The 144,179-nt window shown below is 47.4% G+C and overlaps 1 protein-coding gene across 3 annotated transcripts; it reads right to left on the reverse strand.

Moving 5' to 3' along the window:
- Positions 1-15,446: 15,446 nt before the first annotated feature.
- On the reverse strand, positions 15,447-106,638 carry EDAR (ectodysplasin A receptor). 3 transcript variants are annotated; one of them, XM_081144646.1, is made up of 12 exons: positions 106,461-106,638; positions 46,316-46,384; positions 45,408-45,530; positions 44,967-45,148; positions 36,809-36,894; positions 30,194-30,280; positions 29,141-29,266; positions 28,963-29,037; positions 28,630-28,702; positions 25,681-25,840; positions 24,397-24,457; positions 15,447-16,037 (listed from the first exon to the last, which is right to left on the reverse strand). In XM_081144646.1, exons 2-12 carry the CDS (start codon positions 46,364-46,366, stop codon positions 15,715-15,717), a joined length of 1,347 nt encoding a protein of 448 aa, XP_081000772.1. In that variant the 5' UTR covers positions 46,367-46,384; positions 106,461-106,638; the 3' UTR covers positions 15,447-15,714. The 3 variants fall into 3 exon arrangements, with proteins under 3 accessions (XP_081000772.1, XP_081000771.1, XP_081000773.1); XM_081144645.1 differs by having other exon boundaries at positions 29,141-29,269; XM_081144647.1 differs by lacking the exon at positions 30,194-30,280 and having other exon boundaries at positions 29,141-29,269.
- Between the last annotated feature and the right edge of the window lie 37,541 nt (positions 106,639-144,179).

The following is a 144,179-nucleotide window of genomic DNA, read 5'->3' on the forward strand; positions in this document are numbered from 1 at the left end:
CAGGAAAAGCCCAGAGTGAGTAGAAGGAAGGACATAAGAAAGATCAGAGCAGAAATAAATGACATAGAAACTAAATAAACAATACAAAAGATCAATGAAACCAAACACTGGTATTTTGAAAGGTTAATGAAGAACTGATGATCTTTTAACCAGACTCATCAAGAAACAAAGAGAGCGAAACCAAATAAATATAATCAGGAATGAAAGAGGAGCGGTAACAACAGGCATTACAGGAATACAGATGATTCTAAGAAAATGTTACGGACAACTCTATGCCAACAAAATAGACAACCTGGGAAAATGGACGAATTTCTGGAAGCACACAGTCTTCCAAAACAGAATCAGGAAGAGGCAGAATCCCTGAATGGACGAATAACAACTAATGACATTGAAGCAGGAATTTAAAAAAAATCCAACAAGTAAAAGGCCTGGACCAGACAGCTTCACAGGCGAATTTTACCAAACATCCAAAAAAGAGCTAACAAATTGAAGAGGAGGGTAAACTTCAAAGCTCTTTTTACAAGACCAAGATTGCCCTAATACCAAAACCAGATAAAGACACAACAAAGGAAGAAAATTATAGGCCACTATCCCTGATGAACATAGATATCTGCTTTCAACATAATACTGGAAGCCCTCACCACAGCGATCAAATAAGAAAGAAGACATAAAAGGCATCCAAATTGGAAAGAAGGAAGTAAAACCGTCATTATTCACAGATGTCATGATATTGTACTTCCACCAAACAAACTACTAGATCTAATACATGTATTCAGCAAAGTAGCAGGATACAAAATTGGTGACATTTCTATACACCAAAAATGAACTATCAGGAAGAGAAGCTAAGAAAACAACCCCATTTACCATGGCAACAACAAAAAGAATTAGGTACCTGGGAGTAAATTTAACCAAGGAGGTAAAAGTCCTGTACTCAGAAAGCTATAGGACTTTGAAGAAAGAAATTGAGGAAGATAAAAATACGTGGAAATATATATTGTGTTCATGGACAGGAGGAGTTGACATTAAAATGTCAATATTATCCAAAGCAATCTATAGATTCAATGCAATTTCTATTAAAATACCAATGGCATATTTCATATAGTTAAAATTTTTTTTTTTAAATCATCACCCAAGGATATTTTTTCCACTGCTTTTCAGAGAGAGCAGAAGGGAGAGACAGAGAGAGAGAGAGAAACATCCTTGTGAGGGAGACATATCAATTGGTTGCCTCCCGCAGGCCCCAAACCCGGGGCCAGGGCTCGAGCCTGCAACCGAGGTATGTGCCCTTAGCCGGAATCAAACCCAGGACCCTGCAGTGTGTGGGCTGATGTTCTAACCACCGAGCCAAACGGGCTAGGACCCAGAAACTTATATGGAATTAAAAAGGACCCTGAATACCCTCAGCAATCCTGAAAAAGAAGAATGAAGTTGAAGGTATCACAATGCCAGATATCAAACTGTGCCACAAGGCCGTTGTCATCCAAACAGCCTGGTCCTGGCACAAGAACAGGCATACAGTCGTGCACGCGGGTAACCCACAGACGGACGTGGGAGGGGCGGGGCAGGGTGGAGGGGGACAATGGGGGAAAGGGGACATCTGTAATACTTTCAGCAATAAAGATACATTGAAAAAAACCGAGTTCCATACAGGATAGGTTGCAGAGAGTGATACTTCAGGGCTATGCGGCTGGGAGGGAAAACTGTATTAAAAGGCGATTCAGGTGCTCGGTAGGAGATTCGCCCTGCCCTGCGCAGGCATGGCGCGCACGCGCGTGTGGCATGCCGTCATTTTAAAAAATGATTCGGGAAGGCCCAACGCAAAGATCTTATTGTCGTTTTCTGTTCTGTAGCAATGCTTGTCAGAGCATGGGGGCCACATGCGGAACAACACAAGCAACCCCTGTTCAACCCAGATGTGCACGTACCAGCTCGCACCTCTCGGCTCGCCTCCTGAAACAGCCGCTTGTTCTCAGAACCGTGGCCCTGACTGGTTCTCACTGCCCAGGTGTGGGAGTGAGAGGCTCCTCCAGGTCGGCAGACACTCAGGAGTTGCCGCTCTTCAGGGGCGAAGCTAACAGCTTGTGTGGTGCATAGAAAGGCCCAGCTGAGAGTCTTGTTTCTAGAAGTGGCAGGCGGCTGGAAAGTGCTTGATATGTAAAGGAGAGGACAGGTTTTCATGGGGATCCCGAGCAGTCATACTTGTGAGTCGGTTTATCTGGGAAGCAGAGTGTGGGCGCGTGGATGGGAGAGGCTTGTGGGTGGAGGGCTCTGGGGGGTGACGCGGGCATTCACCTTACAGTCATATATTAAACTGTGAGTTTATATATTAGGCACTCGTGCATGTGTATTATCTTCACACAAGAGGTTTTGTTTAAATAAAGAAAATTAGGGCGGCGAGGGTGCTCCAGGGGATTGTCGTGAGCACTAAAGGCGAGGAGGGCCCCGGGCGGGAGTGAACAGTGTCCTCCCTGCAGGTGGAAAGGGCGCCTGAGTGAGCTGGTCGCCGTCACTGCCATGACTGTGCTCATGCCACGGGGACCATGACCACCAGGGGCGTGTGTGCAAGACCCACACGCCTCACATCGTTTCCTCGGCCAGCAGAGGGTTTTAGGGCTGGGAATTCTCCAGAAGTGGACACTCCTGGAAAGGTGTCGTTGGCCAGAATCGTGCGCCTTATTTCTCTCTGTTCAGACTTTCCACTCATTGGGGCCCACCCGCCGTGTCATTACAGAGCAAGTCTCCAAACTCCTTTCTCTAAGCTCCTCCTTCGGATGCCATCTTCCTTACACTGCTGATGTCCCCGTGTCCCTCCACTTCCCGCTCTTCCTGGGCCGCCTCTTTCCCTCTTGCCGTCCTTTTGCAACCCCTTTATTTCCCAGGCTACTGACACTCTCGGCCAGCCCGCCAGGCAGTGGGCGGTGAGCATCTGCAGGAGCGTCAGTCCCCCACAGTAGGTGGGATGGGAGTGCTCACAGGGTGTGAGGTCAGGGTCCGAGGCTGTGCAGTTGGGGGTTGGCTAAGGAAGATCCCCCTCTTTCTGTAAACAGTACCGTTAAGATAAACCTCATTATGGAATTCAGCAATGGACGGGGGTCCCACACAGTGGGGATCTGTGGGCTGAACCACCAGCAGTTCGCAGCAGGGAATCTGGGAACAGAGGCAAGGACTGGGGTTTCCAATCAAATAGGGAACTTACTGGAAAGCCAGTTACATCAGGGGTTCAATCCAGAGAGTGAAGCTCAGATCCAAGGAGGCCAAGCCCCTCGGAAATAGTAAGAAAGACAGTGAACTCAGGTTTCTGGGATACCACAGCCGTGCTTCTGATTGTCCCCATCAGAAGTGCACTTTGGAGTCTGTCACAGCCTGCAAATCTGTTAAAAAACAATTCAACTCTAAATTTAAAGATCAAATTAGATTTATTCAGTGATTCCCGAGTGGGGCAGCATCCCATCTAGCACACAGAAAGGGGCTCTGGGGGGCCGTTCAAAATGCAAGGTCTCTAGGCAGAGGGGGAATGGGATTGTTTCAGACAAGGTCACCTTCCTGCAGGGATGAAAGGGGCCTGTCAACGCATCTCCTCGCCAGTGCTGACCCGGATATTCCAGGCTGACTGCCTACGATTCTTTTCCTAGGAAAGGCTGCCTGCAGTTAGGTAGGTATTAAATCTTGGTTTGACGACATGGGCTTAGCATAAGTGGCTCCATTTTGGGCCTGCTGTCTCTCTTTAACACTCCTGAGTGTTAACAGGAAGCCTGAGGCAGGAGGACAGTCCAGCATGCCCAGCACGGCTTACGCTCCCGTCTTTAGGTGTGACTGCATGAAATGTAGCTGTCTCCACCCAGGCGGGGAGAGGGGCCCATCCCAGCAGCTCCTCTGGAAGCCCCACTGGCCAGCTTCCACGTAAGTTCATGACCAGGGCAAGCCACATGACCATCGTAACAGCAAGGCGACCTGGGGAGCTGAGTACTTTGAGTAAATTGCTGCCCTCAGTAAACTCAGAATTTTGTTAGTGAGGCAGAGGGAAGGGTGGATATACGCAAGTGGGCAGTGTCTGCTGTGCTCACTAAATACTCCTACCCAGAGCTGGTTATACTTCAGAAACCCATCTCCATTTAGACTTTCAATGAACAAAAACGGACAGGAAAATATCCCACATCGGACAGAACTAATCACTCTCAGTCACAGCACTTCCCCCAAGAACCCAGGACAGTTGTACATACAAAATGCAGTTAAACAATTGTTCAAATGTTCTGATGTGTAGAAATCACCTTTAATTATTAAGTTGGTAGACAAAACATCTAAATAAAGAAAAACTGCTTGAAGGGCTATAAAGTTCTGTTCTTTAATTTGCGTACAGTTCTTATAATGAAACTGAAAGCCTATTTGTTTAAAACATATGAAATGCTTTTCGAAGACAATTTTTAATGATAATTTAAAATTTTTTATTAATTTTAAAATTAATTGAGTAATTCTGAATTGCTCAGATCACTCCTCTGCGAAGATCTTGTTGGCCGCACTCCAGCTGGTTCCCTGGGAGGGGTGTTGGTGCGGCCTTTCTCGGGAAACTCCAGCAGCCTCTGCCCGCGGGGCGTGGGGAGGAGCCGAGACCCTGGCACGGGCAAGGCTTTTCAGATGGGGCACCTGGGCGTGACAGGCACGCTTCCCGTTCCTGCGCCTGCACCCAGGGCTGTCATCCTGGGCTCACGGATGCCCGGCTTCCGAAAGAGGTAAAAAAAAAAAAAAGACCAAGTGGCCCTTCCCAGCTTGAAGGTCTCGATGGCAGCTGCCGGCGGCCAGTTCTGTCCCGGCCGGGCCCGGGAGATGTCCTCTGGCACACACTTGCCGAAGGGGGCCATGCTAGGACAGGCTGTGGCATGTTGTTTACCTTGCTTCTTGGCCAAGACCATCCCTTTGGAGGGAAGCAGCTCGACCTCCTCCTGTTTTCATTACTTGTGCCTCTATCACAGATTCCTAAGTGAAGGGGGCGTTTAGGTCACCGCTGCTACCATCAGGAAGCAAAAGCAAAACCCAGTCCTCCCTTTCTCTCGTTCCCTTCAGCGACAGTCTTTTCTCTAGTTTGCTTGTACTGGGTTTTTCAGGATAGAAACCTTCAACATCCCAGAGGCTCACTTTTCTCACAAAGGCTGTTCTGATTCAAGTCCTGTATTAAATGCGCATCCTGGATCTCTCATTAGAATCAAGCTCTAGCTCACATGTTTTCCCATGTGCCTTTCCGCCTGTTATTTCAGCAGTCACAGGGACAGCAGACGTCATGATCCCTGCTTGACAGGCAGAGGAAGCTAGGCCCAGAGAACTTGACATGCTGGTTCACACGACTCCAGTTCTCGCGTGAGGCTGGTGCGTCAGTGAGGCTCCCGGCGGGGACAGAAGGCACCTTGGCGGGTGATTTATGGGGCTGCCCGCAGAGAGGAACCCGCTGCGCAGCAGGAGGGGCAGCGGAGGCTGCAGCAGCCACATTCTGGCGCCAGAGGGCGCTGTGCAGAGCGCAGCCGGCGGCGGTGACTTTGGACCAAAGCAAAGCCCTGGCCTGAGAGACGGGAGAGCTGGGGGGACGAAGGCCTCCCACCTCCTCAGGGTTCTCCCTGCTGGCCCGGCTCAGCGGGAAGCCCGCGTGTCAGCCTCCCAGGCCCTTCCCAGCTTCAAGGGGCCGGCAGAAGATTCCAGAACCACCAGGGAGGCAGTAGCGACCTCCTGAATCCAGTCTCTCTTCGCTAAACCGAAGGATTCTGGAGAGAAGACTGTACCTGTGCCAGGCTCCGGAGTCTGACACAGGCAGGTCCCATCCAGCCCCGACCCCTACTTGGGCCAGAGGTTAGATTTAACCTCCCTGAATCTTCATCTCCTCGCCTATACGCTAGGGGTACTCCAAGTATTTAACTCTGACATTGTGCTGGAGACTGAGAGAGTTGATGTCTGAAAATCAGTCGGCCCAGCACTAAATAAAAGCTCAATAAGCAGTGACTATTCCTGTCAGTGATCCCCTCTTCACCTGACATAATTTATAATGCAGCCAGCCACTGAGGTTTTTTCCACTTTGGTCTCATTTCAAGTGGGTTCATTTAAAGCTTCATATAAATAACTGCTGACCTTGTGATACAAACTATTGTTTAGGAAAATCTCATACGTTAGAAAGCTGATTTATCCCTTCCTTGCCGGTGGTTCAGTCCATTGTGTGGAACCTCAGTTCACAGCCCCCATTCTTTGGGGCCTGCTGGGTGAGTCCTCTCCTCAGTCCCCAGGTTCCACGCTGGGAACCGCTGGGGGTTACCAGCCAGAGTTGGACTGGTCCACCTTAAACCACAAACTGGGTCCGGGGTTGGGTCCGGGTCCCACTTAAACACTGGACTGGGTGGGTCCAGAGGTGGAACAGCCAGGCTGGACCTGCAGCTGTGGCTCTGCGCTGGCCAGTGTTGGTAACCGACCTTTGGTGAAACCCTCTTTACCGGGCCCTGGTGTGGGCGCCATCTGTGTGTTTCGGGCTCTGACGGGGGCGCAGGGATGCCAGCACAGCGGCGGTGTTGGCCAGGTGGCCCCCGGCGGCGCTCTGCCCTGCCCTGCGGCCCCTTCACGTAGATGGCGGCTGGAAGAGACCTCTGGTGAGCACGGCTCACTCACCCACTTATTCCTTCAACACTCCTTTGCATTTATTTGTTAGGAGAGAGATTTTATCAGTTGTTTTGCTCTGAGCTCACGTTGGCATTTTTCTTTCCACGTCTAAGCCAACCAAGCTGCGCTTCCCTCCCTCCCTCCCCCACTCCCTGCGGCCTTCCCTTCCCTGCTGGGCACCTGTCCCGTTCCCAGGGCCCTGCTTTGTGCCGGCCACTTCCTGCATGCCTTCCCCAGGAGGCAACCCGCTTCCCTGCTTCTCCCTAACCCGGACGCAGGTCTCTAGCCTCCTTTGGACTGGTGACAAACATTTGTATTCATAAATTTTGCTTACTTAGATTTCAGAATGTAGGAAGCGATATTTTCTCTCCAGTTTTAGATCCCCTTACACTGTGTCGGGTTTTCTTCTTACATGACACCTCTGCAAGAATGTTATCCTTTTGAACTGGTGGGCTGTATATTTAATTTTTAACTCAATTTTATCTACTTTATTTTGTTGAGATTATCTTTTTAATGTACCTATATTTTGTAAAAAGTACGTCTCACTTGACTTTCCAACTTGAAATTTTGAAATTAATGGTTCTAATACTTTATTACTCTACCAGCCTGGTAATTAAGTATATCCGTAGCTGTTTACTTTAAAATAAGGTCCCATCGACTCCATTTTATCCTGGAAATGTATGAATGAAATATGTTAGATTGAGCCAGTCCTCCTGAGTTGGAGATTTAGCCTAACTAAATGATTTCAAAGAAAGAATATATAATAAAGCTCTTTCTAGCAATGTAATTTATAATAGAAAAAATTCCCAGAAACAGGTTATAAAGGGCAATAGAGCATAAAATTTGATGGTCTGCTTCAGAGAGTATTACGCAAACATTAGCATGATAAATTCAACAACTGTCTAGGTGCCGAGAGAAAGTTAAATGAAATAGTGTTAAGTAAAAATAGCCCCACGATATTGTATATTTGCTGTGGATCCAGCTACATATAATTAACTTTAAGAGAAGCGGCCATGGGTCATTTCTCGGGGTAGCAGGTTGATTGCTAAGTGCCTCCCATAGAAGCGGCCAGCGCCTGGGTGGTGCAGGTGTTGAGGGGCTTCTGTGAGCCTGGCCCTTAGAAGACGATCATCTGGGAGACTCGCTGGCTGGAAAAGCTTCAGAGCCGAGTTGCAAATCTAATTATTCACCTGGGAGCTTGGATTTATGAAGAAAAGTTTGGTGAGAATGATGCGAATTTAGTTTGGCTAAGTTAAGGATCTGCACATCTCGAAAACTGTGTAATGTGAAAAGAGGAGTAATGCAGAAAAACAAAGGTTTTCCATCAGGATCAAACGCCTCCTAGAACTTGAAGAATTCTCAGTGAAGAGGGAGCTCGGGGCGGTGATGCGCGGAACAGGGCGGGGGGGGGGGAAGCAAGGAGCAGCAGCCTGGCTTGCAGCCCAGGGACTGGGCCGTGCTGACCGGGGCCTCTGATTCCCGGGAGGCCGAGGGCGCTGCTGCAGCGAGCGGCCCGCTGACCACTGTGTCATTTCCACTGGATCAAAAGGAGGGAACGGCGACCATTAGCCGATCTCCTCAGGAAAATAAAATAAAACAAACCTTTACATGATCAGACTTTGAGGCGGCGAGGGGGTGCGGAGAGGCACCGGCCCCTCTCTCGCCCTCCGCGGGCCTCTCCCCTCTCCGGACCATCAGGTTTGAACGGGGGGCGTCCCTGACTTCGTGTCGCACCCAAAGAGCAGTGCTCGTCGGCGTCATCCCGTCGAAGCAGGTGCTATTGCTGGTGGGCGCATAAGTGTATGTGCCTGGGCACTTGTTTCTTTCCCAGCTGGAGAAAGAATAAGTCAGGGGACACATAAGCGGGCGCTGTAACCAAGCCCAAACAGTAATATCAGACGAGTCAGGAAAGACTCCACTCTCGCCCTAACTAGCCCGGGAACTTAAATTTTTTCAGTCCTGGTCACTGCCTGGATATATATCTGGCCTCCAGGTAGCCTTTTAATTACCCCCTGAAGGACTCTTGCACATCCCCCAGTCACCCATTATCCAGACCCCGGGAGGTGACCAGACGCCCTGGAGTAACTCCGAGGAAACGTCACTTCTTTAATGGGACCTTTGCTTCTTTCTTTCCTTTCCTTTCAAACTGGCCGCACCCAGCACCTGACTCAACGACCCCTCTCCCTTAGTCATCAGCCCTCAGGACAGCGAGGTTCTGATCGGCATCGAACAGTCTTAGGGACAAAGCCTCGAGCCTGTTGACCACAGAGAGAGTTTCGGTGAAACCTGAGATAACCTTAGGCCTCAGTTGTGTGTCAGCTCCAGGCCCAGAAAACCAAGGACACCAGAGGAAGTGACCCCATGACTGACATCAGGACCAGATGTGATCAACTACCCCCTGCCCGAGCATGACCAATCAGCAGAGACCACGACTTTGACTCCCTCAGTCACCATGATTGATGAGTTTTCTCTTATGTAGCCCCTTCCCTGAAGCCACTGGAAAGCCAGGTCTTTGCACATGAGCTCACCTGCGTCTGGACCTGGGCCACTTCCTGAAAATAAACCTTTGCTTTCTTTGCTGCAAACTCCTGTTCTTGCTTATTGGGCTTTGACACAAGCAGGAAAATAGACCCCTTTAGCCCAGCAACGCTGGCACCCATCTTTTGAACCACCTGGCACCCATCATCCGGACTGACTGACATCTGACTGATGATTGTTTGGACCTATCCTGGGGCTAAGAATGCAGGACTGATAATCCTCAAACTTAAACTTCTTAAACTTCCTAAATTTTCTTCTTTAATATGCTTCTTGGTTTTTGCCTCGCTGTGTTCCAAGTTTGCAAACTCTAAGACCCTTGAATAAATCTTTATTATTTCTAGCAAAGCCTCCAGACCATTTTTTTAGTTCATTCCACACTTGTATTTGACATTAAATAAGGACCACATGGAAGATATGGGCGCAGGTAAACACAGTGCTCACCTCCTCCCACAACCACATCAAAATTACAACTGAACTACAGAACAGCCATCATTCAGAGCCGCCTGAAACCTGGCTGAAGCCCCACAGCTAGAGAACAAAGAAGCGCATGGAGACGGGTGGAAGGGCGGAGGCCTGTGAGGGCTGGTCCCACACCCACCTGCGGCTTTTTTTTAACTGGGAGAAATATCCTGGCTGTGGAGGTCCCACTGCGAGGAGCCCCACCCCAGACCTCTCAGCCCAGGGGTCCAGTGCCGGGAAGAGAAGTCCCCTAACTCCGGGCTGGAAAAGCAGCGACTGTGGCCGAGAGGCCGCTGCAGTCCTCAGGCTCACTCCCTCTTCAGGGCCCGGCACGGACTCGCTCAGACGCGCTCCCTGAGCCCAGCGCTGGGCAAGCGGCTTGGGAGGATCCAGGGACACACGGGGAGGAACTAAATTGCCTGGCACCAGGGCAAGAACTGGGGGCAGCTTTCTCCCAGACAAAAGTGCTGACGGAGGTCGTTGCTCCTTTGCCACCATGGACAGCGGCAAGCCGAGCACCTCGTGCTCCGGGTGGACTGCCTGCCTTCCTCTCCCGTGCGGGCATTTCTCCTGCAGTAATGATTGTAAGCCTTATAATCATCTTTCCTGCCCGCGTGTCATTTAGAAAATCCTCTGGGGTTAGCTTATTAGCTTCCACACCCATCAAGATTGAATAATAATGTTAGATAGCTAATATTTGTTGAAGCTTATATGTGCCTGATGAAGTATTTTATATTTATTAATTTAATTCTCACAACAATCCTAAAAGCAACATAATACTATTATTCCCATTTATAGATGAGAAAACTGAAACGGAGAAATGGCTTGAAACTCTCTTAAGTGCCAGACAGGGGCCTGTGCATGAGCAGGGGCATTTCCCCAGGTGCAGCGTGTCCTGTGTAAGGGACACTGGCCAGAACTACGAAAACAAGACAAAACCCAAACATAACACGGATAACCTCCTTTAACTGGAACCACTAGGTAACTTTTAGTTTGAGGGATAGGCCAAGCTCATAGTAACTCTCAGGAAAAAGGTTTTAAATATCTCTCCATTTTGTCTGTGGTTATCTCTATTTTTTAAAAAAAATAAAATACCTACAAAACTTCAGCTCCTCATGAGGCACCAGGGCATCAGAGCATGTAGCTAAGAAAGACTCCTCTGACCCTCGAAAGTGTAATGTTTGTGCTAGTTCCAGGTTTTCCTGGTTCATAAAACACTCCAACATATATGGGGAGTGAAAGGACAGAAAACAGGCCTGTCCTTTTCTTTGTTGAGGGGCACCTGGTAGCTAAATCGAGGCTGTGGGCTGCTCTGTTCAAACAGCGGGATGAGATAAGGCTGCCCCCCCCCCAACTGCCTCAGGATGATTCCCGCACTGGGCAGTCTCTGCTAGTGAGGAGTTGAGTTAGGGTGCTCCCGCCCCCCTTCCCTTCCCCTCCCTCTCACACAGGCCTCCCCTTTGAACCCCTCCTAGCCTTTGTTCAAGCCTGTTTCACAGGCAGGGGAAAATGCCGACTGGGCACGTCCTCAGGACATCTGCCCGCCCCCTGAAAACCAAACAACTCTAACTTTTCAAGATAACTCCCAGCATCTGGTTACAATTGAATCAATAACTTAGCACGACCCCCTCCCACCCTTGTTCCACAACAGCAGCCGCTTGCTTTTTAAAAGTCAAGTCATTGCCTTACCCTGTTTCCTCAGTGGTTGGAGCGTTGGCCCATGGACTGAAGGGCCCCGGGTTCGATTCCAGCCAAGGGCACCGACTTCGGTTGCAGGCTCGATCCCTAGCCCCGGCTGGGGTGTGTGCGGGAGGCAACCAATCCATGTGTGTCTCTCACATCGATGTTTCTCTCTCTCTCTCTCTCCAGTGAAGATTAAAATATCCTCAGGTGAAGATTAAAAAACAACAACAAATAAAAGCTCAAGTCACTCTTTCTTCTGGGCTGATATTGCTCTAGCAGTTCCTGGCCCTTCCCACCCTTGGAAAGTAAAATAAATTTCCTCACTGCATTTCTTCTTCTTTGTAAGTTCTTTTATGGCCCATGTCACCGGCCACTCTAACAGGAAGAGGCACCAGGATTTTAGGTTTTTACTAGAAAATGCAAGATGTATCTGAAGGGTCCCAATGCATTGACCGAAGCCGTAAAATACACCTTAGCTGTTGGTTCTACACAAAGTCAATGGCTCATTTAGACTTCTGAAGCCATCGCTGTTACCAAAGTGAATGATTCACTAGAAATGGGATGTCCTCCTGTTGACACTGGGGACCTAGGGGACTCTGCCACATCCACTCTGGACAACTGAGGATGAAAGTGGAGGAAAGCAGAGCTCACCCCATCAGAGAAGGGTAAAGCTCTTGCTGCTGAGAAGCTGCAGACCAGTCCATTTTTCTGTCCTCAGCAGGAGGGCAGCCACTGCTTAGTTTAGATTTCAGCCACACAGAAGACGACCCCGCTGGAAAGTATGCTTGCACAGTGCTTCCTCTGCGGTGTTACATCGTCAGTTCCAGAGCCACTCATGTACTTTCTGTCATTGTTATGTTGTTAGGTTCCATAGCAGCTTCCAACTTACACACTTGCTGTCATTGTTACATCATTACGTTCCACAGCCACTTACATACTTACGTCATTAGCAGAAAAGCCCCTCAAAGATTGTCCACCTTTTATGCCCCAGAAGCTGTGCATATGTGATCTTATATGGCAAAGGATTTTTGCAGTGGTGATTAAATTAAAGATCTTGAGATGGTAAGATTATCCTGTATTATTATTCTTGTAAGGGAAAGAGGAAAGCAGAAGTTGGAGAGCCCGAGAAGGAGGTGTGGAGATGGAAGCAGCAGTTGGAACGACGTGATTGTTGGCTTGAAGGGTGGAAGGGAGCCATCATCCAAGGAGTCTCCAGCGTCTCCACAAGGGACACATCCTGCTAAAAACTTGATTTTAGTACTTCTAACTTCCAGAACGATAAGATCCTAAGTCGGTGTTGTCTTAAACCACTAGGTTTGTAGTGATTTGTTACAGCAGCCGTAGGAAACTTATACCTGCGGACGTTTGCATCATCGGTCCCAATTTTTTACATTTCACTCTTCGACCTTGCAGTTCTTTATAGAGCTAGTGTGGGGTCGTTTCCCCGCCCCGGACTCTGGGTTGGCCAAATGGCTTGTTTTGGCCAACAGATGAGAGGGAATGGTGTGCCAGTTCTGAGCCCAGGCCTGAAGGAACTTTCTGTCTCTGCTCACTTTGTGCTTGTGTCATTGCCATGATGAAGGCCTGGGCTAGAAGACTGGTTTGAGGAGGAGTGACAATGGAGCAGAGCTATCCCAGTTAAAGTATTCCAGCAAGCAGAGGCCCCAGCTGAGCCACAACCTACTTAGCTCAGCCTAGGCCAGCTAGACCCTTACTGACCACTTAGTTGTAATGATCACATGATGGTTGGCTTCAGACACTGAATGTTGGGTGGAATATTACATAGCAGTAGCTAAGTGAGTCAGTGCCTTATAAACGAATGATGGCTACTGGGAAAGCAATGCTCCAAGTGCTTTTTACATGATCTCATTGCAATGCTTGCTTTTGCTGAGCGAGTGGCGCAGGCCATAACATTTTAGGTATTTCATGTCTGGCTGGTCCCAATTCTACAGTCTCCTTATGCACAGTGCAATAGCCAGGAACAGAGAAATCAGAACCTTTCCCACTCCCCCAGCTCCCTCCTCCCAAAGAACTCACACTGTAGGAGTCTGTAGCTCTCTTTTTTATTAGTTTATTTATTGAAACTATAAAATATAATAAGTTATATATACAGAATTAGACAAAAAAATGGACAATTAAGACTTCATTGGCTAGGGACCACTGTTCTAGCCTGGGGTGCTTTCTAAATGTTTTTAAGTCTAGCAAAATAATGACTGTCTCCACACAAAATGTCAGGGTGGATTCCCAGCTTTGGCCAGTGATAATCATATGGTCTCACTGATTTGAATTCCATGCGCAGGCTGAAGCTTATCAGAGTAAACCTTTTTTTGGATTTGTCTCCAAAAAAGTAAATGACAAAGAAATGTGTAACCGTATGTGCAGCTAGCTCCCTAAAAATGGCAGGTTGAGAGTCAATAAAACATGATCTCATGCTGGCTGACCACTGGCCCCGGAATTCAACAGTGTGAACAGAGGGAACCTTCCTCTCCCCCACCCGGTGGGGGGTGCAGAAAACAGCCACCCCTGCTCCTTCACTGCAAATGTTGTTCTAAGGAAGCTGCAAGCTGCTATCCTGGAAATGTGTGCTCCTTACATGTGACATCTGCAGTCTAATCAAGGGGGAGACTCTCACCATCGTTGTCACGAAGCAGGAGAAAGGGGCATCCTGGACTTCAGGAGGGTTGAAAAGGGTAATTCAGTTTTGCTGTGGTGTATTTAGCTTGCAGGATATAGCAAATAGGTTCTGACAAACAGCAGCAAACAGACATAGCAAATGATGATATTAAATATTCATTATGATTCTATCACAACATGTTCTACATTCATTGGTGGGAAATTGCTTGTTGGCTTTAAACATGACTGATTTCCTCCCTCAAAGCATCTGCTCGGTCATAGAACTTGTAATTTTAAAACGCACTGCTTTCTGAGTGAAGGGCTGGTGGTAATTTAGTAGTAACCACAGTCAGACCCGTCCTTAGGGGGCTCGGCAGTGAGCTCCAAGCTAAGCCCCTGCTGTGATCACTACCCTGGCTCCCAGGCTCTTTGCAATTACAGGTGTCGTAAGAGAGCCTGCCAAGAGCAATGCCCGTTTATTAACCTCGTTTCCGAATGTATGCCAAACAATCGCGCTTACTGTGGAAACTTGGAGTTTTTTGTTTGGATTCTCATCTTTCTTGATGCCCACGCGCTATTCACTCCCATGGAGCACCCCGGAGGCCTGGCATTTCCTGCGGCTCCGCTTTCTTTCTGCTTATCTGAGCCTACTTTCCCTGTGATTACAGAATTACAGACTGGCCTCTCAGCTGCAGAAGCCAAACAGGCGCAGGGACGAAGAAGAAAACGGCCCCTGATGGCACAACCAGAGCCAGGCCCCCGGGCCGCAAGCCCAGGCTCTCCCTGCGCGCCCCGACCTCTCGCACCACACGCCTCATGCGTGAGTCTGGGACACTGGAAATCAAGAATTATGTGGCTGAACTGTTAGGGAGTCGCCGTTTCCCTTTCTAAGCAGAGTTGCCACCCATTTCTCTTTGAAGCAACAACAGCCTGACGCGCACTATCAGTGGCTTGTGTCCTTTGAGCACTGCTGCCCCCTAAGGGTCAGATCTGACTGCGAATGAGGGGGAAGGCAATTTGTGTGTGATAAAGAGCAATGGGGTTCCCAGGCCTAGAGCACACGCGGAAAATAAAACCGACGGCTGCGCAGGTCTCCTTGATTGGACGGACACACGCCTTGCCTGCCGGTGACGTAAAGCAGGTTCTTCCATCCAGGACCCGAATGGACGCAGGCATGTGACGGCCTCAAAGACAGGCAGAGCCATGCTAACGAACCCACTTGTACTGGCCCGGACACACGCGCGGTGGGCTGACTGCATTTCGTAGCCATTTCACTGAACTGCTGAGCTGCTTTCTTCATGTGGAGGCCGCCGGCCTTCATGACCTCAGGGGAAGCCACCGCTCTCAGAACTTGATGACATTCTCTTAGAATCTCCTCGTTCGGGTTGTTTGACATCTTCCAGCAAAGCGGTTCGTGGACATGCCTCTGTCTCTCACTGGGCTGTAAACTCCTTAAACAGGGACCAGATTCTTCACCTCTGTCATCCCCGCAGTTTTGGCTCATTTGAGTACCAACAGCACCCCGCACGAGTTCAGGGCGGTGGGCCGGCCGGCTGACCGAATACTCTCTGCCCAGGAGGTGCGGCGGGGCTGGGAGCGCCCGGCTTTAGTCTTTTATCTGCAGCTTCCTCTTGTTCCCTGGAAACAGCCCGAGGCCTGCCCGGGTGACAGAGCAGGAAAAGCCCTGACTCTCGGCAGTCTGTTGGCACCACCGCAGCTCCAGAGCCCGCATTAGAGCCTGAGCCCTCATGAGATCGCCGGTGCACCCCCAGAGCAATGGTCGGGGCCCGCTCTTCAGGACGCAGAGGGCAGCGGGGAGGCGGGCGGCATGACCCCGGCCCACTCCAGGATGTCCGCGCACAGGGACTCCACGGCATCCAGCCGCTCTATCTGCACCAGTTTTGTGAGCAGCTCGGGGATGCTGTAGCCTGCCGTGCTGATGCGGTCAAACAGCTGCATGCCGTCCGTCATGCCCCCAATCTCGTCCCTCTTTAGCCCGAAGCTCTCGGCGAGGTGGCGCCACGTTTTCACAACAGCCTTCTCGGAGTTGTACGTGGAGCTGAGCATCCGGCTCGTCTTCTCAAGGCAGTCAAAGGGCAGCTCCGTGGGGCTGAGACCTGCGGAGAGGAAGCGCCACAGTCAGATGCTGCAAACGGCAGTCAACGGAAGAGCAACAGCATTAAAATTATTTTTACAGTTCCCGGTCAGGGCACGTGCCCGGGGTGCGGGCTTGATCCCCAGCAGGGGCCGTGCAGGAGGCAGCCAATCAGACTCTCTCATCATTGATGTTTCTCTCTCTCTTTCTCTCTCTGAAATCAATAAAAATATGTTTAAAAAAACAAAAGCCAGCTTTTTAAAAAAATTGTAAAATAAGACATTCAAAATAAATGCATAGCTTAAGGCAAGCAACACCCAAGACTTTGGCAGCCACATGAAAAGTCTTTTCATAAACCTTAGTCCCATTAATGACCTTTCTCCTCCTAGGAAAAGAACGACCATAACCACACTGACTGTTGCAGGAATCCCCTCAAGACCATTTCAGCGGCCACCAAAGCTTCAATACAGGCTGCCCTCAGTTGAATAACCCTGCCTTACTTGGACCAGGGCCAGGAAGGAGGTCAAAGGGACAGTACCACGTCCCTTCATGGGGACAGTGGTCACCTTCATGAGAGGTGCTCTCAAAGGCAGCCCAAAGTTGGTGTTATCTGAGCCAAGTCACTGCCAACTCAGTGGACACAGACTTTGCTATACTTTAGACTCACCTAGAAGCATTTTAAACAACTGATGCATTTCCACTTCTGGAAGATGGAATTGGCATGCTTTCCCCTATTGCTCTGGGTAAGTAGAGCGAAAACCCCTGGCACTATGTATAAAGCAAACATGAAAAGACTCTGGAAAGTGGGGACCTCGGGACGGGGGCAGTGATACAGTGGTGAGTTCCTTGGTGTTTCTTTCGCTTCATCACCCAAAGATGGAGCTGAAGAGTTCAGGAATCCAAATTCCAACGATAACAAAAGTACCTCCAACAAAAGCCTGGCTCGCTAAAGCACTAAGAAAAGAGAAACTTAGCAAGAAGAAAACATTCAGACAATAACTGCTTTACTGCAGCCAAACATTACAGAAAAACTGTGGTCCCACCACCACTAAGGCCAGCAAAGGCTGGCTGAGGAATCTGGAACATTGCACCCGGGTGGTGTCGGGAAGGCCAAGTAGGGAGCCGGGACTTCCTTATCAGCTGGCAACAAGCCTCCCAACCCCCACGGTGTCAGTGGGGACACTTGGAGAAACAGATTCCCACCCCACAACCAGCAACAAAAAGGAGCCAACACCTGGATATCTGAGGAGGCTGAGCGGGAACTTGGACATCTACCTGTACCTGCCAGTAACAAGGTGGCACCCCCCGCCCCTGCCACAGAGGCATGGCAGGAAGACAGCTATAGCAGAAGGTTAAATAAGATCCAGAGTTTCAAAACATGATATAAAACTGTCCAGATTTCAATAGAAACTCACTCGTCATACCAAGAAACAGGAACATCACAAAATAAATGAAAAAAGGCAACCAATAGACACCAACACCTCCGTGAGATGTTAACATTATCTGACAGTTTTTAAAATAAGCCATGATAAAAATGCTTCAAAAGTAATTTCAAACATGCTTGAAATGAACCAAAACATTAAAAGCCTTAGCAAAAGATAGAAAATATAAAGATGAACCAAATGGAAATGTTAGAACTGAAAAATACAATAATCAAGATTAAAAACTCAGTAGATATGCTCAAAGGCAGAACAAAGACAGAGGAAAGAGTGAACTGGATAATAAAATAGAAATTACTGAACCGGAACAACAGAGAAAATAAACTGAAAAAACACAGAGGCCCAGGGATTTGTGACGCTGTAACAAAAAAATCTCACATTTGTTTCATGGAGTTCTAGAAGGCAAGGAGAAAGACAGTGCGGCTTAACAAAGTAATAATGGCTGAAAACTTTCCAAACTTGGAAAGAAAAAAAGGCCTACAGATTCAAGAAGCCAAGAAAATGCCAAACAGGATAAACCCAAGGAAAGTAATATCAAGACACATCATAAACAGACTTCTGAAAACTAAAGAGAAGAAAGTCTTAAATGTAGCCAGAGAAAAACCACACCTCATCTGTAGGGAAAAGGCAGTTAGAATGACAGTGGATTTCCGAACAGAAACCTGGAAGCCAGAGGGAAGTGGCACAGTGTTTCCAGTACTGAAAGAAAAGAGCTGTCAACCCAGTGTCCCATATCCAGTGAAAATATCCTTCAGGAATGAAGGGGAAATCAAGACATTCTCAAGATAAAAACTAAAAGAATTTGTCACTAGTGAAGCTACCCTAAAAGAATGACTAAAGAAAGTCTCTAAACAAAAAGGAAGTGATAAAAGAATAAAACTTGGAGTATCATAAAAGAACACAGTAAGCAAAATTTGGGTAAATACAATAATCTTTCTTTTCTTTTTAAGTTTTCTGAATTATTATTGTCAGTTGATGCAATGGATGTGGTTCTACATATATGTAGAGGAAATATATAAAACAACTATAAACACAAAGAACATAGGGAGGTAAGGTTTATACACTTCACTGAAGCTAGTAAAATAATGACACCAGTACACTGTGGTAAGTCATGCATATATAACACCTAGAGAAACTACTAAAATAGCTACGAAAAAAGATTTGCTCAAAACACATCAAATGCATCACTCAAAAAAAATCAAAATGGATTTCTAAAATATGTTCAAGTAACCCAAAGGGAAGCAGGAAAAAAAAAAAAAAGAAATAAAAAACAGACTAAACACACAGTAAACATAAAATATAAATGCTAAACCCTAGCATATCAATAGCTACATTAAATGTAAAAGGTTTAAATATCAATTAAAAGACAAGAGTTTGGCAGAGTGAATTTAAAAAATAACCCAGTTACACGCTGTCTACAAGAGACTCATGTCAAATATAGTGATATGGACAGGCTGAAAGTAAAAGAATGGACAAAGATAGATCATGTAAACACGAATAAAAGAAAAGCAGAAGTGGCTATCACATCAGACAAAGCAGACTTCAGAACACAGGAATTACCAGAGACAGAGAGGGACACTGTATAATGATAAGAGGGTCTGTTCAGTAAGAAGACAGAGCAATCCTAAACGTGTATGCATCAAACAACAGAGTCCCAAAATACGTGACACAAAAACTGACAGAACTGAAAGAATAAATAGACAAATCCACAATACTAGTTGGAGGCTTCAACCCCTCTCCCTCAGTAATCAATGAAACAATTAGAATATAGAAATTAACACCATCATTAACCAAAAGAACCCAATCAACATTTATACAACATTCCAGAATATACATTCTTTTAACAGAATATATATTCTTTTCAAGTGTAGGCCTTATACCTCAACAAAGAAATTTAAAATAATTGAAATTATATACAGAGTGTATTCTCTTACCACAATAATATCAAACTGTAAGTCAATAACAGAAAGATAACAGGAAAATCTTTACACACTTGGAAACTAAACAACACACTTTTTTTTTTTTTTTTTTTGGCGGAGATTGAATTTGGTTCATTACATTTATTTCCCCATGGAGTTAATGCATTTATAGACATGCTTTATTTTTCAAATGGAGAAATACTGTTTTCAGAGATCTTTATTAGGTTTCTGCCAGCTTCCTTGACTTTCCATTCTAAGAAAATTGGTTTGTATGTGGGGGTGAGGGAGGAAAGATGTGGGTGGGGAGTCCTCATCTTTCTGGAAGGTTCCAGAACCAAAAATTATTGATGCTTCCCAAGTTGGGAAGGGTTACTGGCAGTCACTTCCTGCTTTGTATCCTGCCTCCCTCCGTGAGGAAGGCCACTAGCACTGGGAATAACTCCACAGTGCTGACCCCCCACTGCATTCTGGGGGCTCCGCTATTTAGCTGGCCTCTATCTTGCCCCACTGTTAATGCATTTGGTGTGTTATGAAGTCTAAACAACACATTTCTAAATAATCCAGGAGTCAAAGAAGAAATCTGAAAGGAAAATTTTAAAATAATTTAAAATGAAAATACAACATATCAGAATTTGTAGGACACACTTAAAGCAATATGAGAGAATATTTATATCACAAATCCATATATTTCAAAAGAGAGTCTCAAATCAATAATCTAAGCTCCCATCTCAAGCTTAGATCCTACCTAGAAAAAGATTAGCAAAATTTACCCAAAGTAAACAGAAGGGGGGATATAATAAAGAGCATGAATCAATGAAATTGAAAAAAGAAATACAATAGAGGTAAACATGAAAAGAGCTGCCAGTTCTTTGAAAAGATCAACAAAATGGACAAATTCTAGTAAGATTTTCAAAGAAAAAAATAACAAAATAGGACACAAACTATCAATAGCAAGCAATTGAGAAGGTCATATCACTACAGACCCTACAGACGTCAAAAAGATAATAAAGGAATACTACAAGCAACTCTATACACATAAATCTGACAACTTAGAAGAAATGGAACAATTCCTCAAAAAGCATAAGCTACCACCACTTACCCAGGATGAAGTAGATCATTTGAATAGACTTATCAAGATTAAAGAAGTGGAATTTGTAGTTTTCAAAATCACCACTATCCCCAAGAAAAACCTATAGGCCCACATAGTTCCATTGGAGAACTCTACTAAAATTCAAAGAATTAACACCAATTCTACATAAAATCTGGAAAATAGAAAATGAGGAAACACTCCCCAGCTTATTCTGTGAAGCTAATATTAGCTTGATACCAAAACCAGATAAAGACAATACAAAAAAAACAAAACAAAAAAAAGAAGAAAAGACAACACTACACACCAACATCCCTCATGAGTGTAGATGCAAAATCCTCAACAAAATATTAGCCAATAGAATTCAACAATATATTAAAAGAATTATATGCATAAAAGTGGGTTTTATTCCAAGGATGCAAGGCTGGTTCAATATTTAAAAAATAATGTAATCTCACAAAATTAATGTAAATTAATTACAAAAGCCTCTTCTAGACTAAAATGATACTTAATGGTGAAAAGCTGGATGCTTTCCCTTCAAGATCAGGAGCAAGGCAAGGATGTCTGTTATTGTCATTCTTATCTAACATAGTGCTAAAGTTATAGCCAGTATAATGAAGCGAGAGCAGGCATATAGAATGGGAAAAAAGAAATCAAACTGTCCCCATCTGCAGATGGGATTATTTATGTGATTATCTCAAGGAATCTACAAGAGAAAGCCCAAACCTTAGAAGTGACTTCAGCAGGGTCACAGGATACAAGACAGACACACAAAAACCAACTGTATTTCTATATACTAGCAATTAAAACAGACACTGAAATTAAAGTAAAATATTATTTATAGTCATTCAAAAATAAATGAAATATTTAGGCTTAAATCTAGCAAAACAGGTGCAGGGCTTGCATTCTGAAAACGACATAATGCTGGTGAAAGAAATAAAAGAAAATCTAAATAAATAAAGAGACATACCATTTTCATGGATTAGAAGATGCAACATAGTATAGATATCCAATCTCCCAAACCTTGGTATACAGGTTTACTGAAATTCCTATAAAAATATTTTGCAGCTATAGGAACAATTATTCTGAAATTTATATGGAAAGGTAAAGGAACTAGAATAGCTAAAACAATAATAAAAAAAAAGAATAAAGTGGGAACAATCAGCCTATCTGATTTCAAGACTTAAATAGATATAGGAATCAAGGTTATATGATTTAGGCAGAGGGATAGACACAGATCAATGCAAAAGAACTCAGAAAATACGACCCACATAAATATGCCCAAGCTGAATTTTGACAGGTGCAAAAGCAATTCAATGGAGGAGAGATAGCCTTTTCAACAAATGTTGCAGGAGGAACTGGACATGAAACAAAACAAAAAAAGAACCTCAACCTAAGTCTCATATATTATGTAAAAATTAACTCCAACTGCTCATGGAGTTAAGTGCAAAGTATAAAAATATAAAACTTTTAGGAAAAAAAATCATAGAAAAAGACATTGGGATTTAGAGGTAGGCAAAGAGATCTTAGCCTTGATACCAAAGCCAATCTAAAAGAAAATGATAAATATGACTTATCAAAACTTTGCTCTGTGAAAGACCCTATTATGAGAATGAAAAGACATGCTACAAAGTGGAGAAAATATTTGCAAACCACGTATCCATCAAGGGCTAGTATCTAGAACACACTGAAAAACTCCCAAAACTCAACAGCAAAAAAAAAAATTCACACAATTAAATTGGAAAATGGGCAAAAGACGTGAAAAACATTTCACTGAAGAGACATACGGATGGCAAATAAACCCATGAAAAGATGTTCAAACATTAAGGAAATACAAATTAAACCCACAATGAGACATCAAGCACACATATCAGAATGACTGAAATAAAAAATAGTAACACCACCCAATGTTGGCGAGAATATGGAGAAACTGGGTCACTCATACATCACTAGTAAGAATGTAAACCGTACAGACATTTTGGAAAATTGTTTGGCAGTTTTTAAAAACACAAAGCTACCATTCGACCCAACAATTGCACTCCTGGGCATTTATCCCAGAGAAACGATGTTCACATAAAACCTTCTACATGAATATTTATAGCAGCTTTATTCCTAATGGCCCCAAAGTGGAAAACTGCCAAGATGTTCTAAAATGGATGAATGAGTGATTAACCAAATTGTGATACGTCCTTAACAGACTACTCAGAAATAAAGAGAAACAAAGTACGATACATGCACCAACCTGGATGACTTTCCAAGGAAGTATGCTTAAAGAAAAAGCCATTTGCAAGAGGTTACAATAGTGTGTGATTCCACTTATATAATATTTTTGAAATTATAAAACTAAAGAAATGAAGGACAAATTAGTGGTTGCAGGGGCTAAGGAGGGGGCGGGGTAGGCAGAAGTGGGTGTGGCTATAAAAGGGCAACCAGAGGGATCCTTGTGGGCTGTCTTCACTGCATCCATGTCAGTATCCTGGCTGTGACTTTTAGGGATGGTTTGGCAAGATGTTACCATTGGGAGAAACTGGGTAAAGAGTATTATGGGACTTCTCTGTATCATCTCTTATCAATACAATGATCTCAAAAGAAAAAGTTTAATTAAAAACAACAAAAGACATTGATGCCTGGGACTCACTCCAGACTAATTACATTGGGGTGTTGGGGCAGGTGCGTAGAGGGAGCTAGTGTAAGACTCTCCAAGTGACTAGTGTCCACCCTAAGGCTGGGCACTGCTGGTCTAAGGGTCTCAGTGGCACCGTGGGGCTGTAGGCCCATGAGAGGGTGGCTGAGTGCACAGGGCTTTAAGCTCCTCACCCGCCCAGTATCACTGGAGGGGTTCCTTTTTCCTAAAATTAATTTGAAAAACCACTGTCCCTGGGGTATGTGGACATCTTTGGAGCAGAGAAGAGAGCTTTCCAGGGTGAGAGAGTGCAAATCTCGGACCATCTTCCACTGGGCGGCGATGTCTCCCCACCACATGATCAGACCTGGGCATGACTTTAATACGGAGAGATGCCACATTTCCGCACACAGCTGAGTAGAGTTCTTGGCCCCAGAACTCACCCTCGGTAGTTAGTGCTGACCAACAGAGCACCCAACCAGTAAGCCTGCCCTGGGCCCAGTGCGCTGGGCTGGGCCCAAGTGGAGAAAGGAGTGGGCACCGGGCTACACGCGGTGCCTGGGCCAGGAGGGGAAGTCACGGAGGCAGCCAGTGAGACAAATCTGGTGGCCTGATGAAGCGAGGGAAAGTCCCCTCGCCTCAGTGATGAGGGTTTTATCTCCTGGGAGAATAAGAGGGTAATTTAGAGACTTCATTTGGAAGAAACTGGGAGTGTGGATTCTGGTTTCGGATCGAAATATAATCAGAATATAAACTCAGTCCTACGGCCTCTGCCGTGCCCACCCCTAACCGCAGTTAGGGTAAGGCACTCTGACTCAGGCTGCGTAGGCTGACCTGGGGTCTTTCCGAGGGGACACCGCGAGCTGCTAGAGAGGAGGGAAGGACAGCTGTTCTGTATTGGATAAGTGATTATCAAAGATTTCAAAGATGATAATGTCAATAAAGAGACGCACCTGGGGGGCCCAGGAGGACACCCAGCTCCTTCCATCCCCAGTCTCTAGAGCACCTGGTGCCTGACTCCACGTGTCCCTCCAGGGAGGCCCTGCACTGGGGGGAATGTTGGCTCCTAGTCCTGAGGGAAGGCTGGTGGGACATGCTGGGGAAATGTGTTAACAGAGCTTGGAGTCACAGTCCATGTCCCTCCGCCCTGACGTCGGTTCAGCCAGCCCTCCTGCTGAGAGCATGCCAAGCTGGATGGGTGGCTTTTCTCACCCCTCCCAGGAGCATCAGGCCTCCTGTCAGCCTCCTCCTCACTGTCAGTGGCTGGGAAGAAGACCTGGGGTGACTGTCCCCCCGGAACAGTCCAGGCTCACCTTCGACGACGCCACATACGTTGGCATACACATCCAGTATCTTTTTCCTTCGACTCTGAATCTGTGAAAATAGTTCAGAGAATGTTAATTTTCAGGAAGGGGGCAATGGTAGCAAACGATGAACCAAGTCCTCCATCTCAGCGTGGGCACATAGCTGCTCTCCCCCGATTCCCAAGCACAAATGCTGCGTCAAGCCCTCACATGAACGTCTAATCCACAGGTCAGAGAGAAAGACTTTCTTTGGGTTATCCAACTCAAGCACCTCCAATGCCCATTGGCTGGGCTGCTTAGGCTCCGCTGGACATGTAGACTCATAAGACAACCAGTGGCCACATGTGGCATTGGTCTGTTTGGAAGGATGAAGGTCAGGGACCCCAGCTGCCAGGAGGCAGCCAATAAGCGAGGCTCATGATGGATGGTGTAGAACTGGCCCTGCTTGGAAGGTCCCAGGCCCCCTCGTAACCACTCCATAGGCCTCCAGGGCTCTGCAAGTCACAGGCCCCACCGCAGAGGTCACTGAACTGGACAGCCCCGACAGAGCATGACGTCCCTGCCAGAACCCAGGCCAGATCCAGTCTCTCAATCAGAGACACTTTTACCAAGAGCAGCATTGCCCGGCAACGTAGCCGACCAGATGCTTGGACCAGGCTGTTAGTGAACCGCATGCTAGGCTCTCAGGCAGCCTGAGGCAGGGCTTGGCTCATCCTTCCCCACACCCCCTCCCACGGCACGTTCCAAGGTGGCCTGCTTCAGGCGACAAACCACATGGAGCATTTTTACAGGAAAATGTGCATTCTATGTCGATATATAGTTATGTATTCATATAGTACATAGCCATGTATTCATATAGCTATATAATTTTGTATTCATATATTATATAGCTATGTATTCATACAGTATATAGCTTTGTATTCATATAGTATATAATTATGTATTCATATAGTATATAGATAACTATATAAATAGTTATATTTAACTATTCTATGTGTGGTTGGATATAGGCCAGTATGTTTACAAAAGCTTTTTCTGTCCTATAGAATTCCAAGCAATTTTAACCTTTTGTCTTTGCTTATTTCCTTTTATGAAGCTATATAAGAGAAATAAGTGTTCTATTTTTAAAAGGTCTTGCTTTAACTGTCACCCCATCTCAGTCTCCTGGCCTGGGCTGCGGGAGTGCCCTGTGCCCCCCAGCAGACTTGCTCGGGAACCAGCTCGGATCTTTTGGTGCGTGACTCCGCTGAGCGGTAAATCACAGGGTGTGTGCGTGGGCCGCCAGAGCCTCACCCCGGCTGACTTGGTGGTGGTGGCCGCCTTCTCCCTGGCCAGGTGGACCAGCGACAGCAAGCACAGCTCTGGGGAGCCCTGCTTGTCGGAGGCAGGCTCCTCGTCGCTGTCCATGCTCCGGCTCAGCAGCTGCTCGTTCTCAGAGGAGGCGTCGTTCTCGCTGTGGAAACAAGAAGGGGGTTTGTTAACGGGGCCTGGGAGGTGCAGCCTGGACACGTCCTCCCAGTGGTGGGGACAGTTGGGATGCAGAGGCTTGTTTCTTAAGCTTTTCCTAAGCAGCTCATGGGCAGGCGATGAGAAGGGCACAGCCTGCTCTGTTCCTTCCCAGCAGGAAGCTGGATGCAGAGTGGCCCACGGGTGCCGCGGGAGGGGACCTGTAGCAGCCTGTGAGGTGGGGATGGCCTCAGCTCATTCCTCCACCCCGCCCAGTTTGGGGAAGGTTCCTGAATATGCTACAGTTTTCTACATGCCATCCAGAGAAGCACAAAGTTCAACCTGTGTCTTCATGGAGCAGACAAGTTGATGCGGTTGGCACGGAATCTGTGCCAGCTCTCTGACATAACTGAAAACAAATCTGGGCAGATCCTGAGCCTGGGGAGCCCCTCTTGACTAGGGGGTGACCTGGCTGAGATGTGTGTACCATGGGGTGAGGGCCACAGCCAGCCGAGTGAGGGGCTTTGGGAAATAGCACAGGAAGGTGGGTGGCTCAGTCACACCATCGCTCGCTGCCCAGGCCCACGGCCCTAAGCACATGTGGGGTGAAGCTCAAACTCTCAAAATCATTCCAAATATATGAAAACAACATTCATTTTTTACAGGCATCCTGCTTGTTTCCTGTGGTTTGGCTAAAGACCTATATTTGCTAATTGGGTTATAGCAGTGAAGCCCACACTCAACATAATCCTAGAGACAGAATGATACAAAGAAAACAAAAATAGCGGGTGAAACCCGTGAGGCTTCAGGCCTCGGGGAGCAGGCTGGCCTGCTGCTGTTGCCACCTGAGAGCAGGCGAGGTGGGAAGGCACCACTGTCCCCAGGCCACCGAGCTGCCCAGGTCCTTCCCCTGAGACCTGGGAGAAGGCTGAGGGCATGAAGGCTCAGTGTCTTGTCTTTTAAAACACAGCTGTTGAGTGTTAATTTTTATTTAACATTTGTGTATGAAATAAGCATCATTTTTCCAAATAGGGTCCCCAAATATTTCCTCAGTCTTTAGAGGAAACTTAAGTCATAGGATGAGTGTTCTTTTTCCCACCCTCCTCGTGGGAAAGCAAAAAGGCTGGAAGGACAGATGGAGAGTGGCTGACACACATGGGATTAGACAGATGAAGGCTGGAGGAGCAGCTTGTCTCCAAGAGGCTCGCTGAAGAACCAAGTCCCTGCCACACAGGTGCACGGCTGGGTCTTATCCTGCTCACAGCAGCTTGGACCTGCCATATCCCTTCCAGGTGTGCAAGAAGTTGCTCAGACCACAGATGGGTGGGGTTTTGAAAAGTGATCATTGGCAACAGAGGCACTTGCAGAAATAACCATTTTCGACAGGATGGCCAAGTTGAGCACACACAATTGCTTTCCTTTCCCACTATGCAAAGATTTCATGAGCTAAGTTTGCTTCCTGCCCTTCTGTTAGGAATGTTGAGTTTTCTAAATGAGATAACACGTTTGGTGGTTTTTAAACGCCAAAGCTCTGTGCAAACATCTGGATTCATTATCATTCCTAAGAAGCAGGGCCCTGCAAGGTTCAGGGTCACAGGCCGGGAGTGAGGGAGGAGGGACTAAGCCTCTGCTCCTCTGGTAGCCAGCTTGGTGACTCTCATGGTTTCTGTGCCTCCACCTGCAGTGGGGACATTTGTGTGGATGGGGTCCCGGGACAATCATGGGGTGGGCCTTTGCAGGACTCATTCTAAATTACCATACGAGGCAGGGAATACAAAGTTTACTTCCCACCCTGGCCAGGTGGCTCAGCTGGTTGGAGTGTCATCCTGTACATGGAAAGGTCGCAGGTTTGATTCCCGGTCAGGACATAAACCTGGTTGCAGGTTTGATCCCTGGTCAGGATGCATGCGGGAGGCAACCGATCGATGTTTCTTTCCCACATCAATGTTTCTCTCTCTCTTTCTCTCCTTTCCTCTCTCTCTAGAGTCAATGGGAATACATCCTCGGGTGAGGGTTCAAGAAAAAAGTTTACTTCCCCTTACCCTAGATGTTAAAGCTGGGGCTGATTCCACATCGCAGTGCGTGTGGTAAATCTGGTAACGACTTCATGCGTCTTCCTTAAGGGGCCTTATTTCACTAAGCGTTAGTGGCTGGGCCACTGCCTGGAACACACACTGGAGCCAGTGGCCAGGACTCGGCCTCCGCCCTGCCACTCACCGGATGTGTGACCTCAGGCACAAGACAGCTTCTAACCTCAGCTTCCTACAAGTGTGCACAACATCGGCACCCGGCTCACACCTTCATGCCTGGGGTGGTCAGCACCGAATGGTGTGCAGCCGCCTTCACGACCACCGTGCAGTGACGGGGATGTCGGTTCTGGGGTCAGCACTGGGCTGACAGCACCTGCCCTGGCGGCAGCAGCAATCACATACGCGGGCTGCTGGGAGGAAGGGGCAGAAGCCGTGAGGTCTGCATCAGGAGGTGGGTGTTGAAGAGAAAGGCCTGGGCACCTGGCCCTGGAGGAAGGGAGGCGGCCGACCGGAGCTCCTGGCAGGTGTTAACCACCTGCCCCAAAGCCACCTGGCCCTGCTGCAGGCCGACAGCGATGCCGAGACCCTGCCGGCTGGCCCCCGGGTTGCCCCCTCTGGGGCTGTCCCAAGCACAGCCTCCAGCTGCCAGGCTTCCCGGCGCACTCCTCACCTGGCGTGGCCCGCTCCCCCCCACTCAGGACCCCCGAGGACCCCTCACTTCAGCCTGGACCTGGGGGCAGTCGGGGGCTGCTTTGGTTGGACATACCTCTTGGCAGTCTTTGCTGGAGCTGCGGCCAGCTTCTCAAATTCGCCCTTCTCAGAGAAAATCACCACGCTGTCTGTGGGTAAAGAGAAAGGTTGGGGGAGGGGGGAGTGAGAGTGGGCTCCAGCTCTGAGCTTGTCCTTCCCTGCTCCCTTCCGCAGAGGACCCGCTTGGTGACTAAGTCACACTGCCCCGAGGACTAAGCACAAAGTGGCCGCACTGACACCCTTCCCAGGACCCCGTGCCAAGTGGCACAAGAGCACAGCCAGTTAGGCTGCTGGGGCAGGAAAGCTCCGCTGGAGGCGGGCGCCGCGCTGGGGGACTCAGCGTGCAGACCTTGGGCCTCCTTCTGCTCTTCCTCCTGGCTCACTTGGGCTTCGGCAGTCTTCACCGAGTGGCTGGCGCAGCAGGCTAGGGGGAGAGAGAAATCTGTGAGCAGCCGGGCTCACCGCTGGGTAGGCGACTGGGGCTACTCAGGGTAGGGGCACAGGAGGCAGGCACTGGGGAGCATCACCTGGGGCAGAAGGCCTCGTCTTCATGATGTAGAACATGATGATGAGGACGATGGCAATGGCCATGATGAAGATGGTGGACATGGCGATGATCAGCGCCGTGGCCAGGTGTCCTTGGCCCGAGAGCTCTGCTGAAGTTGGGGGGAGAGGGCAATGCCTTAGGGCCCAGGCGTCCCTCTGGGAACCCATCCACCAGGCAAGGCCCTTTCTCCTTCAACACCACGGCCCCTGTGAACAACAGCCCTGCCCTCGGAACACTTCTCGGGGACCCTCAGAATCCGAATCGCTTGCTTTGTCTGAGAACCGAGCCCTCCCAGCTTCTCTGGCCACCCCGTCAGTGCTGCCCATGAGCTCCCCTTGCTGGTCTCAAGGAGGCAGAACCAGACGTCCCCTGAGCTCCACGGTGTGGGTTTGCTCAGTTGTTCCTGGGGCGCTTGCCTTGGTTCTACTACTCTGAGAAGCTGGCATGCATGGTGAGGGCACCGTGGGCATCTGAAGGCAACCTGAGCCTCACCGAGGACCCGGGCAGTAAATATGCTTGAGACAGGGCAAGAGGGGTAGAGCCAGGATCAGGTCTTACTCAGAGAGAAACTGTGGACCCTCGGGGTCCCCCTCCATCCTTCTATCCTGAAGAGGTTGGGGAGTGAAATGTAGTTATTGGAAGCATATTAAAGTGTTGAGATCAGCAGGTTCGTATGAAAGCCTGCAACAGAACTACTGTTGACATCAGGGCCAACCAAAGCCCAGGACGCTGGCTCCCCTCCTGCCCTCACCGCTCTCGTCCTGAGCAGCATCACCAACATGTTCCAACAGGCCCAGGACACCTGTGGAGTGATCAGTTCCACCCTTGCAGAGATATCCCTAGCTTCTAGCAACTGGGGGCATTGAGTGGGATTAAATCGCATTAGGAGGAGTGATTTGAAGTGAAGAGCTTTACGGTCATTTGTAATAATTATTTCCTCTCTTCCTCTCCGGCCCCCTTCTCCCCCCCCTCTCCCCCCACTTACATCTAGGTGGCTAACTCCAGAAGACCAATACCTGGGCACCCTGCCTACCTTTATGGGCGTGCTGGAAAGGAGAGAGGGTGCTGCTGCCAGCAGTGCTGGGGAAGTTGGCAGAAACCCCCGAGGTGGCTCCAGCACCTGCAAGGAGAACAGTCACTGTGGGCCCCTCGGAATGAGCTGCCTCTGCTCCAGCCCCAGCACTGAAACACAAGGCCCAGCAGCAGAGCTGAGGACCTCAGGTTCCAGGTTATGAATGGGCTGGAGAGCGGCCCAACTAACACATGCTATGCAAGTTATCCAAGTAACGCACGCTTATTACTTAAACATCTAGAAAAAGTCAGAACGCAGGAAAGAAGTGAAAGAATCGCCTCCAGCCTCTGTCTGAAGTTGCCATTTTGGTGAGTTTGTCTTTAGGACTTTTGTATAATACGCTTTTAAAATAGTCGTGACCAAACTGTTTAAGAGCAGGCAGGAGCCTGTCTTAACTCAAAACTGTGATTCATGAAACTCCCATTCTTTGTCGCTTAGCAGGGGTGACATGGACGCTGAGTTTGTCATCAGACAAATCACTAAGTTGTTCGGTTAAAACAAATGAAAAGACGATGTCCTGATGGTCCACCTTCCTTTAGCCTGGACTTGAGTTGTGCAGTTAATAAAAATGATCATGTTTCAAGTAAGTCTCCTCCTGTCTTGCTTTTGTTTCTACCAGCTCTGAAGTAATTGGGGAAGTGGGTTTGCCCTGAGTAAGGACAAGTGAGTGTCCTCCCTAAAATCAATGCATGCGGGTCCTCCCAGCAGCCCAGCCGGGAGGAAGGACACCGATGCTTGGACCCTGGTCAGCAGGCTGCTGTGAGAAACGGGGGTGTTTTCTTTAACAAAAAGTTCTCAGGAGAAACGAAGCCACGTGCTCTGTGAGTGGTGTTTCTAAAGCCACCACACATAGCTGGGGACACCCAGGCGAGAGTGACCACAGCCAACTGGGCGAGGGAAGTCTTGCTGAATTGTCCACACTCCTGCCGAACTGTCCACACATTTGTGTCCAGTAGGTGGAGAAGGTCCTGGGAGAGAGCAGGGTCAGAAGCTTTTGATTCTCTTACCTTTGGAAACAAATAGAAACTCTACAATAAAATAGAGCAGGCTGAAGACTGGCTCCTGCTGCAATTCTGCGTTTCGGTTAGGTGTCATGGGTTTGAGGGTCAGCCAGTTGCTCAGGTTGGACAGGAAATTAAACTGTCACAGGTACATGAGACATGTGAGTTGCCACTTGAGGGGCAAACAGGCAGGTTTTTAGGAAGCACTGCCTTCCTCACAGCCGGGGCCAGGGCTGACCCTGGGGAGGGTGGCAGCTGAGGGTGTGCCCGCTGGTGCGGCCGTCCCGCTGCCCTCCAGCTCATACTCAGAGCAGTTTTCCATGTGATTTAAAACACCGGGCTTGGTGAGTCAGGCGTCTCCTTTCTGGGGATCTGCCACTTCCAGAGCCCAGGGACTTCACTTACTGGAGGTTCCTGGCCTCTGCCCCTTTGTCTGGTCTCTGGCACCTGTGGTGTTGCCTCAAACCTGTTTGTGGGTGTCACCTTCACCCGCACACAATGGTGGGCCAGTGCTTTCCCTCTGCAGGGCACAGTGAGCCCTGTGGTTCCTGCTTCTTGCCTTCTATTTTCTCGATGCTGTCACGAGATGGCTTCTTAGCTCTTCTGCCGAGAGACGGAGGGTGCTGAGAGGCGTAAGGGGCACTAAGGCACAGGCCAGCAGGGGCTGCCCTCTGATCCACAGAGACCGAGAGGTGACCTGCTCAGAACAGGATGCCAGGCTGAGTGAGAGGCGGCCCTGCCCGTGGGTGGCGGGTCCAGGCTGAGTGAGAGGCGGCCCTGACCGTGGGTGGCGGGTCAGGCTGAGTGAGAGGCGGCCCTGACCGTGGGTGGCGGGTCAGGCTGAGTGAGAGGCGGCCCTGACCGTGGGTGGTGGGTCCAGGCTGAGTGAGAGGCGGCCCTGACCGTGGGTGGTGGGTCAGGCTGAGTGAGAGGCGGCCCTGTCCGTGGGTGGTGGGTCAGGCTGAGTGAGAGGCAGTGCTGACCGTGGGTGCTGGGTCAGGCTGAGTGAGAGGCGGCCCTGACCGTGGGTGGTGGGTCAGGCTGAGTGAGAGGCAGTGCTGACCGTGGGTGCTGGGTCAGGCTGAGTGAGAGGCGGCCCTGACCGTGGGTGGTGGGTCAGGCTGAGTGAGAGGCGGCCCTGACCGTGGGTGGTGGGTCAGGCTGAGTGAGAGGCGGCCCTGACCGTGGGTGGTGGGTCAGGCAGGTGGGGGCTCTGCGGGAAGTACACTCACCCTCCTCAGGAGGATTCTGAGACCTGTGAGCATGTGGCTTAATGTAGCTGTACCTCTACTGAATGTGATGACAGGGTTTACTAAGAGCCTTTGAGGTCTGTTAATCCACAAATTTATAAATGTGCTGCCGTGCATTAGATATGGCTGGCGCTCTCTACACGTGGCAAACACCTTGGGGTTTTAGGAATGATTTGTTTGTTGATTTTTACAACTGTCAAGGAGGGTGCCTGCGGCTGCTGTGCTGGCTCAGCGCCCCCTGCTGACAGAAGCTGGAACAGTGGGCAGGGCCGTCTGGACCTGGCCTCTCAAGCCGGTCCGGGACCAGTTTCTTAACAGGATCCCCGAGGACGGTGTGACAGACACATTCCCTTTCTCCCACTCTGTCTTTGGTTCAGTCTGCATTTCTCCCGCAGCCTTCAGGCTAAAAGCTCCTGCTACAGATGTGCTAATTGTTAGAGGAATTCTGCTTGGGGCTAGAATTTTGGGAGAAACAGCCTCTTGCCAGGGGGAGCGTCTCCCAGGGAGGTGAGGAAATGTGTGCGGGGATGGTGACCCGGAACAGAGATTTAGAGATTTCACACTTTTCCTTGGTGGCCAGATGCCTTTGGTGCTCAATCATCTGTCTCTCTCATTCTCTCTTCCTGTGACAAAAAAGACACCTGAATTCTGGGCTCTCGGAAGATGGGTTTGAAAAACCATCTGCTTTGTGGGGCACCTTCTCAATCAGTAAAACTTTCCTTATCCCAAACTTAGCTGCTTTGAACACTGGCCTTTTGCAGTGTCAGGCACATGGACTTGGGTCCAGTAACAATGGGTGTGCACACTTGAGTTTGAGAAACACTGCTTTGGAAACAGCTGGAAATGCATCTGGGGAGGCCAAGGCTTCACGTTGGAGTTCTGTCACTGTTGGGCATCACACGTTGGCCTCTGGAAGGAAAAGCAACCTCCTGGTGGCAGAGTGGACTTGACTCAGGGTCACAGTCACTGACTAGTGATCATAAACATGTTGATGACAAGGGAATAATTGCTAGGTGCCAGACCTCATGGATTCTTCCAGCACTCTGAGGAAGGGGTTCCTGCTTTCCATTTCCCAGGAACCAATATCGCACAGGAGGCCAGCGGTAGGAGGTGGAGGGAGCTGTACAGGCTCCAGAGGCCTGGGTTGGTGCTCACCCACTAGGCTGGGGCTTCACCACAGATAAGTGCCACGTGCACACTGGAGGGGGGCTTCAAACACACTTGACACGTCCTCTCCTCTTCCCGACAAGCTTATGAGATAACTCCCCATTTTACAGATGGGCAAACTGAGGTACAAAGTTAGGTAACTGTCCCAAGAGTGGAAACTCTTAACGAATCCCTAATCTGGTGGCACTTCCTTCCCTCCCCTAGCACCACGCCATCTCCTTGCCCTAAGGACATGGATCCTTCCGAGGTAGTCCTCAGGCACGTGCATGGGAAATAGAAAACCGAAAGCTTTGGTTGCACCACATGGCTCTTGTTGTGATATAACTGAAAAGTAACCAAAGGGCTTCTTCTCTCACTTCCAGGACAGAGAGTGTGGGGCCTGGGGGTCGGAAGGAGGGAAGAAAGGCTTGAAGCTTCAATGGGGCCGCTCACAGCAGGAAGGGAGATGGCTGGTTTCAAAGCTCTGGATTACCCAGGTGCCCCTGCCTCACTCGGTTTACGTAAGAGTCATTACTTACACTTGTTATTCGGGAGAGAAAATAGAAACTGAGGGAGGTTTGTGGCTTCCACAGCGTTTTCCAGTCCCTGTGTACCAGTCAGGCCTGTCCTAAGCTCCACACATGCGTGTTTGCCTGAAGGTGACAATGGCCCAAAGGCAGGATCAATGGTGACCAGTAACTATCCTCTGGCTTCCCTCTCACTGCTTGATGGTGCTGGAAACTAGGATGATTTTTTTCCATTTTAACAATAACTGTGTGCCCTGCCACTCCTCCTGAAGGTATCTGGATGGGCCACGGAACAGTAACCAGTCTGCGGGTGCAGCTCAGTCCAGCTGCACAACAGCTGGTGAGGTGGGTGTCATTGGCAGGTGAGGAAACTGAGGAATTTAAGCTCAGGCCTTGAAATTCTAGAGCAGAGTCCATAACCCACACCAGGGCTCAGTGTGATCCCGGCAGCGCCTGGGGACCTGTGAGCCCCACCTGGGCATGCTGAACCTGGGGCTCTAGTCACTACAGCCCTTGGGGTTTTTATGAGGATCTCAGCCCTGCACGTCACAGAAGCCATGATATCTTTAAGGACGGAAGAGCACAGGACAGGAGAGTGCCTGTGGCAATGAGAGCTCCAGGCACTGATCCAGGCTGTGCAGTCCAGGGCTTACTCTTGCACGGCCGCACTCTGGCTTCCTCCAGCCCTCATCTGTGTGCATCTGTCACACGCTTTCCCCGACGTCTGTGCCAGGTTCTCTTTGACTATAGGGTGCGTAATCCACTATCCTTTGACTTGGGCTACCAAGAGCATCAGCTCCACATGGCAAGGGCCCAGGTAAACCACATCCAAACAAAACCAAAGCAGTCTTCTTGGGTGGAGGCACAGGACTCTCAACCACTGACCAAGGCTCAGGAAGGTCAGAACCTGCTGGGCTGGGGCTGCCAGCTGGCAAACTGGGGTCCTGACCAGTGAGGTTCCTGGGTTTGCTGGACTGGGGCTGCTGATGGCAGTCCTGTGGGTTTGGGCCTCAGCATCTTCCTGGAGGCTGTGGTCATTACTGACCCTCTAGTTCTGTCTTCTGGTTCCTGAGCTGGAGCCCTGTGCAGGGGGACTTGGAGAGCCCAGAGGTGGAGAGAGTAACTTTCATGTCCACACTTGAGAGCCTGACCCAGGCAGGGCTCCATTCACCGCGTCACCCCACACGGCCTATCTGGTTGCATCTTCCTGTTTCCCAGATGGGCGTGCAGAGGTTCCATTTTCCTGGCTGGCCTCCTTCAGGGCTGGATTCTATGAACCACTAGGAGTTCTTACTGGGTGCTGCCTTTCAGGTAAGTAGTTAAGGGCTGTTTTACAGTCTTCAGGGCTGTGGGGCTTTGCAAGCTCCAGGAACTGAGGACACACTGGGAGTGAGCTTTCACACAAAACGGCCCATGGGGAAGAGTTGCTTGTTTCCTGGTTCCATAGGCAAAGAGCCTTTTCTAAGTAGGTGGTGAGTGTCTAGCATCTTCCCAGTGAGGACTTCTTTCCAGAAATATCTGGTCTGGAGTGGGTTTAGGTTCTCCGGCAGAAGACTCGTCAGCAACCTGACTTTACCACAGTCCTACTGGCAGCCAGGAGCCCTTGGGCTTCCTCTAATTGGTGAATTAATTAGCACATGGCTGGGTAGGACCAGCTCAGCATTCCGAGACATGCAAATTCATTAGTGCCAGGCTCCTGTACTTAAGCAGTTTGGAAGGGAGGGACTAGCCTTTCCCCACCACCCTAAAGGTGAGGGGAGGTGATGCTTCCCTCTTCTTGCTCTCCTTCCCTTCCGCCCAGCCCTCTCAAGAGAGGCCCTGATTCTATTCTCTTAGATAAGGTTATGGTGAGAAAATGAGATGGGCAGGGCCTCATGGAGGCCCAGGAGAGGCAGGGCTCCAGTGTGGGAATCTCTTGTGGCCTGGAGTGGGAGTGGAGTGGTCCAGGGACCAGGCTCCCAGTTTCCTCCCAGCTGCCCACCCATTCCTCCTTCATTAGTGTCTCTTATGACCGCAGACCCAAGAGACTGCACAAGACATTCTCAGAGCACAGGTTCCTGGCCCTTCCTCATCAACATGCCCATGAAAGTCAAACCAAATTAACAGAAAAGAAAGAAATAGCCCAAGGTGAGATTCTAAACTTGTGAGACTCATTGTTGACATATGCTTCCTGGAATCTATTTCATTCATTGTAATCAATTCTTATACTTCTCATGGCCCCACCCAGGGAGCCATCTTTTGTTTAAAAAACAGGTATGAGAACTAACAATTGTCTAGAGTTCTGTAGTACTTTGCAAAATACCTCACATCTGTGATCTCATTGTTTTACCCAAGAATTGCATGACACAGATAATTTAGATTTTAGTAGCCTCAAATTACAGATGAAGAAACTGAGGCTCATAGAGGTTATGAGACTTATTCAAGGTCACTTGTCTAAGGCGACTGCCTTGAGTCTCGGACTCATAGTTCAGCTACAGCAAACTTCTTCCACAGACTTGCTGTCTGGCTAGGCCACGGGAGCATTTTTGTTTATGCTTTCACTGTACTTAGCTTGTCTAGGTGCCAGGACTGGCCTCTGTCTACCCCACTGTGTAATGCAAGACACCGATATTGAACCAGTACCCTTCTGATAGAAGGACCAAGTGCACTCACATTCCTTGGTGTTGGGGGGCGCCAGGAGGCAGGAATAGCAGACCATGCCGTAGATGTTCCTCGGTCTGTTTTCCAATATGTAGTAGCTACAGGGAGGGCAAGACAAGACAAAGTAGGCAGGTGAGCCGGGTGCTACCACAAGCAAGTGCTGACCACTTGGCACACCCACGACCCAAGCATGATCCAAACGGGGCCTGAGACACACACCTGGGAATCAGGAGCCCTGCTGAGCCAGCAGCCCATTTTGACCACTGAGTTTCCTTGGAGGTTTTCAGATTTTCTTAAAATGGATCCCCCCTCCCCCCATATTGGGCCAGTTTGGGTCTTATAAAAATCTCCTCCCCTTTTTGGTTCCTTTCACTGACGAATTTTACTGTATGCATGCCCTCACCACCTTCATCAACATCATTCACCTCGATGTCTGCGTGCCTACCACGTGTATGCCCTGCTACCACGTATGTGCCCTGGTTAGCTCTCTGGGTGTCTTGCCAACCAGGGATTCAGGCACCTTTGGAGAAGGAGCACCCCCATGGCAAATGCCCAGCTCAGAGCCCGTAGCGTGGGGGGTTACTGGCAGATGTGTCTATGCCTGTGGCACTGGGACAGCCCAGTGAACACTTGCTGACCAGCAGTGAATGGCGCTGGCTGGCAAAACATGGCTTACAGCAATGTCTAGAGGTCACCACAGAGGGCTGTAGAGACAGCCTGGAGCACAGCCAGGTCATCACTGCAATTTATTTGCTTCCCCTTCAGGAAGCACTTGACCAAAGACACCAATACAAGTTTGTGCTGGGGTCGCACATATTTGAGAAAATGACAAACCCTTCACAGTTATGTCTTTCAAGCTTCCCGATGTCGATATGCCAGCCCCATGACCATGCTGACTCTCAGGACATGTTATCCACAGAGCTCTGCTGCCATGGGTTGGGGTTCTCTGCAGGCCATACCACCTCTTGGATCTCTACCTCCTGGCCCGCCCTCCCAGCCTCTCACTCAGACTCCTTCCCACTCGCAGGCTTTGACACTTCTCTTGGTGTGTGCTTGGTTTCCATAAATACACGCTCAGCGATGGTCAAGTGCCATCTATCGCATTGTGAGAAATCAATAAATAAGTGAGCTGGTGCTAATGTTCTTCTTACTACAATTTCAAAAAATGAGAAATCCCTCTCTGCTGTTGAAATTTTTCATGATTATCTTCTCATCTCTTTTTCATTGGCCGTGCGCACCAGGCCGTGCTGATGGCAGTGGTAAGTGGTAGATGGTGCAGGACTGCTGGGCAGCTTCGGACTCCAGCCACTAGAAGCCGAACCATCATCAGCAACATTATGATCATAATTACCTGCCCTTCCTCAGAGCGTCTTATCCTCAGATTCCTGTGTATCTTATAAACATTAATTAACCAATCTCAAAACATCCCTCAGAGAAGCCACAACAGCCAGCTTCACAATTAAGCCTCTGGAAAAAAACCTCTCAAACACATACTCTGTCCCCCCCAGAAGCCATCTGTGCTCGGAAGCAGGAAGCCATTGGGGCACATGGAGCATCGGCTGCAGGAGGGGACATGTGTCTGCATGTGGCCTCCCCAGGGTGACAGGCTCCAGGTCAGCCAGGCCCGTCTTCCTGCAGCTTTCTGACATCCAGACCCTGTGTTGCCCCTGTGACCTGAGAAGGAATATATCTGCCAAGAAGGACTCCCCTTGGTTAACTGGGCCCAAGCTCAGAACGAGAGTCTGGCAGCCATTGCCGACAGAGGCCTCTCAGCCAGGCTGCCTTTGCCGGCATAACTGAGGCTGGACCTTGACCTCCCCCTGCGCTCCGGCCTGCTGTGCCCTTATAAAGGAGCCCCAGGTACTGCATTTCAACCAATGGGCCGAGGCCTGCCCCTCCATTTGAAACCACACAGCTACAACTTCATTTGCATCTTTACTACCCAATCGTTAGAGTTGCTCCGTAGCAACCAATCAGAACACGTGAAGCTGACCGATCAGCACAGTGCTATTTGGACCAGTCTGTGCAAATCTGTATTCTTCATTTGCATAAAATTGGGCCATTCAGGGACTAGCCTGGGGAGCACACCTTTGGTTTCCACCAGGAGCTGCTTCTCCAGGTTTTGCAAGCTGTTTATCTGAATAAAGTTTCTCCTTTATCACACCCCAGATAGGGGACTAGTGTTGGCATTAGATTGGTGGCAGAGAACTTTTGCTGACACCACTGTTAATTGCTCCCCTTCTCAGCTGCAGTCCTCTCCCCCAGACTGTGATGCCTCTCTTCCTGACCTGGGAGTGCCTCAGGGCCGGCCTTGTTCTTCCTGCATTCCTAGTCCCTTGTGCTAGGTACTGAGGAGGGAAGGTTCTAGGCAAGGATTGATTGGAAAAGAAGTGAATGAGACCAAGTTTTCTCTATAGAAGTTCAAAGTGCCGAGACTGACAGAAGCACCAAGGGAATTTTGTACATCTTTCCTCCCGTTTAAAAGAGCAGAACCACAGCTAAGCCCATCCTCATGAAGAGCCTGGTGCTGAGCTCCATTTTGGAGAAAATGCACAGCCACCTGGGTGGGTGTAGGACACTTGGTCTTAGGACTGGGCTCCCAGTGGGTCCCCTGGGCCACCAAGCTCTGTGCACACAGGGTTGCTCCATCCTGGGATCAGTCGGCTACCTTGCTGGGCACACAGGCACCTTCTTGGGCAATGGACAGCTCAGTCGTCCTGAGTGGGCCTTATCATGTTTTGTTCCCAGAGGCCCTGGTGGCGTCTGCTGTGTCCCCTGTCCTGACTATGTGTCTGCACCAAACTGTGTAACGTATTCAATAGCTTAGTTGAGGAAACAGTATTGAGGGGCTATAATTTTTTTAAAAAATGTTGGCTTCAGGAGGTTGTTACAAAACCATGAGTGTTAAATACGTCACACGTTTCCCAGCACGTGTTGCACAGCACATTGTTAAATGTGGGCTTTTCTCTTTAAGACTAAGCTCCACTCCTCGTGTTCAGTCCACCCCCACATCTCTTATTCCCCGTTGGACAGAGCAGAGACTCACTGTTTAGCTTCTATCAACTTGGAGCAGGGTGTTCACTGAGGGAGCCGTGCCCTGCTAAAGAACATCAGCCCCTCTGTCTGCCTGTAAAGGTCTAATTTCCTACTCTTTGATCTCTACTTGGACTTTTCCTTAGATCTTTTTTCCTTTTGCTTTTCTTCAAGGGTTGATTAAGGTGCGTAACCCAAGACCAGACTCAGTTTAAAGGTGCCTCTAGAGCCTTCTATGTGTGCAGATTTTCTCTGAAGCTTCCCTTCTCTCGGGGCTCCTAAGCTTGTAAGGGATGCCAGTGAACTCTTTGACGCTCCCTTGGCCCCCTATGGTGTGGGCATGTAGAAGCCACCTCTGTGTCCTTTGCCCCTGTCCTCCAGCGTCCCCGGGTGCCTCAGCTCCAGGGAGAGGACGCGGTGTGGAAGCAGGCCAGCAGGAGCCTCTCCAATGGGTAGCGTGGTGCCCTGGGGGCGGTTATGAAATCTCACCTCTTCTCTCTTCCTCTTCTCATGTTTTGTTCCCTGGTCCTCCCACACAAGCCTTTCTCAACAGGAAAGCCCCGTGCACTGCTCATTGTTCAGCCAGTGTCTCGGCCACGAACTGACACACAGCAGAGATGGCAAAGAATGAGGGGAGAGCGCTTGCCAAACCACAAGGGGGAGCCGGCCAAGGCGGCCTGCGGTGTCAGGAAGACAAATGGGAGGCAGTCTGCATCCGCAGCCTGGGGACCACAGGGGCTCGGGCATGAAAACAGCCTTTCATGGGGCTGAGAGCACCAACTTGCCAAAACGCCTTGTAATCCCCCTTTGTGACAAGCCTGAGAGCTTCATTTTGTTCCCCAAACCCAGGGCAGGCAATAGGAGGAGGAAGCCCTTTGGGGTCCTACCCCGATAAAGCACTGTGCTCATTAGAGCCAGTATGAGGAGGTTGGGGACTGGAGATAAAGCAGGGGCCTTCTGTTTCTGTGGCCTTGGGCGTGGGAGTGATTTATTTGAAGTCATATCACAGCACAGAGCCAAACTGGAAACTGACTATACATGCTCGCATCCCGGGAGTAATGCGAGGGCGCACAGCACCCCTCACTCACCCAGCGGGTGCTCACGCCTCGCCTTGTCCTGGGTGCTGAAGACAAGTGTGGAAGAAGCAGGTCACTGTTCTCATGGAGCAGGGAGACAGTTACTCAAGATTTCAGGCTGGAAAGATCCTTTTAAGAGTACAGACGCCGGCCTCCCCTCTGATTCTACAGAGGCGTGTCCATATCTTTGAAGCCTTCTAGGGGCAGGGAGCTCACAGCCATTCCATTGTCAAACTTCTCACTGGTACATGCATTGGGACCAAGCCACTGTCTTCATTGCCACAGAGCAACCTCTCTGGTGGCCAAGCTGGCACCTGCCCACGGGACAGGCCATTTACTGTGCTGGTCCTAGGGCTTGTCCCCTCTACTGGAAAGTCTCTGTGGCTCTAAGTAAGAATGAAACAAGCTGCTCAATGTGCACACTCGCTACCCCTTTTAGATCATGTGGAATAGGGTCTGGCTGAGTCTTGCAGGCCACGGTGGGTAGGAACAGCAGCTGGGTCAGATGGCAATGCCCATGGGCTAGGCTCCATCCTGCCCCATCCCTCTTCCTCCTCTATGGAGCTGTTAGTGGGGCAGCCCACCTGGACCATCGCTCCCACACCATCAGTGGGTAGGTGACTTCCAGATCCGGCCTGGGCTTTGTTTCTGTTTATCCACCTATGCATTAGATACATTGGTCTGCACGTAAGAACCACCTCAAATTCCACACATACCACCTCCATCTCTCCTCCACCTCCCCACCCAAATCCTCCTATATTCCACTTCTTAGCAACGGCCTCACTGTCCACACAGCTGCCGGGGAAGACACCCGAGAGGCCTCCTCCAATCTCCTTTCCTGAGACTCCAACCGCCAGTGCTTTTGCCTCATCTGGTCCTCACAACTTCCCACCTCATTCCTGTTCCCCAGGCTCCTGTCTCTTCCCTACCGGACAGTTTTTATCTCCACTGCTGCCAAGAGGATCATTCTGAGGTACAGCCGGATTGTGTCCTACACCAGCTTCTTCGTCTGCATCAGTGTCAAGCTAAAGACACGGGTCCCCAGCATCGTTTCCCAGAGTCTTTTCCATCTGCCCCCCCACTAGTTTCTCCACACCCACCCGTGTGCCTTCCACTTGGCCGCAGGTGCTCAGCTCCACGTCCTGTGAGACGGCTCACCCTTTGGGCATTGGCTGGGCACCTCCAGTGGAGAGCTTTGTTCCACTTCTTGGCCTGACTGACTTCCACCCCTCCCAGCATCACCCTGAGAAGTCTTCTAAGACCCCTCCTGACCCCACCCACAGAGTATTGGCCCTCCCTGGACTTCTCGAACACTGTGCGTCACCCCCATGCTGTGGTCACGATTTTGTCTCCTCCACTGAAGAGAGGCCCCATGTCCTTCCTCTTTGTCTCACTAGTACCCACCTGGTACACTCTTAATTCAAAGGTTTACTAAAATAAATGCTAGGCTGTGAATGTCAGGCCAGATTCTCACATGACAGGCTCTCAAAGTAAGTCAAGGTTTTGCAAAAAGGGTTATTTTCTTTCCAAGGTGAGCATGGCAAAGGGAGCATGCTTTTCCTCGACACATCTATGTAGTTAATCCACGAAACACTGAATTTCTTTCCTGAATTATGTACCTGCACCAATAAAAAACAATCCAGAGAAAGCTCCAGGAACAATATAAGTTATCAGAGATGATTCTAGCATCTAATTCAAGATCTCTCTCATTCAAGCACAGTATTTGCACAGAGCAGCCCCTCAATGGATGTTTGTACCATTGGTGGGAAGCATCGATTCTGCTTCTCTGACAACTCTTGGTGGAGCCTCCGCAACACAATAATCTCAACACCTAAACTAGAGTACCAGCTCAAGAACTGCTATTTCATAGCATTTTCTAAGAGAACAGTTTAATATCTTCCCTGGTTATAGCTACCTGTTTTTTGCTTTTTGCATATTGAAAAATAAAGTTCTGCAATAAGGTTCCCATGCTTTCTCTATTCATTTGAAAAATATTTGTGAATCGCACTGTGTGTCAGGGACACCGACAGGGACTGTCCCTCAGGTGTTTGGAGAGGTAGGTCTGTAGCTCAGGAGGTAGGTCTGAACGGAGGGCAGAAAACTAGGGAGACTGGAGGTGGGGGGCAAATCCCCAGCAAAGCGGTGGTGGGAGCCATGGAAGTGGATGCTGCTCAGCAACAAATCCAACCTAAGGTTACATTCTGCAAGTTTAAAATATCTCATTTTAGAGAGTTATTCACTTTCAATCTACTGGTAAATTGGTAGGACTTCCTGCCTTTTTTGTTACTTCCCTTTTCTTACAGACTAATACTCCCTGTTCCCATTTGAATATATTCTTATTTTCTCCCTCCTCTCAATTCAATACAATGAGACAGCAGGTAAATGAGCAGTTTGTAAAGTACAGGATACCAGGACCTCCTCACTGCTGCCTCTAACATCACCGCCTCCACCATCACCGCCTCCGCCATCACCACCTCCACCATCACCAGCACCACCACTGCCGCCTCCACCATCACCACCTCCACCATCACCACCTCCACCATCAGCAGCACCACCACTGCCGCCTCCACCATCACCACCTCCACCATCACCGCCTCCACCATCACCACCTCCACCATCACCAGCACCACCACTGCCGCCTCCACCATCACCACCTCCACCATCACCGCCTCCACCATCACCACCTCCACCATCAGCAGCATCAATATCACCAGCACCACCACCTCTGTGCCTCCACCATCACCATCTCCACCATCACCAGCACCACCTCTGTGCCTCCACCATCACCACCTCCACCATCACCAGCACCACCACCTCTGTGCCTCCACCATCACCACCTCCACCATCACCAGCACCACCACTTCTGTGCCTCCACCATCACCACCTCCACCATCACCAGCACCACCACCTCTGTGCCTCCACCATCACCACCTCCACCATCACCAGCACCACCACTTCTGTGCCTCCACCATCACCACCTCCACCATCACCAGCACCACCACTTCTGTGCCTCCACCATCACCACCTCCACCATCACCACCTCCACCATCAGCAGCATCACTATCACCAGCACCACCACCTCTGTGCCTCCACCATCACCAGCACCACCACCTCTGTGCCTCCACCATCACCACCTCCACCATCACCAGCACCACCACTGCTGCTTCTACCATCACCATCTCCACCATCACCAGCACCACCTCTGTGCCTCCACCATCACCACCTCCACCATCACCAGCACCACCACCTCTGTGCCTCCACCATCACCACCTCCACCATCACCGCCTCCACCATCACCACCTCCACCATCACCACCTCCACCATCAGCAGCATCACTATCACCAGCACCACCACCTCTGTGCCTCCACCACCTCTGCGCCTCCACCGTCCCTCTAGCACGCCCTGGCCTTCGCTGCTACGTGGCCACCAGAGGGAGGCAGCAGCGCTGGGGAGCTCGGTCTGCTGGCGCCCGGGTGCCTTCCTCACCGGGAGCAGGACGTGCCTGTGTGAGGGAGACTTTTTATTCTTCTGTCTTTCAGGCTCATTGCATCTGCACTTTGCTCTTTTGGGAAGACGTTTGACACATAACAGAACTGTGGTGGAATTATAGGCACCATATGACTCAAAGACCCCGACCAGTGGCTTTTATCCTCAATTTTTTTCCAGAATACTAAAAATAATACTTTTGCATGGAATTTTAGTTTTCCTCTCCGAATCATTCCACCTGTGTTATCTCAAAAGTAGTCAACAAGTTTGTTTGATTTGAGTAGTCGGAAGATACTATTATGACTGACGTTGGCTTAAAGGACACACGCTGAGCCTGGGTGGGCTGCCTGTTCGTGAAAGGTGGCAGGACTCACCATCCTAGCTGCCAGGTGTCCTCCTGCCAACAGGTGCCCTCCTCTCTGCCAAGCTGCCCCTCGTAGAGGGGACAAACAGTAGGAGGGATGCTACACCGCAGGCCTGCGGTGCTCGTGCTCCCAGGGGTCCCCACCAAAGAGACATGTGGGAATTTCTGCAGAATGGGTCCCGGGAGCAGCCTGGCAGCACCCCATGCTTACCCAGGGAGACAAGGCCCACACTCGGCGTCATTCTCCATGTCCCCTGGCATCAGCACGGTGGCCCTGAAGAAGCCCTCGCAGTCTTTGTGGCGCCTGCATATCTGGTAGCCTCCTTTGGAAAACTTCTCTGCTGGGCAAGGGATGCAGCCGTAGTCTTCGTCCTTGGTGCCATAGCCACAGGACTGGCCGAGGAAGGGACAGAGGACACAGGTGAGTGCAGGGTCACACCTGCCATGACCAAACCTGTAATCTTTGGGCATGCCAGGCACCTTGGGCACACCAGGGGCACTGGGCACACGAGGCCCATTGGCACATGGGTGCACTGGGGACCCTGGGCACTGATTTAGCTTGAGGACCACATGGAGAGCAGCACAAGGTATGGTGACGACACCCCGTGAAGGCTGGGGGCGCTGTGGTCTGGCGGCCGGGCGGGGGCCTTACCAGGTACGGCTCCTCCCCCGGCCCACACTGGGGACACTCATGGCACAGCCCTGTGGTCTGGTTGTAGTATTCATTCTCGCCGCAGTTGTTGTATTCTGCTCTGGCCCCGCACATCAGAGACACCTGCCACAAGAAAGGGGTCGCTGGGCTTCCATACCTCCTTGAAGACGCACACAGTTACTCAGGGTCAGTGCCCAGGCTGGGTGAGGAAGGACTAATGGTGAGAGCCACTCGGTCGCTTACTGCACCTTCGGTGCCCGAGCTCCAGGAACGTTAGCTGATAAACTGGCAGGGCACCCACTTCCACGGTCTGGCCTCACTCCTGCCTCCCCTCTCCTCGACCCATCCCACCCTCGAAGCCTGATCCAAACTCTCTTCACCCATGAAATCTTTCTTCCTTTCTTTCCAAAGCCATGAATGAGGCAGCTTCTTCCCCGAGCCTCTAGAACAGCAGGTCTTTCAGCCACATGCAGCCTCTTCTCCTCCCCTGAGGAGGGGCCCCGTGGTGAAGGCTTGGAGCTTTCTCAGTTGTGTGGCCCACAGGTGTGGCTAGTCACACAGGCTTGGGTTGTATATATCACAATTTAAATAAGGACATTTCTATCCATGAAACCTTATAAAGGGATCCACCAACCAGGGAAGTCTAGCTTAAACCCTGGGAGCTGTTCACTGCGTTGCAGGCATTACCTTTCTGTATTCTTGGAAGAACTCAGTGAAGACGGTGTTATTATTGTTCCCATTTTACGGCCATGTAAACTGAGGCTTAAGAGGCCAAGGAGCCTGCCCAAGGAAGTATGGCTCGTGCAGGAAACAGCTTGGATGGGGGCCCCCACTGGAATCTCCACCAGGGCTGCCATGGTCACTCTCGTGCGAGGGTGTAGTGCAGGCAGGTGCTCTGACCCACTTACCACCAGGACGGGGAGCCAGGGCATCTGTCTGTAGTCTCCCGCAGGGGCCATCCTCTCCCACAGGTTCACCTGAAAGACACACTTCATCAGCAGCAGCGGCCTGCAGGGCCCAGAGGCTGCTCCAGGACTGACTGGCCATGGCCCAGGCCCAGACCCTGACTCCAGTTGCCTTCATTGTATCCCACTGGGTCCAAGGGACCTCCCAGCAAACAGAGTGAGGAATGGATATGCCCTAAAAGAAAAGGCAGATTTAAGCTGAGCCCCAGGCCTCTTGGACTGACTGCACATTGCCCGTCCTCCCAGCATCGCCCCATCCATGGGAAAGAGCTCCAGCGAGGAGGGACCAGAGCACGCTGCAGGCCACAGTTGAAGCCGGGCAATGACCAATTGTTGGACTTGCTGGGAGAGTCTGAAGAACCCTGGTGTGTGTGCTCCAGGCTAGTGTGATCCTCTGGCTGCAGGGGTGATCTGAGAGGGGGCCAAGAATCAGAATGCAACCCTCCCCTCCCCCCCCACGTCCTGCCGTCCCAGCCCCTCTGTAAGGTTCGGCCCTCTCTCTGTGAAGAATGGGTCACCTGTCAAAGTGATTGAGAGAATGTATCAGTCCATGTAACTTTACAGTTGAGACAGCTGAAGCCCAGAGAGGTTAGTGACTTGCCTAAGGTCACACAGCTAATGGACAGAGGACGGCTACGGCTCAGGCACTCAGGTGCTCTCCCCCAACTACTACAATGATGCTTTGAAGGAGGTGTTATTTTCCACTTTCAGAATGGGAGACCTGCATTTCCAACCAAAGCACTTTTACTGGTGAGCCTGCTGTACAAAGTGAGACAATGTGCTCATGTGGGAACCCAAATTCCCCAGTTGCCACATGCTGAGTCACTGTTATCTTGCTTTGACAGAGTGAATGAATTAGTGACAAAACAGAGTGTTGAATTATGTGAGGAACCTCCAGAATCAACCACTGACTCAGACATGTAAATCCTTGTGTTCTCAGTGAGACATTTGATCATAGAAACCCATAATTCCCAAATACCACCCCCAAATGACAATACAGGAAAGCAAAGCAGGAAATGATAAATGGGAAAGCCATTCTGTCCCCCCCCCCCCCCCCTTAGGAGAAAAGACCTGAACTTTGTCTTTATAATACAATATCCTGAAGGCATTAGGGAGAAAAGCAGCCAAAAGATTCCTTAACTTCCTATTAGAAATAGGAAGTTAAGTTTGAGAAGGAACGAGGGCTGTGCAAGGCAGGAGTTGGGGAAAGTCCAGGACGGGGAAAGCCAAGGGCCAGTTAGTGGGCAGCTGGGTGGGGGTGGTGGTGCTGAGGACAAGTAAACTGCTTGAGTGTGCAGACTGGTCTTCTTTCTAATCTGCCCCTCCCCAGGGCACGGCACCTGCGCAGGGAGTGTGTGGGTGGGGAGAATGCACCTAACACATCAACATGTAGGAGAGGCCAGCGAGGGACAGACCTGAAGCGCTTTGAGCCATCTGCCTCAGCTCCTGCCCACCTTCCGGGGAGCTTGTGGCCCTCGCTGCCCCAGCTCCAGGAGGCCTGTGCACCCCATCCCAGCCCCTTGGTCCTGCCTCCTGCGGGGAGCAGCGAGCACACACCTTCCCACAGGAAGAGCTTGGGTAACATCGAGCTTTAGCTATCCCGCTTATTTGTCATTACAATGAGCGAGGACTCCCGTGGAACACGGTGCAGGGCCCATACAGGAGGAAGCCGCAGAGAAGGCCACGTTTGTGTCTGCAAAGGGTTCCGTCTGCACAGAGGCAGGTCCGAGTGACATCACTGCATTCTCGACGAATTTTTTTTGACAGGGAGTAGAGTCGTGGGGAGACTAAGGACTGAGGGAGGGTCTGGGGAACATTCCCTTGTACACAGTTTCTATCATCAGAAGGATTTGGAGGAGCCCATTGTGATCTCTGATCAGGAAAAAGTGCATCTGTTCTGAGGACGGTCCGGGAGAAGCCTGGGGGTGGGGGGGTCTGGGCCTTCCCCAGGACCTCTCCCTGCTGGCACTGGTACCTCGGACTCCCTCGTCTCTCACCTGGTGAATGACATCAGGTGGCCTCTGAGGAAGGGTGAGGTTTCGGGAATCTCTTGAAGAGATAAAAAAGCTGCCTTTTTGCACTCTCCAGCACACTGTCTGCAATTCAGCACCACATTTACCTCAGAAAGACCCCAAATGGACGAAGGTGAGGTTAGAGCACCCAGACACCCCGTGGTGAAATCCTGGGTGCTTTCCTTCTAGCAGGGAGCAAGCCGGGGCAGGTAGGGTGGGAAGGGTAAAGTACAAGCAACGGCCAAGAGGGATCTTAGGAAGCAGCATCTCACTGACGTCCTGGCCTTTCCTTCAGGAGAGTGGGTAGCAGAGCTGGGTTTCCACTGAGTGGGGCCCGAGGCTCCCCAAGGCAAGCTGCCGCTTGAAGGACTGCCAGGAACAGCACGAGGGTTTCTAATTTAATTGCTTCTAATTACGGCTGATCCTGGGAGGGCTTCCCTGTGAACACGGAGCAGGGCTGGCCACAGAGTCAGAGGAGCACGTACTAAAAGGCTCCTTAGAGATGTTCCCAGGCTAAGGGAAGGAGACAGGAAAGAAAAACAAATAAATATGCAAAGCCAAACAAAAACTTTGTTGCTTTGGATGCATTTCTATTATTGTTACCAATTCTCCAAGAAGGCAAGTGAGGTAGGGGGAGAAAGCTGAGGGTACCCCTTGTGTGAGGATCCATCCTGAGGCCTGACCGGCCTTGGACAAGCGCGGTTCTGCACCCAGGAAGGGGTCCAGCCTGCAAGCTGGTGGACCCAGCCTACTCCTAGTCGTCACCTCCTGGTGGCTTTGGCTTTGGAAATCCCCAGCTCCCCGTGCAGGGCAGGGCCGGCTGCTGCCCACCAGCTGGCAGAGGTTAGAGGGAGGAGCTGAGCAGGGTGCGCTCCAGCCTGGCAGGAGTTCTGAGCCCTCGCTCCCTGTGCCAGTGAGGGAGAAATGGGGGGACTGAAAGCTGTCTTCCCACAACCCGACAGATAAGGCTGCTCCTGACTTTGTGGGACTGACCGACCGGTGAAATGGTCTAGTTCAGGGCTGTGCAGCCAGGGGTACGGCCCACAGCTGCGTCCAGCCACCACCTGCTCCTGTGAACACACTTTCACTGGTGCAATTTCACGGCGCCACCATGGTCTAGTGCCTGCAGCCACTGTCACGGGAACACACAGACCCTATGGCGAAGCTCTGTGCCCTGTCTTAGTTCACTGCTTCTCCCCTTTCCCACTGACTCTTTACTTCTCTGCCTGTAGCCATGCCTTTCCGAACACTCTTTCCGCTTAAGGTAACAACACAGCAACTGCGGAGCTCTGACCGATGCCCAGGCACCGCCAGCTTAATTCTCACCACCGTAGGTGAGCTCGGCCGGGCTCAGTGGGGAGTCGGGCTGCAGCTGTAGGCCCATTTAGAGATGCATGCTGCTGGAGTCATTGGCGTGTTTTGTTTCCATGACACCCTATGACCTCAGCCAGGGGGTCCTGGACCTGCTGTTAACCAAATAGGAAAAAAAAAAAGTACTGATTAAAAGCAAGAGCTGAATGAATCCCACCTTGGGCAAATTATGTCGCCTTTTGGTGGCTCAGTAAAATGGGCATAACAGGAATGCCTACTTCACAGGAGGAAGGGAGGCCCGAGTATTCCCGAGCTCAGGCTTGGCCTTTCCGTCTGTTACCACCACCTTCTGTTCTGGCACGAGGTTTTCCTGGAACAGCATCCCGTTATGGCAAGTCTTTGGCCAACACCAGGCAGTCTGATCTCTGGGACCTGGGCTGGGGAGGATGCTCTGGAAGAGCCACTGAGGTTTGGTTCCATGTCACCCCGTGATCTGGAGGTACCACAGGCACCACGCAGACCTGCCTGAGCTAAGCAGGCCAGGGCCCTGGCCTCCCCCCGCAGCACTTTCTAACCTTAGGACTGAGGAAGAAAAGCAAACAGAGCCGTCTGCACTTCCTAGCGTGTAGAGCTGCTCTCGCAGCTACAGGAAATAAGAATCAAGCCGGATAAAAGTCTGAAACACACTTAGGTCTAAGTCTGAACTATGAAGTCGGGCATCCATCAAGAAATCTTCTCTCCATGGGCCTCAAGTCAACAGAAAAGCATCTGCTCAAACCTGCTCTGGGGTGAGGTGGGTGCTTGGCACGAAAAAGACCCATGGTAGCCCACAGCTGGGTGGACGTTAGCAGGCTGTGGGTTGTTAACCTGGAGGGCTGGAGTTGCGATACAGCAACTCTGCAGTGTGCTGCTTACATCCATTCAAGAATATTTATGAAGCATCTCCAATCTGGCCCAATGCTGGGCTGGTTGTGGGGCTCATAAGGAGACCCAGCTCCAGGTGATTGGGAACTGAGGGGAGCCAGATGTCACCCATGGGGCTTGGGGGCTGGATGTACAAGATGCTCAGGGGACAGGAAGGCACTGATTTGCAGAATTGGGTATGTCTGTGATGTATTTACATCCACTGTGGCCATTTTAGCTGCTGATTGAAGCTATTCATGCCAGGCCACTCAATGTAGAGATGGCAAAAACTTATTGGGAGCTAGTGACTCGTATCCTCGGAGGCACCTGACCCATTCTTAGGGAGATTGGGGCAGACAGATCGGAGTTTGCTGGGAAAGAGATGGAAAGAAGGTCCCCCAGGAAAGTGGAGTAGGCAGCCCAAATGGCCAGGGGCAAAGCTGTGGGCTGGACTAGAGGGCTGAGCATAACGTCAGATGGAGTTCAGAGAGCGCAATGGGACGTGTGCAAAAGCTGAGCAATGGAGCAAAAGAGTGGCCGGACCTACTTTCTACTGCAGTGACAGAAGGGGAGATGCACAGAGGAAATAAATATCACCATGCGACCCAACACACCTATCTCCAATGTAATCGAGATAAAAGCCAGATGAAACAACATTTATACTTCGTGCAACATACTATGATCTATTCTGTCCTATTAGTTTTACTCCTTTTAAAAAATGGTGGTAGTTGCCGCACATGAAATTGCATTACTGGGATGATTTGTAATCCGAAAACCCCTGCCAAGGGAAGAAAGGAGGGTGGATGCCTGTTAGGAGATGATGGTGTTGGCGGAGACAGAGCATGGAAGCTGGCCCAGGTCTCTGTTTAGCTGTTGGTGTGGCTGAGGCTGCTACTGAGCAGAAAGCAGAGACAGGTGGGGGGTGCTGTGGGCCATGGCCATAGGCAGGGGCCTGGAGGACCACCAAGAGGAGGCGCCCCCGGGAGGTTGCCCATGAATTGAGCTGAGGAGAAAGATCTGAATAAGGGAGAGATGTGGCTGTCACAGTATCCAGACGACTTGGTCTCTAGTGAGCTGCCTGTGAAGCCAGAAGGTCCCTCCCTTCCTCTCATTCTGGACAAACACCTGTCCATTTATGAAACAGAGGCCCTGGTCTAGGCCTTCGGCAGGGGCAGAGGGTGAAACAGGAGCCTGTCCTCATGCACGTTCCTTTCTCCTGACAGGAGCGCCAGGGTGATCACTGATCCCTGGCTCCGCTCGAAGGGCCTGTCTGGGGCTCGGGAGAAAGCCAGGGCTTAAGCAGATGGGAAGCATGCCCTCCTGTGCCCAGGAGAGTGAAATTGGTGACCAAAAAACATTGCATTTGGCAAAATGATAACAAATGCTTGCAGTTTCTCTGTAAGTTTGAAACGATTTTAAGACAAGAAGTTTAAAAAATGGCACCATATTCCAACATGCAGCTAAGGTGCATCTAAAACAATTAACGAAGAGGTAGAGAAAAGCCCAGGCTTGACCACAGCCAGCAGCAGTCTCCCCAGGAGACGGCCTCCTGCCCTGCGGAAGCCTTTCTCAGAAGCTCTGTAATATTTCTAACCCATAGAGGAGACCCAGGAAGAGGAGAGGAACTTGTGTGGCTGTGTGTGAGAATTAGGAGCACTGGCCTTGCCTCGGGGACACACGTGATGTGTGAGGAACCACTGTCCAAGGGGAAGGAAGAGGCTGTTTGTGACCCTCAGGTGTTGGGAGCTCAGCCCTTTGCAGGGACTGATGAGCTGTGACTCCAGGAGGGGCGAGCAGGGAGACAAGCCACTCTCTTTCCACCAGGCCTTTTCTTCCCCAGTCTCGAGTTAGGCTAGATATTCAGACAAGGCCGAGATAAACGTAAAATTGGAGAACATCCTTGCAGCCGTGCTGCCCAATGTGGGCCAGGGGCCAGCGGCCCTGCTCCATCGCCGGAGCTCGTGAGGATCGCGGACCCTCGTGCCTCTGGAGCCGTTGCTGCAGAGTCTGCGCCCTAACCTCCCTGCCACTCGCTCTGTGTGCGCATGAACTTTTGTGAAGTCCGAGCTAGACAACCTCTTAATAGCGCTGTACTTGACACCTTGTTCAATTCCCCTTGCAAACCAGGCAAGGTTTTTTTTCCCTGGGTCTCTCCCCATTAATTTCTGACCTCTCCCAAGGAACAAATGCTGGCTTTCGCATCACCCCATGGAGCGCTGTGCACTGGACACCATGAGCCCTTCGCTATTGTCTGTTGGTTCATTCACTCATCATTTATTCAGCAGTTTGCAGAGCTGCTACTGTCCTATAAGCAGTCCCATACACCCTGGGACAGTGACAGACAGGCAAGACGCCTGCCCTATTGGCCCTTTACATGTCCAGGGGACAGATACAGTTTATAATTATACAAATTTTAGGCCACTTCCTGCGTTATTAAGGCCCACTCCCTTGGGTCCAGTTTCCTTCTGGGCCGCTTGCCTCTGGGAATGGCCTTCACTCGCCGAGGATGGCTCTGCCTCCGTGGACCCTCGTGGTCATGGCTGCCTCGGGAGTGCAGACACACACAGCAGTGCAAGGAGGCTGTGCTCCTTGTAGCCACCACGTGGGCCTGCGGCAGCTTCACAACCTTTGGTCCACCTGGGCCACCCCTTGGCTCCGTCTGACCACCCTGAATGTGGAGATGCTGCCTCCCACCAGAAGGCTGCTTCTCTCTGGGAAGTTTAAACTGGGGAGCCTCAGTTCAAGCACCGTCCGTCCCCACTCTATGGGAAGGGACTGAGGCAACCAGACTGTGGGGAGCTTTGGTAGGGAGGAGGCCTTCAGAGTTATCTTTTTAAGTGTGCGGGGTGGGGGTCTCTCTGACTTTGGCTCTTCCCTCTTCCAGTGTGCTCACCTGAGGTGGTGCCGGTCAACTTCGCTCCCCTGTCCTGTCTGGCTGCAGTGACTGGGACAGAGGCCCACTGGCCACCTGAGAAGCACAGTGCTACCTCTGGTGTGGCCCACATCACAGAACCGGAGACAGGAGAGGTCTGTGGCTGGCCCTACCCAGTTCTCAGCACAAGCTTAGTGTGGAGAGAGGTGAGGCTCTGGCAGCTGCCTGAGTTCTGGAGAGGCAGCTATACAGCTGGTCCCCCCTCGCTGCCCACCCAACACTGCTGTCTCCTCCCAGCCTCCCGCGCTGTCCCCACTCCTCCAGGAAGGTTGCGGTGGCCTCCTCCCCACACATCAACAGATGTTTCTGCTGTCAGACTCCCCATTTTCACAGTAAGACAGGTCTCACCCCCCCAGGAGACTGTGGCGGTCACTATCGGAGCCTCAGAGAACACTCCCAGTTGATGGGATTTATGGCTCCGGGGAGCCCACCCTTTCTCAGGTGGACAGTGTTATTAATGAGAGATTGTGAGGACATACTCTTTCACTTCTGTTTAATGAAATCTGTTTCTTTGGAGAACCAGGAAGAGCCTGGAAGGTGCCTCCTGCACAGGCTTCTGTGTAGGACATTCTTAGTAATTTTAAAACAAGAGGTTCTCCATTTCTATTCTGCACTGGGTCCTACAAATTAAGCAGCCTGTCCTGTGCTCAGTCGCTCTGGCCAGGCAGGTGAGGCTGCCAAGCAGGGCCAGGCTGCTGGGCCGCCCTGCCCATAAGCGGGCCCTCCTGGGCAGTGTGGCTGGGGCCAGGGAGAGTTGGAGAAAAGAGGCAGAGGCTCACAAGACTTGTCATGGTCAATAGGTGCCTCTCCTCTCCCGAAGACTTGAGAGGAATCCCAGAGGGACAGAGACTGATTGCTGGGAGAGAAATGCCCGGCCATGGAGTGCACTGGGGCATCTCAGAGCTTAGATAACATACCATGAGGGGTTTATTCTTTATTTCCACTCTGAGCACCTTTCATTCAAAAACTCCTTGGTGAAGACTCGGGGCTCTGATGGGTAAACTGGACCTCCATTGACATCTACGGTGGCAGGCAGTGTCCTCACACCCTCTTGAGGATACATTTTTTTATTGAAAATATGTAATGTGTGTGTGTGTGTGTAACTGTTTTTAAGGCCCAAGATCTTTCCTCTGTTGGAGGCATTTGCTCCGGTGCCACCTGGTTGCACTATCCTGGCCTGGGGTGCTGTGGGCCACTCCAGGCAGGAGGCACTGGGGGCTTTCGTTATAAGGTGCTTATTTGATACCTATTGTATCCTAAAAAGGCTAACACAATACAGGACCTATGGGTCTCCTCAAATAAAAGCAGGAGTAGCTGCTTTGGTTTTCCTAGAGTTCCAGGGGCAGGTGAGGTGATCAGCAGAGGGGCCGAGTGCTGGTTGCGGAGCCACTAAGGGGGAGGGGCTGAAGGAACCTGCCTGCTCCGCGGGAAACCACAGGAGGCCCGCACAGAGGATGGGGACAGGAGGGGCACCCACAAGGCCAAAGCCCCTGGGCCTGACCCTTGAGTGGAGCCTTCCCAGAAGATGCTGACAAAGGTCTGTGATTTGAGTTGAAGGTTTAAAATGAGGGTCCTAAGTTTCACTTGTTTGCTTTTCTTTTGAAGCATCGCCACTAATACAAATAAGCATGTCAAACTCTTTCGAACTCTATATGGATTATTAGCTCTTCAGCAGCAGAATCCAGAGAGGGGAACCTTCGTGCACTGCTGGTGGGAATGCAGACCTGTGCAGCCGCTGTGGAAAAACAGCGTGGAGGTTCCTCAAACATCAAAAATGGAGCTGCCTTTTGACCCAGCGATCCCACTTCTGGGAATACATTAGAAGAAACCAAAAACACTAATTCAAAAGAATATATACAGCCCCGTGTTCATTGCAGCATTATTTACAATAGCCAAGACATGGAAGCAGCCCAAGTGCCCATGAATGGGCAAGTGGATAAAGAATCTGTGGTAGATGTGCACAATGAAATACTACTCGGCCACAGAAAAGAACAGAATCTTCCCATTCGAGACAGCATGCATGGGCCTAAAGGATATTATGCTCAGTGAAATGAGTCAGAGAAAGACAAACGCCGTATAATTTCACTTATATGTGGAATCTAAAGAAAAACATAAACTGACAAACAAAATAGAACCAGACTCATAGATACAGAGAACAGACTGACAGCTGGCGGAGAGGAGAGGGTTTTGGGAGCTGGGTGAAAGAGGTGAAGGGATTAAGAAGGACAGAAGAGTCACAGAGATGTAGATTCCAGCATAGGGAACAGAGTCAATAATATCATGATAACTATGTATGGGGCCAGGTGGGTACTTGAAATATTGGGGGGACCACTCTGTAAAGTACATGATTGTCTAACCCCTTTGCTGTACCTCTGAAACTATTACAGAATAATATTCACTGTAAAAAATAGATTTTATTTTAATATGTGATACTGTTGAATAGATTTTTAAAGACTCTAAAAGCCACATTAAAAAAAAAGAACCCAGAGAGCCAAAAAGAGCAAGGAAAACCAGTATTTTGGATATTTCTGTTCACATCTTATCTTTCTATTTGACTCTACTTTTCCTGTCAGTTTTTATGTTTCTACATATTAACTAGTGATGATAGCAATTGTTTCTGAAGTGCTATAGACAACCATGGCCTAAGAATATTCCCCAAACACCAACAATATTATTGTCTGTCCGCCTCTGTCAGGGCTTTACAGATTACTAACTTCACTACTATAGCTGCACGTGCATTTGTGCAGGGGTAGAGCTGGCGCTGGAGCCCAAGGAGGAGGGAAACTCCCCTGCATTTGGGGCAGATCTGGTGTTTGGGGTGACTATAGTCTCGAAGGCCTGCTCTTGTAAATAATGTGGATGGCAAACAGCCATCCAGAAAGTTCAGAGGGAGAGCAGGCCTCCTTATCGGAATCTCCTACTGTAAGGACATGTACTCGCAGTTCCATTCCATTTCAGGTAATGCCTCAGAGCTGGAAGGATCCTGTAGAAGTGAGGAGCCTGGCGAAGCTTTAAAAAATCCCTATTTTATTGCCTTGTCAAAATTGAGGGAAAGCACTTTCAGGGTGAAATCGGGAAAGCTATTGTAACTAAAATGCATTGCTTTAAATGGCAAAATGCAAGTTTTTTTAGGACTCATATAAACATGTAAATATGAAATTTTGTTGAGGGCAAGCCCTGCCTGGGAACTAAAAGCGGCACTGGGTTCCCTCCAGGTCATGGCTCTGTTCTTTTCTCTTAGCAAGAGATGAATGAATGATTTCCTAAACTGCATTCAGGCAAAATAGAAGATTCTCACTTTCTACCAAGAGGCCACTGTGCCGAATTCTCCCTCATCTCGTTGTCTCATTTCTCTGTTCTCGTCAGCTCAGAAATGTGTGGAAAGCAATAGTTTCAGCCTGCCCTGTCACCCCCTCACCCAGCCATTCTTCTTGTCTCTGGACTCACGAGAGAACAGTGAGTCTGGACCTTAAAATTGTCCCACTGTGTAGGGGGTGAGGCTTGATGCACGAATGAATCTCAGTCACACCAACTCTGCTCAACAGCACCACTGAAACAACAACATCACACACAAGTACCAAGACCTTTTACTAGACTCCTAACATGTCGGTAAATAAAACACTAATCTGACGTACAGATATCCTTGCAGTGTAGGGAGCTGGAGGAGATAAACCATTTATTGGCACTGGGATTAGTAGATTCTAAAGTAGCTGCAAAGCTGTGGCAGGCAATAAAGCAAGAAGGGTCTGGAAATGATCACTATTGCTGTTTGCTCCCGAGGGGCCCTCAGAGGGCTTGCTGCTCTCTGAGGATTGTCACTGTGTGTGACTGAGGGTGCTCCCACATGGGTGGCAGAGGCCGGGCGAGGGGCTTCCTGAGACAGCTGCCTGAAAGGAATGGTGAGGTGAGGGCAGGCGGAAGGCAGGCAGAGGGCACGCGGCTCAGTGCCTGATCCCCATTGCACCCCCACAACATGCTCTATCCCTCCAGGCCTCTCTTTTTGGGGTCCCTAGCCCAGGGAGAAGAGGGGCTCTCGGTGCGGGAAGCAGCCATGTGTGGCCTCTGCACTCCAGGCTCTCAGGCAGCCTGGAGCTTCAGGCAGAGGCTGGAGATGAAGGTGGTGGACTCACCTCCTGTACCATCTAACGGCATTGTCGCACCACCTGAGCTGGTGCTGCGAGCAGAAGCAGCAGGGAGGTCTGCTACAGGCACTGCAACAGGCACACCCTGCCACACACGCCGCGGGCCACGTGTGCATGGTGCATCCAGGCGGGAAACAGTTCACGGCGACTATGCTCTCAGTCTGCACATCTCCTAAGGACCAGTGGTTTATTGTTCTCGTTAATGGCACATATTTATACTCTTATTGCTAAGACTATACTTTTAAAGAGCAATCAGCTTTATGGAGGTATAATTAATTCACAATAAAATCCACACACTTCTAGCGGACAGGCCGGTGTCTGTAGTGATGTATGCACCATGTAACCATACAGAAGATCATTATATAGAAGTTCCCCGTCACTTCCACGAGCTCTTCTCCTTCCCCTGTGTTGTCACCCTGCCTGCCGAGCCACTTCTGACCACTACACACCAGTTCTGCCTGTCTCAGAACATTAACACCCGTGGTCCGTCCGTGCTGTGAGAAGCAGCAGTTCCTCTTTGTTGCTGAATAGTCCTGCATGTGTTGATACGCCACAATGTATATCCATTCACCCATTCAATTTCTATTTGCTAAACTGACATTTTAAAAATGTTTTTTTTAAAATTGCTTCCTGGTCTTGGGGCAGTCCTGACCTCATACTTGACATAGGGGACTGGACTATCAGACAGGTTCTAGAAGGGGCTGCTCCCTGGCCCCAGTCTAGGCCTGCCAATGCTCCCAGGAGAGGACAGGGGCGCTGCCACCTTTTTGTCCAGTCATCAGAGCAATTCGGGGGTCACCAAGCTGGATGCAGCTGCCAAGCTGCTTCCACTGAACTGTTCCCATCGAAGGGTTTCCTTTCCAACCCCCTCCCTGGCTCCCTGCTGGGGGTTACCACGGAGATGCAACTAGAATCCCAAATCCTGAGGATCCACAAGTAAAACCTGCCCCAGCCCCACACCAACAGTGAGTATGGTCAAAAGGGAAAGGTCGAAGAGCAAGGAAAACAAGAGCATTTGCCCAGAGCTAACCCCAGCGGGTGCTGTTGAAAAAGTCACTTCAAAATGATTGTCTGTGTGTTGAAAACAACAGCCTGTTCCATGTAAATAATCATCCTCAACAAAATCCTTCTGTCCTAAGATTTTTTACGCTCAGATAGAATCGGCTCAGAGGAGATACACACGCTGTGTGTCCCTGTGGCCCTCACTGCCCAGGACTCCGTGGTCCTGGTGCCCGCGGCCTGCTCCCAGCCTGGGAGTGAATGTGTGTTCAGGGCTGGAGGGTAGATGTGGACTTATCAGGTTATAGCCGGCAAAACTCTGCTGCAAGGAGAGGTCCCTCCACTTAAAAGTTTCCTTCCAGTCGAGGAGCACAGGTTATGTGTCCCTTATCTGATGAAGACCTGTGCATCCCTGAGAGAAACGTCATTGGATTTCTCCAGTTACCTGTGTTTTGGGAGTGGAGTCCTCTGGCGTGTTTGCCGCGGTGATGTCCTCTCATAACAATACCGAGAGCATTTATGGAGGGTATACAGGGCCTGGACCTGTTCATGCGCACGTTCTTGTGGTTAGGGGTAGGTCAGTGGGGGCTTGGAGAAACTGAGTGACTTGCCTGAGGCCACACAGACAGAGGTGGCGCAAACCCACTTTCTACCATTCTCCTTAGCCTCAGGAACGGGCCCCAGGCATGACAGAGAAAGGCTGGAGATGGCCGAGAGCGGAGGGAGTAAGAGGGTCACGTCAGTGAGAGAGGCCGGGTCAGAGCAATGTGGGCTTGGTCCCATCTAACTTCTGCAGACCTGTGAGAACTGGACAGTTCTTCATGAGGCAAGATGAAACCCCAAAAACCAGAGATGGCAGGCAGGAGTCAGTGTAACTCCCCCCCCCGCCTTTGAAGATTTCTGGAGCCATTTCGTTCCAGCGGATTCCTGTTTTCTCCCCTCCCCTTTCAACACCATGCCAGTTCTGCGGATGCTTAACCCGCAGGCATACCTGTTTAGTCTGGACTCCCATGAAGAGTTCATGCCCCGAGAACTTCAAGAGGTGGGGGCACTAAGAAAACTTAAAAGCTGCAACAAAGACGGCTCTTTGAGCCCAGTCTCGTAGGTCTGAGGGGGTAGGATTTTGTTTGTTTGTTTGTTCTTGGCCATGTGGATTGTCTCCCTGCTCTTAATCCTGGGATTAGACCGCCCCCAGCCCCAGCCCCAGTCCTTGGTCTCACTGACGTGGAATTACCCAGCGCAGGTGGCATTTCGTCAGGCAGGTGACCCAGGTGATGCAGGGCTATAAATAACCATTAAATGTCCCTTTTGGAGAGGCCCGTTTTCTCCTTTGAATTCAAGTCCCAGCATGAAGCAAGTAACAAATTTGGATCCTTCCTGTCAAATGCAGGGTCTTGTTCTACCGGTTTGAAAGACGATTCATTTTGCAGGTTCTCTTTTCAGCTACAGTGACAGGAAAGCATCAAGGCAGGCTGGTTCAGCAAAGGCACCTGTGGGTTCATCAGGGACACGCGAGACAAAGCTGCTCCGAGGAAGCAGCGGAGAAACCGGGAGCTTCTCCCTCAGTGCGTGGGGATCCTTCGGGCCGAGGCTGGAATTGTAATGAACGTGACGTAGATTATGCTGCAAGCACACCACGTCCATTTCCCCACCCTGTGCCTTCGTTCAAGCAGGAGCTGAAGTCAGCTCTGAAGCCCTGACCCCCCTTTTGAAAAGACACTGAAAGTAGTGGCATTGCCCTGGCTGGCAGGCAGCAACTAGCCCGGGAGCTCCAGAATCAACAGGAGAGCCACCACACATCTGGGAGCGCTGGCTTCTGAGCGCATCCTGATTTCTGAATGAACTTTTCAGAGCAAGACTACGATGTGTTTTCCTTGGCTGGTGCGGAATAACAGCAGGCGTCCACACGTGGCTCTGTCTGTGCGGGTGCTGGTGTCTGCTCCCCGGGCCGGGGGAGACGCGTGAGGGGGTGGGCACGCCTCCTTGCTCGGCGGTTGCGGCCTGTGCCCCAGCATGTCACAGGCTGAGTGGGGAGGGGCTGCGAATGCCCCCAGCCCGGGCTGAGCATGAGCGGCGCAGGCTGCGTCCACCACAGGGGACACTGTCTTCCCGCCCGCACAAGAGCGGAGCAGAGAAGAGCGACGGCGCTGAGACTGTGGCCTTGAGTGAGCCGCGTCAGCCCACTGTGCCTCACTCATTTTATGTCTGAAACGGGGACGCAGGGTCCCCAGTTCCTCGGGAGTGTGCATGAGCAGGGACTATCCAGCCATGCAGGCAAACACTCCCCACTCGGCTGGGCTATTTTCTGAGCAAAGTTAAAATAGTCCGACTGACCGAAAGGGTGTTGCCTTTAACCTGAAGTGGCTGTGACTCTCCACGCGGGTGGAGTGGGGGCTCCTGGGTCACGGTGGGCTCCTTCAACAGCAGACTTCTCTGCGGGAACTTCTTCCTTCACGTTCCTGCGCTCAGCAGACCTTGATAAGCACGGGCTGTGCTCAGTGCGGCAGGAGGAGCCCAGCCGGCTGCCCCGCTCGGGTACTGCCAGGTGCAGGCCCTGGGCCCGTTACTGCACCAGCCTGGAGGGGGTCCTGCTCGTGTTCCTACGGTGAAGATGGAGAAACTGTGGCATCCAGCAGGCGGGGACCTTCCTGAGGTCACAGGGTCAAGGAGAGTGGCCGAGCCAAACACCTGAGGGCAGAGGTCAAGCTCTTAAGCTCCAGGCCAGAGACAGGGTCCTGTCCAAATCCTCCAGGAGCTGGCGTCTGGGAAGCCGCTGTGCTCTTGGACTGGAGCAGAGTGCACTCAGTGTCCCTGCCGGTTCGCAGCGTTGACGTTTCCCATGGGAGAGAGAGGCGAGTGTTTCCAGGACCATCACGCTATACCAGCTGGGTGATTTCGGAAAATTGCACCATGCTCTCTGGTTTGCGTTAGCACAGTTTGGGGCTTTGTGACCCTGGGAAATCTTAGGAAGTTGTGACTGCGTCTGCAGTGCTGCCTGTTTGTGAAGATCTCACTTTCTGTGCCCAGGGAATAGGGAGTGTGAAGGGGGACAAGCAGCTATGTGGCCATCAGCCAAACCTAGTCAGTGTTTGTGAATAAAACCTCCCTCGTGGCACTCCCCAAAGTCCTGTTTACTGGAGGGGCCAATAAGGAAAGCTATGCCAATGAATCCGATCTGAGTACATAACGTTTAAGGACACCTTTATGAGGTGTTTCATTATGTATTTCACTACTCCAGCAGTTTGAATGCCATTTATTCCCATGCCAAGAGCCCCAAGATAATGCCAAAGTATTTGGAACTAGAGTATGCTGGTATTAAAATAAAAAATACATTTAAAGCCTAGAAACCTGTTAATTAGAAAGAAAGAACTATTAAGTTCTTAAAAGGGGAAAATGTCTTGAGTTTTAAGGGGAGCTAATTAGAGGTCTGGGTAGAATGAATACAGTTTGGTTTATTTGGACTGCCAGTGTTTTAAATTTTTTAAAAATATATCTTTATTGATTTCAGAGAGAGGAAGGGAGAGGGAGAGAGAGATAGAAACATCAATGATGAAAGACTCATTGATCGCCTGCCTCCTGCACGCCCCCGACTGGGGATTGATCCCACAACCCGGGCATGTGCCCTGACTGGGAATTGAACTTCAATCTCCTGGGTCTTAGGCTGATGCTCAACTGCTGAGCCACGCCAGCCAGGCTGGACTGCCAGTGTTGTAAATTCCAACCACCGGGAATGCCAGGGGAAAAAATGGAAAATAATTTAAAAATAAAAATACAGCTAATAAAAATTGAGAGATATATTTATTTTAAAACGTCATGGATCTCAAATGGATAAAAAAAAGAAGCCTGCAATGGAATATGACTCAGCTTTGAAAGGAAGGAAATTCTGACACAGGCTCCAATATGGATGAGCCTTGGAGATTATGTTAAGCCAAATAAGCCAGGCACGGATGCACAAACACCGTGTCATTCTGCTTACATGAGATCCCTAGCGTAGTCAAATTCTGAGAGACAAAAATTCATAGAGACAGGTGGTTGCCAGGGTCGGGCAGCACGTAAAAGGGGAGTCACTGTTGAATGGATACGGAGTTTCAGAGGGAGATGATGAAAGGCGTCCTGGGGTCCGATGGTGGCACAACAGTGTGAGTGCCCTTAATGCCACTGAGCTATACACTGAAAAAGGGTTAAAATGGTAACTGTTTTGTTATGTACATTTTACCACAATAAAAAATTCCATTGATCTCATAAGAACAAAGGGTAATCTAACTTCATTAATAAGTGGTCATTCTACTACTTCAATCTGAATTGGCTTGCACCCACAGCTGGGTGGGATGGAAGATATGAATAGGTATGTATTGAAGATATGAAGGGAGAGTTATCCTGTCTCCAGGCTCTCAGGCCCTGGCCACTGTCACAGTCTGGGCATGGGGGCCACGCCTCGGGCGTTCCAGTGCTCAGCCACAGGGGGAAAACAGTGCAGGCAGGGCTGGCAGACTGCACCAGGTCCTAGGCCCACGACTTGGCTTCCCTTTTTGAGTTTTGATGTTAATTTCTGATCAAATAGGAAGGATTCTGTTTTAGCTAGGAATTCATTTATTTCTTGGAATTATGTCTTCTAGTGCCCATACTTTTCCTGTGAAGATTTTCCTTCATGCTGGCCTTGGACATTCCCCTGGGTGCCTCATCTTTCCTCAGGAAGCACCACCTCTGCTTCCAGCCTGTGGACGGTGTGTCCACCACAGGCTGGCAGTGTCCACTCACAGAACCTTTATCTAGAAAAACAGATGAACTGGGAGTTTTCCAACTCTGATGCTTGACATTTATGAAAAAGCCCATATTTTCAATAGTTCTCCTTAACTAAATGGTTGTGCGATTTAAGTTGGAGGTTTATACTGTAGACAATGAATGCCTCAAACGGGGAGAAAACCAAATGTGCTGGCAGGGGTTTCAAAACAGCTCCTCACACCTCAGTCTTGTCATTTTAAAGCCATGTAACATGAAAAAACCTGCAAGGGACCTACTCGAATTCAAACATGGGTTTATATTTATGGCAAAAGTGGGCGCAATTTACCCAGATATTGACTCTCAAAGGCAGAGTGGCCAGGCCTTCCAGCTCACACTGTCTCCTTAATCAAACTGAAATGTCAGGCCCTTAATGCTTGTTTTCTCTTGTGCTCAGTGAGCCTGAATTCCTACTTGGGACTTTGACTCTTGCTTTGGTTAGAAGCCCTCAATGAAAATGGACTATTTCTTTGCAAAATTTTAAGCACCTCAGAAGACGGTCAGAAAGTAACAATCATAAAGAGAAATACAAAGTGAATAGAAAGGAGGGTTGAGATGGTGGTGGACTGAGTGGAAGCTACACTGACACTCTCCCAGGACCAAACTGGAATTACAACTAAAATATAGAAAAACCATCTTGAATAATCAACTACAATTGAAGACGAGCTGTAGAGCACCCTCATCACCAAGGAGGAAAAGTGGAGCCCACATAGGGACTGGGAGGAAGTGCAGAGGCACCAGAGGGCTGGCTGGGCTCCCACAGGCAGCAGCTGAAGGTCCGGAGGGAGATCTCAGCTGTGGGGGTTCCCACTGAGGACCCTGGGGCCTAAACCCCAGGCAGGGCTTCCCAGCCAAGAGCACCAGAACTGAGAAAGGTGCCCACATAACATCTGGCTGTGAAAAGCAACTGGGTTTCTGTCTGCCAGGGAGAGATGGCTGGAAATGCAGGCACCCTCTTAAAGGGCCAATGCACAGAGTTTTATGTGAAGCCACTCACCTTGGGCTCCAGCAGAGGGAGGGCAGAGTGTACTGGGGCTGTGTGAGGAGAATCTAGGGTTGTGGGCTCTGGAGATAGAGTTCAGAGGGCACCCCTCTGGATTCCTGGGCCAAGTCATTCCCCATGCTGCAGAGGCAGACATTTACCTTCCAAGCAGTTTTTACCTGAGGGGGAAGAAATTGCCCTACCCTGCTGGAAAACCTCTTGCCCTACCCCGTGGGGTTTCTACAGCCTTCAGCTTATTAAGAGACTGATAACAATCAGTCGCCCCACCCTGTAGAGTTTCTATAGCCTGAGGCTAATTAAGAGAATCAGATTAATCAGCCTATAGGCAGAGGCAGACTTCACAGTGCTTTGAGTTTTTGCCTGATCTGCTTCTGGACCCTGGCCTTGGAAAAGCAAATTTGGGTGTGCATCTTGGTCCTGTCCAAATGCACCCAGCCTCAACAGAGGGGACCTCAAGCCGTGCGTTGTTGATAGCTCTAAACAGTGTACTCAAGTCCAGTCACAAATAGTGTTTGACATTGGCTTGCACCAGAGACCTTCCAAAAAGACTTAAAGTCCTAGAAGGCCTACCTAATATATAGAAACAAATGCAAATACACAGTCAAAATGGGGAGACAAAAAAAAAACAAGCCCCAAATGAAAGAACAAGAGAAGTCTCCAGAAAAAAAGCTAAATTAAATGGAGATAAGCAATCTGTCAGATATAGAGTTCAGAATACTGATTGTAAGGATGCTGAACAGCATGAAAAAGATATGGAAGCTATGAAAAAATGATCAGTCAGAAATGAAGAATGACATAGCAGAAATAAAAAAAACACTGGAAGGAATAAACAGCATATTAGAGGAAGCTGAGGATCGGATCAGTGAATTAGAAGACAGGGTAGAAAAAATCAATCAGAGATCCAAAAAGAAGAAAACAATTAAAAAATAGGAGGACAATCTAGGAGAGCTGTGAGACAACATGAAACCCAGCAATATTCAAATCATAGGAGTGCCAGAGGAGGTTGAAACTAAGCAAGGGTTAGAGAACCTATTTGAAAAAATAATGGCAGAAAACTTCCTTAACCTGGTCAAGGAAAAAGTCACACAAGTTCAGGAGGCACGGAGAGTCCCAAGCAAGAAGAATCCAAAGAGGCCCATGCTCAGACACATTATAATTAAAATGCCAAAAATTCAAGACAAAGAGAGAATCCTAAAGGCAGCAAGAGAAAAGCAATCTGTTACCTACAAAGGAGCTCCCTCCCGTAAGGCTGTCAGCTGACTTCTCATCAGAAACTCTATAGGCCATAAGGGAATGGCATGAAGTATTCAAGGTAATACAAAAAAAGGATTTGAAACCAAGACAACTCTATCCAGCAAGGCTATCATTCCAAATAGATGATGAAATAAAGAGCTTCCCGGACAAAAAAAAGCTAAAGGAGTTTATCACCACCAAACCAGCATTGCAGGAACTGTTAAAGGAACTGCTGTAATAATAAGAAGAAATAGAGAAACATAGGCATAAAAAATTAAAATGGCAATAAATAAAGGCCTATCGGTAATAACCTTAAGGACTTTAAGGGAGACATCAGCAGCAATACAGTCATAGTCGTGGACTTTTACACCCCACTGAGTTCACTAGATAGATCTTTCAGACAAAAAGTCAACATAAAAACAGTGACTCTAAGTGGCACACTAGATCAGATGGATATCATTGATATTTGCAGAACATTTCACCTCAAAGCTGCAGAATATACATTCCTCTCAAGTACACATGGGTCATTCTCAAAGATAGACCACATGTTAGGACACAAAACAAGTCTCTACAAGGTCAAGAAGAATGAAATCACATCAAGCATCTCAGATCACAATGGCATGAAATTAGAAGTCAACTACAGTAAAAACACTCAAATACATTCAAACACATGGAGGCTAAATAGCATGTTATTAAACAATGAATGGGTTACCAATAAGATCAAGAAAGAAATCAAAAACTTCCTGGAAACAAATGAAAATGAACACACAACCCAAAATCTATGGAACACAGCAAAAGCAGTCCTGAGAGGGAAGTTCATAGCACTGCAGGCCTACCTCAAAAAAAAAAAAAAAAAAAAAGAAAAAGAAAAATTTTTAGTAAACTATCTAACCCTACAACTTAAAGAATTAGAAAACTCCCCTGTGAGGCTGTCTGGACCAGGGCTTTTGTTTGCTGGGAGGTTTTTTAATTGCTGCTTTGGTTTTATCAGTTGTTATTAGCCTATTCAGGTTTTCTGATTCTTCCTGATTCAGTTTTACATGATCTCACTCCTATGTGGAATTTAATAAACAAAATAGACTGAGGAACAAACTAGATCCAGAGACACAGAAGCATGGAACAGACTGAGGAATCTCAGTGGGAAGGTGGGGGGGGGAGTGGGGGGGGGAGATTAATCAAAGAATTTATATGCCTATGTGCATAAACCACGGACACAGACCATAGTGTGGTGAAGGCCTTGGGGGGGGGGTATGGATGTGGGGTGGAGGGGATCAATGGGGAACAAAAATGGGGGGTATCTGTAATACAGTGGTACCTCGGTTTTCGAATGTAATCTGTTCCAGGAGACTCGTGGAGTTCTGAAACATCCGAAAACCGAGGGATCAACAGCTGACAGCTAGGCCTCAGGATCTTGCACTCGGTGGAAGCCGTGGGGCATGTTTGACTTCCGAGGAGTGCTCGAAAACCGAAGCATTTACATTTACTTCTGGGGTACGGCGTTCGTAAACCGAAATGTTTGTCAATGGAGACACTGGAAAACCGAGGTACCACTGTACTTTCAACAATAAAGATAAATTTAAAAAAACAAAAGACAACAACAAAAACAAAGTGAATAGGAAGTGTGTCCTCTGGGGTCAGAGATGAGACTGAGATGAGGTGCTGGGAGTCAAATGCTCCATTGGTCCCCAAAACTGGCTAGGCTGCCCTCAAATCCGGGGAGCTTTGTAGAACAGAGCCTGGAGAGTCTGGCTCATGAGATCAGGTGTGCAGTCCTATGAATCTGTCTACTCATGAGGTTTGCAAGGTAAGTTGCCCTCCTGCCTGACCGCCTGTGGGCCCTCTGAAGGGTACAGCAGGTCAGGTGCATGTAAATTTAATGAAAAGAGAAGAAACTTGGCATGTACGGATAGGCATGTTTAATGCTAAGTCCTGTGGGCAGAGCAGACATAGAGCAAGGGAGGGGTGCAGTCTAGAAGATCTTTACCAAGGAGGGTTGTGGGGTAGTTATGATTTGAAGAAGGTTTTGAAGAGGAGAGGGGTGAGAATTGTGAATAAAAGCTTAAAAGGCAATGCAGGAACATTTCCCGGAAGGAATGGGTTTGACTGTAACAAATTATTACATATTATCAGACAGATTTGGGGCTTACTTAGCTCCAGGTATTGTGTGGAGAGGAAGCAAGGAGCCAGGACTGCAGTGAGAGTGGAAGTGGACCAGTGAGGAACACACGAAGGACAGACAACGAGGCTGCAGGTTTGACAGATCTTATCTATCCTTCCTCTAAGTAAAAGACAATTCAACCACAAGGATTACTCCCAGCCCACGCTGGGCTTTCTCACTCCACTTCTCTGCACTGTTACTGGTGAGGACTCAGTCATGTTGGGAGGCCTGCCACATGCTTGGTGTCTCTGAGGACACACCAGCCCCTCCTCCTGGCAGTCCTCCACAGCCCTGGTAAAATGCTCTCGAGTACTTTCCGGCTATGAGGAGCAGTCACAGTATAAAATGGACCTGGGCGCCACCCAGTATTCTCAGCTTTGAAATTCGGAGGCCTTGACATTCCCCCAGTTTCCCTCCCCTCACTTTCCCGCAGGCTTTCAGACATGCTCCCAACCCGCTTCAGCACCTGCAGGGCTGGGCAGCTCTGTGTGATGCTGACGGGACGCGGACTCTGGGAGGACACTCGCTGAGGGTGCTCAGCATTGGCACAGGGCCTCCACGCAGCGCGGGATGGGGAAAAACTTGTTGAAGGGAACAGGAATAGCCGAAGCACCAAACAATTCTCAAAAAGCTGGCTCTCTGGCCAAAGAGACTGTATACTAAAAATTTTAAACATACTAAAAAAGTTTTTATATGTTAAAAAGTAAAAGTGGTGGGAATGTAAATTGGGAAAAGAGTATAGAGGGTCCCTAAAAAATAAAAAACAGAACTACCATATGACCCAGCAATTCCACTTCTGGGTATTTATCTGAGGGAAATGATAACACTAACTTGAAAAGATGCCTGCACTCCCCATGGTCACTGCAGCATCATTTACAATAACCAAGACATGGAAATAACCTACGTGTCCATTGATGTATGAACAGATAAAGAAAATGTGGTATATACACAATGGAACATTATTCAGCCATAAAAAAGAAGGAAATTGGGCCGTTTGAAACAATATGGTTAGACCCTGAGGGCATTATGTTCAGTAAAATAAATCAGACAAAGAAAGTCAATACAGTATGATCTCACTTATATATGGAATTCAGAAACAGAGCAGATTGCTGAATGCCAGGGCAGGGAACAGGGAGTGGGCAAAATGGGGTACAAACCTCAGGTTATAAAATAAATAAGTCTGGGGGATGTAATGTGTAGCATGGTGACTACAGTCAATAATACTGTATTTTATATTTGAAAGTTGCTAAGAGAATAGATCTTAAAAATTCTCACCACGAGACCAAAAGTAATTATATGTGATGATGGATGTTAACCTAGACTTATTGTGATGATCATTTTGCAACATATACAAATATCAAATCATTATATTGTACATCTTAAATTAATATGTTATATGTCAATTATACCTCAAAAATACTTTTTAAAAAAGTAAAACTGTCTTGGAGTGAATTATTCCTCAAAGATACTATTTTTAAAGTCGAGCTCTCTGCTACATTTCTTTCCTGGCAAAAACCTCGGGAAACGAGGGCACTGACCTCGACGAGCTCCGAGTGTCTGGGAGTAATGGAACTTGTCTCTCTGGAATTGTGGAGACTGGGTGCAGCAAACTGAACAAATCAGTTACTCAGAGGGTCATATTCATTGAGCTCTGCCTGGGCCATGGTGCTGTGGGGAGGCAGCACTCTTGGCATGATTTCTGACCACAGGAAGGACCTTCCTACTTGGGGAGCTGAACACCCACAGGGAAATACCCAACCCTACAAGGCAGAGCAAACAAAGTCCTCTAAGATGTATATTTCCTTTATAAAGGTTGAAGCCAATTAGGAGCTGGTGAGTCCAGCCAGGGCCAGATTAATCAGGGAAGCGCAAATGATTATTTATTCTTTCACATTCCAACATAGTGTGGCTGACGGTAGAACAGTGTGTGACTTCATACTGCATGTCCCCAGGCTCTGTGTCTATGCTTCTGATGTGACATGTTGCCATTTGTCCTCACCTGAGCTTGGCTAGAGCTTTCCCTCAGCTCTAAGTCCCTGACCTCGCCCTCTTTTCTTTTCCCCAAGGGACTCCCTGAACTGGAGGTTTAAGTGCAAGATGTTTATTAGGGAGACCTTTGGGGATCCACACATGTGGGCTTGAGAAGCTAGCCTGCAGTGGAGTCCCAGAAAAGACCTCAAAGAGGCTGGGTGGCCTGCAGAGTTGTCCTGAATTGGATCAAGGGGACCAGGTCTTTATGCCCCACATCAGTGAAGCACTGGAGATAGGCTGTCCCCAAGAGGGGGTGTGACCTCAGGTGAGGCAGCACTCTCCACCTGAGGGAAGTTGCCAGGTTGGGGAACTCAGCTGTGAGCCATCTTCCATTCAGCATTCCAGCATCTGGAAGGCACACCACAGGCTCTGCTCTACCCCTATTTCTTGTGCTTGCTCACCAGGTAGGTGACTACCTAAACACTGAGGTTATCAGCATCCTAAAAGGATTCTATGTAGCTTGGAGCCCTTTCTCAGAGAGCTCTCATCATGGGGGAGGGCCCTCTTTCTGATTCTTCAGGTCATACTACTAGTTCAGTCACCCTTTAGGAGCCAAGTGTTGAATTACCTCAACATCCATTTCTCCATATGTCCAGGCTAGTACAATTCAGTTTTAGTGATCCACGACACAGCACAGCACGAGAGAAACTCTCAGCTTAGCAGATGATCACAGAGCTGAACTGTCAGTAATTTCTGCTATCTGGCCAGCACTGTGTTGGAGGTCACACAAGAATTCAACCAGAAAGGCAGGAAGCCTTACATGATTATTGTAATAACTGGTAGTGAACTTCAGGAGAATTAAAGGGAATTTGATATAAAGCACATTTTGAAGGAGGGGGAACAGTTTTATGAGAATTTAAATGCATATCTGAAATTCTTTGTTTCAAATCCTACCTATAATCCTATTTATAACCATATATGTATATGTGTGAGTATGTGTGTGTGCGTGTATATATATATATATACACACACACACATATATGTAATATGGTTTAGAGGAAAGAGCTTTGAGGCCTTGGGTAAGATACTTCACTGAGGCTCCAATTTCTTCAGTTGTAAACTGAGGTATTATACTAGGCCCTTTCCAAAGGTTCTTCCATCTCTACCAGTCCATGGTTAGATCTATGATACACAGTGAAAGCTCTTGGCAACACCATTATCAGATCAAATACCTGAGTCATGGACTACCTTATTATATCCCGCTTAATTCAATCAACATCATTATCCTCCCAGGGGCTGTTGGGTATAGAATGGAATACAAAAGTGAGTGCAACACAGGCTGACCTTGGAGGCTCTTACAGTCTGACCTTGAAGGTAGGACCGAGAATATTTCCATAAGGAAGCATAGCATGTTTTTTTTTCTTTTGATTGTTGCTTTTTTTTCTTTTTGGGGAGGTGTGTGATTTTTTTGGGGGGGGGGTGGGAACAGAAATGCAAAAGGAAAAATTATATTGCTGGTTGTACACATTTAGGGCAGTTTCATGGCTGAAGTGGTATTTGATATTGGCTTAAGGATCTGGGGCAGGGAAGAGAATTTCAGGTGTGGGCACCATATGTGGAAGGGTGAATAGGTGCTGTGGCAGTTTGCTGGTTGCTTTGGTTGGAATGTAGGTTCACACAGGGATATTGGTAGATTAGGTTGGAAGGTAGTTTGGGGCTTTACAAAGGCTCAAATATCAAGATTTGGTTTTCATTAAGTACACAAGGTAGGAGATAAGGGTTTTCTGAATAATGAGAGGACATGAAAAAAATGTTTTTAAAAAACACTTCTTCTTTAGATTAGATGATTTCAGTTGATCACAATTCAATTCACTGCTTCTTTCTTCTACAATAGCCAACATGCTATTAAGCCCTCTGGTGAATATTTCATTTCAAATATTGTACTTTTCAGTTCTAGAATTTCCTTTTAAAAATACTTTCACTTTCTCTGCTAAGATTCTCCATCTGTTCACTCACTGTATCTAAATTTCCTTTAAATCGTTGGACATATTAACTGATGTCTTAAAGTCTTTGTTTGCTAATTCCAACATCTTTGTTGTCTTGGGTATGTTTCTATTAATTACATTTTCTTCTGGATTATAGGTCACATTTTCCTTCGTCTTCATATCTCTGGTAATGCTTTATTGTATGCTGAACATAGTAATAATATGTCATAGAAAATCTACTTTATAAAATCCTTTAGTTATGGTCCTTCGGCCTATGCCCACAGCCACTTGGGGGAGAAGAGGTGGTGACTCTTTGTGACCACTGTGAATGTCAGTGGCCCACCCTGACGCAGTGTCCCCACAGCCCTCGCTTCACTCTCTAGTAGCAGGACCTGAACTCCAGAGGAACAGTTTAAGGAATGAGCTGGAGACAATATTTCAAATGTAACACATCTCACTTCCGGTCAAGATGGTAGCATAGGTAAATGCAGTACTCTCATCCTCCCACAACCACATCAAAAATGCAACTAAACTACAGAACAACCAACATTCAGAACCATCTGAAATTTAGCTGAAGTCCTATAACTAAGGATATAAAGAAGAAGCCACATCGAGACTGATAGGAGGGATAGAGACATGGAATGGCTTGGTTTCATGTGATGGATAATAATTGGGAGGGAAATTTTGACTGCGGAGGTCGCCCCTGAGGAGAGAGGGGTCGCAGCCCCACATCAGGCCTCCCCAGCCCAGGGTTCCAGTGCCAGAAAGAGAAGTCCCCATAACTTCTGGCTGTGAAAACCAATCAGGAACCCAGCTGGAGTCGCTCAGTTGGTTGAGCATCATCCTGTACACCAAAAGGTTGCCAGTTCGATTCCCGGTCAGGGTACATACTTGAGTTGTGGGTTTGATCCCAGGTCAGGGCACAACAACCAATTGATGTTTCTCTCTCACATTTATGGTTCTCTCTCTCTCTCTCTCTCTCTCTCTCTCTCTCTCTCTCTCTCTCTCAGCATGTCCTTGGGCGAGGAAAAAAACAACAACCAGCGGGGATTATGGGTAAGATAGAGGGATGCTGGAGTCCCAGGCAGTTCCTCATAAAGGGCCCAAGCACAGACTTACTTGGACTCACTCTGAGTTCCAGCACTCGGGCAGCAGCTTGAGAGGTACCAGGGACATATGGGGAAGAACTGAGGTGTCTGGCATAAGGGCAAGAGCTGTAGGGGGCAGCTTTCCCCCAGACATAAGTGCTGGCAGAGGCCATTGTTCATTTTCTGAGCCCTTCCTCCACAGAACCAGCAGGCAAGCAGCATATCTGAGTCTCCATCAACCTGGCTATAACTGTTTACCCTGCCCTGGTGATTCCCTGAGATCACACCCCACCAACTTTTGGGTCCACCCACACTGCTTCCAGTGGCTTTTCCATATGAATGGCCTGTATTTCAGACTTTCCTAAAATCTCTCATACAAGCAGCATCTGGCCTCAGCATGGCCATACCTCTCAATAAGTTCCCCCAGGCCTGGCAGTAGTGGCAGCTAACCTTGGTTCGCAGCTTGGCCTCTCCTGGGCACCTCCAAGGCCAGCACAAGTAACAGCCATCTGCAGATCATTTTGTAGCTCATGCTGGGTGGCCTTGGGCAGAACACAAGTGGTGGCTGACCTTTGCTAGCACCTCCTTGGAGGCCCCAGAGACAGTGTACCAGGTGGACAGCTTCAGACTATGTTGAAGCACCACCCAACCATCCCTGCAAGGAACACACTTAAGGGGCAGACTCAGCAAGAACCTGAGCCCCACTGAAGTAAATCCCTACACAGCTGATTTCCACAGTGGTTACAGCCAATCTTTGCAGCCGATTGGCTTAGGGGTAAATCCCTCCCATTGATATGCCAACAGATATCAAAGCTCAACCATAGCAGGAAGATGGACACAGACCACATGGGACAAGGGCATTTCTGGCACCTGAAATGCTCAGCTCAGGTGAATGGGGAAGGCTGTGCCACTGTACCCTACAGTCTGTCTACTACATTAGGCCAGTTTACCAAGCCCAGGAGGTGTAACAGCTTGACTTAATACATGGAAACAAACACAGGGAGGCTGCCAAAATGAGGAGACAAACATGTACCAAATGAAAAACACAACAAAACTCCAGAAAAAGAACTAAACAAAATGGAGACAAGCAATCTACTAGATGCAGAGTTTAAAATACTGGTTATCATAAGGATGCTCAGTGAACTTAGAGGAAGAGTCGATGAACTTAGAGAGAACGTCAACAGTACAAAAAAGGACATGGAAACCATAAAAAAAGAACCAGTCAGAAATGAAGAATATACTAACTGAAATGAAGAATAATTTACAGGGAACCAACAGAACAGATAAAGCTGAGAATCAAACCAGCAATTTGGAATATAGGGGATCAAAAACCACACAATCAGAACAGAAAAAAAAAAAAAAGATTCCAAAAAGTGAGGATAGTGTAAGGAGCTTCTGGGGCAACATCAAGCTTAGCAACATTCACATCATGGTGATGATGAAAGGAGAAGAGAAAGAGCAAGAAACTGAAAACCTTTTAGAAAAAATAATGACAGAAAACTTCCCTTACCTGGTGAAGGAAATATACACACAAGTCCAGAAGGCACAGAGAATCCCAAACAAGAGGAACCCAAAGAGGCCTGCACCAAGACAAATCATAATTAAAATGCAACAGGTTAAAGACAAAGAGAGAATCCTAAAAGCAGCAAGAGAAAAGCATTTAGTTACTTACAAGGGAGCACCCATAAGACTGTCAGCTGATTTCTCAACAGAAACTTTAAAAGCCAGAAGGAAGTGGCAAGAAATATTCAAAGTGATGAAAAGAAAGAACTACAAGCAAGACTACTCTACCCAGCAAAGCTATCATTTATTTATTTATTTATTTATTTATTTATTTATTTATTTAATTATTATTTTAAAAAATATATCTTTATTGATTTCAGAGAGAGGAGAGGAGAAGGAGAGAAGGAGATAGAAACATCAATGATGAGAGAGTCATTGATCGGCTGCATCCCACAACCCGGGAATGTGCCCTGACCGGGAATCGAACCCCGATCGCCTAGGTCCTAGGTCGACGCTCAACCGCTGAGCCACGCCCGGCCGGGCAGCAAAGCTATCATTTAGAATTGAAGGTCAGATAGAGCTTCACAGACAACAAAAAGCTAAAGGAGTTCATTACCACCAGACCAGCACTACATGAAATGTTGAAGGGTCTTAAGAAGAAGAAGGAGGAGGAGGAGGAGGAGAAGGAGAAGAAGAAGAAGAACAACAACAACATGAACAATAAAATGGCACTAAATACATATCCATCAACAACTGAATCTAAAAAACAAAATAAATGAACAAGCAGAACAGAAACAGACTCATAAATACTGAGAACATTTTGACAGTTGCCAGATGGAAGGGGGGTTGGGTAAAAAAGGTGAAGGGATTAAAAAGTGCAAATTGGTTGTTACACAGTTGCCATGGGGATGTAAAGTACAGCATAGGGAATACAGTCAATAATATTCTAATAACTATATGGTGTCAGGTGGCTATGAGACTTATAGGGATGATCACTTAGTAAGTTATGTAATGTCTAATCACTGGGGTGTACAGTTGAAAGTAACATAATATTGTATATCAACTGTAATTGAAAAATTGAAAATAATTTAAGAAAAAAAAAATAAAGAAGAGAAAGAGACACCAGCAGTGCATGAGCCCAGAGGAAAGGCCATGTAAAGACAGTGAGAAGTGTTTGTCTGCAAGCCAGAAAGAGGGGCCTCACCAGAAAACCATCCCTGCTGGTACCTTGGCCTTAGACTTCCAGTCTTTAGAACTGTGGGAAAATAAATTTCTGTTGTTGAAGCCTAACCTCCCCCAAAAATCCTTCAGTTATGGCAGCCTAGACAGCACAGGAGGGTTTTCTATGTTATGAATTCTGTGTCCCCGACCAATTTTTTCTTCAGAATAAGGATCCTGTTCAGAACCAGGAGGGGGCTGGTGGTGTGCCAGGCTGGTGGTTATACATCAAGGCCTATGATACATGAGCTGTAATTTTCCCCATCTTAATGTGTTTATTATTTAGATGGCTCATTACTTAACAGAATTTCACAGACTTTCTGAAGCCAGCCCTCCTTCTCTCTTCCAAGTTTGGAGACCTGTCTAACTTTAGGTAGGTGTGGCCTCTTCTCAATCCACACAGCCAGCAGCCCAGAAACTATGCTTGGAAAAAGACTCCCCATCAATTCCTTTTGGCAAAATTGTGAAACCTCTTAGTCAATGCCTATCCCACACAGACCTGTACCTCATAAGGTGTTTTACCAGGTCCCTGAATTCTGTGTCTACCCGCTTTCCTCCACCCATTCCGTCAGTGATCTCTATTCAGCCAGTTGTCACTGGGAAAACAATTTTACACAGAAACTCATACCAGGTTGTGAGTGATTGTCATATCTCCCTAGGGAGGCACTCACAAGTAATTTTAATAATAGCATTATAAGGGAGTGCCTATAAACACAGGACCCTGAAGTCAGATATCCTGGATTCAAATTCTGGCTTGCACATTTGCTACTTTGGGCAAGTATTTCTGTGCCTTGGTTGTCTCATTAGTAAAATTGTGATAATAATAGAACCTATCTCAGAATGCAAGGATTAAGTGAGATGATATGTATAAGATGCTGAAAACAATGTTTAGTGCATAGTGAGTGCTAATGAATGCAAGCTATTTCCCAATTTTAGAAATTTTTTCCAATTATGGAAAAATTAGAAAATAAAAACATAGAAAGAAGAAATAAAAAATTCATAAGCCATCCATTTTTATGCATTTTCTTTTAGTCTTCTATTTGTACAGATACAGATACCTTTGAAATTGAAATTAGGATAGCAGTGTGCATGTTACATGTACTTTGCCCCTTTCCTTTCCCATAGCCTTAATTATTCTTAAAGTGCAATATATATATTGATTTCAGGGAGAGGAAGGGAGAGATAGAAACATCAATGATGAGAGAGCCATTGGTCTGCTGCCTCCTGCACGCCTCCGACTGGGGATCAAGCCCACAACCCGGGCATGTGCCCTGACCGGGAATCGAACAGCAATCTCCTGGATCCTAGGTTGATGCTCAACTGCTGAGCCACGCCGGCCAGGCAAACTGCAGTCTTTTTAATGGAGCCAAACTATTCCATTGTGTGGCTAGACCATAATTTAATCAACTAATCTTCAGACCTGAAGCTCAGTTCCTAATTTTCACTATTATAAATACTGTGCAATGAACATCTTTATGTCTGTTTGATGATGTCCTGCTTATAAATTCCAAAAAGAACAATTATGAAGTTAAGCGGCATGAGACTGTTAAGACTCTGAGGCTTAAGAATGACAACTATAGAGGCACCTTTAAAACCCAGACAAGCCCTGGCCAGTGTGGCTGTTGGTTGGAGCATCTTCCCAGTTCTATTCCAAGCCGGGGCACATACTTAAGTTGCAGGTTCGATCCCTGGCCCAGTCATGGCCCCGGTCATGGTGCATGCGAGAGGCAACTGATGGATGTTTCCCACTCACATGGGTGTTTTTCTTTCTCTCTCCCTTCCCCTCTAAAAATCAATGAATATGTCCCTGGGTGAAGATTAAAAACCACCACCAACAAAAAAACCCCAGATAAGACTTCTGTTTTTGTTTCAGTATGAACACAGTCTGGTTTTGAATACTGGTGTTCCTGCTGCCACTCAGATCACCCAGAGCCTCTGCCTACTGTCCGCCAGGGGTGCACGAAATTATTTATATTGGACGGAGGCTTCTGGTCCTTGTCAGTCCTGCAGAGCCAAGACACTATACGTGGGGTCCTGTGGGTGCTTCCTGGGTTCTCAGTTGGTTACCTGGTTAACTGGTTAGTGTTTCCCTTGTAAGCTGCCTGATTGTGGGCAGCCCCTTCAATCTGCTGAGCTACCATCTTCATCACCAAAATTTGCTGAAAGTCTCTGGTTTATGGTTTGTTTTGCATTTTCCTTCTCTCCTTGGACTTTTGCAATTAGGATCTCAGTTAGCAGAGCCCATTAGAAAAGGCGATGACTTTGCACAAGTTTCCACAATTTCCCCAGGCCTCAGTTTCTCTGTGAGTGAGGTCACTGGCCTGGCTGCCACTGACAGTCATTTCCAGCTCTCACACTCGAGATCCCCATGAATTCCCTGGGGGGCTGCTTACCATTGCTTAATGAAACAGATAAAAGCCCAATATTCTTTTGTTTATAGACAGAGGTTACTCCTTTTAAACTCTCATTTGGAAGCCAGAGGTCTTAGTCACCAGCTTAGGAAGTCTCTGACAGGGCAGCTGATGTTGCCCATTTGAGGGCATCTCATGAACTCTGGGTTTTCCTAATAACAGTCTCTCAAGCAGAAGGCTCTAAATAAAGTAGCCCCTGGCTTTGTTTAGCGCCCCCAGTGGGCTACATGGTCCCATCAGGTTCTACCTGCCCTTCTGGTTTCTTCACCACCTTCCCCATGAAGAGGTTCTCAGACTCCAAGCCTCTGATCCACAGCCACGCACCTGGATAAACTTCAGCTAAGTGAAGAGAGACGTTTTGTGCCTCCAACCGCATTGAAAGCATAATTGATGTGGCATTACCAACCATCTGATGTCCAACCCCCGTCTTTCACCAGGCCTACCAGGGAAGGCTAGTGGAGGGGGCGCTCATAATCCTTCCTCTTTAGTGCATCCCAGTTATCCCAAAGGAAAGGATAGTGTTTTCCCTTCTGCTCTAATTGCAGCAGCTGTTGCCCAGCCTCATCTGCATTAAGCTAAATATTATGTCTTTGTAACGTTTTTGATCTTCATTAATTATAGCTCAGGAAAGCTGACAAAAGCAACCTGTCTCTTTAATATAAACAAGATTAATTGCACGGTTCCTGCAGAAAATGAACTACCCGTAGTTTAACAAAAAATGTTTGTCTTTAAGCAGCCTTTGGATGAAAAAAAAAAAGCAAACTGTTACAGGAAGTGCGGGCGCTGCCAAGTTCCCGTGCCCGAGCCTCGCCCTCCTCATCAGGCCGGCCAGCGCGGGCGCCCCGCCTTTCATCGCTCTCCAGGCGGGGGGAGGCGGGATGAAAACAGCACCTTTACACAAAGAAGGGCCTCTGAAGTCTGGAATGCACGCTGGCTGTTTGAAGACAAGATTTATACCTGACACCTTTCCTTAAGCTCATTGTTGAGACTCGTCTGTTTTCAAATCAACCGCAGACTAGCTGCTTGAAGTACTTCATCTTATAACGACCGCATAATCTAAGATAAATACGCAGGGATTGCTATCACTTTCATTAACAACCATGAAATGGGCCTTCCTTCAGCGGGTAAAACCAAATGAAAACAGGCAAGTGCGCTGAGTGGGATGGGGTTAAAAGGCTTGTGGGGGAGGGCTGGCGGGGGGCGGGGGGGGGGGCAGCCCGAGGGCATCTCACAGCCACCCTCCTTTTCCAGTGTTGGGCTCTGGTTTCTCCTACTGCTCATCCCTGCGGACAAGTGGCGGAGGCCTAGGTCTCGGGCCTCCGCAGGTTGGCCGGCTGGACTGATACAAGCAGGGCCGGGAGGCCTAAAAGCCCAACAGTGAGGTTTCCCGTAGTTTGAGATGCTATGGTCTTAAGGCCAATCAGAAAGATCCATGTGGGGAACCGACGCTCCAGGCCCATGGCTGGCTGAGAAGAGACACTAGGTTTGGGGCAGGATGGTGACACAGTTTGCAGGGAATCAAAGGGCTACAGCCACGTAGCGAAGTACCACTCTCTATGGCTACTCCACATGAAGAGGCCTCTGTGCCTGGTGGCTGAGGAGACTGGAATTGGCACCCGCAGGAAATGGGACACTGCTCGCAAGGTGATGCTTAGAAAAGGGGCAGGCTAGAGAATAGTTTGTGTCAACATCTAGCTCACTGTGGCTTCCCATGAATTCCTGACTCTGAGAACATGTTGGAGTGATGCCTAATGAGGTGTGTGTATGGAGGGTGGGGGTGACTCAGGGGAAGCAAAGGCTTCGGTGACGCCAACAAGGTCACTGCAAGGTGAAGTTTGCGCAGAAGGGCCGATGATGCTTCATGGAGCCCTGTGTTCAGAGACTAGGAGACTTACATAGCCTGGTAGAAGGTGACCTGGAGTTGGCAATTTGCTTTCCCAGAGAGCAAGACAGATGGAAAGGAAATTAAAGTTTCCAAGTGTTTGCGATGCACAGGATATAATGGGCCAGATGCCTGGAGGTGAGTCTAGAAAATGGAAACAAACTGCCTTTCAGCTAGTGCTGAGAAAGAGTCCAGGAAGGTGGGGCACGGAAGAAGGGGTGGGCCAATGCTGATGGAGGAAGGAGTGAGCCAGTGTTGCCGTGGAGAAGTTCAAGTGTCACGTTCCCAGGCAAGGGGACATGGAATTCACCATGCTCTGGTCCATTTCGAGGTCCTGAATTTTTCATGGCCAAAATATTGCATATCTGCCAATGCTTTTTTCCCTGTGATGTTCAAATGCTGTGACAACCCAAGTTATAAGGTTTCCAAGACAATGGTTCCCACGGCAGTCACCAGGCTGAGGGGGGAGTTGGGCCCCACACACCCTTGGGGCCTCCAGCCAGGCCAGCACCTGGATGTGGGGTGCACCCTGAGAACAGTGCTGCGTGCTCAGTGAATGGCTGCTGAGGCCAACGGATGGCTGTAGTGGGAACTCAGCCTTACAGAAACGACCGGGGCTGTGGTTTTCCAGTGCGCGTGTCTGCGTGCCAAATGTCTGCTGGCTGTTCAGCAGCTTGGCACAAAACACTTCTGAAAATTAGGAAGACGTGTCTTCTGAGACACTAACTTTTCCACAGGTGTGTCACCAGGGAACTGGAGCCTCCTTTTAAAACACTTAGACATGCACATGAGCACATGCATATCTGTCTGAGAGGAGATTTATAACACAGCACTTAACCCCTTCCACATGGTATTTTCTACTCTAGCCCACATGTGTTATACACAGCGCATCTTAGGCAATCATGAGGCCTCTCTGGCCACAGTTCTCCTCTGGTCAACGAGAGCACTGCAACTGTTGATTCCACAAGGTTCTAACTGTGTTTTTAGGAGCTGATTTGACACTTTCCTAGGACGCTGTCTGAACAAAAAAGAGATGAACAGAACCTTAGAATTTTTAGTGGAGAATGGGTTGAGTTCACAAGGCGATCATGGTGGCAAGTGCCTTCATGGGTCAACCATTACACTCCTCCAAAACACTAGGTATCAGAAATTTTCAAAACCAGACCACCAAGTCTGAGTACCTTCTAGAACTTCTGAAGGGGTGGGAACATGAGGAGCCAGTGTGGAGGACACTCCTCTGTCTCCACTGCCCTCTCACTAAAAGAAAAATGGATTGTGACCTCATTACTCAGCCTCATAAAAAATTATGAACTTTTTTCATAATTTCCTGACCGTAAAAACAGTATATACAAATTGTAGAAAGTTTTCAAATATATAAAAGTGTAAAGAAGAAACCAAAAAAAAATCAAAAAAAAATCACTGTAGTCCTACCATTCAGAAACATTACTAAGATTCTGATATATTTCCTTCCATTATATATAAAGTATATAGACCTCTGGATCTTGTTTTGCTTAACAATTTAATAAACACCTTTCTTTGTCATGAAATGTCCTTCAGGAACATAGCTACATAGTGGCCCACCATCTGGATGTGCCATGAGTATTTAATCCATTCTCCAGGATTGGACATGCAAGTTTATTCCAATGTCTTTCACTATTATAATGAGTATAACAATGGACTTAAATTACATAGTATAAGGCACTCTAACCCTTCCCTTAGAATAAATTCCTAGTGGCAGAATTGTTGGGTGAAAGTCCACAGATGCAGGAGAGCTGGGCCACCTGGCCGTCCCTCCCTCAGTGTCCCTCCCGGCTGGCATGGGGCAGACTCTGAAGAACGGCCACCAACTTGGAATCCTGTTGGCCCCTGACTAAATTTTGGAGTCCCAAAGAGAATAACAAGCATGATTTGTAATGAAAGAGCAGAGATGGAACTGCTTCCTTGGTTATGGAGATTCTAAAGAGCATAGATGAAGCTCTGTGGTCAAAGTGAACTCAGTTTCATGCAAGGGTCCCTGGGCCCAGCTCAGCCTGGGGTGGGTGAAGGGAAGGATGGGGCGTCTCGGAGGAGGTCAGGAGTGTCAGGTCCTCTGACCTGCTGCCTGAGTGTGCGGACCCACTGCTACCCAGGAGTGGTCCCAGAGCTGGAGGACAGGGGAAGTAACACTTACTTTCCAAGTTGATATTTGTAAGAAAACTCCAGCTGTGTTCAGGAAAACCAGGAGGGAAATGCAGCTGTGAGATGAATCATGAGTTGTTTCTCCCAATAGCCTCCAATATCCTCGCCCAGAATGAAACAGTTTGCATACCATCCTGAAAACCTGTTTTCTCCCCGTGCAGACCCTGTCTGTAAAGCACAGAAGGGAAATCTAAAGACGTTCAAGTGAGAATCGGAAATGTCCGGGGCCAGCGGTGGGACCCCTCCAAGCATCCCCGCCTGGCCTTTCTGCAGCGCTTCACGCAGCCGCGGCCCGGCCGCCTACCCTGGCAAGTCGCTAGCGTTTCCCACATACTAACCGAAGTTGCTTCCCATGCAAATCTCATGCAATAGCTGGGCTTTGCTGTGCCGGTCTCACAGATAAGGAAATCAAGGATTAAAGAGGTTACATCAATTGTCTAAGTCACACAACCAATAAACGATGAAAAAGGTCAAACCAAGAGCCCACCCAGGTCAAGGTTGTTGCCGGCGGCCATCAGCACGACGCGAGCTAGCGCACACTTCGCAGGCCAAACGCACTGCCATTTAGTCCAAGGCTGAGATGCGCTAGGAATTAAAGCATAAATTAAAAGATCCTCACTCTTTAATAAGTATGTTAAAGACCTATAAATAATGCTAGTGTTGTTCTATCTAGGATAACCAAAGACAAGCACACAGAATGCCAATTGTATGTCACCTCTTGCTTAGTAATTTCAGCAGCAATAGCCATTTGACCCTTCATGTCAGTTAAGATCAACTGCTGTCACTCACAGGTCTGTGTCCAGGCACTTTAGTGGCCACAGCCCGGCTGCACTTCCCAGCCGCAGTCTCCTGAGCCGTGAGCCCGAGTCCAACACAGAGATGCCTGAGTCTTGGCAAACCGCACCACAGCTTTACAGAGCGGTGGGGAGCCTTTTTTCTGCCAAGGGCCATTTGGATATTTATAACATCATTCACAGGCCATACAAAATTATTAACTTAAAAATTAGCTATGAAAAAAGGTCCTAGATTTATTGAACTCCGAGTCCCACTTGCGGTTGCCTTGGCATATATGCCTGCGGGGCTGCACGTTCCCCACCCCTGCTTTATTCTGTGCATTCTTACTTGAAATTCTGGCAAATGTAAAATGGCTACTGTAAGCAAAGAGATCTTCATGAACTCCAAGCCTAGTAAAATTGAAATTCATGGGAACAATGAGAGAAAAATTCAATATGCTTTTAAAGGCAGTTTGCAATCTGGTACCAGGGTGCCCAGAGCAGACATTAACTTTAAAATGATTTGAATTGTAAGAACTACAAAAGGACATTTAAAAAAAATTAACCTTTTTGTGTTGAGATAATTGTAGATTCACATGCAGTTGTGAGAAATAATAACACAAAGAGATCTCATGTCCCCGTTACCCCAGTGGTCTCATCTTGCATAATTAGAGTATAGTATCTCCCACAAAGTCAGTGTCCACCTTCACACGGTAAAGATATAAAACAGTCAGAGAGGATTCAGCAGAAGCATGAACCTGGGGTCTCCTCTGGATGTTATGACCAATATGGGGAAATTCCCAGGCTGAGGGTCTCATGGGGGTGCCTGGACCTGACCTGCAACCTGCAAATGAGGGGCGTGGCCCCTTCTTTCTGTCAGTTCTCTCGTTCTCTGGAAAGACGTAGAAAGGAGGAGGAAAGTGGAAGTTAGTAGAAAAGATGTCCACACCCCTGGACTAGTGGTGAACCAGGTGGCAAGAAGCGTCCAGCCCCGGCTCCAGTGCTGGCCAGTCCTGCACTTATATTTAGGGTCATTTTCCTAACCTAAGATTAGGTGGCTGAGCCAGGTGCTGTCCAGTACAATGGCCACTATCCATGTGAGGCCACTGAACACCTCAAACATGGCTAGTGTGACTGAGGAGCTGAGCTTTTTACTATTAATGGGCTTTAATTCATGTAACTGTAAAGACACATGTGGCTAGTGGCTACTACGTTGGGTAGGACAGAAGATGGTCTTTCAAATCCCTTCCATCTCTCAATGTCCTAGAGCCAGAAGCACACCCCAGGCCATGTGATTTTCAGACGAAATCATGGCTCAGCAGCAACCCCACCAACATTCAATTGTGACAAAAGGGAATGAAGTCATGGAACTGTTCATGCTTCCCCGACGCTGAATATGAAACCCCAAATACAGGCAATAAAAGTTCTTATTCTAACCAAGAGAAAGGCAGAAAGAAAACCATGGTAACCGGTGACAAATCAGGATAATTTTTGACAGCTAAAAGACTCCTATTTAAAGACCTAGGTTTCTGTGAGCAAAATGAAACAGAAAATAGCAAACCAATTCTAAGGAAAAAGTACTGAAGATAAATCCATATGAGAACTTACAAAATACTAGTTTTGACACTGCTTGTGTTAGGCGAAGCTCACTGCTCACTCAGTGATGGCACCTGCCCCACGGTGGGCTTCGGCCAAGAGATCCAGTCCTTCCCCATCAAGGAGGCTCTGGACAACTGCAGATACAACGCATTCGGAGGAAATTCCACCAACCATGTAATATGACAAAGGCGTACTCAATAGCACATAAAAAATAATGCATGCATTCTAATTAAATCCTATAAAGTTTAGCTTAATTTTAAAAAATATTTTCAATAACCTAAGGCTCTTTATGTTCAATAACCCAACCTATCTATTTTGCACTCACTTCCTAAAAACTTACTCTTATTTAACATTCCCTCATTTAAAAATTGTCCCACAAATCAGAAAATGTGTGTTTGTGTGTATGGGGAGAGAGTTCTGAGTCCCCAAAGTGTCATGGTTGTATCTTTTCATGATCATAAATATCCCAGTCATCCCCAGAAATAGGTCTTCTAGCGAGAGAAAGAAATTGCACCCTGGCCGGATAGCTCCGTTGGAGCGTTGTCCCGATAAACCAAGGTTGGGGGTTCGAACCCCGGTAAGGGCACGTACAAGAATACACGAATGAATGCATAAATGAGCGGAACAATAAATCTACCTTTCTCTCCCTTCCTTTCTCTCTAAAATTAATTAAAAGAGAATTTGTAAACATGGGAAGATCCTTAGAAGGCTTTCACCCACAAGGATTTTCTCCTGAGCGCCAAAGGCTTTAGAGGGTTTGGGCCTTTCCCCTTACCTTTGGCAGTCTGTGCACTTCTTTCATTCTCTGTTAGTGACTGCTGCAGCTGAAAGTCTCCTTCGGCCTTCCTTGGGTTTATGGTAATTGAATGTTTGATGTAGGAGAGGTGTGGCTCTCTGTGCACTATTGGCAGGTGAAGAGAGGGAGGCCTGAGGTTTGATCACATCACAGATGAAATTCAATATTGGAGCCTTTCATGTCTCGCAGCCCACTTCCCCCACCCTCCCTGCATCTGCCCTCCATCCACCTTTCTCTTCTGTACTCCCCTTACCCTCCAGGCAAAGATATATTTCCTGAAAACTGGAAAAACCAGGTATGAGCAACCTCAGATCAGTGCTAATTAAATTAGGTTATAAAATTCAGGCCCAGTTCCCTTATCTGTGAGCGACACCTTCTACTTTCCAACTAGGCTTTTAATATGCACAATTAAAGCATCTGACATCACCATATCCTTGCATCTAATGCAGTTTACGCCATTAGCATATGAAAGTGTTTTGATCAGACTGACTTTGAAGCAATCGTCTTCCCCTGGTCTTTTTTATCCCTCATTCATCTCATGCATTAAATTTCAAGCACTCAAAAAATGTATCATGCAGCATTTTATTAGCCGCTCAAGTTCTGTCTTTGTTATTTCTATTATTAATATTTTTATTGGATCATCTTTACAATGAACACATAGACTGTGTGTAAGGGATTTGTTAAGAGTGGCCTTAGGCACTCAGAAACTTTAAGAAGTGCAGTGGAGGCCCGTCACAGGCTGAGCCCACAGGAAGTCTCTTTGTGTGATGTGTCCCTGGGCCACTGTGTGGTAATCCAAGGCCAGAGCACGGAGCCGTGACCTCAGCCATACGTTGGGCTCCTTCCTCAAGGCAATGCCAAGACACCAGTCATAGCAGAGTGTGCAGACTCTACTTCATTCCAGTAGTAAGGTGACCCATTTCATCTCAGGAGCACCTCAGCTGCAGGACTTTGCCACCAGGTTGAGGCAAATGAGCTTCCACCGTGTTGGCTCTACCTGTGGAGTCGGGTGCAGGGGTTCATGTTGTCCTTCTTCTGAGCTCCGTGTGAGGTTCCCCTTGGGGAAGCCCAGGAGCCGGCCCTGGAGGGAGGAATGACCTCCTTGGAACAGAGGGCACTTACTGCAGGAGCACCACCCTTGGCTCAGTGGCAAAACAGGACAGCTCCACAAACATGGTGATCAAAGCCAAAGTGGGGAGAAGAGCTGGGGGCAGGACCCCTTCACCGGGGTTTATCCTGGACACCAGCCAATCTTGTTATTTTTGAGCTCTAGTTCCTGTGATAATCAGTTGTGGGTTTATATTTCACAGAGAAAACCAGAAAAGAAAAGTAAGACTATCAAGGGCTGGCATTTTCCTTCACTTACACCCCCCGAGGCTGCGGTGGATGTGCTGGGAAACGCGGTTTGAGGGTTTGTAGGCTGAGAAGGGGCGCAGAGGAAGGGGAGGCCTGCTGCTCTCAGGTCTTTAAAGTTAGTGTTTACATGTTTCTTGCTTGTCTTTTCATCCATTTTTTATTATCAAAGAGGCTTATAACAGTCTTGTGTGCAACAGGCAACTTCCTGACATTTTCTGCCAAAACAGGGCAGCTATAAAACTTGAAAAGAACTGGGGGCTGTCCATGCACGGGAAGTGTGTCTTTGTAGAAAAATTTAAGGTGAGTTTGATCCTTTAATTGCTTTAGTTTTACTTGATAAACCAATTTCTTTTCCCCTTTCCCTCAAAGCTTCCGATGACACAATCTACTGGGTAAAACCAGATTGTGTGTTTCTTTTGCTGAGGGTTTCATATGTGCATTTTTAAAAAAGGAGACCGAGAGCCCACAGATAAAATCCTCTTTGTGTAACAATGTTCCTGAAAGCAGGAATGTCAGAGACAAAAGGTGGAAAACCCTAGAGACTGACAAGTCGAAGACCTGTGAAATCCAGCTCTGTGGAAACAGAGAGCCGCGCAGCCCAGCTGCCAGTCACAGAGGAGAGCCTGTTCACGCACATGCGTGGAGACACACCTACCGAACGATGCTCATTCAGAAGCAGACAATTATAGTACAGTTTGCTGAGGGTTATAAAATGGGGGGGAGGAGGGGAAGGGACTTCCCTTTATTTCTAGATTTCTGATTAAGTACAGGAATTTTATGTTGAGTGGTTTAAAGAAAAGATATTCATTAAGTGCCTAATAAATGCATAGCACCATTTCAGTGCTGAAAGAAATACAAAAGAAATGACAGATGAACAATCCACAGTCCTTGGGGCCTTAGTATCTAGTTGGAAAGAGTAAGAAACAGGTGAAAAATGGCAACAACAACGCCAGGCAGTGCGTGATTCAGAGCAAAAGAACAGTGGAGATCAGAGTCGGAGGGACCCAGGGGGCGAGAGGAAGGCAGTCAGGGGAGGCTTCAAGGAGAGTTTATCTGGGTGACAAAGACTGAACAGGCTTTAAACACAGGAGAAGAAAAGTATGAGACTCGCTAGGGCAGGGGCAGGGCGAAGGCTGGAGTCACAGCTGAGCCTTAGCTACCGGCTCTGTGAAGAGCCTCACTCCGAGGACCTGTGTGGCCGCGTGCAAGGTGACAGGAAGGCTGGGCGGGGTGCGCCAGATTATAGGGTATCTGAGATGGTCAGCCTGTGGGGAGCTTACCCTAGTGCCACCCTGGGAGCTAGTTAGAGGGAGACGGTCTCAGGCGCCACCCCATGCCCGCCGAGTCAGAATGGGCATTTAGATGGGACTCCAGGTGCGCACATTAGAACCTGAGAGCACTTGTTTAGGATGTGAGAAGCCAGGAGGGGTTTGTCATCAGCCACAGGATGAAGGAGATCTTTCAGGAACATCGGCCTGTGAATGGTGTGTAAAGTTAGAGTGAAGAGAGCCTGGAAGCAGCAGGTCAAGCAGGAGTCTGTTTGGGTGGCTGAGCGGTGACGTGAGGGTGGCCCTGCCATCCCTGGATGTCCTGAGCGAGGGCACAGAGGTGAGCTCAGACACCTGGACAGGCCCCCAGGAGCCGGGGGGGCCCGGGGTGGACGTGAGCGTGGTCAGCCCACACGAGCATGGGCCCAGGAGACAGGGTTCATTCTAAGGGAAGAGAATTGCCATGGGGGGGGGGAGGGGATTCTGCTGAGAACTGAGCCCTTGGAAAGTCCCAGTTTCTCCCTACTCAGGGGACATGGAGAGGACTCAGCAGAGAAATCGGCAGAACTATAAGAGAGAAAGAAAAATGCAGCTTTCTTGAAAAGAAATCTTACTAGAATTTTCATAAAGCTAGAATTTCACAGCATCAAAGTAAATTCAGAAAGCACGCTCTGTTAGCAGCGCCAATAAAAGCAGGTTTACTAAACAATAGAAGTTTCATCTTGGGAATATATTACAAGACTGAGCAAATGCAAATAATAGATTTGCTAATGCTTTTCTTTCCCTGTGGAGATAACTACTGTTAGTAAAACTAGCTCATGAAAGACTTCCAGAGATGCTAGGAAGACCCGAACTTTCTGCTCTGTCCTACTGTGTTGATGTTGATGACAGAATGGGAAAGAATGCCACTGGAGGTGGTGAAGCCACAGGGCAGGGGCATTCGGCAGGCAACCTGGATACCCTTCACCACCTCAGCTCAGTTCCTGGAGCTTCTTGTCTGGGTCACGTGTTGGGCACTTAGGTCTTGGGTTGCTATTTACAGTTTCAGGCTCATGTCTTTCTCTTCCCACCAGATTCTTTGCTCTTTGAGAATGGGAATTATCTTCATAATTCTGCACCTTTCTCCCAGTAACTAAAACTTGCTCTTCCAAGTGTAGTCGTTGGAATGCATTTCATTTCATTGGAATTCCTTAGAAATGTGAAATCTGGGGCCTCATGCATGTCCCACAGCATCAAATTTGCAATTTAACCAGATCCCCAGGTGATTCGTGTGCTCATCAAAGTTCAAGAACACGACTCTAGACCAATAGTCCTCAATCCTGCCAGTACATTAGCATCATTGGGGGAGTTCTTAAATATTATAAAATTCCTGGGCTCTGCCCCAGCCCAATTAATATTGGATTTCTTGGGTGGGTTTCAGGCACCAGTATTTTTAAGAAGCTCTCCAGGCTTTCCAGTGTGAGGCCAGGAACCTAGAAGAGAGCTAAACACCAAGTAAGAACTGGTTATACATTTAGGACATAAATGCAGAGCATGAATGAACGATAGGGCATGAGGGCTGAGGGCAGGCTCTTAGATGTCTGATCAACTCTCACTTTATAGAAGGAGAAACGGGGGACTAGATATTTGAAGTGATTTGTCCAAGGTCACATGGAAGTTGAATCAAGCATCGTGGTTTGAAATGTGAAACAAATTATTTGACAATGTGACACAAATTTAAAATGTTATACAAATTTTTTGACATGACCTTCAAAAGGTGAAGCCTAATTCCCCTCCCTGAGAGTATGGGCTGGTTTTAGTGACTCACTTCTAAAAGATAGAAAAAGAACAGAAGTGACTGTGGGCAGCTTCAGAGACTGGGTCAGAAAGGACCCTGAAGCTTCCTGTTCTCTCACATCACTGAGCTGCCCAGTTGGGAACACACAGCAGCGTCTGGAGGGGCTTCCCTGGCAAGGACCGGCCTCTGGCCAGCAGCCATGGCAGTGAGCCTTCGTCCAGCCCCAGTCAAACCTTCAGATGGTACAGCCTCCCATGACCGTACTGACCTAAGGCTCTGAGCCAGAACCACCCAGCTGAGCCACTCCTTGCTCCTAACCAGCAAACACTGTCTGAGACAATACAGGTCTGTTTTAAGTGGCTGTTTTGCGGTCATTTGTTACCCAACTGGGTGTTTCACCTTTGAGTCCTCTGCTATTTCAACCACACCCCAGAGAGATATCCATGTGGCACCATGATCTATTCCATAGAATAGAACTTAAACAGACACGCTGACCCCAGTTCTTGAGAAGCTTAGGATTTAAAGCAGACAATGAAACCTAAAACCAGAGGGAGGCAGGGCGCTGGGGTAGTGCGTCCTCCAGCCCAAGCACGTGCAGTCATGCTGTGGTCCTCTCTCCTTTCTTGTAGCCCTTCAGACGTCCACCCAGCCCTCTGGCTGGCTTCCAAGCCAACATTCCAGCAACTGCCCTTTTCAACCTTGCCAGGCTGTGAGTGCTGGGGGCAGGGCCAGGTCAGGCTTGAGGCAGCGTCGCAGAAGAGAGGCTGTAACCTTGATTCACAACAGGATGTCTGGCCCGAATGCCAGAATGCCAAGCATTGGCAAGCCCAGTGTCTGAACAAGACTGATGAATTTTTCCCTACTCTGCTTGTCTTGTAGCTGTGGCAGTGACTGAACAGGAGTGAGAACTTATGTGGCTAATTTGAAAAACAAACAACACCCAGTTGATCTGTTAATGGCCAATTGCCCAGAAAGCAGATGCTGAGACCCATAAAGGAGGTGAGCAAAGGTGGCCTCAGGCAAGGCTGGCTCCTGCAGGGGATGCTCTGTCTGTACCTCTTCCTCTACCTGCCCCACTCTGGCTAGCTAGATTCTCCCCATAGCCTTCTTGAATTTTCTTCCAGAGCTTTCTGAGCTGAGCATGCCCAGAACACAGTACCCTGTGTCCCAAGTCCAAACCATTTCCTATGAGAGTGCTTTGCCAGGTGTTTATAAGGTTACCGTCCTGCCTTTTGTGAAAACAGGCCATTAGAAGGTGGATGGTTCCTCAGGGGCTGGCAGGGTAAGAGGGTGGTGCTGACAGAACAGCAGCCATCAGCCCTGTCCCTGCAGCAGCTCAATCTTCAGGGAGATTCAGAGGCCTGCACTCAGCACACCCAAGTTTTCTGGTGCCCAAGGGCATCTTGGGTCCGTAAGAGTGAGCAGATGTCCCTGCCTCTCTGCTTTGTGCTGGAATAGTCCCAGCCCACAAGCGGTGGCTCCTGGAACTCTTAGTGCCTGCCAAGGTGCCAGCTGCCTCGGGGGAGAAAAAAGACGGGTGCATTTTCCAGAGAGACTGCTCAGAGCCCAGGGCAGCACACAGTAGCCATTGCTTGCTCTTGGTTCCACATTGACTCCAAACACTGGAAACTGGTTTAGAGCCACAAGCTTGGCTCCCATCTCATGGTAAGAAAAACATATCAGAATCCTATAAGTCCCTTCACCATTAGGCTCTTCTGGAAGCCCTAATGGTCTTTGCTTTTATAGAAATAACTCAACAACTTCTGGGAGTTCAAGGTCAGGCCCTAGGACATTTTTAGTACAAAGTTCTTATCCACTATCAACTAAGTATGGAGCTATAAACCTCATCTTTGCTCACAAAAGGCTCAACCTTCCACCTCTGGGTTGCATAAGACCTTCCTATCCATTCATTTTCCAAATAAAAGCAATAATAAAAATAAAAGTTGTCACATGTTGATTGTGAGTTATGTGTTAGGCACTGGGGTACCTCTTTACAGGCATTATTTCAATCATTATACCATGAAAATTAGACATGGTTCCCATTTTACAGATAAAGAAACTCATACTCAGAGGCAAAGAAGGAACTTAACACAGCTCATAGAGGAAAAGGCAGAATTCTAACTCTTTCTACCGTTCTAAGCTGCCTCCACCAGACACGCTGAGCACCTGCAATTAGCACAGTAAGCCTTAGCTTTACTGAGTTTGCCGGATTCTGGTGGAGATTTAGAGGGACTCAGAGGCAGTAACTCAGTTGTCCTCTGGATCCTCTAGGCAACCACTGTGCAGCCTCCCTCAGCGAGCATCACCTTTACACCTTGCCTGGAGAACCAACACTCAACACTGAATCTGCTTTTCCTCTGAGCCATCCCTGAAGGCAAGAACACTGCCTGTAGGAACTAGGCAGGGTTCGGGGGGAGCAAGAAATGTATAGTACCCTCGGGCCAGTACTCCAGTCTGAAAGGGTAAGGGGGGAAGTGGGTCTGAAGCTAGGGATAGGACTCAGGCAGAGAGGTGCAAGGAGCAAGTGGGTGTGGACACTCCAACTGCTACCTGCAGCCTATTGCCCTGGGCCTTCTATTGCTCAAATCTAACTGGAGGCCAGAGGGCAAGGAGGTATGTTGGTGCAGCCCATGAGGGGCAGCCTCCTGCCCACAGGGTCAGGAGGAGAGGGCTGGAGAGCAGGTTGGGGAAGAAATGGGAAAAGCCCAGGATAGTGAGCACAGGACCTGTGTCTTCTTTGTCCTGGGGGCCCCACAGGGGCCTGATAAATAGCAAGTGCTCATGCGTGCTGGTTGACAGGAGGGGTCATCAAAGGTATGGGGAGATATGCAGCGCAGCTCACCCTGCCCCCGCCCCAGCACCAGAAGCAGGGTAACAGCTCCCAAGGCAGGAAGTAGGCTGCCAGCAGCAACAGGCCTGGCAGAGAACTGGGTGGCACGAGCTTAGGGCCTAAGAAGTAAGGAGCTTGAAAAAGCCCTTCGCAGAGTTCCTGTCAAGATGGTGGAGTAGGTAAATGCTGTGCTCGCCTCCTTCCATGACCACATCAAAATTACAACTAAATTGTAGAACAGTCAACCTGGGGAACCATCTGAAGACTAGTTGAACAGAAATCCTATAACTAAGGATATAAAGAAGCCACACTGAGCTGCAAAACAGGCTGGCCCTACACCCATGTGTGGCGTTGAGAAACAGAAGGGATATCTCAGCTGTGGAGGTCCCTCCTGAGGAGCAAGGGTCCCAGCCCCACACCATGCTCCTAGCCCAGAACACCAGCATCAGGAACAGGAGCCTTCCCAACATCTGGCTGTGAACATCAGCAGGGATCTGCCGATCCATGTGAGACAAAAGGCTGTTGAGACCAGGCTCCTTCTTTTAAGGCCTCCATATAGACTCACTTGAAGGCACTCACCCTGGGCTCTGGGAGAGGCACAGAGGTCAGGAGGCGCCAGAGACATACAGAGAGAAACTGAATTGTGTGGCTTCAGGGCAAGGGCTGGAGTAACAGCTGCCATTGCCTCTGTGTGGAGCCCTCATCCCCCATGGCCGACAGGTGCCATCTTTCCTGTGGTCAAATCTGAATTGGCATTAGCCACGTGAACACTACTTGCTCCACGCTGATGACTCCCTGAGACCTTGCCCCACACAACTCAAGCATAGCCAGTAGGTCTTTCAGCGGCAGCAGGCAGCTGGCTTTGGCCCACACTGTAGTCTTTCTTAAAAACTCTCAAAGGTCCGCAGGCCCCTGGCTGCTGTCCTAGGTGTGTCCTGTGTCTTTTGCTGAGTAGCCTCAGGCTTAACACTGGTGCCAAATTTAAATCTGCATTAAGCTGGTGAATACTGCAGTCCCCACCCTGGCAACTCCCTGAGACCCAGCCTCACACCACTCAAATACTACTTGAGGCTCTTTCAGCAGCTGAGCTTTAAGAGCAGCTGGTAGGTGGCGGAAGGCCTCAGGGTATCCTTTGCCTTTTGCTAAGCAACCCCAGGCTTGGTATTGGTAGCAGCCAGCCTTGGTTTGCAGCGAGGCTTGTCCCATGTGCCTCCAGGCCCAGCAAGGCAGCTACCAACCACGGATCACTTTGTAGCTCCTACCAGGGGCCAGTCACAAGTAGTAGCTAACCTTGGCCTGCACTAGAGTCCTTCCAAGAGGCCCCAGAACCAACACACCTGATGGCCAGCTATAGACCACAGTAGAGTACCCCCCAATTAGCTTCACAAGCAGCAGACCCAAAGGATGGTCTCAGCAAGCAATAGAGCCCGATGTGGTGAATTCTGCTCCAAGGGGTCAGCCCCCACGCAGCAGCTTGTACACTGTGGTCATGGCCAATCCTCACAGTCAGTCAACATAAAGGTCAATCCTACCCACATCCAACCCTACCCCTTGATGTGCCAAGAGCAATCAAGGCTCAACTACAACGGGAGGGCACACACAACCCACATAAAAGGCAATACTGGAGGATGTGGCTCAGGTGATCAAGGAGACTGTGTCACTGGGTCCCACAGGACACCTACTATGTAAGGCCACACTGCCAAGACTGAGAGATGTAGTAGATCTACCTATTACATAGAAACAAACACAGAGATGCAGCCAAAATGAAGAGACAAAAGAAATATGTCCCAAAGGAAAGAACAGGAGAAATCTCCAGAGAAAGAACTAAACAAAACGGAGGGAACCAGATAGAGTTCAAAACACTGGGTATAGGAATGCTCAAGAAACTTAATGAGAACTTCAATAAAGAGATACTAAGCAGCCCTGGCTGGGTGACTCAGTTAGCTGGAGCATTATCCCATATACCAGAAGGTTGCAGGTTTAATTCCTGGTCGGGGCACATAACTATGTTGTGGGTTCAATCCCTGGTCGGGGTGCATATGGGAGGCAACTGATTGATGTTTCTCTCTCACATTGATGTCTCTCTCTCTCTTGCTCTCTAAAAAAAAAAATCCAAAAAAAAAAAAAATCAATGAAAACATATCCTTGAGTAAGGATTTAAAAAAAAAAAAGAGTTATGCCCGGCCGGGCATGGCTCAGCGGTTGAGCATCAGCCTAGGATCCAGGCGATCGGGGTTCGATTCCTGGTCAGGACACATGCCCGGGTTGTGGGCTAGGCAGATCAATGACTCTCTCATCATTGATGTTTCTATCTCTCTCTCTCCCTCTCCTTTCTTCTCTCTGAAATCAATAAAAATATATTTAAAAAAAATAAAAAATAATAAATTAAAAAAGAGTTAGTAAGCATAAAAAGGTCATAGAAGCCATAAAAAAGAACCAGTTGGAAATGAAGGAAACAATAACTAAAATGAAAAATATACTAGAAGGAATCAACAGCAAACTAAAAGAAGCAGAGGACTGAATCAACGATTTGGAAGAAAAGGTAGCAGAAAACACCCAATCAGAATAGCCTACAAAAAAAGAATTTTAAAATATGAGGATAGTTTAAGGGAATTCTGAGACAACATCAAGCATAACAACATTTGGATCACAGGGGTACCAGAAGGAAAAGAGAAAGCAAGGGATTGAAAACGTATTAAAAAAATAACGAATAAAACTTCCCTAACCTAGTGAGGAAATAGGAATATAAGGCCAGGAAGCTGCCCGGCTGGGCATGGCTCAGTTGAGTGATGACCTAGGATCCAGGCGATCGGGGTTCGATTCCTGGTCAGGGCACATGCCTGGGGTGCGGGCTCAATCTCCAGTTGGGGGCATGCAGGAGGCAGCCGATCGGTGACTTTCTCATCATTGATATTTCTATCTATCTATCTCTCTCCCTCTCCTTTCCTCTTTCTGAAATCAGTAAAGATATATTAAAAAAATAGTATTAAAAAAACAACAACAACAGACCAGGAAGCACAGAGAGTCACAAACAAGATAAACCCCAAGAGGCCTGCACGAAGACACTTCATAATTAAAAGTCAAAGGTTAAAGACAAAGAGAGAATCTTAAAGCAGCAAGCAAAAAGCAAAGGAGCTCCCATAAGTCTGTCAGCTGATTTCTCAACAGAAAGTTTTCAGGGCAAAAGGGTGGGGCACAAAATATTCAGTGTTGAAAAACAAGGACTTACAACCAAGATAATTACTCTACCCAGCAAGGCTACAATTTAGAATTGAAGGAGAAATAAAGAGGTTCCTAGACAAAAAAAGCTAAAGGATTTCATTACCACCAAACCAGTACTACAAGAGATGTTAAATAACAAAGCACATATATATATGAATAATGAAATAGCAATAACTACATACCTATCAATAATCACTTTAAATATAAATGGAAGTAGTGCTCCAATCAAGAGACATAAGGTAACTGAATGGGTAAGAAATCAGAACCACATATATGCTGTCTACAAGAGACTCACCTCAGAACAAAAGATCACACAGACTAAAAGTAAAGGGATGGAAAAAGATATTTCATGCAAATGGGAAGGATAAAAAAGCTGGGATAGCAAACTTATATCTGACAAAGCAAAAGCTATAACAAGAGACAAAAAAGAACATTACAAGTGATAAAGGGATCAATCCAACAAGAGGAAAGAAATCCTTATAGACATTTATGCACTTTTATATATAAAGTAAATAGTGATGGACATAAAGGGAGAGATCGACAGTAAGATAGTCATACTAGGGGAATTTAATATGTCATTGACATCAATGGATAGATCTTCCAGACATAAAGTCAACATGAAATCAGTGGCCTTAAATGACACATTAGACCAGATGGATTTAATTGATATTTTTAGAGCATTTCACCTCAAAGCAGCAGAATATACATCCTTTTCAAGTACACATAGAATATTTTCCAGGAAAGACCACATATTAGGCCACAAAACAAATACCAATAATTTTAAGAAGACTGAAAATATATCAAGCATCTTCTCTGACCAATGGTATGAAACTAGAAATCAATTATAAGAAAAATACTGAAAACACACAAACACATGGAGGCTAAACAACATGTTACTAAACAATGAATGGACTAAAAATGAGATCAAAGAAGAAATCAAAAGATATCCTGAGTTAAGTAAAAATGAAAACACAATGTCCCCAATTCTATGGAACAACAACAAAAGCAGTCCTAAGAGGGAAATTCGTAGCAATACAGTCCTACCACCAGAAACAGGAAAAATGTCAAATAAACAATCTAACCTTACACTTAAAGGAATTAGTCAAAGAACAACAAACAATGCCCAAAATGAATAGAAGTAAGGAAATAATAAAGATCAGAGAGGAAATAAACAAAATGGAATCTAAAAAAAGAAAAAAAGTACAAAAGATCAAAGAAACCAAGAACTGGTTCTTTGAAAAGATAAACAAGATTAATAATAAACCTTTAACCAGACTCATCAAGAAACAAAGGGAAAAGGCCCAAATAAATAAAACCAGGACTGAAAGAGAAGTTAACAACTGCCACCAAAAATTACAAAGGATTATAAAAAAATATTATGAACAATTATATGCCAACAAATTGGATAATCTAGAGAAAAATGGATGAATTCCTAGAAAATACAATTTTTCAAGACTGAATCAAGAAGAAACAGAAAATCTGAACAGACGAATTACCTCTAATGAAATTGAATCAGTAATAGAAAAAAACTCCCCACAAACAAAAGTCCTGGACTGGATGCTTCACAGGTAAATTTTACCAAACAAAGAAGAATTAACACTTATCCTTCCCAAACTATTAAAAATATATTTAAGAGGAGGCAAGTCTCCCAAGCTTACTTTATGAGGTCAGCATTACTCTGATTTCAAAACCAGACAAAGACACTACAAAAAAAAAATATTATAGGCCAATATCCTCGATGAACACAGATGAAAAAAATCTCAACAAAATATTAGCAAACCGAATTCAGCAATACATTAAGTAGATCCTACACCATGGTTAAGTGGGATTTATTCCTGGGATGCAAGGTTGGTTCAATATCGGCAAATTAAGTAATGTTATCACACAGCGTTCTGGAGGGAAAGCCCCCTCTTGCTGCCCCTCCCAGGGTTAGATTAATTGTAAAGGAGATAAACGGCAAAAACTGAAGACCTCGAGGAGGACTCCTGCAGAACTTAGGCAATAGTAGTCAACAGGTAAAGCAATTTAGGTGTCTTTAGGAAGGAGAAGCTGTGGGTCCCTGTGCCTGCTCTCCTCTGGAATTAATGGTCCATTGAATAAAGTTTCTTCATTTTGACCATCTGACATGAACTGGTTCCTGATGAGCCCCTGACCATGCCTGAGCTCTGACTTGTAGCACACGGGGAGGCATGGACCCTTGGGCATGTTGGGGCTCGGGGCAGGTGGGATGGGGACTGCAGCCCTACCCCTGTGATACAGCCAAGATAACTCGCCTCCAAAGCTTGCTGTGAATATGTGGATAATGTAGACACTTGCACTTAAAAATACCAGCCACTGTGCTGTATCCTGGGGTCGGTGTGTGGGTTGGGGGACGAGTCACTTGCTACTTTCTGTGTTCTTAACCTGAAACCCAACTATGTCGATGTCTCCTCCTCCTCTTTCTTATTTGCTTCACTGATTCCAGACAGATCTGCAATGGAATAATCCCAGGAAGGCTCCCGAGAGTCACATCCTGAGACTCTGCCGGGTTGGGGGGTAGCGAAACTTCCCTGTGAGGCTCTCAGGCACAGGAGGAAATCCCCCTCTCCAGTTACACAGGCATGCCTGCCTTAGCGATCTGTGTTTTTAAACAAAGATTTGTTGGTTACCCACCAAGTTTAGGCTCACATATATATGATGGTACTTAAGTTATAGTAAGTACATAATAAGTAATCTAGCGATCAATGTTATACACAGGAGTTTGGGGTGGGAGCTAATATTTTATGCAAAGTGGGGCCAGGAAGGGACTTTGTGATAAGGTCACTTGTTAGCAGAGACCTGAAGGGAATGAACACCGACATCCTGGGCAAGAGCATTTTGGGCAGAAGGAACAGCAGATGCAGTGCCTAGTGGCTTGTGTGAAGAGCAGCAGGAAGGCCAATGTGGCCAGAATGTGGTAGGGGTGTCACTATGGGGGTGGCAACTAGACACTGTGCTCCAGGGGGGCTCGCAGACCCTGCCTTGTCTTCCTTGGTGTAGCCGCTCCTTAACTACAAGGTCCCAGTGGTATTCTGTATCTTGGCCAAATTGGTAGTTTGTTTGAGGGAAAGAAGGACAGAGCAGATGGGCTTGATCTCCACAAAACCAAATGAATGATCGTTAAGTGGAGGCCTAGCTGCATTAAATTCAGATTGTGAGAGCATGCAGAGCATTGGCAGGACTTGCAGCGTGCCAGTCCTGCTCTAAGCGCTTTGCCTGTCTCCCTTCACTCAAATTCGCACAACACACCCATGAGGTGAGTACTGTTATCTTTTCTCAGGTAACTGAGAGACAACGGCCGTCCAAAGTCCCATCACTGGCACATGGAGGAGCCTGGACTACGCCCACATCTGGCAGATGCTGGAGCTGAGCTCCTACTCACCCTTTCACACTGGCCTGGCCTCAGGATCCTTTCCCAAGCCGTGCCACCTCCCATGGCCATGCCCACTCTTACCCCACCTCAACTGGACACCTCGAGCCCAACATCAGAGAAGAAAGGCCACTGAAGTCGAAGTGGCTCTGGCTTGTCTTGTGTCTCTGAAGCTACCACTGTGAGAGTGGCTGCTGGAGCTGCCCTTGGCTTTGAGGGAACAGAAAGAGAAGGCTGTTTTCTGCTCCAGCTGCCAGCAAACAACACCTGTGCAGGCTCTGGGGCCCAAGCAGCAGGGGTGTCTGCTGAGGAATTAGGGAAGCTCAGAGATGTCTGGAGTTTTAGACATCTGTCTAGGTAGAAATTGTGCTCCACCCCTAAAATGGTTATGACATAAATTTAAACTTTAATATAAGTGTAACAGCCCACCTCATCCCAGATTTGATCACTGAAGGAGCTCATGGAAAAGACAGCAGGCTGATGTCCATGATCCTGCCAGTGACCAGGAGAAAGCTCCTGGGCAAATCACCTCACCTCTGAGCCGTAACTACACCACTGTGAAACTATGACGATAATCTCTACTCTGTAGGACTGTTAGGCAGATTAAATAAAATGAAAACATTTGAAGGTAACAGTGTCTGATAAAGGTTGGTTTATATAAACATTTATTGAGTACCTGCTATGTGACAGGCACATGCTAGTGCCAGACACTTAGAGGGGTGCTCCCCAGACAGACATGTTCCTCATCCCCCAGGAGCACAGATCAGATGACAACGACTCACAGTGAAGAGGCAGAGCCACACGGGAAGTGCTGTCATTTTTTTTATCTTATATGCATATGTCTTTTTGTTCATATGTGAATACGTGGCTGTCTGTCCTATTCCGTTTGGCACTATGGAACAGGAACCAGACCTTCTATTTCTTTTAGATCGTCTTACAAAACCTTGAGCAAGATTTGGGCACATGATCCTACAGCAAATGCAATAGCCTCTCTAGTGTAACAGAAAAAACGTCCAGAGGGGCCCTAGAGAAGTATTCTCCAGGGAACCAAGACGAACAGAAAGGATGGCCCCCAACCCAGTGTCCAGCCCACACTCAGGAGTCTGCACCCTCCTGACGAGCACCGGCCGGGCAGGGGAAAGGGTGCTCAGCCGGCCGGCCGAGCCAGCACCTGGACACCCCGCTTTCACGGAACTGGTGTTGCAGGAGGCGAACGGCCGGTTCCTCAGAGAGAAGGGGACACTGCGTTTGTCAGTGTCTCAATTCTGTTTATTTTGTAAACACAAGGAGCTCAACATTCTACTGTTCTTGGTTTTGCAATCTTCACAAAATAAATATTTGCCTTCAAAAGCAACAACTGTGATAATCATCACAGTAATATCTTCAAGCGCCGTTTCCCTCACACACGCCAGTCTCAGAAGTCAAGTCAGAGCTGTGTGTGGTCTGTTTGGATAATGATTTTCATGTGGAAACCTCATGTGGGAAATCAACTGGCAGCAATTTTGCAAAGTCTGGTCTCTTGGTTCTCAGAACTGACTCAAAACCCAACTGTCCCAAAGCACTAGAACATCCATCCCAGCCTTGGCTTCCTCTGTCCATAAAATGAGGTGCAAAATTGCTTAAATGAGGGGAAGCGAGACATTTGCTCAGATCACAGTGGTCATAGGAACAGGGCTGGTCTCTGACAGAGGCCATCAGGAGAGATCAGTGTGTTCCCATATCTTAGGGATGAATCTTGCTCTCCTAACCCCTCTAAGAATGAGCTAAAATTTGAAAAGGGTTCTGCTGAATTTCAATGATACTTATTGGAAATTTGATTGCTCATAAAGAAATACATTAGCAAAAACCCATACTCTGTATATGTAACGCTGCACAGCTGGCTCGTGCCATTTACTAACGCTCCTCTGTGCCCAGCGACCACTGTCCTTCTCTTGGCTGCACTTAGAGATGCTGGCTTTCTGCAGAGGTTGGAGCACCTCCAAAGTGTCCATTCTGATCGAATTTCTTTGTTATGAACAAGAAGTTTTAGGAACAGCCGTTTCTAGGCATTATTAAAAACTAACTCTTAAAGAAAATGAACCTTGAGGAATCCTCTGAGGTGCCTTTAAGAAAGTGCAGTGCATTCCAATATTTTTAAGGATTAGTTTTTTTTCCCTAGGCCAGAGGTAATGTGTGCAAAAACACAGAGCCTCAATCAAAATATTAAACCATAAAACTGTATCTACCAGGTAAACAAAATCAACCAAACCGACATTTGCATCCCATCCGGCCGTCCTCCCTGGTCTTGGGCCTTCTGCACAGTGTCAGGAGCCCGGCCAGATGCCAGGCTCCTCCCTCATAAGGCATCTGTACACTCTCACTGCCCTGGGCTTCTCAGACACAGGGTCTCTCCCTCTAGGCTGACTTCCCGCCAAACTGGTCTCCATGGTCCTACAACTTGGAAGGAAATTAAACCTGCTAGCATGCTGGTGGTCACATGCTGGATGGGGCAGAGCAGCCACAGGGGCCACGTGCCATGGACAGGAACAGCTCGGGCAGGCCAAACTGGGCGTGAAACTGATCTCTAAATTAGCTCCCCACTGGCACACCCGGAACAGGGGGTGCTTCTCTGTCCGCCAACTCCATCTCTCTCCCAACACCAGTAAGTGCTTCCCCGTCTCTCCCAGTGGCTCTGGGCTGTCTGCGGGAATATCGGGCAAGGCTGCACAGAGGTAGACGTGATGTTTGACTCTACAAGAATGTTAAGCATTTTTTTTTTCTAGCTTGTGACTTAAAAATGCAAGCATATATTTCAAGTTGGGATCTTTGACATTTTTCTCAGAAAACTTGCCATTTGTTAACTGCAGAGAGAAGAGATGTTGGATTGAAAGGGATCGTTCCACGGTCCCACCAACTTCTGCTGCCTGCCCCACTCTACCCACAGCCAAGCAAGCCCTCTAGGGAGAGGCTGCCCGGAGCGCTGATTCGTGGTGGTGCCAGAGGGGCGGGTTTCAAAATGTAACAACTGGGGTGCTATGGGCACTGCTGGTCCCAGAACAACACAGGGCATGAACAACTGCAGCTGAACTTCTGCCGAGTTAGTTTAGTTTTATCTGCCCCCTCTACCCTCTGCGGAGGCCCCGACTCCTTACCAAGGCCTCCAGCCGCGTGCTCTGGCTCCTGCCTCTCCGCTCTCCCTTCTCGGGCTCTTCCCGCCCTTCCCTGCCGGCGTGGGGACGGCCCGGGTCCACCCCTACCCGCGGCCTCTGCTTGGCTCCCTCCCTCCCTTCGCTTAGGTTTTGCTGGGTATCGTTTTCTCGAAACCCTCTCCCTCCTACCCCAAGCACTTTCTCCCCGCCCTGCTTATTTGCTTCTTTACGACATGGAGTTTTTCTGAAGTCACATTCAGGTCTACGTGCTATGAGCTCCACAAAGTCGCGTGTTTTCCCTTACCACCACGGCACCGCCGTGTCCCTGCACACGGGACAGGGCCTGCCAGGGAGCGGAGGCTCAGGAAAGATTTGCTGAATGAATGTATATGAAAACCAACGTGAGTCCTACCTTCTCTCTCCTGTGCATGAAGTTTATGGGATATGGAACTGGAAATATGACAACACGGACATTTTAAAAGAAAGGATTTGGTAATGACGGCCTGACAGCTGTCACAGCTGTGACCTCTCCTTTTCTATCTGCACTCTGGATCTGTGTCTTTCTTCATGCCCTAAGAAAGTGCTTTATATCAGGATTAAAGTGTTGTTGGCAGAATTATCTCCCCATTATTTTCAGGAGACTAGTATCTTATTTCAGTATGTGGGCTCACCTTTTAGTTGCTTATATCCAGCCTTTTAATGGTATCATTTAACAGTATCAGTCTTAAGGGATCTAGAAATACCACAGCTAAGCTTAGCTTCCGTGAACCCTGGGCCCTGCTGTTATTACTAATGACAACACGGCTGTGGCTGTTCCTGCTCTGCCTACTGATTCCACCAAGACTCACAGCCCAAAGCATCTTCCTGCCGTGCGTGGAGCACAGGCTGACCTACTGGCTGAGGCAGTGACTTGAGAGAACATGAGCTTGCTGGTGGCACAGCTGTCGCTACGAATGCAAGTGCATCTCCCTGTGCAGGGCCATTACTGCCCACCCACTTTCCACAGTGATCTGATTTGTCAGAAGGGGGAAACAAAGGCCTCCTGGTTATCTAAGTGGGTTACTATGTGCACAAGTCTCTGGGCACTTCCGGAGGACCTAGGCCGAGGGAGAGCGCCTCCAACCCCGCCAGCTTGTGCCTATTTCACTGTGCAGCCAAACAGTGTGTTTGACATCCTCAGGTACCCAGCCTTTGAAAAATGACACATGTCCCTGCACCCAGAGAAGGTAGCTTTGCCATCTGGAACTTGCTTGCTTGCTGACTTAGGGTACTTTGGCATTCAGGCAATCCCTTACCCCCACTTTGTGATTAGAACAACTGGCGACCTTTTTTTGATAGTCCCATTCATTTGTTGGACATATTTTCATATGTGCATGAAAGGACATTGGGACTGAGGATACCCTGGATTGTAGGAGGCCCTTAGAGAGTATCTAACGAATGGTCCACTTTCCCGCCAAGACCCAGGGCAAGGCTCTCTCCTTAGCTTTGACTGGGTAACGCTAACAGCGCTTAGGAAATGCTTAGTGACTACCTTAGGACAGACAATGATAAAAATTAAATACAGTCTAGTCTCATTTGTTTGTATTAACAGAGGCCAAGGTGTTGTTGGGATACCTGAACCCCAAAAGCCATTTGAAGATTTCTCTTAGTTACTAGACTATATTAGATTGAACTACCTGAAATTACTATATGCATCTATGTTTATGCTAAATACAAAAAAGCAATTTCATATTCTCCACTCCAATATTTCTTCTATTGCCAAACCTTTACTGGGATGGCTCACAAGGACGAGGGGGAAGCCATGTCCTCTAGGGGGACACAACCCTGGGAAAATGAGATACCGTAGACCCTATTCTTACCTGGTGGTTGTCACAGCGCCTTCTCTGGTTGCTCTTAAAGAGGCAAACGCATCAGCCTGAGGTAGAGACAAAGGTTCCAGCCCTGGTCCTCCTAATGACAAGTCACATGCAGGATGCCCAGGCGTTCTGGGCGTGTAACCTGTGTCAACTACTATTGGTATCACCATCATTAGCTATATAGCTTTGGGCAAGTCACTTAAACTTTCTAAGCCTCAGCTCCTTATTTGGAAAATGGGGAAGACATGCATGAAATGCTTTGCAATGTGCTCTAGAAATATAGGGCGGAGGTTAAATGACGGGACATCAGGTTATCACCCCTTGCCTTACAGTATGTGAAGTCGAGGACAGCGTGGTAGGCTGCACTGGGTGGCACTCTCGGAGGCCTTTGTCTCCTAATTGATCTAATGTGCTAAGTGAGCTTAATGTAAGTTAATTAATGATACTACTTAGGGTGGAATTACCTAGGCAGAGCCTAAAACAGCATCAAAGGAATGAGCAGGCAGGTGTCTCTGGAATAACTGAGGAAACCAGGGCCAGGAGGAAAGCTGCTAAGAGGCATGCAGACGAGACCCTGAGCAAGCCCAGGAGGGAACCCATCTGAGTCTGAGCGTTTAATCATTGGGCTGGCTTCCAGAACACCATCCTGTTTACAGCTACTGTTTGATTTTCAGTTTTTCTGGAGTCTTTGAAGTTGAGTTTCTGGGCATTTCCTTGGGAATGGATTCCATTTTTTGGAAACCACAAAACTCACTCACTGGAAGCCAGGAAGGAGACTCAGGTGACCCAGCTTTGATCTGTGGTCCTTTGGGACTTATGGAACTTCGGTGCTCCCTGGTTAAAAGAGTAATTTGGTTTTGTGCCCTGTGAAATGGGAGGGTGATACCAGGTCTTTCTTCACTTCCTTGAGTAAAGACTGGGCTGTTGCCTGTGGCAGGTGCTGTGCTAAGTTCAGGGACACAAAAATCCTTAAGAAAGAAAGGTGAGCCCCTGACACTTCTGAGCCTTGAAATATGTGTCATCAACAAAATGAAAACCCTGTTTACTTTTAGAAACCTGAGTAGTGCCCAGGGAGTGAAAATCAAACATTTCAGGGAAATTTTATTTTTTCTCCCAAAGACATGTGTTGTCGGGATTACCCTACAAATGTGCTGTCACAAGTTAATACGACAAAGCCTGCCCACTTAAGGGTGGGGAGAGAGCAGAGCAGAGACCCAGGCTGATCATCACTGGGCCCCTCAATCTTCTCCTCCAGTGACAAAGGGCACATGTGGACCATCATCAGGACAAATGCAAATTTCCTAACTTTGATGAGTGACTCCCTTTTTGGTAGACTTTGTCAAAATGTGACTTTAAAGGTTGTAAGTGGCTATGGCTTAGAAATCTTAGAGCATCAGGCCAGGCAAGAAATATTCCGTATCTTAATTATTTCAACTGATTCCTTTTCTCCTTTAGTCCATAATAGCTTTTTGCCTCTTTAGTATTTGGAATTAGCTGCAGTTTCACCCTTGGCTAGAGGTATCTCAAAAGTGCAACATCAGAGCCCCACGGCAGCCGCTAGCTGGGGAGCAGAGGAGGGGCCTGGTGTTCCTCTGCGCCCCTCTGGTCTCCATTCTTGTCATCTCAAATCCCTGTGTCCCACCAACTCTGTCAAATTCCCCTGACTGCAGGGCTTCTGTCCCATCCCTTATTGCTTTCATTGTCCCTTTCGAACCCTCACCTGCTGTCCTCTCTGCCCAGCTGCCCCTTGCTCCTTGCCCTGGCACCTTTAGCCGCTGCAGTGTGGGAGCAATTGCTGCAGGATGCCGGGAAGTCAGAGCCACTCTTGTGCAGGAGCCCCAGCTCCTCCGTGACCTGTCAGAGCATCGAGAGGAGCCTCTGGGCTGGAAATGAAACCCTCAGTCCTCAGAAATGCACACCCTCCTCACCCCTACCTCCCAAGAGAGGCCAAAGGGGCCCCCGAAATGTGGCTTAGGGCGCTGCGGGAGCTGGGGGTGGGTCGCGGGCAGAGCGCAGCCCAGGTCCCAGCGGCTGCTGCCGGCCTGCCCTGGCCAGGCGCGGGCCAGCCTGCGAAACTCACTTCCACGCTCCGTGGCGACGCCGTGGCCCTAGTGGCCAAGTCTTAAAGCCTGCTAAGCACCTACGGAGTTTGGCTCACTGGCTAAGCAGCAAAATAGGGTTTCTGATGTTTTCCTGAAAACAAAGGAACAATCTCAGGTCTTAGAACTCGCTGCACAGACGTCCAGTGCCTGGGAAAGCCTGTTCCAACGCAACCCAAATATGACACGCATTTCAAAAATGCGCCCGGGCCGTCTCGCAGCCCCTGACACCTCAGTGTCTCCAGAGCCCGGGACTTCGGGAAGCCGGGGAGACCGGCCACGGCTTACCTGCCCCCGGTCGCAGGCTCCGCTTCTAGTCCACGCGGATCGGGGTCCCCGAAGGAAGCCGGCCGGGCCCTGCGCGGGGCCACCGGGTCGCACAGGTGCCCCGAGAAGCAGGTGCGGGCCGGGCGCGGCGGGGAGGCGCGTCCCTGCTGTCAGCCCCACTTTCCCGGGCGGCCCGGGCTTCCCGGAGCGCCCGCCGCTCCCGCCGCCGAGCCGGGGCTTTCCCTCCCCGCAGGCTCCCCCGCGCCATCTAGGGGCCGCTCCCCGCACTGACGCGGGTCGGTCCCCTCCGCAGCCCGCCCTGCCCCGGACGCGCGTACCTGGCTCTCGGCTTCCTGCCCCGAGACCTGTGAAGTCACTGATTTGTTTTTGTAGGGGTCTGGTCTTCCTCCCGTCAGAACAACCAGAGCCTTTGGGCGCTGGATTGCTGAAAACTATATGCGCATTAGAACGCTATTAATGAAAATGTGTTCCCTAAGGGAGAGGCCACAGGCACGGTACATCCGTGCAGCTTTGAAATCTGCTGGCACATTGATCTACTGCAGGTGTTGCATCCCCTGGCCGCTCTTTCCCTGCTCTCCCCACACTGCACACCACCACCGCCATGTGCCCCATGCAACTCCAGATAACCATACGCACCCCACTTAACTCCAGATAAATAGATATATCTCACATTACTAGGTAATCAGGAAGACATTTGAAACACAAACAATCTAAAAGAATATTGCCTTTCAGGGTCAGTTGTTTCTTTCCCCAAAGCTAAATGATTTAAAAAACTCCAACCTTTAAAAGAAAGTAATTTCTCCTGCCTTCTCTCCCTTACCCGCTCCCACAGGGGGAGGAACAGACCGCTCCTCTGGGCGGGACGGGACTGACTATGGTCTCCTTTTCCACTTATCCTCTCTGCTCGGACACATACAATTTAATTCACACACGAGTAGGTAAACAGCTTCAGAGAGAAAGAAACAGACAAATGTGGGGGGCTCAGGTGAAGATCTTGAGATACTCTTTATGCCTCTAGAAAGTTTGAGCAGAACCATATTTACTCACCTTTTGTGGCCGGTGTGGATGGTTAATCCAGACAACATAGATTCCCAAATGAAATTTTAACTTGAATTTTCAGACTTGGTCATTTATACTGCCCAAACTGAGGGTTTGTGAGAAATTAAAATGATCATAACTATTAAATTAGGAATGGAGGAAAACAAACAGAAATAACTATTCTGGGCTAATCTTTTCTTGTTGCATATAATTTTGACATTTGGGCATGTTCATTTTGATAAGTGGGTTTGAGGATGGAGATTATTTTAGGTGTAACATTTTTTTCTATGGGAATTAAAAGGTAACTTTAAATTTAACAAAGAGTGATGACACTGATATTGCAAAAGATAGGAAAAGAGACAGGAGAAAAAATTAGAATGGGCACAAAATATGGATGCTGTAGTCGTGTGGTAGCCAGTTAGACAGACATGAGCAGAGCAAAGACAATGGGCCAGGTACAGAAGGGCACCAGGGCAGACAGCCCTGGATACCTAGCAAGGGGCAGAACAAGGACCTTGCCCCAGGGTAACATTTCCTCCCCTAGCATGTTGCTGGTCGTGGGCTTTAGACCCCTGACCTTTCAAATCACTGGCCATGACCTTTCCTGACCCTCCCCTGACCTTTCCTCCCCTGGCATGTTGCTAGTCATGCAGGTTAGACCCCCTTAGAGGGGGAATAAGTGAGAGGGCTGGAGAATAGCCCTTAAGCATTAAGCCCCCAGGACAATGAGGTTCTGACCCCCAGCAGATCCGTCTAGGCACATCAATTGTGTTTCAGCTCCAGGCCCAGAAAAGCAGTAAAACCAGACAAGTGACATGGTGGCTGATTTTAGGACCAGTTGTATTGACTAATGATCCCAATTAGTGGAGACATCTGGAAAGATGAATATTCTATTGGGACCTCTTCTGGGACCTCCCCTAAAAATTCCTTTAAAGCCCTTAGGACATAGGACCCAGCGCTCTCCCTCCCTGGAGCATGCCTGCCTTTCCTCTTCTTTACCCCCAGGTGTGTTGCCTTGACCTTCCCCTCTCCTAAGCTCCACGTACCCTTCTTTTGCCTCTGTAACTTTCTCTTATAGTTTGAATCTTGGCTCTGAATACTTTCTTAGCCAGAACTCAAGTACCGAGGTTGCTAAATCAAGGTCCGGTCTGACTCCACCAGCCTAACGCCTGGTGCCATTCTCACCACTGCCAACAGTAGAAGCCAGACATGTTTTTCCCTCTCCCTTTGAAAAATCCAGAACATTATGCCATTAAAAAAGTTGTAGATGGTTATGCTTGAAATTTTCAGTCATCATATTCAAATAAAAATGAGTATACAAATTCGTTCAGATGATTAAGAGAAAGAATGAAATGAGAGATTATTGCTTATCTTCATCATTTAAGGCTCTAGAGCTTTGAAGAACATGATTTTCTGTTTTGTTCGTTTCTTAAGAGACTGAGGCTGAGATAGCTAAAGGTTATCCATCCAGCACTTTAAAATAAAAACGTGAATCAAGATTGCAGACCGTGGTTGGGTGAATGGGGTCTCCTGGGGTTGTGCAGATGGAGTGAGATGTAGAGCACACGCTTCATGCCTGAGCCCTGACTCGTCAGCCCCCTCCTCACTGCGTGTGCACAGACGCAGAGCTCGAACGACAGGGAAAGCAGGCCCCACTCTCATCTTCACTGGGCCACAGCTTTGGTCATGAAGATTCAATAGGACTCCCAGCCCTGTAGAAAACATACATGGATTAGTAGGAATGACCTTCTAGTAGATTCGATAATTTCCAGTGAGCAAAATCCAGCCATATTCTGGTTGTCATTATTTAAAATCTGTGTCTCAGTTACTAATCTCATGCTGAGTAAGCAGGAATAAAACCCTTGATATCCATTTCTTCCACTAAATAGCATCCTTTTATATTACTAATGTGTTTATGCATCATTTATTCATTCATTCAGCAAATCCATATAGAGTACCTCTAGGAGCCAGGCACCCTAGGAGGTGCTGGGAAAGCACAGTGAGAGAGACCGTCGAAATCACTGGCCTCAAGAAGCTTATATAGTTGATTCTTGAACAATACCAGGTTAGGGGTGCCCCTTGAAAATCCATGCATAACTTTTGACTCCCCCAAAACTTAACTACAGTTGTCCTTGGCATCCACCGATTCAACCAACTGCAGATCGAAAACAATATTTTTGATCCATGGTTGGGAATCTGCAGTTGGGAATCTGTGGTTGTGAATGTGAAAATATACTGTTTTTGAAATGGGGTTGGCTGAATCAGAAGATGTGAAACCTGTGGATAATAAGGCCACCTGTATTTATTGAAAAAAATCCACATATAAATGGACCTGCAGGGTTCAAACCCATGTTCTTCAAGGGTCAACAGTGCTTCTGTTATCTAATAACTATGTCATACACTTTCTGCAGGTGCTGAGCAGGGAAGGGAGTAGAGGACATCTTAGCTGTGCAGGTGGGGTCATTATCATCTGCTGGTGACAATTTCCTGTTATCTAATTACATTCTGAAAAAATGTCGTCAGAACAAATGCACCAAACGATGATGCTGCTTTCTAGAAGCTGACCCTGCCATTGACTGTCTTTACCCAACAGCTCACCACAGCAAAGTATAGCTCTGGTTACCTACTAACAGAGCTTTCTCTGAGTTCCCTCCAAGAAATTGTGTTGTTCAAATCATAGGATAGTTATGAGTATTTAATGTGATTTTCTTAAGCCCATGGTGGGTGCTCAGTAAAACTAAGTTATTCATAATAAAATGACCACAGCTCTGTCTATGGCATGAAATTTTCAGCTTCACATCTGTCCCAGAACTAGAACAGAGCTGGAGCTGTTTTCTGAGACTCCTGCCCCTGCCTTCGTGGGGTGAGGTCCATCCTAGCCCAGCTCCTCCATATTCTAAGAAGATGTGCTGACCTCAGCTCTGCTAGCTGTCACTGCACCGCTGCTGTCCTCCCGAGAGCATGGGCTGGCTAATTTTCCTAGACCCCCTGAGGCCCCCACTTATCACAGCTCTGTAGGCAGAAAAGACAGGAAAAGAAATCTTGGTGATTTCAAGTCTCACGATGTTGTCCTAAAAGTGAGGATCCTGCCCTGAACCTTGGTTTGCAAACAGACACCCAAAATAGCAGAATGAAGTTAGCTGGTACAAAGGAGACAAGCTAGCAGATGGAGAGTGAGGGTGCATGAGGGAGGTGCTTTGGCTAATAAAGGGGGTCGGGATTGGTTGTTCTGAGAAGAAAGGAGGGATGCTTGCAGATAGGAGGGAAAGGTGCAAAGGCCCCAGGGGAAAAGAGCCCGGTGTGCTGGGCACCCTTTAACCTAGAGAAACTGTGTGGCTGAAGAGCAGGGAGCTGGGCTGAGTTGGCTGAGCCAGGCTCGGGGAGGGCAGTGGAGACCACAGGGCCAGGGAAAGGGCTTTGGATCTTATTCCAGGTATGTCATACTTGCAGATGATGGAAACTTATCTTAGGAGAGGATTAGGCCTCTACCTCTAGCAAAGTGAGAAAGGAGAGAGACTGAGTCAAGGGGAAACATGTGCATATGTTAGGCCCTTGGTTTTGTCAACTAGACCCAGGGAGATAAAAGGCCAAGTGAGCCATTGGCATGCCTGGGTAGTAGGCCTCCTAGCAGAAAACAAGATGGGTCAGCTCTAGTTCACGAGCAGAGCAGAATAATTGAGCTGGGCTTCAACTGATTTTACCCCTTTGGAGAATGAGATTTGCATTTAGTTATTTAACTAAACTGTCACACCTGCTGCTAATTAAAGAAATAGAAGTCTGGCTCTTCTTTACTACTCATTTACTCAGGATTCCTACAGTGACAGTTTATTAAAAAGGTGGCCTGGATTTGGAACACTCAGTTGTCAGTAATGACTCTGGTCACAGAAAGTACCATCATGAGCCCTCTGCTGTGGATGGAGACACAGACCTGAGCTGGGAAGAAAGCTCCAGGTCAGCATCAGAGTGGAGGTGAGGGCAAGCGTCCCAGTGCCCTCAGCTCTCTCTGCTTTCCTTCTTGTCTGGCCCAACTCATCTCCATCACGTAAGCAGTAAAAGTATAATTGAAATTGATCCTTGCCCAGAATGACTTTGGGAACTCCAACAGTGCAAAGGTTCAAAATACTAAATCTTTTTTATAACCTGTAATATTGTCATTTAGCTCAACAGTACCGATCAGTATGGATTATAAAACGTACTTGCATTGCACTAGAAAAATTAAGAGAGGGGGGCAAACAGTTTGGAAAGATGGAATATTGACGTGTTCATTTAAAAATCAACAAATTCATTTTTCCAATGGACAAGTTCATATTTTACCATAATTGATGGCTTTGGGATAATGGGTTTAGTGGTTCATGGGGTTATCACTCTATTATCAGTGGATATTCACAGCAGGGAAATATGAGTCCATGATCTAACCATTTGTGAATGGAATTTTATCACATTTATGAGGACAGTTTGTAGGTTATCTGTAAGGCAGAGGATTCGTCAAGGCACAAGAGCTAATGTGTTCTTAGGGGACATTTAATTCCACAGAGTATATGGTACTTCCTTACCCTTCACCTAGGAGCATGGGTGTGAACTCAAACGCTGTGGTGGGGCAAAGAAAACCAGAATGGGGACAAAAAAGTATTTTGATGGGATTTCACCTGGCTGACACAGCTGCTGCCCAGCTGCTCATCTCAGCAATAACTTCCCTTCTCTAGTCAGGGCAATGCGCCTGGCTAAATGGCTACGTTTCTCAGCTTCTCTGGCAGCTAGCATACCCACAAGCTTCAGAACTGGCCCATGAGCCATCTCAGGAATGTGCGAGACTTCCAAAAAGGCTGCCGAAAGGCTAACTCATCTGGGAGGAGAGCTGTCTGTCCCCCTCTCCCCAACCTTTGCTGCTGCTCGGTGCTAATGTGCTGACTGGCGCAAAAACGGCGGAGCAAGAGGACAACTGAGTTTTGGCCCCTTAGTGGAGCTGTCATATGAGCCCTGAATTTCCTCCCTTATTAGTGGGAAACTGTAAACCATCATGTCTCAGCCATTGTGCTCGGGCTTCTGCTAATAAAAGCCTAATTAATTTGTGGAGTCTTTTATAAAAAATCTGAATATGCAACTTATGTATTTTAGACAAGCAAGATTTAAGAAAGCCTGTTTTATGATCTAAGTTTTTATACCAGTTATAGTGAAGTCTCATTCAGAGTGTTAAAATAATTGAAGTGTTGGTTAACGCAAAGATCCTGATTGGGATGGTAGTGAAAGAGAGATCCCTGTTGCCTAACTATGGCCCTCAGTGGGCCAGAGAATCCAGCCCGTGGAGTGGCCAGAGGTGCCAGGTTCTGGGTTCTGAGTTTGAGTTCCAGGAGGGTGTGAGTCAGGCTTGGCCCCTCTCTAAGCCATTCAGTTTAGGAATCTTCAAAACTCAGGTGCAGGGGTACGGTTTTAAGTTCAACATGGCTCCTCACAATCCCAAATTGGGCCAGACATTAGAGAGATGGGACAGGCTGTCCTCTGCCCACCCCTTCAAGGGGACCAGGAATTTCCAACCACACTCTTGGAGCAGCTCCAAGAATAAGAGAGACTCCAGATGGATGAGACCTCATTAAGAGGTCCATTAACTAACTGTACGCACAGCGTCTTCAAAGTGGAAATACACATCCCAGAGGTGATCAGGGCAATTCACTGGCTAGGGGATAGAATATTAAACCTTCCACTTACATTGATTTCTATGATCCTAAATATAAAACACAAACCACACATTATTCACTTTTAACCTACAGATTGCTTCTTTTTATATGACTTCTTTTACAGGGTGAAAACCGGTCTAATTAGACCATCCTAGAAGTCTGCTCTGGGAAGTGAGGAGAGAGTGAGGGAAGGGCCTTTCCGGGGTCTATTCTTTCTCTCCTCTCTCCCTTGGACTAATCCACATTCATGGGTCCAGCTCTCACCTCCTAGAGAGAATCTCTCATCTCTGATCTCTGTCTTCACTTCTCCTTTGAGCTTTCTTTCCCCCTATACACACTAGTCATTTCAATGTACAGAGCCTATTATAGCTTCAAGTCTGAAACCTATAAAATAAAACTCGTTTTCCCCCAGTTTACCTAATGTGACTTCCTTTGTTCAATATTCCCTCCCTCTCATGATTATTGGTCAAAGGTCTCCTGTGGCCAAGCCCCGTGCTGGGAGAGTCTCTGCTTTACATGCTATCGCTAATTCTCACCCACATGATCAGGGGCTGGTGTTTATCGTCTCTTCTACCTCTTCCTCAGGCGCAGTTGTGATTGGTTTTCATAATTTCTAACCCCTTGAATCCCAGACCCCTGGCCTCTACTCTAGTCAAGACCCTCTTCACCCCAATTCAACTCAAGAAATACTTACTGGCTGCCTAGAACCTGAAGTGCCAGAGCCCACCAGGACCAAAGCAGAATTAAAAGGCAGGCCTTGCCCTCAAATAATTTAGTTTCTGAATCACTGCTGTAATTTATTAATTACTCTTCCTTCTCCAGGGCTTCTCCCCTCTAATCCAATGTATACCCTATTACCAGACTGATCTTCCTAAAACACAGAATTTCACTCCCCAGCTCCTAACTTTTCTATGTGTTTCCTGTGTTGCATAGAGGGTCAGGTCTAAATTCCTTGGCTTTAAATGCAGACCTTAATGCCTGGACCTTCCTCTCACAGTCTACTTCCCAATATTCCGCAAACTGCCCTCCAGGCTCTCAGGGCATTCCCATCTCCAGGGACATCACCAGTCCTTTGCTCTCCTCACCCTTCAGCTTGGTTTGCCATGTTTCCACGGTCCAACCTGCAGAAGCCCTTTGCAATTGTCACCTTTCTGAAGCCTTCCTGGACAGTCACAATCTGCAACACTCCTCCCCTCCCCCTGCTACCCCTCCCACCCCTCACCTTTTGGCACTGAGCACATACTGACATTTGGAACAGATTCCTTTTTATATGTACTCATGTCCCCCAAATTAAACCATAGGGACACAGACAACTCTCACGCCACCATTTGCTGTGCCTCATGGGATCCAGGTCTTATGTATATGGTGATGGTGAGCTGAGCCCTGCCACCTGCCACATGCCTTTACCTACCCTCCACGCTTCCTTTCTGCCATATAATTTCCTACCCATTATCACTGCATTTATCCTCAAGACAGTGGCCAGCATCCCAAGTTTCAGCAGCGGACTTCCTTCTCACTGTCGAATAGGCTGGGGATCTGGGCCTAAGCTCCCTGTATTCACGGGGAACACTCCAGGAACTTCAGGGTGGGAGGCTGTCCACACTTCTGCCTGAATGGAGTGGAGAAAGCACAGAGGTCCCATGAACAGGTCCTGGGGGTGTGTCCCCTTCCTCGCGTAAGGTGCACCTAGGCAGAGGGGCACACTTGCAGCATGTAGGGCACTGGTGTTCTCAGCACAGTTAGCAGTTTTGATTTTTAAAAAACTTTACAAAGGCCAAGCAAACACAGGATAACTTTGCTGGTTCCGATGCACGTGTGGGTCGTGGTCCCCCAAGGGAGGACCTCAGTTGCTGTGGGTCCTGTTCTTGGCCTCTCTGTGGCTGCACTAAGAACCAAGTCCAGAAGACAAAGCCTTGTGGTTGTTGGTAATAAGTGAGAGCACAGGCTCCTTAGCTGACTTCCACTCAGCTGACTAGACCAGTGTGCAGCACTTCTCTATAAAAGATACTGATGGGTGTGTAGGGCACTGACTACCCCCGGCTAGAAGGGCCCGGGAGCTTGTGCTCCTCGGAGTAGACATGTATGCTTACCAAGTGTCAGCTGGATTTGTTTCTAAACATTTTTAGGCCAGTTGCGAGTGCCATTTAAATTACTTAAGACTTTAAATTTAGTTGGTGTTATGCAAACTGATGAGTAAAATGGGAATACAAGTGAAAAATACTTTGGAAAACCTGCTGAAGGTGAATTGATTAATAAATTATCAACGGTGTTTGTGAGACAACTGTAGGGGGAAGGGGTGAAGGAATTATAAAAATACAGAGGACTCTATACTCTGTGTGTTTTGCTGCATCCTTCAGCTCTAACTTTACTTTAAGGAGCACAGGCTGAAACCACATTTGATGATTACGTATGTGGCTTTTGCAGAAAGGACCAAGAAGACTTAAGAAGAGACCTTGACTCAAATTCAACAGATAAAGATTGGCAAATAAATGTATTCTTATGTGTTTTAAGTTAAAATGGTTATTTTATTGTATTTTCATGATCCCCCACTTTAACTCACTTTTCTGATCAAGCACCCACCAGTGGTCTGTCTGTATAAGTTACATGCACACCATGTTGGGAATACAGCTCCACAGGGAGTACACTAACGTCACCCTAATAACTCAGTTCACCCTGATAACTTACCACTCTCATTTTCAGGAACACCTCTCCTGGCTAAACAGCATGTACCTATAGCTTTTAGTACCTCAGAGTGAGGCTGTGACTATTCAAGGGCTAACTCATCTAGGGTTGGTTGCTGCCTGTAATTGGAAAGGCACACTGCTGCCTGTGGGGCCAAGAGCATCTGTCTGCAGCTATTCCACTGGATGTACATGTGTGTATGTGTGTGTGAGTGAGAGAGAGAGAGTTGTAGGGAGGACTCTGATTCTATGGGGATTAAGAGAAGGTGGGTAGGCAGACCTTGGATGCACAACTTGGTCCTTTCCAAACACACCCAGCCCCAGCAGAGGGAACCACAAGCTGTGCAGTGCAGAAAACTTCAAACAGGGTATGCTAGGCCAGTCACAAAGAGTGTCCGACATTGGCCTGCATCAGAGACCATCCAAAAGACTGGGAGTCCTAGCAGATCTACTTAATATATAGAAACAAATCCAAATAGGCAGCTAAAATGGGGAGACAAAAAAAAACAAGCCCCAAATGAAAGAACAAAAGAACTCTCCAGAAAAAAGATAAATGAAATGGAGATAAGCAATCTATCAGATATAGAGTTCAGAAAACTGTTCATAAGGATGCTCAACAGCATGAGAAAAGAAATGGAAACTATGAAGGAAATTAAGAATGACATAGCAGAAATAAAGAATACATTGGAAGGAATAAACAGCAGATTAGTGGAAGCTGAGGATTGTATCATTGAATTAGAAGACAGGGTAGAAAAAAATCACTCAGTCAGGAAACCAAAAAGAAAAAACAATTAAAAAACGGTAGGACAGTCTAAGGGAGCTGTGGTACAACATGAAACCCAACAATATTCGTATCATAAAAGCAACAGAAGATCTAGAAAGTAAGCAAGGGTTAGAGAACCTGTTTGAAAAAATAATGGCAGAAAACTTTCTTAACCTGGTCAAGGAAAAAGTCACACAAGTTCAGGAAGCACAGAGAATCCCAAGCAAGAAGAACCCAAAGAGACCCATGCCCAGACACATTATAATTAAAACGCAAAAAATTCAAGACAAAGAGAGGATTTTAAAGGTAGCAAGAGAAAAGTAATCTGTTACCTATAAAGAAGATCTCATAAGGCTGTCAACTGACTTCTCATCAGGAACTTTAGAGGCCAGAAGGGAATAGCATGAAGTATTTAAGGTAATGAATGAAAAGCAAGGATCTGAAACCAAGAGTACTGTACTCAGCAAGGCTATCATTCAAAATAGGTGGTGAAATAAAGAGCTTCCCAGACAAAGAAGGCTAAAGGAGTTTATTACCACCAAATCAGCATTGCAGGAAATGTTATAGGGACTGCTGTAATAAGAAGTTGAAATAGAAAGAGAAACATAGGCATAAAGAAATAAAATGGCAATAGATAAGTACCTATCAATAATAACCTTAAATATAAATGGATTTAATGGTCCAAACAACAGACATAGGGTAGCTGAATGGATAAGAAAACAAGATGGAAATATATGCTGTCCACAAGAGACACACCTTAGAACAAAAGACTCACACAGGCTGGGGGGGCGGGGGGGGGGGTGGACTTCTGGAGGATTTTGAAGGAGAGAGCAACAGAAATACAGTCATAGTAGGGGACTTTAACACCCCACTGACTTTACTGGATAGATTTTCCAGACAAAAATCAAGGAAACAGTGACCCTAAATGACACACTAGATCAGATGGATTTAATTGACATTTACAGGACATTTCACCCCAAAGCTGCAGAATAGGCATTGTCCTCAAGTGCACATGGGACATTCTCAAAGATAGACCACATGTTAGGACACAAAACAAGTCTCCACCAGTTCAAGAAGATTGAAATCATATCAAGCAACTTCTTGGACATTTATGCCATGGAATACTATTCAGTTATAAAAAAGAAGGATCCCTTGCCCTTTGAGACAGCATGGTGGGACCTGGAGAGTACTATGCTAAGCGAAATAAGCCAGTCAGAGAAAGACAAGTATCACATGATCTCACTCATATGTGGAATCTAAGGAGCAAAATAAACAGATGAACAAAATAGATCCAGAGACACAGAAGCATGGAACAGACCGACGAATCTCAGTGGGAAAGTGGGGGTGGGGAGAGATTAATGAAAGAACTTATATGCCTATATGCGTAACCCATGGACACATACAATAGTGTGGGGAAGGTGAGGTGGAGAGGTGCAGTGTGGAAGGGATCAATGAAGGGGAAAAGGAGATATTTGTAATACTTTCAACAATAAAAATAAATTAAAAAAAAAAAGAGAGAGAGAAGGTGGGAAGAAGGAGATTAATCTTCAGAAGCCTGGGACCTTTTTCACTGGCTGCTTGTGGGTGAATGAAAAACTCCCATTAATCACAGGCATTTTACTGGGATGGGGACGGGTAGAAATGGACATCTCTTCTTTGCTGTCTTAGAAGACAAAGATGAGTTCTTGTATCTATTGGAAATGGTAAAAAGTGGTCCCCTTGCAATCTCACATAAACAAGAAACTAAGAGAAGAAATTTAAACCTGTCAACAGTGTGACTGACAGGAGAGCAGCAGAAAGACAAGAGCTGACATTGTAGGGCGGGCCCAAGGCACCAGGGTGAATTTCTTTTCTTTGTTTAAACACCATGCTTTTAAAGAGTCATTTTGTGAAGTGGAAAACCATACAAGAAGTGAACGAGAGACTGTTCTACAGATCTGGCCACACACTAAATCACTAAGACCTGAGAGTTAATATTTTCCACGTTCTCCATTGCTCGGGAAACCCTTTGTATCTTCCACACGGCCCTAACCAGACCTGGTCCTGCATCACAGCCATCTGTGCGCTCCTGCATCTCCTGCTGGGAGTAAGTGCCTCGAGGTCAGGATCCACCTCTGCACCCCACACAGAGCGTAAGAGTGTATCGGAGTACGTAAGCACATGGTAGATGCACAATTTGTATTTGTGGAATGAATGAATGAATGAGTGAATGAATGAATGAGGTGGTGGTAAGTAACATAGATAAAGGAGACTAGACTTTAATCAACTTCTGAGTCACACCCACCAAAAACTGAACTGAGTGCAAAATCAAATCCAGTATTTTAATAAAATAGTATTTTAACAAAAATAATACTTTTGGCCCTGGCTGGTGTGGCTCAGTTGCTTAGGCATCAAAAGGTTGCTGGTTCGATTCCTAGTCAAGGGCACATGCTCAGGTTGCAGGCTCAATCCCCGGTAGGGGGCATGCAGGAGGCAGCTGATCGATGTGACCCTCTTACATTGATGTTTCTCTCTATCTACCTTCCTCTCTTTCTAAAAGATCAATAAACTATTCTATAAATAAATTAAAAAAAAAATACTTTTGCCCTTTTCTGTAACCCATTCCAGGCGTTAGAACCTGGGGTAGGGCCCTGAGCACTTGGTCCACACCCTTTCCCCATGTCAGAACGTGGTGTTGGTGAATGGTTGAGTAACTGCTGAGAAGTGAATTAAGAGAAAATTTCCATGTCAGATGTCTTCTCCTTTATATCTAATGCTATTTACATTTTATATACTTAAGTAAAAAGATAGCCTGGTTAATTTCAGTAGGGGTCTTTTGTTATATGAGAGCTTAAAAAATAATGACACTTCTTTCTTTCTTTCATGTGTAAGAGCAGTCTGAGTATGCTGAAGATAATTTGGAAAATACATTATAACCTAAAAAGTTCATAATCTCACCACCTAATTCCCCACAGTTAACATATTGATATTAAACATTTCAACCCTTTTTCTCTGCATTGTTTGGTTCCATAATTGGAATCAAACTGTACATGCGGCTTTGTGTGCTGCCCTTTTTATCTAATCAATATTTTGAGCATTTCCCTACCATTATACTTTCCTTGAAAACATAACTTTAATGACTACTTAATGTTCTATGACCTGGATGTACTATAATGTATTTAACAATCCTTGGACATTATGAATTGATACTTCCATTCAAAAAAATATTTTAATGTACTATGTTTACTTAGTTTACAGCGTACACTGGTTAAGGCTTCTTATGAAGGCAGCAGTCTCTTGCCCTGTTCCTTCTGATCCTTTGAAGCAATCACTTTCCTTTTTTTTAGTTGAATTTTTTGGAATCTACCTCTGTACCTTCTACCACCCGGCTTATATCACTACATCTTGAATCTTCAGTTTTAGGCACCAATGGCCTCGCCCCATGGAAGATGAACATTGAGTTCTGTTTCACCAGCCTTACATGTACACATACCTGCACCCTCCCCAGTTCAGCCGTCTTGTAACTTTGGTGAGCTTAGCATTTAGCATTTATATTACATTATTATGTGCATGTAAATTCTATTCCTGGCTAAGGCATATGGTATATTGCTTTACCCTTCTTGCACATATTTTTGTTTCCCTGGAGTTAAAATTTCCCCAGGATTCAGAGAAGCCAAAGGAGGAGAGCTAACAGCAGCTGGGGTGGCTGTGGGCCTGGCTGCCACGGTGAGTGACAATGTGTGTGAGCTGCGATAGCCTCTGGTGCCCTGCACCTGCCTCCCTGGCATATACTCCATCTTCCAAATCTCACACAAAATGTCTCTTTGTCCAAAGCTGATCTGGAACCATCCAGGGAGGGAACTCTGGGAAGTTGACTGACACAGTACAATTGCAATCCGATCTTCTTAAAGGAGTCTGATTGCTCCAGTCTGAGCTGGTCATGCTCTGTACCTGGTACACTGCTTTGCCCTGGGATCATCTTCTTCATCCAGATGAGTCCTTTTGTCTTTTTTTCTTTTGAGTTAGATGTCCTGTTTCCTCGATCCCATGTTTCCCCTTTATTGATTTATACTCTTGTTTCTGTTGAGCACATCCTCAAGAATGCTTAGGGAACAAGAGGGAATTCATAGGCAGGGAATACTTTGAGATCTTGAGTGTCTAAAATGCCACTATACTCCTCTTTTTTAAAAAAAAAAATTGACTTGGGAGAGAGAGAGAGAGAGAGACATCGATTGGTTGCCTCCTGAGTGTGCACCGACCTGGGATAGAACCTGCAATCTGGTTATGTGCTCTGACCAGGAATCAAACCTGCCACCTTTTGGTGTATAGGATGACACTCCAACCAAGCCACACTGGCCAGGGTGCCACTCTACTCCTCTTAATTAATGGTTTGGGTGGGTATAAAATTCTAGGTTAGGAATAATATTCTTTAAACATTCTAGCATCCAGTGTTGAGGTTGAGAAGTTCAAAGCCATTGTAATTCCTGCTCTTTGTATATAACCTATATTTTGTCTGTCTTTTTTTCTAGAAGCTTATAGTGTTTTCTTGTTCTCAAAGTTCTGGAATTTTGTGATGATGTACCACAGAGTGATTCTACTTTTGCCCATTGTGTTGGGTACTCAGCGGCTCTTATTTCATTACCAAGGCTCTTACCTTCATTTTCTCTGTTCTTTTAGTGGAGCTCCTATCATGGGATTGCTGGAGTTCTGGAACCGAGTCCTCTCATTTTTTTGGTTTTCCTCTGCTATTTTCTTTTTGTTTGTTTGGTTAGTTGATCTTTTTGCCTCATACCCTCTTTTTTTCTCTAGCTTTTTGGGAAATTTTCTCAGCTTTACTTCCAAACCCACCTATTTTTAAATTTCTGCTATCATTTCTTATTTTCCAAAAAGTCTTTTTGTTCTCTAATTGCTCTTTAAACAGCAGTATATGTATGTGCATATATTAGTGATTCTGTTTTGCTTTTGTTTTTTTCTCTTAAATGCTGCACCTTCTCTTATCTTTCTGAAGATATCAGTACTAGGCTCTTTTCAAGGTACCTTTTCTGCTTTTTGATTTGTCTGGTTTTGTCTATATATTTCACATTTGAGGCTTTACTCAAGTATCTGGTTATCTTTGATCATCTGCTCATATTCAGGAGAGGGAGATTAAAAATCTGATCAGAAGCTTTGAGATTCCAAGTTCAGGCTTTATTTTGTGGTGATACAGCAGAGGCAGTCTGGGAGGAACTTGCACTGTTAGTATCCTTAGGATTCCCCTACTGTCCCGAGAAGGGCCCCCCATCTCCTTCCTGGAGGGTGCAAGCTTGACTGCTGGGGTGCTGAGGGATGCCTGGGTGTGCCAATATTCCTGCAGTCCCTGGTCTCCTTATAGTGCCCTGCTCTCAGCAGTGCCTGGCATCCGTCAGCCCAAGCACCTCCACAGAACAAACCTGGAGTCTTCTGCCACCCACCCTTCCCTACCCCCTACTCCCCGCCTTGGGATGGCAAAGCAATGAAAATAAGGGAGCAGATAGGGACGCTAAGTGCTTCCTCAGTATCCTTCCCAACACTGCAGGGAATGAAATCACGTCCAGAAGCCCGTTTTAGCCCTGCCTTCACCCTGCTTCCACTGTCGCGGCAACTGCCACCTTCCAAATCATCTGGGAGTGTGCGGAGCAGGATCAGCTGCTCCGGCTTTTCCTGCCACTGAGGATGCAGCTCTTGGCATCTGCCGAGTGACGTATCACTGGTCTGCTTGCTCTGCAGCCTCCACATTTCATTACTGCTGTCTAGTCTCCCATTCTCTCTGTCCTCCAGGGCTTAGGCCTTTTCGAATGTCCCTTTTCTGTCTATTTTGAGGTTGGGGAGGAAACAAGGGTGAGTATTCAAGTCACTGTCTTTAACAGGTGCCACACACTTTTTCCTGGAGTTCAAGGAGTCTTAGTTCCTGGGTAATTCACAAACAAGATCCATCAAGATGCTGACTTAGCTCTAAGAGGCATCTGTGCCAACCCAGGTAACATAGGAGTCTAGTTGTTTTTCTGCCCTAATATGCATGGAAGCAATGGTCCTGCTCTTTAAAAAAATTCTTAAAAAAAACCCCTTTCATTTAAAAGAGAGGAACTTCGTGTATTTGGGGGGGGGGGAGTTGCTATAAACTACCAGGGCTCTCTAAAGAAGGGCCTAGCCCAGCCGGCGTGGCTCAGCCCCTTGAGCATCGACCTAGGATCCAGGAAATCATGGTTTGATTCCCAGTCAGGGCACATGCCGGGTTTGTGGGCTGGATCCCCAGCAGGGGGCATTAGAGAGGCCGCCGATCAATGACTCTCTCATCATTGATGTTTCTCTCTCTCTCTCTCTCTCTCTCTCTCTCTCTCTCTCTCTCTCTCCCTCTCCCTTCCTCTCTGAAATCAATAAAGATATATTTAAAGAAGAAGAAGAAGGGCCTAGTAGCTCCCTGCTTACAATAGGGTGAAAAGAGCTAATTTTCCTGTATTTACCGAACACCTTTTAGACCAAGTTTGCATAATTCCAGCCAAGGGGATGTTCTTTCACAACAGTTTTTCTGCCCACTGGCTATTCACACATTTTCCCTAGTCTAATGCCATTAGTTTCTGGTTCCTTCCTTGGCCAAGCTACTCACTAAGGACATTCATTTCCTTCTCCACTTGATATCAACAAGGGGATTACTCTCTGCAGAGATGTCTTATCAGTGATCCAGTTCATAGTTGGAAAGCTGTCCGCTTCTGACTTCTGAGCAGGAGGGTGAGAGTGAGAGTGAGCGTGAGAGTGAGAGTGAGCGTGAGCGTGAGCGTGAGAGTGAGCGCACACAGAGGGAGCAAGAGCCCTGGGAGCCCAGGACACAGCTGGAACCGCCTCCTGCTGCTGGCTGGCCTGGCCTCTTCCACTCCCTGCCTCTTTCCTTAGTAGCTCTTTGGGCAGATTTAGAGAAAGGCCTGTTTGAAATGAAGGAAGATCTTCGAAATACTACCTTGCCCAGTTTGGTTGGAGCTGTTTTTTTAGTTGCTCTTTTTCCCCATCCCTTTTCTGTGGTAATTCTTTTTTTTTTTACTGGGCAGAGCTGGTGAGTGTTGATGAAAAGGGGCCATATACTAAACCTGACAAGCTCAGGGAAGGCCTGCACGGAGGACTCACAAACTCACAGACTGAAAGTCACTGTAGAGGATGGTCTGAAATGAAAGCTTTCTAACTAAAAGCGAGTCATGGTGGGTAGTCAGGACCTAGGCCAGTATCTTCCCCAACAGAGGCCAATCTTCACCTTACTGAGCCTGCCTATTGTTTTTTTGCATCTGGGATAGCATACCTATGGAATGTCATAGCATCTGGCTAGCTTAGCTTGTGTTCCCAGCTGCAGTCCATTGCCTGTGGAATTGGCGAGGCCATGAGGCTGCTTAAGGCCACATGGCTATGGAGATAGAACAGGCGAGTGCACAGGCGAGTAAGAACAAACAACAGTGAACAGGAAAGAGGGAACTCTTTGGGGTTTTTAACTTTGCAAGATTTAGTGCCTTTGCAGTGGCTTCACCCTTCTAGCCAATCCATTGTTCCCCAGGCTAGACTGACAGGAAAACACCTTCCCTACGTCACCCCGACTTCACTGCTCATGCATCCTTCTCCCACTTTGAGTGATCTCTTCCCCCAGTGATCTGCAGGGAATGGACTGCTGGTTCCCTGGGGAGCATGAAGCTGCGGCTTCCTGGTAAAGCTGCCCAGATGACCATGCTTATAATGTCTGGCCTCCCCTTTGCTCTTTTTCTATTTTTAATGTTAATTGGCGAATTTTGACAATAACAATATGACCCTGGAATGCATGATGCACTCAGCCATCTGTGCCTTGCACAAACCCACAGGCCATCAATCAGTTCTGAGAGGCAGAGCCACTTAGGCTGGAAGGGGGCAAGACACTTCTCTAAATCCACCCCTCCTAGGACTGAGCTTGATAGTTCCCATCATTGTGTTTTGTACTGTCTTTGCCTTTAAGGTAGTGACACTGAATTTTGCCTGAGGTGGCAGAAGTTAGTTAGGTAAACATGGTGGGGAGAGACATCCTGACTCCTACATCTCACATGCCTTATTAATTAAGTGAAGGTAACAATGCTTGTTGTTTAGAAAATGTTTTTGCAGTAGTAACCATTTTCATACAATCAGACCATTGCTGCGGAATTAGGATCAACAAAAGGACAGAACTGGGCAGACTAGGACAGCCTTTTAATTATGACTTAAAGTGAGATGTTGCAGTGTAGAAACTCAACATGGAGGTTTCTGTTACAGGCTAAAGGGATTACCTTTCCTCCAAAGGTAAAAAATAACTTTCATTAACTAACAGACCCAGGACTTGAGGTTATTAAAGCAGGGTAGAAGGGATCAGGAATGAACCTGTCTGCAAATCACTGAGTGAGGACTTATCCCCTCAGAACAGCCTTCCTGGACTGTTCCTGCCACCTGCTCCCCGCATGCTCTGTAGCACCAATCCACATTTCGACCTGTAGTCAGACTGGTCTTCTTCCAACAGGAACGGGGGCGTGTCATCCTTCCGCTCTTCACCGAACCTCCTGATTAAATCCCTTCAAAGGATCCCTCTTGCCTCAGGCTCTTCCCTCTGCCTCTAAAGAACCAGAGGCCTAACCCCATACTGTGCGCCTCCGGTCTTGCCCTCCAGCTGTGCTCCCCCTTCCTATAGGACCTTAGTCAGCATGCTCTTTTCCTTTTTTCTGGACTACACTTCTCCACCCCTTTCAACTAGCAACTGAAACTCCTCCTTTAGGCATAGGCTCCTCCCAGACCCCTGAGTCAAGCTCCCCGGTTACAAGCATGCACACCATCACTCATCACAAAGCTACATGCTGGCTTGCTTCATTAAGTTTCCCTCCCAACAAACCCCATGTCTATCTACAAGGACAGTAGGTCTTGCTCACTGTGATTGGGTCCCTATCACTGGAACAATGTGGACACATAGCATGCCCTCAGTGAACACCTGTGAAATAGATGGAAAAGGGAGTTGAGTGAAAAATATACTCCCAACATGTGACTGTTGTCACAGAAGCATATGTTCTAAGCCAGTTAGCTCTTTATTGAAGGGAGGCAGAGCCGTGTACTGGTTTAAAGGCGTGATTTATGTGCAGGGGTTGGGAACGCTGGGGGCCGTATACCACCTGTGAAATCATTTGGTCTGGCCCTGCTGGGGCAACCGTGGGTGGGACTCAAAATTCAATACATCTGGGAGCTTTTTTCATAGCTAATTTTTAAGTTGATAATTTTGTATGGCCTGCAAATGATGTTATAAATATCCAAATGGCCCTTGGCAGAAAAAAGGTTCCCCACCCCTGATGTACAGAGTCAGGAGTCTGGGATTCAAATTCCTTCTCTGTACCTTTCTGGCTGAGCACCCTCTGGCAAATTACATAGCTGCTCAGTGACTTGGTTTCCCCATTTGAAACTGGGAATACTTGTGCTCCATTCAGGGTTGAGGTTTGCACTGAATACACGTCATGCCTTAGCTTAGTGCTCTTAGTAAGAGCTCATGCGTGCTTGCTGCTGCTGCGTCCCAGTGTGGGAGCCGAGTGCCAGCGGCTGGTCAGGTATGGGTGGAATTTCAGCTTAGAAAGGTGTTTGGGGAGCTGTGCTTGTCCAGGGCCTATTATTACCACATGGGAGTAAGGAAAGTGTCTCGGAACATTCTAACATTATTGGCCTTAGAAAGGCGCTGAGTCAGGCTGCTCCACCCACCCTGGAAGCCAGGAGACAGCTTCTGCAGGGGAGGGAGCTGCTGCTCTGCGCCCTTCCTCAGGGAGAGGGCATAACACACAGGTCTTCTTTGTGTTTTTTTTTTTACAATTTTTCTTTTTTTTATTTAAAAAAAATTTTCAGTTACACTTGACATTCAATATTATATTCATTTCAGGTGTACAGTATAGTGGTTAGACATTTATATAACTTAAGAAGTGACCTCCCTGATAAATCTAGCACCTACCTGGCACCATACATAGTTATTACAATATGTATTTTACATCCCCAAGATTATTATTATTATTTTAATTTTATTTTTGTTTAAAATACACACAGGTCTTCTTGAAAGAGCCTTTTCTGTGCTCAGACTCAAGCCAAACACCATTGGTTTAGTTCAGCAATTTGATGTGCTGGTTGATTTTTGGCTCACTGATTTTTGTTATTATACAATCATATTCCGGTTCATACTGACTTGTAAAGAATGTGTCTCTCTATTCATTTATCTACCCACACTTTTCTGTTTTAACTACCTGACAAGTAACCTAAATCCATCGGGCTTATTCAGTTTGCATTATACTAAAACGAAAATAACATCAGGGGTTAGTCCAGTCCAGGGTCTTCTGTTTCTTACTGAGTTTGGTCCCTATTTAAACGATTCCAGTGGTTCCTTATAGTTAATGTAGTTCTGAAGTCATCTAAATCAGCAAGGACAGTGTCTGGGTCCCTAGCAACAGAGTGCTGAGGGTGAGCTGCTGTGAGCGAGCAGTTAGTGTGGGGAAAGCAGATGGTGGAAAAACAAAGTGAGGGCAAGGTTGGGGGCTCTGTGCTCAATGGAGCAACTATATTTGAACAAGAAAGGAAACATGCCACTGCACTACTTTTCTTATGATTTGTTCATTTTCTTTCATAACTTCTTCACTGTTAATACTGGGGAGGGAGCTCTGAAGGGAGGCATGACATGTTAGAAAGATGTGGAAACAAAGCACCATTTGCAAAAACAACAAAGAAGGCCACGGCCAGTGAACGCAGGCCGAGTAAACAGCAGAGATGGCAGCTCTGTTAGGAGATTGGCCATTGAAGGAACCTGGAAGACAAGCCACCACAAGCACCCGCAGTAACCCTTCCCCCAGCTTATAACACAGGCAGAGATCAAACGAAGCAGCTCAGGGTTAGAATTACCTGCACCAGCCTCACATTTGGGTTCAGCAGAGGAAGTCAGATGGCCGTTAAAGGGATTAGGGCTCTTTTCAGTGAAAGCAAAGAAGAAAAATCCCCAGGAGTAGATCCCAGTGTGAATGACACAGTTAATCGATGACCTGTGCTACAGATGCAGAGCATAAGTAACAACTTTATTGGATCCAGACTGGGGGAAGAAACCCAACTATAGCTCTAGCCGGTTTGGCTCGGTGGTTAGAGTGTCAGCCAGCAGACTGAAGGGTCCCGGGTTCGATTTTGACCAAGGGCACATACCTTGGTTGCAGGTTCAATCCCCAGCCCCGGTTGGGGTGAGTGTGGGAGGCAACCAATCCATGTGTCTCTTTCACATCGATGTTTCTCTATCTCTCTTCCACTCTCTCTGAAGAGCAATGGAAAAAATGTCCTCGGGTGAAGATTTAAAAAAAAAAAGAAGAAAGAAACCCAACTGTGATAATACCAGTGTTCTAACAATGAAGAATTGATAAACTGAGACAGCACCGCCAGGTGGCCAGGGAGCATGGTAAATACAGGTTTTCTTTATGAGACCACTGTGATTAGTACCTACCGCAGGGAGCATTTTCAGTTTTCACAGTTAGGCTGTGATAAAAAACTCTAGTCAGTAATGAAACATTTCACAATGGGGGAAATCTAGGCACTGAAAGGGTGGATGGCTTCCAGGAGGAACCTGGTGGCAGAAATGTCCAGACTGAGGCTGGAAGACCCTAACCTGGCAGGGAGTCTCACACCCCAGCCTGCATCTCCCAACCTTAGAAGGGCACCTATAAAGCCAGGTGGGCACATGTCCTGTCCAGGAACCATTTCAAACCCATTTTTCAGTAAATGGGACAAAAACTGGGGGCTGGTGAAGATGAACCTACAAGAGTCAGAAGAAAATAGCAGAAGGGGAACACGTGGCAATTTGTAGATTGTGGCAATTTGGTTAGTGCTGACCAAGCTCAACCAACACCAAACAGCAGAGTGTCTTTGTGTAAAAAGTGGTGGCAAAGAAGGACTTGACCTAGTGAATGAATTCCCGACGTGGTGGAGCTTCGTGAGACTGAGGGCTTTGGGGAGAAGCCGGGTGGAAGGCGATGCTGCGAGAGGGTGTTGGAGGGAGGAAGGTGCAGACAGCAGGGGGCAGGAGAACTGGCCTTTCTGGCAGCTTTTTCATTCACTATCAATTATTCTAAGCAACAAGGGTTTGTGAACAGAGGTGAGGAACTTGGGAGCCTTTAACTCACCGTTGGGCAGCACCCTGAGGTCCATCGAAAAGGAGACTGCAGAAGCAGTCACGTGCATATTTGGAAATCCAAAGTCTCTGAAAGATGATCTGTCCTTCCTAATGAGCGGTGAATCTGTAAGGACATGACTTGCACCTCCACTAGGGACTGGGAAGTGCTCTGAGATGTTGAAAGACCCCAGAGCCAAGCAGGAGCTTGCCGACAGCGGACCAGGGCACATGGCTCTTACACAAGTGCCCCTTTGGCCTGCACAGATGCTTCCATATTTCGAAAGCCTTTTGGAAACTGTGCTGCAGAGCCGTGGGCCCCAGTGTTTGTGTCTGGCACTGGTGGGCCATGAGCAGCACTTTGCTCCAAGGCGGCCTCCGGGAGCCCCCCGGCTGACACTGCTCCGCCCGGGCAGTGAGCGCCCGGCATCTTCAGCCGTCTGCCCTTCGGCCTCGATGGAGGCTGGCAAGGGGAGCGGCATCCCAGCCCTGGCGCCAAGGTCGGGTTTGTAGTTACGGCTGTCTCTTGGAATCACCAACGTTATTGTCAGAAAGCGAATAGTGTTCTTTTCCAATATTAAACACCTTAAGTGAACTGCAAGCTCTGTCCCTCCCACCCCTGCTTTAACCGAGTGACTTTGTGCTTGCTTGTCTGGAATGAATGGGCAGCTCGGACAGATGTGTGTACTGATGCTCCGTCCTGTCTGTCAGCATTGTCTGCACACCAGCAGCTGTGCACTCAGGGATCATAAAGAGCAGCCCCGGCGGGGTATCCCTGGGGAAGGGGCGCTCACAAAGGTGCACTGTCCGATCACTGACACTTCAAACTTTTGTAGTGTAAAAACTTTAAAAAGCCATGCCTTATATGAAAACCTTTATAAACACACACAAATGTTTCTGTGTTTCACCAAGCAGAAGTGCATAAGGTAATTCACTCTCCCGATGGCTCTTGAATATCATTATGAACATCAGTGACGGGCATCGTCCACATTAAAAGCAGTGCCCAGGGAACTGCTGTCCCCTACAGGGAGCGACCCCAAACCTCAGTGACAAAAAATAAAACCTAGAAAACAAACGGACTAGACAGTTTTAAAAACCTGCTCTTCTAACTACAAGGATAATACATGTTCCTTGCAGAAAATGGTTATATACAAAACAATAAAAGAAAAATTAAAGTCACTGCATGAGATTTAGAATACACTTTGGCTGCCAGCCATTGCCCTCACCGTTTCGCTGGTCTGCAGGTGCTGCCGTTAAAAATCTCTCTGGTGAAATTGGAAAATAGTCCTTAACCTCTGAATCTTTCCACACTACTCTAAAAAACTTCGAAACTTTGCAGGTAGTTTCTAGAATAGAAGATATCAAGCTGGCTTAGACTGATTGGGCTGCTATAACAGAATACCATAGACTAGGGGCCTTAAACAACAAATGCTTATTTCTCACAGCTCTGGAGGTGGAAGTCTAAGATCAAGGTCAAGGTTGATTCGGTTCCTGGTTTGCAGACAGTACCTTCTCCTTATGTCCTCACATGCAGAGAGATAGGAAGCAAGATCTTTTATGTCTCTTTTCCTAAGAGCACCAATCCCACCCTCATACCTAATCACCTCCCAAAGGTCTCATCTCCAGTACCATCACATTGGAGACTGGGGTTTCAACATGTGAATTCGGGGGGACACAAACATTCAGTCCATAACAGCCCTGTAGTACCCTTTGTCAACATTATTTTAAAAATTTGGAAGTCATCCAGTTAGAGCTTCATGCTGGGATTCTAGTGTCGCTTGGCTAATTCCCACATTTCTAGCTTCTCATAGTTGGGACAGTCCCAGTAGACACCTCTTGTCCTGGAATAATTGTTCATAGGGCCCCACTCACCCTCACAAAGGCCCTGAATATCGTGTTCCATCCAGTCCCAAGGCCACACTCCTGCCCTGGCTGGGAGGCTCGCAGTACATGCTGGTCCAGAGCAAATTAGAAGGGGGGTGGGGGGGGTGAGTGGCACGAGGCCCTCCCCAGGCCTCGAAAACAGCTCAGAGGGATTCAGAAGGTTTATATTTTTCTCAGTGGCCAATTTTTACAGGTCTGAAGTATTGACTGTCCCCTTAGTGCCCTTCTTACTTTGAAGCAAGGGCAAGGAGACTGAGCAGCAGTCATGACCTCCCAGCTCGGAGGGAGCGGTCAGTGGCACATGGATAAATCATGCATTCACGTGGGGAAAGCAGCCCTGAAGGGTTTTTTTCTCTTTCACGCTCAGAGCCCTTTAAGATGGAAGGTCAAAATAGCTCCTCTTAATCGTACTTCATGATAATTGCCAGTTCAGAGTTGCCAAATGCTTTTAAAATTATTAAGAACAATTTAATGTCAACAAAAAATAATTAGAGCCATAGCTCCATCATCCAGTCCTATCAAACCACATGCATTTGTTTCTATAGCCATTCTTATTTGTATTTGTGAAATTTGCCCTGAACGTTGCTTTTGCAGGATTTCTTAGCTATTCCCCTCCCTGTGTGTTACTTGCGCACAGGCTACCTGTTGCCCACATTGCTGGATGCGTTCCCCCTGGGGCCCTGCAGGGCACTGCTGACTCCACCCGGACCCGACACCCGGCTCCTTTGCAGGGGCTTCAAGAGAGAGCTCCTGAAGCCACAGGGCAAGGTTGGATTTTTGAAGACAAAAGTAATTCTCCTTCTTTGAAGGCAGCATGAAACTGAGGAAGTCTGGGGAACCTCAAACCAAGAAGCTGGGGCTCCCAGCCTGGCACACCCACATCCTGGGTAAAGGACCTTGGGCAGGGACTAAACCTTCCTGAGCTTCGGTTGCCCTGCCTGTCAGTGGTGTTAAACCTCCCAGGGCCCTTCAGGGATTGATGTGAATAAAGCACCTTGACAGGAAGAAAGAGTGGTGATCAAACATCATTCCGGGAAGCGGGCCTGGAGCCCGGGGCCCGGGCCGGAGCCTCCCGCCGCTGCTGTCTGCCTCCAGCCTGTGCTCGCCTGCCTGCCCCCCCACGGCGCTGTGCCCCGATGCCACTGTATGTCGCGCGGAGGAAGGACACGAGGAAGAGCAGAGCTGTCTGAGCGCAAGGACTTCCTGGTGACATTTTTAAAAGTCCTGGTGAATTTTAGTATGTGAACTGTAATTCATACTGACGAACAGAACGCAGGGCATCAGCCCAAAGCCGTGAGACAGCGGGTCATTTGGCGCCACCGCACTTGGTGCTGCAGTCCCAGCCTTGACCCCGGAAGGTGTCCCCACTCCCACCAGCTCTCCTAGGAGGCAGATGGCACATCCCCACATGCCTCAGGGACTCACTGTGACAGGCACGCAGTGTTGCAGAGGTGGGGGTCCCTGGATCAGTACCTGAACAGTAATGAGACCCTTTTCCATGGTCCTGGGCTGTGTTTCTAGCATTTTGATTCCAATCGTCCTCACTTAAAGAAGCTCCCTAAACTTTTTGTTCTGTGGACACTAAAGGAGTAACAGGCATTATCAGTTGGCAATGCTTTCAAGTGAGTAGCTGAAGAAAAATATGTGATTCTTGCCCCCTCTGTTGCACACGATACACAGAATTTTTGATGCTGAGCCTGAAGCATTGAGACAGACATTAGGTCGCTCCTCCCAACCTTTGCTCCGGTCACCCAAAGGGTCTCAGGGTCCTCCGGGCCTGCATGTAGCTCCTGGGTGGTGTGAGGGAAAAAAGAAAATAAATGTGTGAAATCAGTGGGTTATCACAATTGCAGCTGTGATTGTTTTATTTATTCAGGCCCCACCTTGCTCCAAAAGAAAGGTTTAAGGCGATGTTGTTGTTGTTAGGAGGATATTTGGATTCTTTTGCCCTTAGGATCAGTATGGAGTCCTATGGGGTCCCTCTTTGTCTCCGCCCCCCCACCAGCCTCAATACACCCACGCAGTTGCAGGTGTCAGGGACCCCAACATTAATCGCCACCAGCTTTCTATTCCTCCAGGTTGCTTTCTGTTACTGTCACTCTTGCTTTAAAATTAGTAAGGCATTTAAGAGAGGGACAACGGGACAATACTATGTAAATGGGTAAAACTCTATGAGAGTGAGGAGCACTCAGGGCGACGTTATTGGAGGTAGGAAAGCATGCAGATGAATGTGCGGAACACCGATGTGGTCTTTGGAATTAGCTCCTTTCCTGAAAGGTTGTGAAAGTGGCCCCTCTGACACACCCATGAAAAAGAGCAATTCAGGGCGTGACGGTCCTTTTCCAAGGGAAAAACTGGTCTTTCCAGTGAAAGAGTATATTCTGTAGCAGCTGTGTCCCTGCTCACCTAACAACAGCATCAGCTCCAAAAGCAGAGCAGTGAGACCTGTGGGGAAACGGGGAAGCAGATCCCGCCTCAGGTGGCCCTAGGTGCCCTGCTCTTTCCTCTCCATGTCTCTCCTGTCCTCACTGAAGCTGCTGACGAGAAGGGCCCAGTGAGAACCATGTTTACCTTCATCTCTATCCTTCCACCTATAGCCTTGTCTCCAGGGTGCCCCCAGGTTGGGCCATGCCTCTCAGTTGAATGTGAGACACCCTGGAGGAGTGGCAGCCACAGTCATCTGGGCAGCCTCTTATTTTGCTCACAGGCAAGTTGTTCTTATTGAAGAGACACTAGCACCTTCCTTGACAAGGACCCCACTGCTGTCTCTGTGCTCGCTCACTCACTCACTCACTCACTCGGGAAGAATGCATGGAGCGCTCGTTTGACTGTGTGCAGGTGAGGCTTAGGCTTACTGCCCTCAGGACATCTTTCTCTAAAGAGAACTGCTCTGCCTTAACTTTTGTTTGCTACTTGGAAGTCCTCCTTGTGCAAAGAAAATGATAAGTCAGCCCAGATTCAAGGGCTGGTGAGGTTGGTCCTCAGCCTACATTTGTAGCCTGAAGCTCACACATCTCCGCAAAGAACTGGTTCAGTGCCCCCTCCTCGGGGTGCCATGTACTTTAGTGCTTATGCTTAAACACTTGCCCCCAGAAAGCCTTATACCCTCTCTTAACCAAATTACGGTCTGCTACTTAAAATTCCTTACATTTCTATTTTAAGTGGATTTTACATAAATAAAGCAGGGTTTTTACATAAATAAAGCAGGTCTCATTGGCAGGGTTGATTTTAAATGAAGAGGTATGCCACGACCTGTCAAGTGTGATAATGCATATAATGGCACCTAACTCAGTGCCTGGTGCATGGCAGGTAAGCAATAAATATTAGCTGAGTGAATGGTTGAATGAAATAGCTCCACCTGTTCATGAGGAGGGGCCCCCTGAGGAGGAAGGGATGGCCAGGCAGGTTGTGGAGCAGAAGGCTCACTTACACAGAATTTTCCCCGAGGGTACAGGACTTTCCTAAGGCCCCATGTGTCATGTACGCCCAAATTCCTGGACCTTTTGGTTTATACAACCGATTTTTTATTCATGTTCTACCTCCTGACAGTTTTTGAAACCTTCCGAAGACCTGATTCTTTCCTTTGTAAAATGGTTTAAAAATGAGTACCCATACTAATAGCCAGTACATATACAAATATGTACTGTATATAGTTTGCATACATACTAATATGGTATGTATGCAAACTGCAGCTATAACACCTGTGCCTTCTGCCTCCCTGGGTCACTGTGAAGCTCCAGGGCCAGCGTCTGGGAAAGACCTTTGTGAAGGTGTTCAAGTCTAAATAGTTGTTGTGATCACTCAGTCACGATCATTGGCTGCCCTGGTCCCAGGGCGTCCTCTGCCACTCTTGGCTGGGCTCTGAGCCGATGGGGCAGGCAGAGCCTGCATTTGTTCGTTGACTGGCTCCAAGCTCTGGCACAGTCTGACACTCAGCAAACATGGAGGAGGGATGCAGCCCCGGGTCACCATGTTCTTCTGGTGTTTTCCACTGTGGACTCACGTCCAACTTGGTTGAGTGGTGCCAGGTGGCTGAAAAGAAGCATTGCTTCAGTGCCCCGGCCCATGGGATGGGCACAGGATGGCCTTCGGCAGCTCCCCGAGACGGGTGGGATACAGCCATCCTTGTTGGCCCCCAGTAAACAGAGCTCTCCACCCTTCATGTGTTTTTTTTCCAGCAACCAAGCTTTGATTTTTGCTAAATTTAACATGAAAGCTGTACTCACCCCCCTTCCCCCCTCTTCCCTCACCTCCCCACATCCGCTCACTCTCTTTGACCTTCTGCCAAAAACTGTTTCTTAATGCGCAGCCACCTCCACCCCACTTGCTCCTGTGTTTCAGGCACTCTGAGCTCTTGGTGTTCAAAAGCCCTAAGGTTACATAAACAGTGCCCTGAATCTATCTTTCTCTTTCTGTAGAGCTTTGTTTTCAGGTTCATTAGGGATTGACTTCCTGTGGGTGTAATGAGCACTGTTCAGTTTCGAATGCTGCTCACCTTTCCCTTGCTTTGTGAAAAATGCCATAGATCTTCTGAGATTTCATTCACAATTAAAGTGCCTGCCCGCACATTGGTTCTGTCCATTCGATTTCGAGGCACTTTCCAGAGTGAGCTCCTGCACTCACTGTCCTGCTCCCCACCCCACCTTGTGCAGGAAGGTGATCCATGACGAAGGAAACGGCTAGAACTCAAGGACCAAACCCTTGTCACTTAGAGCACAATATCTGCCAACAGATGCCATGCCCGTGGCCCGTGGCTCCCTCTTAGTCACAATAAAGTCAGCTGCAAGTGTGAGGCTCTGTAGATGCCTGGTCTCTTGTACCAGAAAAGTGCTCTCTTTTCCTTCCCCATCCCACTCCATTAATGAGCACCCCCCCGCCCCCCCAATGTGGTGTGTGTTGCTGTTTCCTTCAGCAGAGACCAGAGGCCTTGGCAAATAAACCTGCCTCTGGGCTGTCATACATGGCAGCCTCTCACCTCTGGCTCAGGCAGGTGGTTTAAGGTAGACTCAAATTGTGATCGCTGAGCATTTGACTAAAGCTAACATTGATTGGAGCTCACAGGTCAGAACAGAAAATTAATTTCCCCCGGGTTGCAGTGCCACAGCTAATGAGCAGTCACCTGATAGCAAGGTGGCTTGACGAGGAGCCCCCGTGGGCTGCTGGGAGCCAACAACTGCACCATATGTGACCAGGAGCTAATTTTCCCTGGGTCCAAAAAACGGGCTTCATATTTGACTCATGTCACAAGAGGGTGAGACATACATCCCTTGTGACCACCTAGAAGCTGAACGTGTGACATTGGCAATGGGAAATCCATTTCCTTTAGATTGGCCACCAGCCTCAATTTGGCTACAGTGACCTCCCATGTTTAGTCATTTATCAACTAGGCATTTCCATGAGAGGCAACAGCTTTCCTAAGATGAAATAATGCAGCCACTCAGGCTGTCAACAGGACCCGTCTCTTTAAATTTTTAATTCAGCCTTGGTCATTTCTGTGAGCTGGGATTTTAATTATTCCATTTCCAAGACTCTCATTGCCAAACAGAGCCCCTGAGGATGTGGGCACTGTGGCCCAGCCACCTCTGGTTCAGGCCTGAGCTTAAAGGCAGTTGCAGGTGGGGACCCAGGGCCATATCCCGTGGGAATTACTTCCTGCTCACCTGTCTTTGGAGGGAGTGAACCACAAAGGAGGAGATTGGAGTCCAGACAAGGGCACAGGGAAGGGGGGACCTAGAATATGCTGGGCCAAACCGAGGGGTTATGAAAAGAGGGTCTGGAGGAAGCGGGTGGGTGTCAAAGCAGCAGGCCAGCAGACAGGACCAAGGCCCAGGGAAGCAAAAGTAAACACACTTGCAGGGACCAAGGAAGCACCCTTGCTGCATGCATTTCAGAGCTGGAACCAGGCCAGATGACCCTCAACACCTCCACAGTGTACTCCCAGATACATTGACAATAGTTTGTCCAAGTTTTAGGGTCTTCCAGGATGAGCTGATGGGAGTGGGCTCATTCTTTGCTCATCGTAAGCAGCTGAGGAGACTTCCTCAAGAGCAGCCGGGGCTGAGGTGAGACCTCTGCTCTGTACAGAACTTACTGTTAGTAATCAATAAATAGTAATGTCTAATGATCACTCAGAAGCCCACGAAGGGGGAGAGGGTATGAAAAGGACATGGAAAAAATTACAGTAAAGCAAAGGGGCACACATAAAGAGAGAAGAACAGGAATAAGAATATGGTTTAGGTAGGCCTGTTCCAGAGGCTGCCAGCCACCTGGCCCAGCATTGGAGAGCTATCCTGGGTCTTCTAGGAGTGGATTTGCTGAAAAACTGTCCTAAATCAGACTCTCCAGAGGGATCAGCATGGGTTGACACAAGTTTGTTATTTGTAAGAAAGGTAATTTTATGTATAAGAACATGAAATAAATTGCACTGTTTCTAGCCCTTTGAAGTATGTGGCCATACTCTTCCTTGCTTAATAACCCTTATTAACAGCAAAATACAACTGGCACAGAGGAAAGAACATTAAGACATAGTGTTGACTTCTGGTTCTACCCAGATCAAGTGGCCCCATTCCTCCAAGCCCTTCTTACAACTAAGAGTCCCTTGACATAACACAACAAACAAGTGCAGAAAGACTCTGAATGGTGGAAAGAAGGCAGCAAACAACCTAGGATTCTCAGGACTTGCAGAATGACACCATAGTGGGTTTTCCCGGTTTATCCATCACTCCCACATATCCTGGTGAGGGCGCTGCAAGGGCCTCCAACCCCAAATCACCAAAATGCACAGACAAAAAACTCTAAGAAAATCCTGTTTCCCCTATTCAAAGGACAGGGGAAAGGTGGCCTAACAACAAAAGGAAACCTTTTGGGAAATATCCATCCCACCCTGGCAAAACACCAGTGGGCTGAACAGGATTTTTCCAGAATGAACTGTACCTGTTCTACCTACAGAAGCTGACTGAGGCAGTTCCACTCCCCAGTCCAGTGGTATGGGCACCTGAGCCGAGAACTAGAAGCTAATTCTGCATGCCCCTGGCAGAGCAAACCCAAATAGGATAAACACAAAGAAATCATAGTTAAATTTCTTGACATCAAAATTAAATGTTAAAAAACCAAAAACAAAGAAAGAAATCTTAAAAGAAGCAGAGAGAAATGATACGTGACTTATAGGGACCGTTTATTTAAATGATAGTGGATATCTCATCTAAAACCATGGAAGACAAAAGTAAGAGACACTCATTTTTCAAGTACTGAAATAAATTGTTAATCACAGCAAAAATATCCTTCAGGAATAAATGGGAAATCAGAGATTATTTGATGAAGGAAAACTTAGAGAATCTGTCACCAGTTAAGAAGATATGGACCAATTCCTAGAAAACCACAAATACCAAACTCAACCAGGATGAAACAGGCAATCAAATGGCAGGAAGCTCTTAGAAATCTCCAGATGGAAATATTTTAAGAAGAATTAACATCAAGTTTACATAATCTATCTCAGAAAATAGCAGAGAAGGGAACATTTTTCAACTCATTTTATGAGACTGGTACTATCCTGATATCAAAAACAGAAAAGGCAGTACAAAAATATAAAAGAAAGAAAATTATAGACCACCGTCTCCATGAATTTATATGTAAAGGTCCCCAACAAAATTTTAGCAAATCAAATATAGTAATGTATAAAAAGATGGAAACAACCCAAGTGCCCAACAATAGATGAGTGGATAAAAAAATCTGTGGTACATATATAAAATGAATTATTAGTAGGCCATAAAAAGAATGAAATTTTACCAATTGTGACAGCATCACTGGACCTAGAGGGTATTATATTAAGTAAAATAAGCCAGACAGAGAAAGAAAAAATACCATATGATTTCACTTATATGCGGAATCTAAAGAACAATATAAACAAAACAGAAACAGATTCATAGATACATAGAACAGACTGATAGTTGGCAGAGGGGAGGGGCATTGAGGGGCTGGGTGAAAAAGATGAAGGATTTAAAAGTACAAATTGGTAGTAGCAAAATAGTCCTGGGGATGTAAAGTACAGCATAGGGAATAAAGTCAAGAATACTGTAATAACTATGTATGGTGCCAGGTGAGTACTGGAAATATTGGAGGACCACTTTGTAAAGCGTATGATTGTCTAACCACTATGCTGTACACCTAAAATTAATACAAAATAATATTGAACTTAAACAGTACAAAAATAAATTAAAAACATTTGCATTATAAGACAGAGAAGATAGAAATTAAAGAACATACAAATAAGTAGAAACATATACTGTGTTCATGGTTAGGAAGAATGAACATCATTAAAATATGTCCACACTACCCAAAGCAATCTATAGATACAATGCAATTCCTATCAAGATACCAATGGCGTATTTCACAGAAATTGAACAAATAATCCAAAAATTTATATGGAACCACAGAAGACTCTGCATAGCAATAACAATCTTGAGAAAGAAGAACAAAGTTGGAGTAATCACACTACCTGATATCAAACTATACTACAAGGCCATAGTAATCAAAACAGCATGATACAGGCATAAAAACATACATATAGATGAATGGCACAGAATAGAGATCCCAGAAATAAACCCATGCCTTTATAGTCAATCGATATTTGACAAAGGAGGCAAGGACATACAATGGGGTAAAGATAGTCTATTCAGTAAAAGGTGTTGGGTATATTGGACAAATATATGCAAAAAAAAAAAAAGAAAAGAAAAAAAAGAAGAAACTAGACCACCTTCTTACACCATATACAAGAATAAACTCAAAATGTATTAAAGACTTAAATGTTAGACTTGAAACCATAAAAATCCTAGAAGAAAACATAGGCAATAAAATCTCGAACATTTCTTGTAGCAATATTTTTTCTGATATATTTCCTCAGGCAAAGGAAACAAAAGAAAAATTAACAAATGGGACTACATCGAACTAAAAAATTTTTGCACAGCAAAGGAAACCATCAACAAAATGAAAAGATGACCCACTGAAAGGAAAAACATATTTGTCAATGATACATCTGATTAAGGGGTCAATGTCCAAAATTTATAAAGAACTTATAAAACTCAACATAAAAAACCCAAACTGTTCAATTGTAATTTTTCAAGTACCTGTCTTTTACCTCCTTGGTGAAATTTATTTTTAGGTATTTTATTTTATTTTTGACACAATTTTAAATGGGATTTTTTTTTTTTTTTTTTTGGTTTCTCTTTGTAATAGGTCTTTTTTGGTATATAAAAATGCGACAAATTCCTGAATATTAATTTTGTGTCCTGTTACTTTACTTAATTCAGCTTTTTTTGCATGAAATACCTTTTTCTATCTCTTTACTTTCAATTTGTGTGTGTCTTTCCTTCTGAGGTGGATTTCTTGTAGGTAAATATGTGGGTCTTTTTTTTTATCCATTCAGCTATCTTATATCTTTTGTTTGGAGCATTTAATCCACTTATATTTAAAGTGATTATTGATAGGTATGTTTTTATTTTTATTTTTTATTTTTGTTTTATTTTTTTATTGTTAATCCTCACCAGAGGATACTTTTCCCATTGCTTTTTAGAGACAGTGGAAGGGAGAGAGGGAGAGAGAGAGAGAGAGAGAGAGAGAGAGAGAGAGAGAGAGAAACTTGGATGTGAGAGAGACACATCGATTGTTTGCCTCTTTGTTGCTTTTAAGATTCTCTGTTTATTTTTACCCTCTGGTATTTTAATTATGATGTGTCTTGTTATGGGCCTCCTTGGGTTCATCTTGTTTGGGGTTCTTCGTGCTTCCTGGACATGTGTGTCTTTTGCCTTCACTAGATTAGGGAAGTTTTTCAGTCATTATTTCTTCAAATAGGTTCTCAATCTCTTGTTCTCTCTCTCCTTTCTGCCCTCCCAACCATGATGTGGATGTTGTTATGCTAGATGTTGTCCTAGAGGTCCCTTAAGCTATCCTAATTTTTAAAAATTCTTTCTTGTTTTTGCAGCTCTGGTTGGGTATTTTCTGCTACCGTGCCTTCCAAATTGTTGATTTGGTCTTCTGCTTCATCTAACCTGCTTTCAATTCCTTCTAGTGTATTCTTTATTTCAGTTATTGTATTCTTCATTTCTGACAGGTTTTTTTTTTTTTTCATGCTTACTATTTCTTTAAGTTCTCACACTGAGTTCACCCTTTCTTTCCCTAAATTCCTTAAACATCTTTATAACCATTTTTTTTTTTTTTTTTAACTCTATGTAGGTTTATTGTTGGCCTCAATTTCATTTCGTTCTTTTTCTGGAGACTTCTTCTGTACTTTCATTTGTAGCATGTTTTTTTGTCTCCCTGTTTTTGCTGCCCCTCTGTCTTTGTTGCTGTGTATTAGGTAGATCTGCTATCTCCCAGTCTTGCTATGGTGGTCTTACATAGTAGGTTTCTTGTGGGGCTCAGGGGCTCACCTGAGCTAGGTGCTCTAGCACAGTTCCTTGTGTGGTTATGTGAGCCCTTCTGTTGTAGTTGATTCTTTACTGTTGTTGGGCTCATCCACTGGTGGGGTTGACCCTTAGACTGACTGACTAAAAGGATTAACCCCGACCACAAGCTACTGTGTGGGTGCTAACTCCACAAAGCAGAATTCTACCCAGCAGGGTCTCATGCCTGCTGAGATCTCCCTTTAAGTTTGCCACTTGTGGAACTATTTGGGTTGTGCTCTGATGTGGTCTGAAGCTCACCACCTGATGTGTTGGGTCTGTGGCCCTGTGGGAGGGGCTCCAGTTCAGGTCAATGCCAGGCACTGCCTGTGACCAGCCCTAGGCTATTTGTTTGGAGCTACAAAGTGATGCACATCTGTGGCTATTTTTGCTGGGCCTGGGTGCATGAGGGACGGGCCAAGTTGCATACTAAAGCCAGTTTCCACCAACACTGAGCCCAGGGGCAGGTCAGTAAAAGGCTCAAGGCACCTGAGATCTGCCTCTGCCTGCCTGCTGCACGTATGTGCCCAAGTGAGTTAGGCTCAGTCACGTAAAGCTTCTGGTGGTACGTGAGCGGTGTGAGGTAGGTTCACAATGAATCACCAGGTAAGGGCTAGTGGTGTTCACTAGGTTGATACAAACTCAAACTTGGTGGCAGTTCTGAGTCTGAGGCCACTCAGAAAACATCTCAGAGTCTATATACCAAGGCAAGCCATCACCCACTAGAAGCCTGCTGACCTTCGTGATGGGGTGGGGTCTCTAGGAGTAGTCATTGTGAGACCAGCAGAATTCATGAGACTAACACACCTATATTTGGCTGTGTTGAGGGATGGCTCTGCACAGGATGGCAACAGTGCTTAGGCATGTGAGAGAAAAATGACACCTGTCCTAAAGCACCAAAGTCAGTCTCTCCCTGTTGTCTCTGCCACCCCAAGTGGACCCAGACCTCCTCCTGAGCCTTCCAAGGAAGTCTGTACCATGGGCCCTGGCTAGCAACAGCCAGCAGACTCCTCTGCAGTGTGCAAGCTTGGCAGGGTGGGCCACCAGCAGTCAGGAGAATGAGACTAATGCATTCCCCCTCAAGCTGATGCCATATGGAAAGAAGTGCTTGACTCAGGAAGATAGAATCTGTGGCAGTGTGGGAGAGGGATTCAGCACAAGGACCTTGACTGCTGTCCCTCAAGTCCTTTCCCTGGAGCCACTACCCAGCCTTTCCCTGTATAACTTTAGTCTACTCTGAGGCACCAACCCTCCACTGAAGGCCAGGGTGAGTGACTGCGAATGAGATTTTGTGCATTGGCCCTTGAAGAGGGCAACTGGGTTTTTAGTAGACTTTTGTTTCTTCCTGGCAGATAGAATCTTCTTTGATTTTCACAGCCAGATGTTATGTGGGTTTCTCTTCCTGGCCTAGGCTGGAGAGCTCAGGGTGGGGTTGAGACCCCTGGCTCCTGAGGGTGGATTTCTGCAACTGATATACCTCTCCAGATTCTCAACCTTTGCACGTGCGTGTGGGGCCAGTTCTTTTAGTGTCTCCACTTTCCTACCAGTTTTTATGTGGCTTCTTCTGTAAATTCTTTTTTTTAATTTATCTTTATTGTTGAGAGTTTTACAGGTGTCCCATTTTTCCCTCCAGTTGACCCCCTCCACTTCACTCCCACCCCCTCCCTAGGCCTTCACCCCGTTATTGACTATGTCTATGGGTTATGCATATATGGTTAATCTCTTCCCACCCTCCACCCCCCTTCCCTCTTTCCTCTGAAATATGACCATCTGTTGCATGCGTCAATGTCTCTGGATCTATTTAGTTCGTCAGATTCTTTTGTTCATTAGCTTCTTCTTAAAGAAGACCCTTCAACTTTTCCTGTAGTGCTGGTCTGGTGGTGATGAACTCCTTTAGCTTTTTCTTATCTGTGAAGCTCTTTATCTGACCTTCAGTTCTAAATTATAGCTTTGCTGGGTAGAGCAATCTTGATTGTAATTCCACGTTCTTCAACACTTTGAATATTTCTTGCTACTCCCTTCTGGCCTGTAAGGTTTCTGTTGAGAAATCAGCTGACAGTTGTATGGGTGCTCCCTTGTAGGTAACTAACTGCTTTTCTCTTGCTGCTTTTAAGATTCTCTCTTTGTCTTTAACCTTTGGCATTTTAATTATGATGTGTCCTGGTGTGGGCCTCTTTGGGTTCCTCTTGTTTGGAATCCTCTGTGCTTCCTGGACTTGTAAATCTATTTCTTTCCCTGGTAGGGGAAGTTTTCTGTAATTAGTTTTTCAAATAGGTTTTCAATTTCTTGCTCTTTTTCTTCCCTTTCTGGCACCCCAATAATACGAATGTTGGGCCTCTTGAAGTTGTCCCAGAGGATCCTTATACTATCTTAATATTTCTGGATTCTTTTTTCTTTTTGCTCTCCTGTTTGGGTGTTTTTTGTTTCCTCATGTTCCAAATTGCTGATTTGATTCTCAGTGTCCTCTACTCTACTGTTGATTCCCTGTAAATTATTCTTCATTTCAGTTACTGTAGCCTTCATTTCAAATTGGTACTTTATTATGTTATCGATTTTCTCAGTTATTTCCCTAATAGTATGTTTGCTTAAACATCCTTATAAACAAAATTCTGAACTCTGTATCTGTTAGCTTGCTTGGATCTATTTCATTTAGTTCCTCTTCTAGAGATTTTTTTCTGTTCTTTCCTTTGTGACATGTTTCTTTGCCTCCACCTTTTGGCTGCTTCCAGGTGTTTGTTTTTATGTATTTGGTAGAGCTGCTATGTGTCCTAAAATTTGTAGAATGGCTTTGTGTAGTAGGCGTCCTGTAGGGTCCAGTGGCTCAGCCTCCCCAGTCACCTGAGCTGGGCCTTCTAGGTGCTCCCCTGTGTGGGCTGTGTGCACTGTCCTGTTGTAGTTGAGCCTTGGTTGCTGTTGGAGTCCCTGGGAGGAATTGAACCCCTGGACAATCAGCTGTGAGGACCAGCTGCAACTACAGACAAAGAGCTGCTGTGCTGGAGACACCCCTATGGAGCAGGGTTTGCTTCAGTGGGGCTTTGGTGTTCACCAAGTGTGCCCCTGTGGATGTGGTAGGGTTGTAATCCAGTGTGATAGAGTCTGACCACCAGGTGCACTG

This window comes from Miniopterus schreibersii (genome assembly GCF_964146895.1).
Source record: "Miniopterus schreibersii genome assembly, chromosome: 8".
Classification (NCBI taxonomy): Eukaryota; Metazoa; Chordata; class Mammalia; order Chiroptera; family Miniopteridae; genus Miniopterus; species Miniopterus schreibersii.

Excerpts from the sequence above, each read along its gene's own strand:
- EDAR (XM_081144645.1), bottom strand. The coding sequence starts at position 46,366 with ATGGCCCCTGCGGGAGACTACAGACAGATGCCCTGGCTCCCCGTCCTG. Across the intron at positions 36,895-44,966 it reads TGTGGGCCTTGTCTCCCTGG|CTACTACATATTGGAAAACA; the intron begins GTAAGCATGGGG and ends CCCTCCCTGTAG. Across the intron at positions 16,038-24,396 it reads CGTATGTGGCGTCGTCGAAG|GTCTCAGCCCCACGGAGCTG; the intron begins GTGAGCCTGGAC and ends TCCTCTCCGCAG.